Source organism: Odocoileus virginianus, chromosome X, assembly GCF_023699985.2.
Source record: "Odocoileus virginianus isolate 20LAN1187 ecotype Illinois chromosome X, Ovbor_1.2, whole genome shotgun sequence".
Lineage (NCBI taxonomy): Eukaryota > Metazoa > Chordata > Mammalia > Artiodactyla > Cervidae > Odocoileus > Odocoileus virginianus.
Window position 1 is genome coordinate 15,873,144 of NC_069708.1, and position 135,172 is coordinate 16,008,315.

The 135,172-nt window shown below is 41.1% G+C and overlaps 1 protein-coding gene across 1 annotated transcript; it reads left to right on the top strand.

The window, feature by feature from the left end:
* Positions 1-45,437: 45,437 nt before the first annotated feature.
* MAOA (monoamine oxidase A) lies at positions 45,438-121,354 on the top strand. Its single transcript, XM_020878857.2, has 15 exons — positions 45,438-46,185; positions 63,097-63,191; positions 72,213-72,350; positions 91,928-92,032; positions 92,947-93,038; positions 96,393-96,534; positions 102,134-102,283; positions 102,937-103,096; positions 103,984-104,080; positions 110,350-110,403; positions 116,862-116,919; positions 118,119-118,216; positions 120,321-120,432; positions 120,693-120,755; positions 120,940-121,354. The coding sequence occupies exons 1-15, from the start codon at positions 45,618-45,620 to the stop codon at positions 121,084-121,086; spliced, it is 2,079 nt and encodes a 692-aa protein (XP_020734516.2). The 5' UTR covers positions 45,438-45,617; the 3' UTR covers positions 121,087-121,354.
* The last annotated feature ends 13,818 nt before the right edge of the window (positions 121,355-135,172 follow it).

Consider the following 135,172-nt stretch of genomic DNA (forward strand, 5'->3'; position numbering starts at 1 on the left):
CGACAGAAGAGGGCAGATGCAGGATATATCTTGAAAAAGAAAGTCCTAGACTCTGCTGTGGATTAGATCTATGAGCTGAGAGAAGGAAGTATTATCAATATAATTAATAAAATAATAATACCTCAATTCAGTACATGTGCATAAGTTGCTCAGTCGTGTCCAACTCTTTGTGACCCCATGGACGCAGGAGCCTGCCAGGCTCCTCTGTCCATGGGATTCTCTAGGCAAGAATACTGGAGTGGATAGCCATTCCCTTCTCCAGGGGATCTTCCCGACCCAGGGATTGAACTCGGGTCTCCTTCATTGTAGGCAGATTCTTTACCAGCTGAGCCACCAGGGAAGCCCCAATTCAATATATATTCCCTGAGAAACACTGCAGTAGGCACCATGAACTATTACAGAGCATGCATGAGTAGAAGGCATGGGTGATGACTCAGAGTGATGAATAAAGGTGGAAAGGGAAAGAATGTCTACCGTGTGACAGATTGTCAGCATACTTTACTTCACGGAGTCCTTACAAGATCACTGTGAGGCTAAAATCACTGTGTTCATGTTAGTGAGAAGGAAACTGAAATTCGAGGACATTATGTTCAGTGCCTGAGTCAGGCTGCTAGGAAGCAGTAAAGCCAGAGATTAGGCCCATATCTGTCTGGTTCTAAAGCCTGTCTATGCTTTCTTCGTTGTTATTCACAGCCCACAAGGAATTTACAAACCAGTGATGGTATTTGAAGCTTAGGACAAAATTATATATTGATATTTATGCCACCAAGTTTTGGAAGTGCTACAAAACATAGAAACAAATTTCTAAAACACTTCCAATTGTGTGGGTGCACTGGTTTAGAAAATCAAGGCACACAGTCATCTCTCAAGATTTTCAGCTAGAATCAACTATGTGTATGAACTTTGGTTCTTGACATCAAGTCATCTGGGAAAAGAGAGAGAAGAAAGACACTTTGAAGAATCCTATATATCCCATATTTGGCCCTCATAGACATAAAGATTAATTAAATAAAACTTTTCTAAAATGATCTTATAGTTTTCATAGTCTACCTTTTCAATGAAGATCTTTATTTGTGTAAAGAATCCCTTTTGAGTTCTTATCAGTACTCTATGAATAAAATGTATGCTCGGTTTAAAACAAAAAGATTTTTCAGCTAATTCAAGCTGGAAAGGCAGGCCCGTAAAACAGCTGCTAAAAGCCAAAATACTTCTGTCTTCCAACATATTGAACCATTTATCAAGTCCACTGAAAAAAATATATGACTTTGGCATGACCACAAGATAGACAGGCCATGGTAACAAGAAGTGCATAAGCTTGATTGTGCTGGGAAGTAAATCTGTTGCAGGACTGCTAATCAGTTTTGCTGCAAGTATTGAATCTTTGAGGTTCCCTGAAGCTTGACTTAAGCCTAATATTAAATTAAGTAAATATATTTTTCCATGGGGTAGGTTTTGGGTTTTGATATGTTAAATACAACTTTAGGTTAAATACAAATTTGAGAAGCAACAATAAGGCATGAAATTCACATGAGGTTTTTGCCTCCAATGAGGTACTGACTCTTTTGGAGATATCATTCATCACTAAAACACAGAAAGGGCAAAGAAAATCATTCCAAGCTTTTTTAATATCGTGAAGGTGGCACAGCCTTGTGAAAATTAAACAATTTTAAATGCAGAGTTTCCTGCATGTCTTCCCACAAAACCTAGAGATTTTTTTTTAACACTACAAATTTATGGTTTCCTTGCTCTCTGTGTGTCATAAGATAAAGTCAAACTTTTGGAAGTAAATTAAAGACTTCTTTCCCAAGAATATTCATAGGTAAGAATCCCTCACCCTCAGCTACCCATCATAGTGGATTGTTGTACTAGTTACCCACGGCTGAGTAACAATTTACCTCAAGATTTGGTGGCCTAAAACAACAAGTATTTATCAAACACTTTCTGTGGGTCGAAAATTTGAGAGTGGCTTAGTGGGTCATTCTGATTCAGGGTCTGCTGTGAGGGCATAATCAAAATGTTGGCCAGGACTGAAGTCACCCTACACTCAAAAAGAATGGAAGCCTGGGGTTGGGGATCCAACTCTAAGCTTACTCATGTGGCTTCTGGCCAGAGGCCTTGGTTCCTCACCAGATGGGTCATACCATAGGGCTGCTTGAGTGTCCTCCCAACATAGCAGGTGGTTTCCCTAAGAAGAAAAGATCAAGACAGAGGAAAACAAGGGGGAAGCCACAATATGATTATGACTTAGCCTTTGAAATTAAATAGCATCACTTCTGTCATATGCTATTCATTAGAAGTATCTCTTAAGTCTAGCCCACACTTAAAGAAAGTAAACTCCACATCTTGTCTTGAAAGGAGAAGCATCAGAGAATTTGTGAACTTTTAAAAAAAAAATCACCATAATCACTGAAGTAAAAAACTAAAATGCTTCCCCATGAAACAGAAAAAGTTCCTATCATACATTAGTGGTGCTCTGTTGTGATTATCTGCTAAGAGTGATGGTGACCTGCTGTGTCGCATGGGAAATCATTTTGATGCAATCATTAATATTAAGCAAGCTATCCCAGAATCCCAGAGGTTACAGAACAGAAAAGTTCACAGACCAAAGTATGATGCAAATAATAAACATATAGTTTATTAAAATCTATCTGAAACACAATGAGAAACAAGAAGGAAAAGATGGGATAGTTTAATACCCTTAAGATAGGTAGAACAGAAGAACTGCACACCTAAATCTTTAGAATACTCTCTCTTTTCCTCTCTCTCTCTCCCTCCCACCCTCTCTTTTTCCCTCTCTCCTTCTCTCCCCTTCTGGGCAACATCAGCCTTTGCCCATTGACGATAGAGTTAGGAAACTGCACTGTGGGTTTCAGGGACAGGCATTCCTGGACACAGATGTAGGCTGTCAATAAGCCTGCTGAACAGCTATGAGATTCATTTGTTTCTCTTGGGAAGAGCACATGTGAAGCCATAATTGAACCCTGCAGGATATCACCAATATGTGGCCAGTTTAGAGGTGACATGACTGTCAACCAGAGGTAGCATGATCATGATTTGGTCTTGTTTTTTCCATTACTTTATATCCATAAGAACACTCTTGTCTATTCTATTCTATCCTTCATTTGTTCTATTTAACCTTAACATATATTTTAGGTTACTAACTTATTATCTAAATTCAAAACCTCTTAAAAGTTCTGCCTGTCTCACAAGCTACATGCTTACTCATTGTCTATACTTAACACATCCTATGAATTTTGCATATATCTTATGAGCGTCTAGCTTATTACTATTTATGCTTAACACTTCTTATGGTTTTCATCTATTCCATTTAATTTTCTTTTCCATAGAAGAAACAAATTATTGAATTCTAGCAGAAATATGAATGATAGCAGTTGTATTATTCTCAAATAATAGCAAAAAGAGACATTTTACATGGTCTATAAAAGCAGAGACAGCTCACTGCTGATTGAGGGAATATTTTTTCTCATTATGTATTTGGATTATATGAGCTGTAAAAGAAATGAGTGATAGCATTTAAAAGAGGTGATCAGGTCACTAAACAATGGACCTGCATAGCCGACAGCTCTCCTGGACAATAGTGGACTGCCCCCCATACATATACCCCACCCCTACCACCGCCTGCAGAACAACCAGTAACAAGCATCAAGATCTATTCAGCAAAATGCAGCAGCTTTAGTGATGACTTCAGGAGCCAGATGGCATCCAAAGAACCTCTTGCAGATTCAGTTCTCTGGAAGCAGATGCTGTGATAGAATCTGGGGTACAAGGTGACTGTGTGCTAAACTGCTTCATCATCATGTCCGGTTCTTTGAGTCCCTATGGACAATAGCCCACCAGAGTCCTCTGTCCATGGGATTTTCCAGGCAAGAATACTGGAAAGGGTTACCACGCCCTTCCAGGGGATCTTCCCAACCCTGGAATCGAACCTACGTCTCTTACATCTCCTACATTGACAGGCAGGTTCTTTACCACTAGTGCCATCTGGGAAGGCCACAAGATGACTATTAGAGATCAAAATGTTTGAAAGAAAGGGGAGCAGAGGGAGAAGTTGAACTATGGTGCAGGCCCGATACAGGCTAGTTCAATCCAGTGAGAATCTGTGAAGATGGGATCGTCCATCAGAGGGGCAGCCAGATAACACAGCAAGGCCTTTACCCTACAGTGTCCCTTAGTCATTGGATGTGGGCTCCCCTGGAAGAGTATGACCTTTCACAAGGCTGCCTTCTGCAGAGGAAGAGACCCTGACAGCACTGATAGCTGGAGGCTGCCTGCTGACTCCACTCCTCACAGCTAGGTAGCAAATCCTTGAAGAAAGAGCTGGGTGGTGCATCACTGTGCTGAACACAGAGCCACATCAGTCTTCTTCAGTGGGATGGGACGTGGTTTTCTTGATAGGGAGGAGAGAATATTCAGACTGAAAGATTTGAAAGAAACTGTTCTTGGGAAACAGAGACCAAAACTCAAGAGAGAAAAGCCAACTAAGAGTTAGGGAAAGCTGGAGAAGGGAAGGCCTGTGTCTCTGGGCACATCCCTTGAGAGGTGGACTGGAAACTCAAATGAAGCAAAAACTTTGATAACTATCTCTACCCTCTGTTCCTCTTTTCTATAAAAACTTTCTCTCTTTAAGGACAGGGTAGCCAGAGGGTGTCTTCCATATCTCTGAGAGAGAACACCATGGTGATTTCTGGCCCTGGGAAGTTTCTCACAGTTAAGCCAGAGGTAGCAGAAAGCACAAAGCCCCAAAGAGAAATGTTCTGGATAGAGCATATGCATAAAATAACAGAAAACCTTTAGGCTATGGTTATAGATAAGGAAAATGACAACTCTTAAGAAAGAAGGGGGCTTCCCTGGTGACTGAGACGGTAATGAATCTGCCTGCAATGTAGGAGACCTGGGTTCAGTCCCTGGGTTGAGAAGATCCCCTGAAGAAGGGAAGTATTCTGGCCTGAAGAATCCCATGGACAGGCCATGCAGTCACAGTCAGACACAACTGAGCGCCTAACACTTTCACTTTCAATAAATTAGGGAGGGACCCAGCAAACTCCCAGTTTACTTACAAACTTTCCACATTGTGAAGTAGCTTTTACTGAAATGTTTGCCTCAGTTCAGTTGCTCAGTCGTGTCTCACTCTGCGACCCCATGGATTGCAGCACGCCAGTCTTCCCAGTCCATCACCAACTCCCGGAGTTTACTCAAGCTCATGTCCATTGAGTCAGTGATGCCATCCAACCATCTCATCCTCTGTCATCCCCTTCAATCTTTCCCAGCATCAGGGTCTTTTCCAATGAGTCAGTACTTCACATCAAGTCGCCAGAGTACTGGAGTTTCAGTTTCAGCATCAGTCCTTCCAACGAATATTCAGGACTGATCTCCTTTAGGATGGACTGGTTGGATCTCCTTGCAATCCAAGGGACTCTCAAGAGTCTTCTCCAACACCGCAGTACAAAAGCATCAATTCTTCGGTGCTCAGCTTTCTTTATCATCCAACTCTCACATCCATAGATCACTACTGGAAAACCACAGCTTTGACTAGACAGAACTTTGTTGGCAAAGTAATGTCTCTGCTTTTCAATACACTGTCTAGGTTGGTCACAGTTTTTCTTCCAAGGAGCAAGCATCTTTTAATTTCATGGCTGCAGTCACCATCTGCAATGATTTTGGAGCCCCCAAAACAATGTCTATCACTGTTTCCATTGTTTCCCCATCTATTCGCCATGAAGTGATGGGACTGGATGCCATGATCTTAGTTTTCTGAATGTTGAGTTTTAAGCCAACTTTTTCACTCTCCTTTTTCACTTTCATCAAGAGGTTCTTTAGTTTTTCTTCTCTTTCTGCCATAAGGGTGGTGTCATCTGCATATCTGAGGTTATTGATATTTCTCCCAGAACTCATGAGTCAAGCTTGTGCATTATCCTGCCCAGCATTTCACATGATGTACTCTGCACATAAGTTAAATAAGCAGGGTGACAATATACAACCTTGACGTACTCCTTTTCCTATTTGAAACCAGTCTGTTCTTCCATGTCCATTTCTAACTGTTGCTTCTTGACTTGCATACAGATTTCTCAGGAGGCAGGTAAGGTGGTCTGGTATTCCCATCTCTTTCAGAATTTTCCACAGTGTATTGTGATCCACACAGTCAAAGACTTTGGCAGTCAATAAAGCAGAAGTAGATGTTTTTCTGGAACTTTCTTGCTTTTTTGATGATCCAACAGATGTTTTCAATTTGATCTCTGGTTCCTCTGCCTTTTCTAAATCCAGCTTGTACATCTGGAAGTTCACGGTGTGTGTACTATTGAAGCCTGGCTTGGAGACTTTTGAGCATTACTTTGCTAGCATGTGAGATGAGTGCATTGTGCAGTAGTTTGAGCATTAGCATTCTTTGGCATTGCCTTTCTTTGGAATTGGAATGAAAACAGACATTTTCCAGTCCTGTGACCACTGCTGAGTTTTCCAGATTTGCTGACACACTGAGTGCAGCACTTTCACAGCATCATCTTTTAGGATTTGAAATAGCTCAGCTGGAATTCCATCATCTCCACTAGCTTTGTTCATAGTGATGCTTCCTAACGCCCACTTGACTTCGCATTCCAAGATGTCTGGCTCTAGGTGAATGATCACACCATCGTGGTTATCTGGGCCATGAAGATCTTTTTTGTATGGTTGTTCCGTATATTCTTGCCACATCTTCTTAATATCTTCTTCTTCTGTTAGGTCCATACCATTTCTGTCCTTTATTGAGCCCATCTTTGCATGAAATGTTCCCTTGATATCTCTCACTTTCTTGAAGAGATCTCTAGTCTTTTCCATTCTATTGTTTTCCTCTATTTCTTTGCATTGATCTCTGAGGAAGGCTTTCTTACTTCTCCTTGCTATTCTTTGGAACTCTGCATTCAAATGGGTATATCTTTCCTTTTCTCCTTTGCCTTTCACTTCTCTTCTTTTCTCAGCTATTGTAAGGCCTCCTCAGACAACCATTTTGTCTTTTTGCATTTCGTTTTCTTGGGGATGATCTTGATCACTGCCTCCGGTGCAATATTGTGAATCTCCGTCCACCATTCTTCAGGCACTCTGTCTATCAGATCTAGTCCCTTGAATCTATTTGCCACTTCCACTGTATAATCGGAAGGGATTTTATTTAGGTCATACCTGAATGGTCTAGTGGTTTTCCCTACTTTCTTCAACTTAAGTCTGAATTTGGCAATAAGGAGGTCATAATCTGACCCACAGTCAATTCCCATTCTTGTTTTTGCTGGCTGTATAGAGCTCCTCCATCTTTGGCTGCACAGAATATAATCAATCTGATTTTGGTGTTGACCATCTGGTGATGTCCATGTGTAGAGTCTTCTCTTGTGTTGTTGGAAAAGGGTGTTTGCTATGACCAGTGCATTCTCTTGGCAATACTCTGTTAGCCTTTGCCCTGCTTCATTTTGTACTCTTATGTACTCCAATGTTTGCCTAGGAACCAGAATGTAATTCTCATATAAATTCCGAATTTTTTGGTTCAGTCACAGGTTCCCACAAATGGTGGGTGTATTAGTCAGGAAACAGTAACAAATAAACCCTAAAATCTCAGTGGCTTCACATGACAAAAGATTAATTCTCACTCACATTATACAGTCAAGGGGACACTGCTATATACACTCAGTCACCCAAGGTGTAGAAGGTCCACCATCTTGAAGCCATGCCATTCAGAAAACATGTTCTCCACTCACTTCTACATGTCAGCTCATTAACCAGAATCCAGTACCATGGCTACAACTTCAAGACAATAGAAGTTGGAGACTGTAACCTTCCTATGTATCAAGATAGTAGAAAATGGAATGGATTTGATGAGCACATGGCATTGCCTTTTACACAATGAGGAATAGATGGCAGTTTGGTTCTGTAAAAAATCCTGGTGCACCTTCAAACCCACTTCTCAGTTACTCTTAGTTTTATCTGGGTTAAATAATCCCAGATTTGGCACTGTATATCAGCAACACCAAACAACTGCTTTGGAGAAGAAGACATTAAATTTTGAGACAACTTGGTACCCAGGGACTATTGTCTTAGCTTATCTATACATCTTGAAACTACTGGGGTATAAAAATGATGAGTAGGATTGAAAAGCTATATTAATATATGCTCAAGTTCAAATACTATTTTAGAAACAGAATCTTCACAATTTTAAGAAAACCAGAATGAAGAGAGGACTGGTGGTCTGTCAAAACAGCAAGGAGCCATAAAAGCACTCTTCCACATTCTCCCTCAGAGGGCAAGATAAGGTAGCTCACTGAAGTTGTTTCTGTGTCTCATTTCTTCTAAATATATGAATAAACAGAATATTTCCAGAACATGCATGCCATCTAAACTCACAGACAAATACGGTGTCTGAGTATCTTTTATTCATTCTATCTCTTTCTCAGTTCGACAAAACCATGATAGACTGGTATCACAGGCTGCCTCCTTGAGATGAGTAAACAGTTTACTTTCTCTCTACAAATATGCACTGAACATATATTAAGTGTGAGGTAGTTTTCTCTGAAGATGAAACAGTGGCCATACAGAGAAATTCTCGACCCATTTAAAGCTTTCATTCTAGTGGATACAGATAGACAAATAAATAATTCAGTGAGAGAAATAGTGTGTCAAAAGGTTGTAAGTGCTACAAGGAAAAACAAAGCAAGGAAGACAAATGGGAGCTGAGTTGGGAGTTGTCATGGGCTTTGGGTCATTGTGAGCTGGTTCCTGGTGCTCTCAAGGCAGATAGTTGCAGGAAAAGGAGACTTGGGTATGAAGGTTTTGCCAGAAATCTGTAGTATGCTGGTTTCCTTCTCATTCCTGTCAATGTTGAGGTGGGGACTGAGGAATAGATTACAGGAGAGACTAGAGTTCTGGAAAGCTCCTCCTGAACTCTTGCTTTCCATTGATTTTTCTGCTTTTCCCATTGAACTGTGAATTCCCTGAAGGCAGCAACTGTAACTATGGGGATTCAATAAATGTAGGATGACTAAATAAATCTCTCCTTCTTTTCAAGTGTTGTGACTGAATTGATTAGCTAGCAATCTATAGCAGTGGCTTGGTAACAGTGGTGGCTTTATAATGTGTCAGCTTGGCTAGACGGAACTACATTTTCCAGAATTCCCTTTCTTGTACATTTCCAGTGAGGGTCAGCCACTGGGGAGATTCTTGGGAAATTTGGAACCCAGAAGGGAAGCAGCAGGCGTTTTGTAGCTCAGACATATCGATGTTGATCTGCTGACTCACTCACTAGTGTGAGGCTAGATCTGAGACCATTGTACCTTTGCCTGAATTCCCCTGCAGCATCTCCAATTCCTGAAGCAGGTGTGTGTCATCAACTCTTTAACAACACATCACAGTCACACCAACTAAGGTCAAGGGCAACAAGGACTAACATGGATCTCAGTCCGTCCTTGGGGGTTCCAGGCTGCCTTTTCTCTTTCCACTTTACAGCTATCTTTCCTCCCTGATTGCCTGCCCTGAAGGCGTCATGTTCTAGCATCAGACACAAAGATTTACACACACACACACACATCCTTGTGGCTCTGCCTCTAGAGCCTAGTTGAACCATAATGGATATATATAATTTAATTATTAATATCCCTAGAGAGTTATGAGAAAATATTGCATCTGTGAAAAAAAGACTAGGATACTATAACAAAGGAGTTATCAGAACTCAAAACCAAGACAGCAAAAATTTAAAACTTCAGTAGATGGTTTGGAAAATATAGATGAGATAATCTCCCAGAAATTAGAGCAAAAAGATTGTAACTTCTGCCTTGCTCACTTTCTGATACTTCTGACTTGCTTGCTCTGATGAAGCCAGCTGCCATGTTGTGATCCACCCTATGGAGAGGTTCACGGGACAGGAAACTGAGAATGGCCTCCAGCCAACAGCTAGGGAGGAACTGAGGCCCCCAGCCCAACACATGGAACTGAATCCTGCCAACAACCACATGAATGTGATGGGAAGTGTGTTGTCCTCTACTCGAGCTTCAAGGCGACTGTGACCCTAGCCAAGGCCTTGACTACAGCCTCATGAGAGTCCCTGAATCAGAGGACCCAGCCAAGGTGTACCCAGATTCCTGACCCATAGAAACTGGAAGGTAACAAACATTTGTTGCTTTAAGCTACTAAATTTTCAGGGTGAGTTGTAGTGCAACGTTACATAGCTAGAAGGGCTTCCCTGGTGGTGCAGTGGTAAAGAATCCCCCTGCCAATGCAGGAGGTTTGATCCCTGGGTTGGTAAGAACCCCTGGAGAAGGAAATGGAAACCCACTCCAGTATTCTTGCCTGGAGAATCCCCATGGACAGGAGCCTGGTGGGCTACAGTCTACGGGGTCTTAAAGTGTCAGACACGACTGAGAGACTAACACTATACTAATGGTAGATGATCATTAACCTAAAATAAATTGATCTGTATCCAGAAGTTATAAGTAAAGCATAAGCACTTTTATTATATACATATCTTAATGCAATCACTTTCAGGTTAGGTGGAAAGCATTACAATTTTGGAATGTTAAATGGTGTAAACTTTGTTCTAGTCTCTCTCCCTGACTAATAGTAGCATGGATTAAACTTGGCAGCGAACAAGACGTTCTCAGTAGAGAAAACCAGGCTTCCATGGGTCTAGGACTAACCCCAGAATTTGGCAAGTCTAAAGAAAGCAAAATCCTGACTTCTAAGGAAAACAAAAGATGCATTTGTTTGTCAGTGATTAGGCTTTCCTAGGAAGTTTTCAGAAGTGAATAACTCATATCTTGATATTCCAAGATACCTATCCCTAGGTGAAATGTGCACTTATTAAGTTTGTGTCATGTAAGGATATATGCAAAACTGCCTTAATATAAGTTACAAATCACTGAGAAGGGCCGAGGTTATGCAACTTCAGAATTGGTCTTAATCCTGAGATTCTTTCTTGGCTCTATGTTTTTAGGGGAATATGCCAACATGCCAACTTGCAACATATTTCTACTGTCAAATGAGTGTGTTGGTTTCATTTTCCTTTTCCAGACATTTTCACAGTATGTGCACCCAACCCGTGATTAACAATTGTTCTATATTTAGCAAATGTATTTCATGAAAGCAGTGACAGTTGTGGTATTTAGATAATGGTTCAAGGATTTCGGTGTGAAGAACTATGTCACCTAGAGCTGTTTTTATAGTTTTTAAACAGATTTCATATTGAATTCATAATGCATTCATAATAAATCCTTCACACAGGTTTAAGGATTTTAAGAATATAGACAGTGAAGAGGATGAAATGAAGCCTACCTTGTTGAATTCGAAAGAATTAGTGCACACTTCTCATGTGATATTCCACCACTATCATGCAATGCTCACTTAGTACTGACTTTTTTTAATATTTATTTATTTTTAGTTGATTGATGATTGGTTTACAATAGTGGTTTGATTTCTGTCATACATCAACATGAATTAACCATAGGTGTATTTTTTTTAGTATTTATTTTCTCACTTCAACTCTGTGACTTGCTAAGTGAGTAGGAAAAACTCACCTGTCTGGTGTGTCTTTTTATGACTCACACAGAACATTTCACTTCCAACACTCTAGCCACCCAATGTATGGGAGATAGGGTTTCCTCCACCAAGCAATTCTCTGCGACACTAGCTAAGTGTCCTACAATTCAATTTAATTAAATCTGATACTATCTATCAAGAGTTAGCATCAGCTCCTACAAGGTAAGAGTTCAGGTCCATAAGACTGCCCCAGCCCCACTTCAGATACGAATTGCAAGTCCAGGTTATCACTTGTACTTTTTATGAACTGGCTATAAATCAAGTTCCCAGGATCCCTTCCTTGGGTTGGATAATTTCCTAGAAAACACAAAACTCAGGGACACACTATTTACTAGTTTATTATATAAAGGATAAGATAAAGGGTATATCCAGGTAGAAGAGACACAGAGGACAAAGTACATGGGAAAGGACACAGGGCTTCCAGGACCTCTCCAGGAACACCATTCTCCCAGCACCTCCATGTGTTCATCAATCTAAAAGCTCCCCGAACCCCATACCACTGGAATTTTTATGGAGGCTTCATCACTTATGCAAGATTCATCATGAAGGCAGGTTCCAGCCCATCTCCCCTTCCTGGAAGATGAGGATGGGGCCGAAAGTTCCAAACTTCTTGTCATAGCTTGGTCTTCCTGGTAATCGGTCCCCATCCAGGAACCCACAAAGCACTGCTTCATTAGAACAAGAGATGTTCTAATTCTCATCACTTAGGAAATGACAAGGGTTTTAAGAGCTCTGTGCCAGGCACCAAGGGCAGAGGCCAAGGTCTATTTTTCTTATGGGTTCACACTAAGTTGTTGTTGTTGTTCAATTGCTAAATCGTATCTGACTCTTTCATGAGTCTGTGGACTGTAATGTGCTAGGCTCCTCTGTCCATGGGATTTCCCAGGCAAGAATATTACAGTGGGTTGCCATTTCCTTCTCCAGGGAATCTTCCTGACCCAGAGATCAAACTCATGTCTCCTGCATAGGTAGGCGGATTCTTTACCACTGAGCCACCAGGGAAGCCCCCCAGAAGCAAATCAGCAAATAAAACTGCATGTGAAAAATTATAGGAAAGTATCATAATAAAAATTAATTTTAATAACTTAAAACTCTCTAAACACAGGGGGACTATCAAATTCATTTTTGATTATGAGACTAGCTTTTAAGATGGAAGAACTGGCTAGAACAATTAGCAGAACTGCTTGAACAGCATATTTTTCCTGAAATTCAGGTGGTCCACTTAAAGCTTAACTACTCTGGTAGGCAGCAGTGGTTGAAATCAGGAAAGCATTTACTTAACTTCAGGTCTGGAACTTTTTTCAATGAGGAAGAGAGGGAGATAGCTGAAGAAATATCTAACAATGCACAGGAAACATCTATGCCTTTCCCTTACCTTCTCTTTAAACACCTAAAAGAAAGTTCATGCACTAAATCTCAAGTAACTTTTTCCTACTAGAGAGTCTTAATCTATCACTCTGAGTTAATTTACAATTTTAACATATTTCATTCTTTCATTAAACGAATACTGAACACCTACTCTAGGTCAGCTCCTTATGCTAGTTATTGGGATTATAAGCAAATAGGAACAGTTCCTGCTCTAATGAATCTTGCATTGTAGAGTGGGGCTGGGGGAGGCAGATATAGATAATGAAACAACACATGATAACAAAATATTTAGTATTAATAAAATAAATTTTAAAATGTAATGTCATTACTGGAGGAGAACTGAGGGAACATGTGTCACAGAGACTAGTGAAGGCAGTCAGGAAAAGCGGACTTTCCAGCTAGGTGAAAATTGGTGTCATTCATTAAGGTCATAGAGGGGGTGTGGTAGTTACAGCAGAGGAAATGAAGAGTTTTACTCTAGGTCTGTTGAGTGAGCTTATGGTGCCTCCACACAAGTTATATTTTGGTGGCAGTCAGATGAATCTTGTCTGGAGCTCACAAGAGACCTCTAACTTGGCAGTCTTCACCGTATGGCAGGTAAAGGAAGTGTGTGTGTGTGTGTGTGTGTGTGTGTGTGTGCTCAGTCGTGCACGACTCTCTACACCCCCATGACTGTAGCCCAACAGGCTCTGTCCACAGGATTTTCCAGGCAAGAATACTGGAGGGACCTGCCATTTCTTACTCCAGGGGATCTTTCACCACAGGGATCGAACCTGCGTCTCCTGTACCTCCTATATTGGCAGGCGGATTCTTTATCACTAGCGCCACCTGGGAAGCCGGGTAAAGAAAGCCAGAGTGGGTAAATGAGCTCACCCAGTCAGAAAACAGGAAATGGAAGGGAGGATGCCTAGAGCAATACAATGAAAGACAAAAACATATGAAGGTAGAAGAAAAAGAGTCAGAGATAGAGAGCTACCAGAAAAGTAAATAGAATTCCAAGACAGTAGGGCTCCAGAAAGAAAAGAAAGAGTGCCTCAGGGAGAGAGGGAATGTTGAATGCTGTGGAAAGCCAAGTAAAACAACAACTGGGGAATGTTAATTAAATTAGTGATAAAACACTACGGTAAACTTGACAAAACCAGTTTGAGAATAGTGGTAGAGATAGAGCAACTTGACAAAACCAGTTTGAGAATAGTGGTAGAGATAGAGTACAGATTGCTAGAGTGGGAGCTGAATTAGGAGAAACATCAAGTATAGACAATTTATTCTAGAAGTTTGGCTGTGCAAGGGAGTTGAGAGAGCTTGGACAGTGAGTGGACAAGAAAATGAGGATGAATTGACTAAGCAATAGGTGAAGCAGGATGGGACAAAAAGATTTTTTTTTGTCCATTCCCCTCACCCCCTGCCTTTGGTAACCTTAAGTTTGTTTTCTATGGTCTGGGAAACTGACACAATATTATAAATCAACTGTACTTCAATTTTTAAAAAGAGAGACTTTTTTTCTCTTTGTCTTTTGAATGGGAGATATTTGCAGATTCACACTTTGATGGGATAGAGAGTGTAGAAAAGAAAGGGCTAAAAATAAAAGTTGGAGAGGAAGATGGAGATGAAGAGCAAGAAAGGGAATGAAAATGGCCAAAAATATAAATACTGAAGGAGAGAGAATTCAGAGCACAGTGCCTACTGCAACTGGCAGGAATGAAGGAAAAGACTAGTGTGAATGCTGATAAAGGTTGGTAGATGTAACTGCAGAAAGTTGAGAGGATTTTGTTATTGGGTTTTCCAGGCCACATAAGATAAAAAACAAGAAATTAAAAGGAGTGGATTTATTAGGGTCCAACTGTTATCTTAAAAGGCATGAAATTCATTTATTTAACAAAAATTCACCTAGTACTATAATAGGGCTTCCCTGGTGGCTCAGATGGTAAAGTACTATACTAGGTTTTATGAGAATATCAAATTTTTGATGAAAAAATTGTCTTCATTTTACAAACCAATGGGAAAAAAATCTTCCCTCTTTTAGTCAATGGAAACCCTACCATTCTACCATTCATCTAGTTGCTTGGAGAAGAACCCAGGAGTCAACATTAACTCCTTCCTTTCCTTCATCTATCCTCCATACATGCACACACAACATACACACACACATCCCGTATCCAACACTGGGAAGCCCTGTCAATTCTATTTCTAAACCAAGTCTGGAATTTGACTGGTATTTGCATCTCCACTGCCTCAATCTTAATCCAAACCACTAACATTTTTCATCTGGACTACTATAGTAGCCTCTGTTAAAGAATAAAAATTCAACTGAATACAATTTACAAACCTTATTGGCTTTATTCAGTGATTCATGAGTTGGGCAGCATCCAATCTAGCAGATACAAAGGAATTCTGAGGAGCCATACAAGGTAAGAATTTTATAGACAGAAGGAAGCAGAAACCAGGAAGTTGGACAAGGTAACAAAGCAGATTGATTATTGCAAGATTACTTTCCTTTAGGGGATGGCAGGGGTTTATTTGTCAGATTACCTAACTAGCACTGATCAGATTGCTGATTGGCTGGTTTAAGATTCCATTAGTGGGAGAGCTGAGAGTGTAATTAAATTACAGCTCAGTTTGGTAAAGTGAGGCTTAGCATAAACCACTCCATTTTGAGTCTTGAAACATTACTTTACCAACAAAGGTCCATCTAGTCAAGGCTATGACTTTTCCAGTGATCATGTATGGATGTGAGAGTTGGACTGTGAAGAAAGCTGAGTGCCGAAAAATTGATGCTTTTGAACTGTGGTGTTGGAGATGACTCTTGAGAGTCCCTTGGACTGCAAGGAGATCCAAGCAGTCCATCCTAAAGGAGATCAGTCCTGGGTGTTGATCGGAAGGACTGATGTTGAAGCTGAAACTCCAATACTTTGGCCACCTCATGTGAAGATTTGACTCATTGGAAAAGACCCTGATGCTGGGAGGGATTGGGAGCAGGAGGAGAAGGGGACGACAGAGGATGAGACGGCTGGATGGCATCACCAGCTCGATGGGCATGAGTTTGAATAAACTCCGGGAGTTGGTGATGGACAGGGAGGCCGGGCGTGCTGCGATTCATGGGGTCTCAAAGAGTCGGACATGACTGAGTGACTGAACTGAACTGACTGAACTTGTTTCCTCCTGATAACCAACAGCGATAACATAGATCAGATAATTATACTCACCTACATAAAACCTTCTAACAGTTTCCAACTGCTCAGAAAATAAAATTATCACCATACCCTGAAAGACCCTACATGTTTTCCTGACCACCTTCCAACACTTCCCTCATTCAAAACACCTCCAAAAAAAAAAAGTTATCATAACTGGAAAAAAAAAGCAAATCATCTCCTTCACACGGGGACATAAGTCCCATCTTAGTTCCTAGAATATGCTAAACACCTGTTCAACTTGGGGGTTTTGAACTTGCTGTTCCTCTGCCTAGAGCATGCTTCCTCTGGCTTTTTCCATGACTGGCTCTTATTCAACCCTAATGTCACTCTTCCTCGATAATTTCATTAAAAATGTCTCAGTTTACTACCTATGATAGCACTTTAATGATTCCCATCATAACACCAAAGACAATCTGTAGTCATTTTATGGGTTTCCTTTTGTTGTTTGTATTTCCCACTAGAATGTAAATTCCATGAGGGCAGGGACAATGTGCGTCTTATCCCCAGTTCCTAGAATAGGGCCTAGCATATGGCAGACATTCAAAAATGCAGCTTGAATAAATGAATTGCTCAAAAACAACTAACCAATAAACAAAGCAGAATGAAAGTATACTGAATTACACATAAGATAAAATTTGTGAGAGCACATAAAGAAGAGATGATAAATTCTCCTTGTCTAATAAATATAATGACAATGAGAGTGTTTAAGGCAAAACTAATCTATGCTACTAGAGGTCAGAATGATGCTTTCTCTTGGAGGGATGCGGGTTCTGTTTCTTTATTTGGGTGCTAACTACCCAACTGTGTTCAGTTTGTGCAGTTTTCTGGATGTATATTATATTTCCAAAAACAGTGAAAATTGAGGAAAAACATACTTTATATGGACCATGTGACATCAAGGTACAATAACAAATGTTCATAATGGTGGCCTAAGTGATCAATAAGATTAAGTTATGTTTATTGTGAACTACTTTATAAAACTCCAAGTGTGTGATGTACTTTTTAAAAGATTTCCACTAAAAATAGTTAACATTATGCCACTGAGTTAGGCCTATTATCTGCAAGTTTGACTTAAGTGGAGTACCTTGTGCTTCCCTGATGCTCAAGAAATAAAGTATTAATACATTAATGCCATTAGAACAACCACAAGATCCAGGTGAGGACCACTACGCCATTTTACAGAAGAGAACATTGAGGCCCAGAGAAGTTATCCAATTTTTTTATAGTTGCACATGCAGAAAGGCTGGAGTCAAGTTCCTCTGACTCTAGGAGCAGTACAGTATGCCTCTCACTACTCCCTGTATGAGTACATGGCAATCTGGGAAGAGAAGAGGCGGAGCCAATGGAGTTGCGCTTGGGCCATCTCAGGAAGAACCATCTGATAAGAAGATCCTCTGTGAGCGATGACCATCTTCAAGACTCCCTTTAACATCTCCCATGACTCCTCTCCACCTGCTTTGAGTGGCACTTCGAATTCTTTTTTTTTTTTTTTTTTTTTTTGTGAGCACTGAAACTATGAATCCTCATTAAGCATTCACTGAGTCTAACCACCGATATAGCTAGGCTCTGAGTGCAGCCATGTTTTATTTCTAGGGTCCTCTGTACATCTGTTCTCTGGTTATAAATAGTAATAAACAGAAATCACCCTGCAAAATTACCATCCTCTGTTGAGGCCTAGAAATTTCACTTCAAAGCTGATGAAATCATTTAAGCCAATGCCTGTATAACCACTCCTTAAACATCTATGTTCAAGACATTAATTTATGAACCAATCAAGGATTATCAAGTCCTGATTGAATGAGAATGTAGGCTATTAGAGGAAAAGAAGTGAGACGCATAAAGTCATAAAGTGGTCTCAGGAAGTCCAGTTTTCCCAGAATTCTATCAGATCTTGAGGGCTTGGTACAGGCCTCTCCTTGGGCCAATAAGATTAATATGTGTAATTCACATAAACCAACATAACCACATAGCCCCCATGTGAGCATCAGAAATGACAGAAATGGCCCAAGCCCAACTCCTATCCCAGGAGGAACCCAAACTTGATCCAAAGTTCTAAGATAAAGCACTAGATAAGACCAAGAATTGATTGGACTTGAGACCAGATTAGATTTAACAAAGCCTAGGGGCTTCCCAGGTAGCCCTAGTGGTAAAGAACCCACCTGCCAATGCAGGAGTCGTAAGAGACCCAGGTTTGATCCCTCGGTCAGGAAGATTCCCTGGAGGAGGAAATGGCAACCCACGCCAATCTTCTTGCCTAGAGAATCCCACAGACAGAGGAGCCTGGTGGGCTACAGTCCAGGGGGTCACAGAGTCGAACACAACTGTGAGGCTGAGAACAAGCTCACAAGCTCCAGCTCAGAGTCAGTTTTCTGGGAACAGGGAACTTGACCTCAAACAAACCCTTATAAAATATAGAAGTTATTATAAGTTTGGGAAACTTAAAGGTCATGAATGTAAATAGCTACAATATGAATGCAGCAGAAAATATCTTCCTTGGAATATTATTTTAGAAGCAGTAAATTGAGACACTGAAAGGAGGACAACGTGAAACTGTCACGGGCAAAGCCCATGAACAATGCCCAGGAAATAACAAATAGAATTTGGGCAATAAAACAAAAGTCTAACCTTTTGCTTTCCCTTTGTGCTTAGTCAAGTTTCACTTGCTCAGAGGGTGCCGCCTACAGAGGTCTTGCACGCAGCACTTAAGACTGGAGTTCCAGGTGCAAAACGGCAGCAACCACACCTCGATTCAAGCTGATGGCGGCAGGGAGTGTGCAGAGATGCTGGGCTTCACCCTGAAATCCTGGCCTTGATTAACACGTCTGCGCGGCTGGAGAGAACTCTGCGCCCCTCCCCCTGAACCAGAGATATCTACAAAGCAGCCCCGCCCACAACCTGACCAGTGGTGAAGAGCAAGTGCTCACACCTCCCGTCTTTCTTTGATGAAGATTAAAAGCTTCCTTTTGTTTCTGAACTGAACTTGATTTCCTTCCATTGGTTTCAAGGACGCCAGGCAGAAGGACCTTTGATGGGGACCAACTCAGGAGGGTCCATAACAAAACTGCAATTAAAAAAAAAAAGATTTAGCTTAGACTTCGGTTTAATTTTAGGGATGTTTCAGCCTACAGCTATTTTAGAACTGGAGACCCAGCGGAAGTGCTGAGTTTTTGTCTGTGGTAAACTGTGCATGGAGAGACCAAGGGTTGATATTTTTAATATCTAAAAAGCTCATCTATATCAATAAATAAAAGCATGAATACTTCAAAAGATATAAATGTTTAATGGTGTGAGTAGATAACTCAAAAGCAAGCATATATTAAAAACATCTCTAGTAATTTAAACTGAAATTAAACAAAGCGATATTTTCCCTATTAAATTAGAATACATTAAAAAATTATGAAATTCCTAACCCTGGCGAGGTTTCGATAAAATAAGTTCTTACTTACTGCCAGTGGGGTGCAAATTGGCAGTCTTTTGGGGAAGTAGTTTAAAGTTTGATAGTAAAACTAAGAGATTAACATCCTTGGTCAAACTAAATCCATTTCTTGGAACCTATCATGGCTTCCGGTCCCATCACTTCATGGTAAATAGATGGGGAAACAGTGGAAACAGTGGCTGACTTTATTTTTGGAGGCTCCAAAATCACAGCAGATGGTGATTGCAGCCATGAGACTAAAAGCCGCTTACTCCTTGGAAGGAAAATTATGACCAACCTAGATAGCATATTAAAAAGCAGAGACATTACTTTGCCAACAAAGGTCTCTCTAGTCAAGGCTATGACATTTCCAGTGGTCATGTATGGATGTGAGAGTTGGACTGTGAAGAAAGCTGAGCGCTGAAGAATTGATGCTTTTGAACTGTGGTGTTGGAGATGACTCTTGAGAGTCCCTTGGACTGCAAGGGGATCCAAACAGTCCATCCTAAAGGAGATCAGTCCTGGGTGTTCATTGGAAGGACTGATGTTGAAGCTGAAACTCCAATACTTTGGCCACCTGATGCCAAGAGCTGACTCATTTGAAAAGACCCTGATGCTGGAAAGATTGAGGGCAGGAGGAGAATTGGATGACAAAGTGTGAGATGGTTGGATGGCATCACCGACTCAGTGGACATGGGTTTGGGTAGACTCCAGCAGTTGGTGATGGACAGGGAGGCCTGGCATACTGCGGTTCATGGGGTCGCAAAGAGTCAGACACGACTGAGCGACTGAACTAACTAGCTAATTCTCAAGAAACAATTCCAAATATGGTAAAAGTTTTGTTCTACATTTCTTTTTATCACAGCATTAATTCAATTTGCAAAACTGTGAAAACAAATGTGAGACATTAAACCTATTTATTCATTTGATGGACTGTTATGCAATCATAAATGATTACAAAGAGTTTATAAAAATTTGGGAAGTGCTCATAACAATGCTAAGTGAAGTTTTAAAAGATACATACATTATGTATTTCCCTCTTCTATTGAGTGGAAAATTTCTCTTCCACCTGATATAGCTTTTGGACAACTATATCCCACATTTAAAATATTTTTTCTCAACAATTTAAGATACTGAAAAGATATTGTATATCTCAGGTTTTTTTTTTTCATTTTAAGATGATCCCTGTTGTGTTGGACACGTTTCTTTCACATCCATTGTCTCCAGCAATCAGACAAAATGGTTCACTGGAACTTTTGATTGGAACACAATACAGTAGCATGTTAAAACACTGTCCCACTGTGGGATGACTTCAAGAATTTTAGGGTTTTTAAATAGTTCAAAGCCCTGGATCATCGCCCTAACTCTATTTGCTCTGGCAAATGCAGTAAAAAGATTTTATTTATTGAACTACCAAAGGAAATTTACCTCAAGGTGACTCAACCCATAAAGCCATCAACAGTGAAACCCAAGGACTTTCTGGCAGAAAGACTGCATCCTGTTGGTGTTGGCTCCTGCAGGAAGAGCTGCTTCATCATTAACCAGTTAGTCTACATGTTATGAGTGGTGTACAGCCAGAAGAAATGGTAATGGCTTTATGTTTTATATAAATGTTCCAGAGTAAAATCTACAGTTAGGTACTAGAAACACAGACAAACTTCTGCATTTCTCTGCATCTTTCAAACAATACTTCTTGAGGGAAGAAATGCTCATCAGATAGCTTGATCTGTGACTTAATTCCTTAGCATTGCTGCCCTTGATGAGTTTGATACATATAAAAGTCTATTCTGTTACCAGAGCAGTACTTGGGAAATCACTTGCATATTACCAAAAAATGTGTTCGTATAACATAATTTAGATGTTTAAATTTGCATTTCAAATTTAAAAAATGATGAGAAATATATCATTTATCCTCTTGTCATGTGTGCATGTGTGCTCAGTCATGTGTGACTCTTTGCAACCCCCTGGACTGTAGCCAGTCAAGCTCCTCTGTTTATGGAATGTTCCAGTCAAGAATACTGGGGTAGGTTGCCATATCTATCTCCAGGGGATCTTTCCAACCCAGGGATTGAACCTGCATCTTTTTCTTCTCCTGCATTGGCAGGCAGATTCTTTACCACTGTGCCACCTGGGAATAAACTTGCAAAAGTTATTTGTAATATGTGTTATCTTGGCTTTGAAATATGAAATCAGTGGTTTTCTTATTTTTTTATACTTGACTTTTATTGTCTTATTTCTTCTCAGTGGGATATGATTTTCTATAAGAAGGTAATAACAACATGAATTTTAAGAGCATTTAATATTTGTTGTAACAGTATGATTATTTGTCTCAACCACAGATTTACATACACTCCTATACCAAAAACAAAGGGAATTCCCTGGCAGTTCAATAGTTAGGACTGTGTGTCCTAATATGGATTTTCACTGCTGAGGAGGGCCCAGGTTCCATCCTTGGTTGGGGAACTGGGATCCCACAAGTCTCACAGTGTGGCCAAAACCAAAAACAAACAAATTTTTAAAAAAATCTTTATCCTCAGGTGTAATTCAGTTCAGTTCAGTTGCTCAGTCATGTCTGACTCTTTGTGACCCCATGAATTGCAGCATGCCAGGCCTCCCTGTCCATCACCAATTCCCAGAGTCTACCCAAACTCATGTCCATTGAGTCAATGATGCCATCCAACCATCTCATCCTCTGTTGTCCCTTTCTCCTCCTGCCCCCAATCCTTCCCAGCATTAGAGTCTTTTCCATTGAGTCAGCTCTTGGCATCAGGTGGCCAAAGTATTGGAGTTTCAGCTTCAACATCAGTCCTTCCAATGAACACCCAGGACTGATCTCCTTTAGGATGGACAGCTTGGATCTCCTTGCAGTCCAAGGAACTCTCAAGAGTCTTCTCCAACACCACAGTTCAAAAGCATCAATTTTCCGGCACTCAGCTTTCTTCACAGTCCAACTCTCACATCCATACATGACCACTGGAAAAACCATAGCCTTGACCAGACGGACCTTTGTTGGCAAAGTAATTAGAGCAAATCAATTTTGTTAAGAGAACAGTCAACATTCAACAGAGTTTAGCAAAGATATGGAGGAACTGGAACTCTTGTACCTTGCTAATAGGGATGTAAAATAGTACAACCACTTGGCAAACAGTTTGACAGTTTCTTAAAAGGTTGAACACATTCTCACTGTACAATCCAGCCATTCCAACTAAAGGTTTTATCCAAGAGAAATGAAAGTATAAATCTATACAAATACTTGCACAGAAATGTTCATAGCAGTTCTGCTGTAATAAACAAAAACTAAAATCAACCTAAATATCCATTCAAAGGTGAGTGAATAAACAAATATGATATATTTGTTACCAAGTCCAAACTCACTCTGCTCACTGTATGACAGGCCAATCAACCTAGAGACAGGGTGTTGAGGCATGGAATACAACTTCATTTGGAAAGCCAGCTGACCAAGAAGATGGCAGACTGATATCTCAAAATAGCCATCCTATTAGGATCTGGATGACAGGTTCTTTTATAGAACAGAGATGGGGGGAGATGAGGAAGTAAAGTAAAAAGGCCATTAATCTTGCAAATATCTCCTGGAATGGCCAGTCTTGGGAAGGGGATGTGTTAATTTCTTCCTTCCTGTAGCCATCCACAGGTGGACAAAGGCACTTTGGTTTAATATTCAGGCAGAGGGGCAGGGTTCCCCACGGCTGGCCATTATATATGGACAGTATCGTTTTAGTGAAAAAAAGCAATGAGAAGCAAAGGTTAAAGTAAAAGAAACAGATCCAACGTGGAGTCAGTTCTTCTTCTAACATATCTACAGTTGTCCATCATCTACAGATATCTCATATCAGCAATAAAAAATGAACTGCTGATATACATAGTATCATGGATGAATTTCAAAATAATACACTGAATAAAATCAGATAAAAAAGAATACATTCTATTTTGAGTCCTTGTATCCAGCATTCTAGAAAATTCAAGCGCATCTAAAGTCATAGAAAGCTGATTGGTGCTTCCTCAGGAATTAGGAGTCTGCAGGGGTAGGAGAGTAGGATGGAAAAGTAGCTCAAGGAAACTTTGATGAGGGCTGATGAATATGTTCATTTTCTAAAATGTGGTCATGGTTTCAGGTGTGTATACACAAGTCAAAATGTATGAAATTGTACTCTAAATCTGTGCAGTTTGCTGTATGTCAATTATACCTCAATAAAGCCTTTAAAAATTGGAAGTCCCCTGGTAGTCCAGTGGTTAGGACTTGGCATTTTCACTGCCATGGTCCCAGATCCCACAAGCCATCCGGTGCAGCCAAAAAATAAATAAAAATGAAGGGGACTTCCTTGGTGGTCCAGGGATTAAGAATCCACCTTCCAATGCAGTGGACTTCCCTCGTGGCTCAGACGGTAAAGCGTCTGCCTACAATGTGGGAGACCCGGGTTCGATCCCTGGGTATGGAAGATCTCCAAATGGCAACCCACTCCAGTATTCTTGCCTGGAAAATCCCATGGACAGAGGAACCTGGTAGGCTACAGTCCATAGGATCGCAAAGAGTAGGACACAACTGAGCAACTTCACTCACTTCCAATGCAGTGGACGTGGGTTTAATCCCTAGTCAGGGAACTAAGATCCACATGCTGTAACTAATACCTGAGGTAGCCAAGTAAATAATAAGTTGATAAATATTAATATCATGAGGTCTTTAACAATGAATAAATAATAGAAGGAATAATGTTCAACAGAACAAAGGTTGTAAGAAAAAACAATAAGATGTGATGACTGAATTTCTTTAAAAGAGGAAACAAAATTTATACATCTTGTCTTTTAAAGAATTGCTTAGGAGACTTCCCTGGTGGTCCAGTGGTTAAGACTCCGTGCTTCCACTGAAGGGGGCCCGGCTTCCATCCTTGGTCAAGGAATTGCTTGGGAAGCTACACGAGGACAAGCAACAGAGCTGGAAGAATCTTATAGAGGGGATAGTTACTTAGTGCCTTTCTATTCACTAGGTCTTCAGCTATGTAATAATACCCCTGGGAGAGATAGAGATATTTTATTAAAATATCAACAATAATGCAATCTCTCCATCAGAGATTTGGGGACAGCAAAGTAGAATCCTGAGCACATAAAATCCTGACCCAAATATAATCTAAAGTTTCTCCATCCAAGAGAGAAGGATATAAAAAATTAAAAACCCTTAGAATACAAAGCAGGCACTCACCTGACAGATTGCAGCCTATTCTATAGGCAAGGAAAGGTGTCTAGGAAGTGCATGTGAGGACATATATCATTCTGCAGAAACTCTTCTTTTAGTAAAACTCCACCCATGGACAATTTCCCCAAGCATCAGTTAGTATTTAAAAGTTAAACCCAATTGAAAGATTTTACATTTCACTTGGGTAAGAGCAAAGTAGAGAGAGTGATAACAAAGGAAGGCCAGAAGCCTGGGGGTCTGCTATCTCTGATTTGATGTGCCAGCCACGGAAGCAGATATCCTAAACAAGTTAGGAATATTGGATCTGTCTTCTTCCTCGAAGCAAAGGATTAATCCTATTGAATATATCTTCCCTCTGAGGCTGCTTTGGAACTGTTGTTTAACCCTAAATCTTCTCTGAATCCTTTTGGCATATGGCTTTGAGATAACAATACGAAAATGAGCTTTGAATCTTATTTTTAAAGACCTTCATGAACAGAAAGAATAGGTTCACATCTAAAAGTTCTGACATGAACAGGGAGATTTCCAGGGTAACACAAGGGTGAAACAGACAAGAAAATGATGAGAAAGACAAAGAATACAAAAAAGAGATGAGAAGAGGGAAAGATGAACTCTAAGTCTGATTATTTTGAGGTTGTTGTTTTTCTTCAGTCACTCAGTCATGTTTGACTCTTTGTGACCCCATGGATTGCAGCACACCAGGTTTCCTGTCCTTCACTATCTCCTGGAGTTTGCTAAAACTCATGTCCATTGAGTCAGTGATGCCATCCAGCCATCTCATCCTCTGTTACCCCCTTCTCCTCCTGCCCCCAATCCCTCCCAGCATCAGGGTCTTTTCCAATGAGTTAGCTCTTCACAACAGGTGGCCAAAGTATTGGATCTTCAATTTCAGCATCAGTCCTTCCAATGAATATTCAGGACTGATCTCCTTCAGGATGGACTGGTTGGATCTCCTTGCAGTTCAAGGGACTCTCAAGAGTCTTATCCAATACCACAGTTTAAAAGCATCAATTCTTCAGTGCTCAGCCTTCTCTATAATCCAACTCTCACATCCACACATGACTACTGGAAAAACCATAGCTTTGACTAGATGGACCTTTGTTGGCAAAGTAATGTCTCTGCTTTTTAATATGCTGCCTAGGTTAGTCATAGATTTTCTTCCAAGGAGCAAGTGTCTTTTAATTTCATGGCTGTAGTCACCATCTGCAGAGATTTTGGAGCCCAAGAAAATAAAGTCTGTCATTATTTCTACTGTTTCCCCATCTATTTGTCATGAAGTGATGGGACCGAACAGCATGACCTCAGTTTTTTAAATGCTGAGTTTTAAGCCAGTTTTTTCACTCTCCTTTTTCACTTTCATCAAGAGGCTCTTTAGTTTCATTCGGATAATGATTAAATTAGCCGAAAAGAACAAATAAAGATCATCCACGCAGAAATTCATAGAGGGAAAATGAAGCCCAGGAAGCAACGCAAATAAAGAGGTGACATTATAAAACATTGTGCTGCTCTTGCTGGTACCTAGAGTGTATGTGTAGGAGGTGGGAATTGGGGCAGGAGAGTGGGGGGCCAAACAGGAAGTTGACATTGGCGATATGACTAGCTAGACTATTGATCTTGTTTGGAATTTACCAAATAACAATATTTTAAAAATTAAAGTGTTAGCATTCCAATAGTAATAGGTATATAAGTCAAGGGTGACTGCTAATGGTTTGTGTGGACTATTATGTAGAAATTACTTCAGTGATGGGACTTCCCTGGTGGTCCAATGGTTAAGAATTCATCTTTCAATGCAGAGGACATGGATTCAATCCCTGGTCAGGGAACTAAGATCCCACGTGATGTAGGGCAACCAAGTCCACATACCACAACAAGAAGCCCTTGTGCCACAACAAGAGAAACCTGTGCACCACAACTAGAGGAAACCCATGTACCACAACGAAGACCCAGCACTGTTAATAAATAAATAAATAATTTGTTTAAAAAGAGCACATAAAAAAAGAGAAAGAAATAACTTCATTGATGATTATGAGCATGCATCAACCTATTTAAGTGTATTTAAGGACTTCCCTGATAGCTCAGTTGGTAAAGAATTTGCCTGCAATGCAGGAGACCCCAGTTCGATTCCTGGGTTGGGAAGATCTGCTGGAGAAGGGATAGGCTACCCACTCCAGTATTCTTGGGCTTCCCTGGTGGCTCAGCTGGTAAAGAATCTGCCTGCAATGCAGGAGACCTGGGTTCAATCCTTGGGTTGGGAAGATCCCCTGGAGAAGGGAAAGGCTCCTCACTCCAGTATTCTGGCCTAGAGAATTCCATGGACTGTATAGTCCATGGGGTCACAGAGTCAGACATAACTGAGTGACTTTTCACTATCATTATCACAATCACTGGCATGAAACGCAGACAGCCTCTGTCATATGGAAGCATGCAATCCAGCTGGGAAGCTGAACAATGCAAATAGAAATGAATACACTAAGTTCTTAAGAGTTCAAAATGCAAGCAGTTCTGTTGGAACAGCTGGAAACTCGCTGCAGTGGTAATTCCATGCAGCCCAAAGATAATAGGGCTAACAAAAGTTTCAGTCTAAGTGTTCAAAGGGTTGTTTGCTGTTTTTCTGAGACATCAAGTATTTATAAACAAACTATGACTTTGGCCTGTCAGACTTGGTAATTTTGTCCTTTGCTTCTCAGTTGTGGGCAAGTGAAGTTTTCAAAATGGTGTAGGAGGGAAAAGACTCTAGACTGACAAAAGACAGATGAACAAGAAAAAACAAGCAGAATTTATTAACATGTGTATGATGTGTGCACATGGAAGCACTTGGTGGTGAGTAACTCAAAGGAGTGGTCAAAACTTGGGCTTATATAGTATTAATATCTTAAGAACAGAACAATAAATTTGCAGAGATTTGACAAGACAAAGAACCAGGGTTTTAGGCTTCTGAGGGTAGCAAACTGTGGGAAGGTAAATACAGGGCAGAAACTAATGGCAGGTAAAGGTTACTTGTTCAGGCCCATCTTGGTGCTGACTTTGCATCTTCTTCATGGTCATGAAACTTGCCTGGGAGAGGGGATTTATGGCAGTCCTCATTTCTCAGAACTGTCTCGTTTTATATAGATAAGGAAAGCTCTGGAAGGCTTCATTTTGCTTCTGTTGATTCCCATTTGCCTCCAGTTGAAAATGATCTTTATGCCAAAGTGACATTTAGGTATGCCATATTCTGTTATCCTTTGATGGGAACAGCAAAAGTAAAAGAAAATGGATTTCTCTGTTCCCAGAGACAGTGTTTCTGGGTGCATTATCCAAGGAATTTACTCCCTCCTAAACACAGCAGAAACTGAACATCTGTTCTGATCACTGAAAAAGTAATGACTGAAGTGATCATTGAGACCTAAGAATCAATAGAGACTAGAAAACTTTCAGTGATTTTTAAGTTACAGCTGGTTGACTAAGGCAGATGATCTTAAGAATTTTTGTGGCATGGACCCTTTGGCAGTACGGATAACAATTTTTCTAAACAAATAAAGCAAATGATCTAAGATTACAAAAGAAACCAATTACATCAAAACACAGTTATCAAAGTATTAAAACTTTTATGGTACAGTATTGCACTTAGTCAGTCGTGTCCAACTCTTCGTGACCCAATGGACTGTAGACCACCAGCCTCCTCTGTCCATGGAATTTTTCAGCCAAGAAACACTGGAGTGGGATGCCATTTCCTTCTCCAGGGGATCTCCTCAACCCAGCAATTGAACCCACATCTCCTCTGTCTCTTGCATTGCAGGTAGATTCTTTACCTGCTGAGCCATAGGGAAGACTGTAACACAGTATACGTGTGATTTTTTAAATTAGTGCATTAAATAGAAAGGTGTAGCAGTGGACTTCATAACTAGTTTTTTTTATAACTAGTTTGAAGTATTGTAATAAGTACAAATGATTTTCAAGATTATTGCAAGAACTACTATATAACAATGCTTGTGATTCTTGTTGGTGACAAAGTCACAGGTGCTGCTAATACTTCTGTGGTTTGTTACCCACATTTGAAATTGAAAAAATGCTAATTTCAGTTAGAGGTTGGTGAAAGTGTAACCCAGCAGGACGCTGTAAGACTCTTGGGCACTGAAGCCTTTCAAATAGTTGCCAATCTGTTAGGAAAGAGGCTTTCTTGGTGGCTCAAATGGTAAAGAATCTACCTACAACGCAAGAGACCCAGGTTTGATCCCTGACTTGGGAAGAGCCCCTGGAGAAGGAAACGACAACCCACTCTAGTATTATTGCCTGGGAAATCCCATGGACAGAGGAGCCTGGCAGGCTACAGTCCATGGGCTTGAAAAAGAGTCAGACACGACTGAGCAACTGACACCTTGGGCTTCCCACGTGGCTCAGTGGTAAAGATTCTGCCTGCCAATGAAGGAGATTCAGAAGATGTGGGTTCAATCCCTGGGTCAGGAAGATACCCTGGAGGAGGAAATGGCACCCCCTTCCAGTATTCTTGCCTGGAAAATTCTATGGACAGAGGAGCCTGGTGGGCTACAGTACATGTGGTTGCAAAGAGTCAGACAGGACTGAGCCAGAACATGAATAAGGGAAGAGAGGGAATGCAGAGACAAGGGAGGAGAAGCCAAGGAACAGTAGTACAATCTTGGGTCAGGGCCCTGGTTCCACCTCAGGGGATGCACATAACAATATCTCTGAGCTCTTTACAGGATTGAAACCCCAAACGGATAGAAATGTCAGCATTCTTCTTTCCAGAAAGGACTACCTGAGGCCAGATTAAAACTAGAGAAACTCATCAAGAGACAACCTGAAACCACATTAAAGAAGTGTAAGCCCTATACATACCCTTATCTTTATCAGCAACACCACACTTGAAACATTGCTATAAAACTCCTCATCAAATCCTCCCGGGTTGGGACACACAGTTTTGAGGGCAAAATCCCACTGTGTTCCCCTTTGCCTGGCAAAGCAATAAAGCTATTCTTGTCTACTTCACAAAACTCTATCTCCAAAATTCAATTCGGCACTGCTGTATGCAGGATGAGTTTTTAGCATCAAAAATGAAGATGTAAGATTTTTCCTTCTCACGATTACAGATCTTCCTGAATTCTATTAGTTAACCGTCATTTAAGAACCCCCCAAAATCTGTGGTCTTCTCATACACCCCCCAAAACTGGCTCTGCTAGTGTGTCCTGAGAAAATCCCCATTATATACCAAGCTACATGCTCAGACAACACCCAAGGCTTTCCAGACCCCCACCCCTTTTCGAATCATAGAAAAGTGGTCAGAAGACTGGGCAGTGTCTGGCCACTCTGCTATTTGCACAGTATCTGTTCATAACTTTTTACCCATAACTCTCTCAGCTTGCCCTGTATCTGATGGCCTTATGTAACTCATCTTTTGAAAAAAAAAATTACCATAATCATGATTTCAGATTTTAGTCCCCTCAGGACATTTAAAAAATTTTCATCTTAATGTATCACAAATGTACACTGAAAGGATTTCTGTGAACACAGTTGCTCTGTACTTGTAGCAAGAGCTGTTAGATTCAATTTTTTTTAAAATATGGAATGTGAAGCAATTGAAAATAATGAGGCTGACTTAGACTCATACTTATCAATCCAAACTGTTCTAAAGAACTTTCACCTCCATGCAAAGGATCATGGTGATGATAAAAGATACCAGGTCACACCTTCTCTTTTTAAACATTCTTTCCCGGCTCAGCAACTTTAGAATGGTATACTCAACCATGTGTATACACTGGGATTACAACTTCATTTCTGAAATACTTTAAGGGACTCATTCAAAAATAGAACATAGGAAGTAAACATAGCTCCAAATTCTTGCTTCTCAGAGGGTCACATTGATGCAGTTGACTGGTAATCAGGAGCCTGATCAGAAATACATGACAATGAGGTTTTTTTAATAAATAAAGATTGATTACCTTCCATATTGAAAGTCAAAGTGTTAGTCGCTCAGTTGTGTCTGACCCTTTGTGACCCCATTGACTGTAGCCTGCCGAGCTCCTCTGTCCATGGAATTCTGCAGGCAAGAATACTGGAGTGGGTTGCCATGCCCTCCTCCAGGGGATCTTCCCAACCCAGGGATCAAACGCACATCTCTTATGTCTCCTGCATTGGGAGGCAGGTTCTTTACCACTAGTGCCACCTGGGCTGAGTTTACATTCCATATTAAGTATTGATTATTGTATCCTGCTTTGTTTTGTTTTTAAGTAACTACAGTTGACCTTTCAGGGACTCCCTTGGGCATTTTTTAAAACTTTTTATTTAGTATTGGGGTATAGCTGATTAGCAATGTCATGATAGTTCAGATGAACAGAGAAGGGACTCAGCCATCCGTGCACATGTATCCCAGATGGGATTTTTTAAAATAGGCTTTAAAGAAGAGAACATTTACAAAAGTATGAACTGCATTAAGGGAACCAATAAGAGATGCTGAAACTTGCAGGGATTAGCCATGTTGGAGAGCCATTACTTGGCCTAACTGGGCATGGGGAAGAAATGAAGGAGTTAGAGGAAGACAACCATGGCCATGACCTCATATAAATGGGGAGAAGGTGTGGGGGTGGGGGAAGGGGGACAGAGATGTTGAAGTTAATGGAATATACACTGACCTTTCTCCCTTGTCCTTCACTCTCTTGGCACCTCCCACTCCTATGGCCCAGCCCAATGAGAAGTTAAAGAGCAGGAGTCCCCAGGCCATGTCTTCCATGGGTGTTAGAGCAAGGTAGAGAAGGGTGGAAAATCAGTTTGCAGAAGGGAGAAATGGGGAATAACCAGCACACGGCCTCAGCTTTTTTGAACAGTATTTATACAAAAGAACAAGTTGGGGAAATTGAAAATGATTATCTGGTTTATAACTCAAGTCCCTCAGAAGATGATGCTTTTAAGGAACATCTTGTTTGCCTGTCATTCCAGTCCCTTATTGATCAAATTGTGGAGATAATTGTTTGTTTACCTTACTATCTGACATTGCCTTCCTGGTCCCAGTCAGTGGGAATGCCTGGAGCTTATCTCTAAAGTGAGACAGATTTGAGCTTAAATTTTTTATCTGCTCCAAGGAAAGCACTGCCTGTTTGTTGTTGTTGTTGTTGTTTAATCATTCTTGTTGTTCAAATTCTGTCTTGAAATATTAAAAGTTAAAGGGATGATTCAAAGAAACTGGACTTCAAATTGCCTAGAGCAACATGATACAGAAGGTTCTCTGACTCTTCGACTGTTGAGGTAAGGGAAAAAGTAAACACGTTTATAAATGTCAGACACAGCCCCTCTAGGGGCTATTGATGCAGACAGCCAGAGACGGCATTAAAAAAATTATCTAAAGGGCTTGATTCAATATCATTGCTGACCAGAAGTCTGGGAAAGAACTGATGTTGATGCGCTTGGAAAGTCTTACCTATCCCCGATCAATGTCACTGCATACAAGACCCTCTTTAAAGGGGCCAGCAGCTGAGATGACAAACTTAGTTTCTATCTTACCGCTCTACATTCAGTGCCTTGCTCTGTGCTTAAGTCACCTGTTACTGGTTCAGAAACTCAACCACAAGCATTTCTACTTCTTGGATGTGGTACACTCTTCTGAGAATTTCATTCAGTCGACATATGCCCTATCTCTGGTCATCACCATGATAATCAGTTTGGTTCCTTCCCACAGTGGGGTTTCATGTAAAAGTATTATTCTGTTAGTGTTCTATGATTTTCTCTGGCCACCCTCCCTTCACGGATACACAGAGGGTCAATTTCACTGTCCTCCAGTCTACATTGTAGATGAAATAAAGAAATCTTAAAGATATTCAAAAAACTTCTAGCTTTGTGTTAAATGAAGAGTCTCAGAAATGTGTGTACCAGTTTTTCCTCTCCCAGAAATTAGTTGAGACAGAGTTTAGGCAAAGTGGAAAGAGATGGCAAAACAGAAGCCCAAATGGAAGAAGCACTGAATAGTGGGAGGAATGAATTTTCTGTCATAACAACCAGAGTGCTGAGTAAAAGGAATCCCCTCCCCCTCTCCTAGCCAACTGATAATCTCCAGACAAACACCTTTTGAAAATACTGGACATGTATAAGTCTCTTTTCCCACCCCACCTTTGACCACAAGATGGGGATGGCAGGTAAGAAAGGAGAATCTTTGCCCCTGGTAAGCTGGACCTAAACAGAAACATTTGGGAGTAGCCTTTTTGAGCAGGGAAACAGTAGATAGAATTTACTGTTTCACATTCATTTAAAGAGTTATATTGGAAGCATTACACAGTTACATTGGAAGCATTAAGCTCGCTGCTTGTGACTCAAAACTCCAAATAATAATGGCTTAAATAAAAGGAAATGTATCTCTCATGTAAAAGAAGTCTACAAACATACATACTCCTTGCATCTAATGACTCTGCCAGCCTCCTTTCATCTCATAGTCTCAGGGAATGGAATAGCAATGGGAATTCCAGCCTTCATGTCCATATTCCAGGTAATAGGAAGGAAAGATGAGGGGACAATCTCTCCTTTAAGAAAACTTTCTGGGAGTTTCACTTGATATTTCCAATTATATCTATTTGCCAGAACTTGAAACCTAGCTTGAACATCTGGAAGTTCACATATTACTTGGAGAATTTTAAGCATTAATTTACTAGCGTTTGAAATGAGTGCTATTGTGCGGTAGTTTGAGCATTCTTTGGCATTGCCTTTCTTTGGGACTGGAATGAAAACTGACCTTTTCCAGTCCTGTGGCCACTGCTGAGTTTTCCAACTTTGCTGGCATATTGAGTGCAGCATTTTCACAGCATCATCTTTCAGGATTTGAAATAGCTCAACTGGAATTCCATCACCTCCACTAGCTTTGTTCGCAGTGATGCTTCCTAAGGCCCACTTGACTTCACACTCCAGGATGTCTTACTCTAGGTGAGTGATCACACCATCGTGATTATCTGGATCGTGAAGATCTTTTTTGTACAGTTCTGTGTATTCTTGCCACCTCTTCTTAACATCTTCTGCTTCTTTTAGGTCCCTACCATTTCTGTCCTTTATTAAGCCCATCTTTGGGCTCCAAAATCACTGCAGATGGTGATTGCAGCCATGAAATTAAAAGACGCTTACTCCTTGGAAGGAAAGTTATGACCAACCTAGACAGTATATTAAAAAGCAGAGACATTTTGCCAACAAAGGTCTGTCTAGTCAAGGCTATGGTTTTTCCAGTGGTCATGTATGGATGTGAGAGTTGGACTATAAAGAAGGCTGAGTGCTGAAGAATTGATGCTTTTTTTTACTGTGGTGTTGGAGAAGACTCTTGAGAGTCCCTTGGACTGCAAGGAGATCCAACCAGTCCATCCTAAAGGAGATCAGTCCTGGGTGTTCATTGGAAGGACTGATGTTGAAACTGAAACTCCAATACTTTGGCCACCTGATGCGAAGAGCTGACTCATTGGAAAAGACCCTGATGCTGGGAAAGATTGAGGGTAGGAGGAGAAGGGGACGACAGAGGATAAGATGGTTGGATGGCATCACCGACTCGATAGACGTGGGTTTGGGTGGACTCCGGGAATTGGTGATGGACAGGGAAGCCTGGCGTGCTACGGTTCATGGGGTCGCAAAGAGTCAGAGACAACTGAGTGACTGAACTGAACTGAGTCACTCAAGGAAGGCTGGAAAATTACAGCCTTTATTCTGAGCAGCAAAATCTGTGGGTTCCATTTCTAAGGAGAAAAGGGAAAACAGATATTGGGGTATAACTAACTGTGTCTTCCATGAAGATAATCACAGTGATCTTCTTTCATTTTGTTAAAAACAAGTCAACAGGCCCCAAATGGGGTCACTTATGCTAAGCCCCCCACCCCATGCTGTGCTGTGCTTGGTTGCTCAGTTATGTCCAACTCTTTGTGACCCCATGGACTGTAGCTCACCAAGCTTCTCTGTCCATGGGGATCCTCCAGGCAAGAATACTGGAGTGGGTTGCCATGCCCTCCTCCAGGGGATCTTCCCAACCCAGGGATCTAACCGGGGTCTCCTGCATTTCAGGCAGATTCTTTACCAGCTGAGTCACCAGGGAAGGCCCTCGACATCATCATACTGTGGCTTAATTACAATTTCAGCTCTCCTAGAAATGGAATTTTAAACCAGACAATCAGGAATTTCCTGATAAGCACGAGTTAGGTTAGCAAGATAGAGCCCTGTCATCTCCGAAGGGAAAGTAATTGTGCAATCACCAGTACACTTTTTGCCTAGTGTAACTTTCTTTTTCCTGCTCTCCTCTGCCTATAAAAATCTTTCATTTTGTACAGTGCCTTGAAGCTCCTTTCGTTTTGCTAGATCGAATGCTGCCTGATTCTTGAATCATTGAATAAAGCCAATAAAATCTTAAAATTTTTACTCAGTTGAATTTTGTTTTATAACAATTTACAATGGAATAAAGGATGGGAATTAACAGAAAATTAGAGAGAGAAAGAGATAAAATAACAGAAAAAAATGCATAAATTCTTGGCATTTATCCTTTTTAAGAGTGGAGTATGGTAAAAAAAATCTTAACCTGTAATGTGGCAACAGATATATGAACAGCCGATTTTAATATATTTATACTATGTGCAGTAGAAGATGTAATACAGTAGGATCAGAAGACAGACATTTATTCAAGATTGGAGCCTGGTCAAAGAGGGCTATTTTCAGGGCCAGTTTCATAATTTGCATGGCCCCATGCGAAATGAAAAGACAAAGCCCCTGTTCAAAAAGGACATCACTAATGCCACATGCAAGTGAGGCAATAAAAAACAGAGAACATGCATTTTGTGTTTATCTCCTCAGTTCACATGCATGTGTCATTGTCTCCTTGGGCTTCACTTACAAAACACAAGTTCAAAGATAAAATTATTGTTTCATGACAGTGACTTCAGGGTGTTAAAATAATGGCAGGACCCTCTTGATCATGGAGCCCTGTGGAACTGCACAGGTCACATGCCCAGCAAGCCAGTCCCAGGTGCTGTCGTAGACATGTGCCATTCATTTCCCTCTTCAAGAAAGGACTCTATAAATAAAATACTGGGAACTGCTGTATAGCACAGGGAACCATAGTGTAATAACCTGTAATAGAAAAGAATTTGAAAAAGAACATACAAATATACATGTGTGTGTGTGTGAGAGAGAGTAGCTCAGTTGTGTCCAGTGCTATGTGACCCTATGGACTGTAACCCACCAGGCCCCACTGTCCATGGGATTCTCCAGACAAGAATGCTGGAGAGGGTTGCCTTTCCCATCACCAGGGGATCTTCCCACCCAGGGATAGAACCTGGGTCTCCTACATTGAAGGCAGATTCTGTACTGTCTGAGTCACCAGGAGCCCATATATGTACATGTGTATGAATATGTACATAATAGAATCACTTGGCTGTACAATTGAAACAAACACAACATTGTAAATTAACTACATCAATAAAAATGGTTTAAAAATTTGACAGAAAGGGGAAAAAAAAGAAAAGAAAGGACCCTCTGCCCAGGCAAGGAGTGTGGTTAGCTCGTGAGCTCTAGATGTGATTTTCTTCAGGATCTGCCTCAACTTTAGAGCCTGCTTGGCAATATTCTTGGGGAAGCACAATCCAAGAATTAAGCAAAAGCAGTCTTGCTAGGGGCTTCCCTGGTGACCCAATGGTAAAGAATCTGCCTATGTGGCAAGAGACGTGGGTTCAGTCCCTAGCTCAGGAAAATTCCCTGGAGGAGGGCTTGACAACTCACTCCAGTATTCTTGCCTGGAGAATCCCATGGACAGAGGAGCCTGGTGAGCTACAATCCATTGGGTTGCAAAGAGTCGGACACGACTGAAGCAACTGAGCACACATGCACAGCCTTCTCAGGGCAACTCCCAGTGATGACTGAGCAAAACTCTGGTACTCCAGACTGGCCATTTCCACCCAACTTGGGGCTCCTCTGATGGTACCCTTTGCTTGGAGCTCCTGCTGAGTGGTCAGCAGTTAGATCTGCAATGCTGCCCAATTTCACTTCTGCCCTTTTCCTTTTCTACTGAATTTTTGCATTCCTAGTTTCAACTCAATATCTGCTACCCACAGAATCCTTAATCTGTGACAGCCTCATTTGGAAATTAGGTCTAGAATAATGGATACAGAGCACTTCCCTGGTGGTACAGTGGATAAGAATCTGCCTGCCAATGCTGGGGACATGGGCTCAATCCCTGGCCTGGGAATATTCCACAAACTGAGGAGCAACTAAGCCCATGGGCTACAACTACTAGGTCCATGCTCTGGAGCCCAGGATCCACAGCTACTGACGCCCATGCGCTTCGAGCCTGTGCTCCAAAACAAGAGAAGCCTCCACAATGAGAAGCCCTTGCACTGCAATGAAGAGGAGTCCCTGCTTACGGAAACTAGAGAAAGCCCACGCAGCAACAAAAACCCATTGCAACCATAAATAAATAAATAAATAATGGCAAAAAAATCATATAGCGGAAGAAAGAAGCCCCAGAGGCAGCACATTAACAGAAAAATATGAACCACTGTGCTGCTCTTGCTGGTGCATAGAATGTGTGTGTTGGGAGTAGGGGGTAGGGAAGCAGAATGGAGAGGAGCATGGAGGGCCAAACCAGGAAACTGACATTGACAATACAGCTAGACTACATCTCTTACTCAGACTTTACCTAATAGCAATATTTTAAAAATTAAAGTGTTAGCTCTTCAATAGTGATACGTATGTAAATCAAACATGCTTGCTAAGGGTCTATGTGGTGTATCATTCAGAAATAACTTCAGCACTGCTGTGAGCATGTATTAACCTTTGTAAGTGCATTTCCTGGTTTTGGCAATGCACTAATAACATAATTATAGGTGTTTCTTAGGAAGAAATCACTTAAAAATGCAATAATCCAAGTTAGAGTTGAATTTAACCCAAAATTAAATAATTTTAAATTAATTAAATTTAAAATCCACAGATTGAAAGGATTTATGATAACACACACATACAGTCATATTATTCTCACAAAATTGTTTAATTTCAGAAGTAAATAAAACAATTTCCTGTAAGTATTCTGAAAATAAAGACATATTTTAAAAAGACCTTAAAGTGAAGTGAAGTTGCTCAGTCATGTCCTACTCTTTGCAACCCCATGGACTGTGTAGCCCACCAGGCTCCTCTGTCTATGGGGATTCTCCAGGCAAGAATACTGGAGTGGGTTGCCATTTACTTCTCCAGGGGATCTTCCTGACCCAGGGATTGAACCTGGGTCTCCCACACTGCAGGCAGATTCTTTACCATCTGAACCACCAGGGAATTCCTAAAAAAAGATATTAAATGAAAATGCCAAATATAAACTTCCTAGATCCATGTTTAGGTACAATCATCATCCCAATTAAATCAATCACCAGAGTTTTTAACTGATGAAATTATTCTAAAATTTGTTTAACTCTATAGAAACATATTAACAGAAAGAATATGTGAGAAGATAACAAATAATTTGTAAAAAAGAATATTAAGAAGGGATTCATCTTTCCTTCTGGCAAAACCTACTATAAAGTGACAACAAGTAAATCAATGTGGCGCTGATGGCAATGTGGTGTTGTTGGCAATGTGGCAAAAATAAGCAGGTCAATAAAACAGAAAAAACAGTTCAAAACCAGATCCAGGATTTATCATATGATATAAAACAAATCAGTGGGAAATGGAAAGATTTTTCGACAGATAGTTTTGTTATGATTGATTAACTATTTGTGTGTGTGTATGTGTGGAGGGGTGTTATTTAGAACCTCATTCTACAGCACATAACAAAATCCATACCAATAGATTAGGATTAAATAATTTATTTTTAAAATATCAAACCATCAAAAAAACAAAAGAAAACATAGATTTTAATCCCTTCCAGTCTCTATGTTTAAAAGCAATGGAAGGGAGTTCCCTAGTCATCTAGTGGTTAGGATTCAGAGCTTTAACTGTCATGGCCTGGGTTCAGTCCCTGGGTAGGGAACTAAGATGCCACAAGTCAAGTGGCATGACCAAATAAATAAATAAATAAATTTTGTTTGAAAGCAAGGATTCTTTCACTAGAGAATAGGTAGGATCACATACACTGAAATTTTCTGCATATCTAAAATGCCATGCGTGTGTTTAGTCGCTCAGTCATGTCTGACTCTTTGTGCCCTCATGGACTGTGGACTGCCAGGCTTCTCTGTCCATGGGGATTCTCCAGGCAAGAATACTGGAATGGGTTGCCATGCCCTCCTCCAAGGGATCTTCCCAACCCAGGATTGAACCCAGGTCTCCTGCATTGCAGGCGGATTCTTTACTGACTGAGCCACCAGGAAAGCCCATAAATACTGCAGTGAGTAGCCTATCCCTTCTCCAGGAGATCTTCCTGACCCAGGAGTCAAACTGGGGTCTCCTGTATTTCAGGTGGATTCTGTGCCAGCTGAGCTACCAATACTGCCACAGATTTAGGGTGAGGACTGCAGGCTGTGTGACTTTGTTCTGATTGGTGGGTGGTGAGATAACAGGGTGGTGTTCCAGGAATCTTGTGCTCAGCTTGAAGTTACCCTCCTCCACCTGGGTGGGATCCTTAGTTCCTTTGCTCAGTTGTGTCTGACTCTCCATGACCCCATGGACTGTAGCCCACCAGGCTCCTCTGTCCATGGGATTTTCCAGGCAAAAATACTGGACTGGGTTGCCATTTCTTTCTCCAAGGGATCTTCCTGACCCTGATCGAATCCAGGTCTCCCACATTGCAGGCAGACTCTTTACTGCCCGAGCCACCAAGGAAGTCCAAAACAACACTATAAACAATACTAAAATCTGAGTTGTAAAAAGCTACCTGCAGTGAAAACACCAAGTAAGTGGCTAATGTTACTTTATAAAGCACTCATAGAATCAACTACAAAAGACAGGCATTGATCATCCACTACAGAAGAAAATGAACTGGCTATTAAATATGTGAAAAAATTGTTTCATTAATAACCAAAGAAACACTGATTTTTAGAATTCCAGTACCATGTTGACTTTTCAAGTTAATGGTTAAAAAGTTAACTTGATTGATGTTGCAGTTGGGGTAGTAAGAAGACAGCCATTCTTAGATACTGCTGATGAGGTGCAAATCTGGACAATTTTTTAGACAAGAAATTGGGTAATTTCAATCAAAGAGCTTTAAAGATGCTGCTACTCTCTTGCCCAATAATTCTATTTTTAAGATTCTATCTCAAGGAAATTCTAAAAAATATGTACCATAACTTATGCACAAAAATGTTCAACTCCATGTTTATTATATAAAATAAATGGAAAGTGTTAAATGTTTAATGTGATGATTAAGTAAATTATAGTCCATGACATTAATGTAGTTTTTAGAAATTAAAATGTGGGCATGTATGAGTAATTATTCAAGAATTTTTAGTCATTTGCTCATTGAAATCTCACTACAAGGGTACTGGATATCTTCTCTTGGCCTTTGAGGTGTACTCACCACTTTTCCCTAGCCTATTATGTCCCTTGAAGGCTGACTTGTATGAACTGCATCAACAGGTTTCTTTGCCTTCTAGCTTCTGGTTGTCTTAGGTCAATGGAGAGAACCAGCAGGAGATTGTTGGAGGGTGAGAGGTAGGGGGTTTATGTGTCCTGGATAACTCTCTCTGGGCTTCCTGTGGGCTGACTGCCTTTCAGAACTGAAGGTCACAACTGGTATCAGGCAACCCTTTCCAAACACCTCTTTCACCAGGTTCAGATTACTGCTGTCTACTCCTACCCCTTTATAGTGATGTCACCAGGCTGGAGGTACTGTGCAATTCCTTGTGGGTTTTCTCCATCTTCCCATATATTTTTATTTTTTAAATAAGTTCATCTGTACTACTTTTTTTGGGCTGCACTGCGAGGCATCAGTCAATCAGTTCAATTGCTCATGCCTGACTCTTTGTGACCCCATGAACTGCAGCACACCAGGCTTTCCTGTCCACCATCAACTCCCAGAGCTTGCTCAAACTCATGTCCATTGAGTTGGTGATGCTATTCAACCATCTCATCCTCTGTTGTCCCCTTCTCCTGCCTTCAATCTTTCCCAGTATCGGGGTCTTTTCCAATGAGTCAGTTCTTCACATCAGGTGGCCAAAGTATTGGAGCTTCAGCTTCAGCATAAGTCTTTCCAAAGAATATTCAGGACTGATTTCCTTTAGGATCAGCCAGTTTGATCTCCTTGCAGTCCAAGGGACTCTCAAGAGTCTTCTCCCAAACCACAGTTCAAAAGCATCAATTCTTCGGCTCTCAGCTTTCTTTATAGTCCAACTTTCATACCCATACATCAATACTGGAAAAACCATGGCCTTGACTAGATGGACCTTTGTCAGCAAAGTAAGGTCTCTGCTTTTTAATACGCTGTCTAGGTTGGTCAAAGGTTTTCTTCCAAGGAGCAATCATCTTTTAATTTCATGGCTGCAGTCACTATCTGCAGTGATTTTGGAGCCCAAAATATAATGTCTATCACTGTTTCCATTGTTTTCCCATTTATTTGCCATGAAGTGATGGGACCAGATGCCATGATCTTAGTTTTTCGAGTGTTGAGTTTTAAGCCAGCTTTTTCACTCTTCTCTTTCACTTTCATCAAGAGGCTCTTTAGTTCTTCTTCACTTTCTGCCATAAGGGTGGTGTCATCTGCATATCTGAGGTTATTGATATTTCTCCTGGCACTCTTGATTCCAGCTTGTGCTTCATCCAGCCTGGCATTTCACATGATGTACTCTGCAGATGAGTTAAATAAGCAGGGTGACAATATACAGCCTTGACATACTCCTTTTCCAATTTGGAACCAGTCTGTTGTTCTACTTCCAGTTATAACTGTTGCTTTTTGACCTGTGTACAGATTTCTCAGGAGGCAGGTAAGGTGATCTGGTATTCCCATCTCTTTAAGAATTTTCCACAGTTTGTTGTGATCTACACAGTCAGAGGCTTTAGCCTAGTCAATGAAGCAGAATTAGATGTTTTTCTGGAATTCTCTAGTTTTTCTATGATCCAGAGGGTGTTGGCAACTTGATCCCTGGTTCCTCTGCCTTTTCTAAAACCAGCTGGAACATCTGGAAGTTCTCAGTTCACATACTGTTGAATCCTAGCTTGAAGGATTTTGGGCATTACTTTGCTAGAATGTGAAATGAGTGCAATTGTGTGGTAGTTTGAACATTCTTTGGCATTGCCTTTCTTTGGGACTGGAATGAAAACTGATCTTTTCCAGTCCTGTGATCACTGCTGAGTTTTCCAAATTTCCTGGCATATTGAGTGCAGCACTTTCACAGCATCATTTTTTAGGATTTGAAATAGCTCAACTGGAATTCCATCATCTCCACTAGCTTTTGTTCATAGCAATGCTTCCTAAGGCCCACTTGACTTCACATTCCAGGATGTCTGGCCCTAGGTGAGTGATCACACCATTGTGGTTATCTGGGTCATGAAGATCTTTTTTGTATAGTTCTTCTGTGTATTCTTGCCATGTCTTCTTAATATCTTCTGCTTCTATTAGGTCCATACCTTTTCTGTCCTTTATTGAGCCCATCTTTGCATGAAATGTCCCCTTGGTATCTCTAATTTTCTTTAAGAGATCTCTAGTCTTTGCCTTTTTATTGTTTTCCTCTTTTTCTTTGCATCGATCACTGACAAAGCCTTTCTTATCTCTCCTTGCTATTCTTTGGAACTCTGCATTCAAATGGGTATAGCTTTTCCCACTGTGGGATGTGGAATCTTAATTCCCCAACCAGGGATTGAACCCTCTCCCCCCCACACACACATTAGAAGTCAGAGTCTTAATCACTGGACTACCAGAGAAGTCCCTTTCCATATCTTTTAAAATATTTCCTTTGTGATACTCTCTCCAAATGAGGTTTCCCATTTTCTGCTGGAACCTTAACAGATACAACTTAAGAGATACTATGGCTGAGATAGGCAGAGGGAAGTTAAGTAATTTGCCCAAGTTTCCAAAGGGAGGAAATGATACTTGTAGGCTATGTCACAATTATTTATGTATCTATCTTAAACTAACTTGCATTTTATATTAGAAAAGATAAGCATAATATTCAGTACAAATAAGCAAAATGAAGAGAGAAAATACATTTCTTCCCATCTATTCCATCCATTATATATTTAATAAGATTCCCACATTTTTATCTCCAGTCAAATTCCTACATTGAGCCTCAGGCTGTATATTCAATTTCTTATCATATATGCTTCATTTGGATGTCTCAAAGGCACTTGAAACTCAATATGTCCAAAAACAAGTTATTTCGTGATCTTCCAAATCCTATCCACAACCAAGTACTGTCATTTTTACATGTAAATGTCTCTAGTATGTCCATATCTCTCCAGCTCCACTGCCACCACCCACCTTAGTCCAAGACACCACCATCTCTTTCTTCGGAGAGCTCCAAATGTTGATCTCCCTGTATTTATCCATCTACTCTTGTCCACTTCAATCTATTATTCACATGGCAGACAGAGAGACCTTTTCAAAATTCCATCCAGTCATAGTGCCCCTTGCTTAAAACCAAGAAGCGGCTTCCACTGGTTTAGAATACAGACCAAGGACCTTATTTTGGCCCAGCTGATCTCAGCAGCTTTGCCTCCTGTGCTTCTCTACTTGCCATAGCTCCATGGGTTGGCTTTCAACTGTTCCAATGAGCTATGCTTCTTTCTACTATGGGGCCTCCTTGTTCTCTCTTTCTGGAACATTTTTACATACACCCTCCCTGGCAATGTTAACTTCCAGAATGGTCTAGACACTCTTACACTTTATTGCTATGGACCTTTCCAAATTAATATTTATCAGAGTTTGAATTGACACACCAACCATGTGGTTTATTTCCTCCACAGCTCCTCTAGTAAGCTGTATAGCAATGAAGGTCTCCAACTGTCTTGTGTCACCTGTGTATCCCAAGTACCTTGTCCCATGCCTAGCTCATAGTATGAAATCAAATATTTGAATGAAAATAATGCAGTGGGAATAATGAGAAAGTTGGACAGAATCATATTAGAAAGTGCTGAATTCTTTATTATTTCCTGTTTCTTTGCTTCCAAGTCTAAAAATGATACCAATTTAGTCATGTTTCAACTCCTTTACTAGAAAGTAAAAACTATTAAAACTGGATAAAGAAAAAAATTAAATTTGTATTTTAGTTTCCTCAAGAAGATAGTTTGATATGAATGGAGGTATCAGGGTAGGCGGGCGTGCAAGAGAAATGTTTGTAAGTGCCAATAGATTTTCATTAATTTCTTACAGTTCTCAACATTTACTCTGAATTCACGTCAAAATTACATCTTTTTGAGGGCTCTAGTGATGACAAATCCAGCTCTAGGAGGATAAGATGGAAATTAAGGGATAAAACTAGCAAAACAAGAGACTGATTGCACAATAAAACATATGCACTTAATATTCCTTCCAGTTGAAAGGGAAATAAGCTTTCTTTTTTAAAATTTGTTTCTGCACTTTAGTCATTCATTGACCTTCACTTTTAAACTGTATGTCCCACTTAATCTGTGATTTTGAGTTCTTAACTTTTTCGCCTACTTGCTTCGAGTTTGTTTAAGAACTTCAGCTTGAAAAACCATATAGACCACCAATAACTGCCAAATCTTCCCCTAGGGACACCTCTCACTGCGCCCCGCCCCCTCTCGAGGGAGGGACCGCGACTGCGCAGACCTCCCTGTGATGTCACGAAAGAGCCAAACCAGGTGGCGGGGAGTTGGGGGGGGGGGCAGCCCTGCTATCGGCCTTTCAGGTCCGCTTTCTTCCCTAAGACCACCCCACTACCCCCGCCCAGTCCTCCCCTTTTAGTTAAATCGTTAAGAATAAAAGCACCAGGTTGAATCTCCACGTGGCCACGCCCATACTCTCGTCAGGCCACACCCCCTACTTGGGTGGCGTCCCCCAGGCACCAACGGCAGGAGGGCTCCCGCTCGCGGCGAGTACAGGCGGGGAAGGCGGAGCCAGGCCTCTCCAGCGCCTAGTCTTTCAGCCCCATAGCGGGCTTGGCTCCCCGGGCTGGGCTCTAAGAGTGCCGATCCCGGCCAGCTTGGGCGGGAGAGGCGCGCGCCCCTGAGTGAGGGGTGAGGGAGAGTAGAACATCGCCCCCAGTCCCGCTCCCCCTCCCCCGCCCCGCGCTCCAGATCAATGAGCGCACCCAACTCGGCTGCCCCCTTCAGCAGCGGCCGCCGCGGCGGGAATGGGCGCGAGTTACAACGCTCGCCGGGAGTCGGAAACCTCCCGGCCCAGGTTCTGGAGGCCGCCAACATCGCGGGCGTAGCCTCGTCCTCCTCGTCCTGGAACACCAGTTCAGAGTGGTTGACCTCCCACCAGCATTCCAGCTGCCTGTCGAACACGTCCACTGCAGCGGACGCCAGATACACCCGAGGCTGCAGCGCGCCCTCCCAACTCATCCCGGGTTTTGGCTTAAGAACTGACACAGGTCTCAGGGTTGGCATCCGGGGCTTTGGCGCCCGCGGCCTGAACGACAGGGTCAGTATGTCTGCCCTCCGCCCGACCACCACAGACGAGGCCGCCTCGACCTCTAACCTGGGCCCCAGCAACCCCCGGGTATCCGTACAAGGATCTGTCCCGCCCTCAAGGTCTCCCCGATTGCCCCTACAGAACACCTTGCACTCAGCACCGGGCTCCACCCAGATATCAATAGGAGAAACTCCTAGACCCACTAACACCTTCAGAGGGTCGGTGCAGGGATCCATCTCTCCCGTGACGCCCGCCTTTATCAAAATATCGGCACCAGCACCTCCACCACCCAGTAACACTCCCCGAGTGTCACTACTTGGATTAACCTCGCCCTCAGTATCCGGTTCCACCTTGGGTTCGGTGCAAGGACCACCTACACCCAATAACAACCCCCTACTATCAGGACAAGAGTCCAACCGTGTCTCCATGCCCGACTCCCAGCAGTTAGCTGCAAAAAGATCTGCACCGCTCTCAGCCTCGTCCCGAGAGTCGGTACAAGGGTCTGCCCCGCCCTTGGTGGTCAGCTTTCCTGAGAGTTTGGTGCGAGGATCTATCGCGATTTCGGACTCCTCCCGAGTGTCGATTCGAGGGTCCCCCCCGCCCTCAGATCTTAGCACCCCTCAGAGTTCGATACCAGGACCTCTTACTCCCGTGAACTCTCAAGTGTCCACACAAGAGTCCGCTCAGCTCTCAGAGCAAAGTTACCCCCAAAGATTAGTGGAAGGATCGGCTCCACCCCCGGATTCCCCCGGGATACCAGTACCAGGGGTCGCTCCGCCCTTGGAGCCCGGCTCCGCCCAGGAATCGGTGGAGGAATCGGCTCCGCCTTCGGGCTCCCCCCGAGACTCGGTAGAAAAGTCCGCTCCGCCCTCGGCCAGACCCACTCCTGTACCCACGCCCCGGGAGAGCCGCAACCAGAGCATGGAGAGTCTGCAGAAGACGAGTGACGCGGGCCAGATGTTCGACGTAGTCGTGATAGGAGGCGGCATTTCAGGTCAGTCTGGACCGTAGCACTAGCCTGAGGGACCCTGGCCGGCCCAGTGTGGGGGACTTGCCGTCTGAAAGTGGCGTTTGGGGGCGGAGGTGGGTGGGGGGGGCTGGGTCTCCCTTGTGCATGCGAGACGGCTACAGATGCCGGGCCCCCGATCCTGCGAGGAGGGAATGGGATTGAGCCGGTGGTGTGACCTGGGGGAGGCAGGCACAATAATTTTTACTACTACTACGAAATACTAATATTTAATTAGCTCTTGCCGTGCAGTTGCATTTAGCATTTTACGTGGATTTTCTCAGTCCTCAGCGGTCCTGTGAGGTGGGTACTCTATTCGTCCCTATTTTACAAAACCTAGAAACGGAGGTAACTCTGAGAAGTCACGTCACCCAGCTGGGAAAGTGACAATGGTTTTCTCTCACGTGAGACCCTTACTCCTAATTCCGGCGGTGGTTGTTCTGCCTTGCTGATTTCACGCCCTTTGCCCCAAACAGAACATCAGTTTATGGATTTTTGTAGTATATCAAAGTAGTAATAGTGTTGTTCCAGTCCTGCTAGTCTCCAAGTGCTTTTCCTTAGAAAATCTGGTAACTGGAGAGGAAGGAGGAAGAATCTTTTAGGAAAAGGTTTCTTTCTTTTAAAAAAAAAAAAAAAGGTGGGGGCAGGGGGAGAGACATGGGCTCTTAGTTTTAATCTACTCCACCCCCCCCCTTTTTTAGAACTCACAGAAAGTGTAGGGCATTTATTGCTCAAAGGGAATCCCTCTGTGAAGCAGGGGCTGTGGGCAGGTAAGGGAATACCCTGTTTGTGTCTTTCTCCACCGCCTGAATCTTGCCCTGTTATGAGGCAGCTGGCAAGCCTGTGTTCCTCTAGTCCCGGTTTGGGTTTGTAGCTGACCAACTGAGTGGTGTTGGAAGTTTCCTCGGATCTTCCTGGAAACCTCATCATGACTGAAACATTAAATTGTCACTTATGATGTCATATTTGGTAAAATGTTTGAAATTTAAGAATTGTGTTTCACATCTAGATAGAGTCCCACACTAGTTTGTCCACGACCTGGGAGGATGTTAATCATTTCTGAAATATACCTGCAGGATCTAATTTAGGAGGGAGAAATGAGGTGGGAGGGAGTAAGTGGGGTGCCTCCAAGTAGCCATTTTTATGTATAATCCTTTGAGGAGACTCTGAACATGCTTACAGATGAATTTTGCTTGGAGATAGCTTTTGACTTGGCCTGTTTCGGGTAACATTTTTAACCACCAGGGAAGAAACTGACTTGAGCTATTGCTCTGACAACTCCAGTCAGGGCCAGCAAAAACACATGTATGTCAGAGCATTAGGAAAGCAGATCTTGGTTGAGAGTATGAAAAAGTATTTCTCTTGTTCCCCTTCATTCATTTATTAGCTTCTTTATTCATTCAGCAAACACTTGTTGAGTGCCTGCAATGAAGTGGACTGGTGTTTCTAAAAGCCTGATTCTTGTATGCAAGCCTCCTAGATAAGCAATGTGATTGTTCATCACTGGATAATAAAGATGATGATAATGTGTTGTGTAAATTGACTAGGAGTTTCGTCTCCGTTCCCCATCTCCATATCATTCATATTTCACAGTTTAGGGTTCTTACTGTGATTTTATGTCTGTCTTCTTCTTCTTCTAGTATCCCTTAGGGAGCATTTTGTCTTTTACTTTTTCTCTGCCTGATGACTGGCTCTTCTCCCTTTCCACACTTTACTCGAAGTAGTTGGTCATGAACAGAATTGGATTTACCATGTAGCTGATGTAAGGTTCTATAGCCTTAAAACTGCAGGTCCCTTCTGGTTCTCATCCTAAAAAAAAATAACCAGTTTCATACTGAATCTTGTATTTGTAATTTTGTATTCTTTTTTTTTCTTGAAGAGGCAACCAAATCATGTAAGCTTTAGGCTTCTCAAAATCTGGATCTTTCCATGGTCACTAAGAATTATTACTTTGTTCATTTCTACATGCGGGAAGAAGAGAGTATTTCTTGCACGGTAGTTCACACTCCTATTCCAGAACCCAACTTCCACTTCATCAGTGACAGTGGAAAAGGCACTGGGATTCCTTTAATATCATCTCTTATCAGTCAGATTTGATTTTAACACCAAAATTGACCAAAAACATTGCTTTCTGGCTGTGGTGTCTTGCCAGATGCTTCACAACTAAAATGAAAGTAGATGTAAGTCTAGCTCAGGATAAACCCTGCACATAGATGGGGTGTTTCCCAAGCAGGTGAGAGAGGTTACTTTGCAATGGTTCTTGAGCTCTGAAACACATCATCTTTGTGTGTTCTTAGGAGTATCCCATGAGTTACTTAATAGTCCCCATATCAGTTTTAAATGCTTTTGGATATTTCTTAAAACTCTTGTCAGAACTGGCACATTTTAATGCGCCACATATATACATACTTATAATATATGGCCAATACTTTGCATCTGCTGTGTTATTCCTGTTATATAACAAAATAGCTCCACAAAGCATACAAATCCTAAATTCCTCAAAAGCAATCCATGTGCACGGAATTATCTTTCATTTTTTGTAACTATCTCTGCACAAAGAACAGCAACATCTTAAGGTATCTCCCTTTTGTCATTAAAAATCATAGAACAGAGCATGTCTTACAACCACAAGATCCCATTTTCCTCCCACTCACCAGTTAAATTTTATGTATTTAATTGAGAAGAGCAACCCTTCCTACTCATTTGTAAGTAGTGTTATGGTATCTTAAATATGCTCTGACCCTTCATCCATCATCTGTCATCCATCACCAAGTCCTTTCTGGAACTTCTTTCATGCTTTTTGTAACATCATCAGATCCTGAATTTTTATCCTACACTGATTGCTCCTTTTCTAGTCCTTTCATTGGGCCCATATTCTTGCAACCTTCTGGTTTTGAAATGGCCTCAAGGTTCAGTTATTCATCACTTTGGGGCTCATATGCACTCTCCCCCTCTCTTTTTCATTCTAGGACCTCACCTTTCACTTTATCTACACAAAGCTCTTAAGTCTCTAGTTTGAATCTTTTGCTTTGTCCCAACTCCTGTCCCATAGCTTATCTGCTCTTGGATATTTATATTTCAGAGTTGACTGTCTTATTCTTACTTCATGTTCAACGTGTTCCAAAGCCTCCTTGTCGTCCAACCCAGCTTCTCTTACTCACTTCCTCAACTCTGTTCTTGGCACCACTATCCTTTCCATCATTTGGGGCATTCCTTCTGTTTTATCTTCTGTGGCCAGTCAACAGATCCTTCTAACTCCTCCTTGGAGCTCTTTCATCTCTTGTATGTCCGCCATTCCCAGGAAGGACCCTTAACCCCTTTGACTAACCAGGTAACCATCTTCCTAATGACCACCCTTTGGGGTCTCCCTTCATGTCCATCCCAGACTTGATTTTTTTTTAAATACTTCTTTCATCAGCTTGTTCTGTTCAAGACATTCAGTGGTCTATTGCCAGCCTCTCAAGCTCCCCTCCCCACCCCACACAAGTATCTAGTCCCACCTTGTTGGACAAGTAGCATTCCCATCATCCCTAACATGGCTTTAGTCACACTGCTGTCTTGTCTTTAATGCTACACCATGTTTATTTTGTTCCTCTGGTCCTTCCCTGTTTTTGTTTTTCTTAACACAGAAGTGCTTCTCTGCTTCTCTCTGAACATTTGCATCCTATCCATTCTTCAATACCCGCTTAAAGCCCTTTTGCTTGATCCTTTTGCCTCTCCTTGACTTTTCTCTCTTGTGGAGCTTGTAATCTATATCTGACCATTTGAACTTATTTTATGTCCTATGTCTTGATGTTATTTTAAGGATAGCAGTTGAGTCACTGACTTTACATGCTAGTTCTTACTCACGAACCAATGCAGATAAAGCAAATGACAGAAACCCAGTGGTGTAAGATTTTAAAATCTGCCCCTGGGGATTTCTGAATTAGCTCTCTTTAGGAAGAGAGAATAAAAGGGAAAGAGAGGGGAAAAAAAATCCCACCTCCAGGGGACAGTGAATACTTCAGAGTCTTTGGGCCAAAGGAGTTTTTGAAAGACAGTCTAGTCCAGTCCCCTAAGATTTTAATCATCTCCGCAGCATCTCCTGGCTATAGCTTTGAACAAACACATCTAGGGAAAGAGAATGCTATACCCCTGAAAGCAGCTCATTATGAGCAGGGGTGGCTCTGGGGCCTGGAAACTCGTTCAAGCATTTTGGGAGCTGCTACCATATGCCTACCAGATCACGGAGCTAGAGGTAGATAAAGAGGCGTAACAAGTGTCCCAGCTTACACAGTGCCCCACCCTCTTGTGAACAGTAACCAAGTGAGAAAATAATTGACATTCATACAATGAGAGAAATATTAATATTATGAATCTGAACAAAATGCCAGGACCTTGAGAGATAAGTAGGATTTTTAACAGGTAGAGATAAGAGGATAGAAAAAAGACATATCAGAGAGTCCAAAGGAGTACAGATACAGAGTCAGGAAGCCCTAAGCCACATATGAGCATTGTTTAATTTAAACCTATGACACGAGTTCCAGGCAAGGAAAACAGTTGCCTGCTGTGCCTCTAGTGATGTGATCCTGGTAGTCACTGAGGTCACCCTGGTGTGTCACATCTGCCCCCATGGTTAGCCAGGACACAGTGAAAGCACTTTCATCATAACACTGGATAGTCCTGGGTGATTAAAGTCTTTCCATGTTTTTTTTTTTTTAGATTAAATTTCAAGTGTCTTGTAGAGAGAGGTATTTCTAAATAGTGACTAAGCAACAGAACCTCCCTGTACCTCCACAAGCTGAGCTCCACTAAAAGACTTGAGAGCACTAGCCACTCAGAACGTTGTGCTGTGTAAGAGCAGCAAGGATGAAATCTTTCTTATCAGTGGAGACAGAAAAGTCATTTCGCAAGAAGACTGACTAATGTTCTGAATCCTGTCAGCGAGTCCACAACATACCACAGTTTCCCTTTTTGTTGAACTACACCACCATGAAGAATCATTTCTGCTAGCAGTGTTTTAGGCATTTTAACCCAGAACTTGGCAGCACATACTGTATGGTTTTGTAGTGATTAAGAATAGCTTACAATACACTTAGTTTCCATGCCTTGGTTATTTAGATACTTTGTGATTCACTGCAACTTAAGCATTCATTTTCTGCCTCTCAGGACCATTTCTTTGCCCCTATTTTTTTTCTCTAAGCTTGGATTCTTTAACTTTATTAACTTTTGATGGTGAACAAAGAATACAAGAATTAAATTTATTTGGTTCTGATTTTTTGATGTCTTCATGGTTGAATGAGCTTTGGGGTTTATCTGACATTTAATGGGCAGTTTTAGCATTTGGCCAATACTAATTTATATGAATCTATACATAATTCTTGGCTATTTAGTAATAGATTTAAGGACTTCCCTGGTAAGACTGCGCTTCCACTGCAGGGGGCATGGGTTTAATCCCTGGTTGGGGAACTAAAATCCCACATGCTGTGGCATTGCCAAAAAGGAAAAACAAACAAACAAAAAAGCCAAACAAACATAAAACAATAGATCTAAGTATAATATAATTATAGAAGTATAGTATAACTATAGTATAATTGGATCACATGAGACCAATAGTTGAGAAAAGGGAATGTGGAAGTCTGTTATTGGCAAGTATTGGGTCATGCAGCCTTTGTGCAGGTGTGACACACACATATTTTACATATGATAAATCTGGCCAGTATTTAAATGCAGGTATACCCCCCAAAACTGAGGTAATAATGCAGTTTCATATCACACACAGGGGTTTGCAAGAGTGTAGACATCCAATCAGCACTGGTTTGAAAATGACACTTGCATGTATGAAGTGAAGTGAAGTTGCTTTAGTTGTGTCTGACTCTGCAACCCCATAGACTGTAGCCTGCCAGGCTCCTCTGTCCATGGGATTTTCCAGGCAAGGTACTGGAGTAGGTTGCCATTTCCTTCTCCAGAGGATCTTCCTGACCCAGGGTTCGAACCTGGTTATCCTGCATTGCAGGCAGACTCTTTACTGTCTGAGCCACCAGGGAATTCCTTGCATGTATGAGGTAGATGGATTTCATAATGATAGTTACTTTTCATTTTAAATTCAAGTGTTTAGAACTGCATAAAATGAATCAAAAGAAGTCAAGTTACATTTTAAATGTAGCTGTTTGAGACAAGTTGATTGTTAGGACTACTTTATCCTTTTATTTGAAAAATGTTTTGCAGTTTTACCAGCAATTTGTGTTTTCCTTTGGATGATCTGTTTTTTATTCTGTTGTCATCTAGCCTTATGAATTAAGGCAGCTTAACATCTTTGAATCACAGCTTTGTCATTTGTAAAATTAGAGGTTGGATTAAGTTATGCATGATCTATCTTCCAGTATCTTTTTCAATATAGTTGGTTCAAGGGTCTGTCTTCAGCTTTCTCTTTTGGACCTGTTCTTCAAAGATTTTTCTTTTTTTCTTCCATGTTGTATTTTGTAAATTATTTTCATCATTCTTCATACTGATATCCTACTCTAACTTAAATTAGTATTTGGGTCTTTCTTCCAGATACTCATTCACACTGTCCATCACCAACTCCCAAAGCCTGCTCGAACTCATGTCCATGGAGTCAGTGACGCCATCCAACCATCTTATCCTCTAACACCCAATTCTCCTCTTTCCTTCAATCTTTACCAGCATCAGCCTCTTTTCCAATGAGTCAGTTCTTTGCATCAGGTGACCAGAGTATTGGAGCTTCAGCTTCAGCATCAGTCCTTCCAATGAATATTCAGGACTGATTTCTTTTAGGATAGACTTGTTGGATCTCCTTACAGTCCAAGGGACTCACAAGAGTCTTCTCCAACACCACAGTTCAAAAGCATCAATTCTTTGGTGCACAGCTTTCTTTATAGTCCAATTCTCACATCCATACATGACTACTGGAAATCATAGCTTTGACTAGACAGACCTTTGTTGGCAAAGTAATGTTTCTGCTTTTTAATATGCTGCCTAGGTTGGTCATAGCTTTTCTTCCAAGGAGCAAGCATCTTTTAATTTCATGGCTGCAGTCACCATCTACAGAGATTTTGGAGCCCAAGAAAATAAAGTCTGTCACTGTGTCCAGTGTTTCCGCATCTATTTGCCATGAAGTGATGGGACCAGATGCCATGATCTTACTTTTCTGAATGTTGAGCTTTAAGCCAACTTTTTCACTCTCCTCTTTCACTTTTATTAAGAGGCTCTTTAGTTCTTCTTCACTTTCTGCCATAAGGGTGGTGTCATCTGCATATCTGAGATTATTGATATTTCTCCAGGCAATCTTGATTCCAGCTTGTGGTTCATCCAGATACAACAGTGAACTTGCCTATTTTGAAAAGAAAGAACTTGGGGAGAGAACATTGGTGAAGAAAATGGAAGGCTGTGGTGGTCAATGTGATTTTTAACTACTAATATTGGCATTTACAGATTTTATATATTGAATTGAAACCATCAGTGTTAAATGTACATTTCAATTTAATATACATTTGTAATAACAAATAAGGTCATTGGTCATTGAAGGCATCTGACAGAATTCAGACCCAAATGGAAGAGTTAAGTTATGTTAGTCCATTTATCTATCCAGTGACCGTGTGAAGCATAGGCCCCCTCTATGTAGCAGGGGTTACAACTATGAACCTGAAGTGCTCTTGATATTTGAGGCTAGTTCAGTGGTGACACAAAAAGGAGAAGGAAATGACAAACATGAAAGTGTTTCATGGTGGGAATAATGCTTGACAGAAGTGCTGTGGATCTTGGATGAATTCTGAAATGTAACAAGAATGACCTTTCAAATGACTCTTTTTTCAGATTAAATTAATTAACTGTTATCTGTGGCCTAAGTTAAAAACATTTTTCTTGCATGTCTGCATATATTCTTCACTCATTTATTTATTCAATAAATGTTGATTGAATGCTCAATATGTGCTTTGAACAAAATTTATGGTTTTAGCTTTTTTCCGTCTTTGGGAACATTGCTTCTAAAACTTCAGTATGAAACTGATGTTTGACTGTACGTTTTTCCTTGTAGTATTCGATCCAAGAGTCCAAAAGTGCCATTATGTAAGAATCCTTTGGTCAGAGAACACGTCACTGAATAATAGAAAATTAATAAAATATTTAATATGTGATATACACTATACACATTCATAGGTGGTGATGAATGTCAAAGTTGAAGAAAAATCCCACTTTACAAATAAACAGGAAGAACCAGGAGAGCCAGCAGAACATAAACGATAGCTACACTAAAGCTTTGCTTCAACCCTTAGCTTGTGCTCTAGGCATTGTTCACTTGGGACCCTGCTTAGGTGAGTTTATTATTAAATATTTGCCAATATTTTAAGAAGTGAAACCAGATTTCCCAAAGTGTATTTTTTAGATGTAATTTTTTTTTTAGGCAAAAGGTGGAGCCATGCTAAGTTAAAGGAGTCTCTTCACTGCAGGACTTATCAGAGCCTTTAGTATGCCAGCATGCATCGTAACATTTCCCAGAAGGGAAAACAGCATATGTCCCAACTTCCATGACCATTGATACTTTACTCCAGAGCATCTTGAAGACTAGTATTCCATGAAACATTTTGGAAATTGCTGCCTAACCACAGTGCATACGAGTATGTAGAATCTGAGTACAGCAGTGTGGAGTGCCCATGAGTGTATTTTCAGTTTCAGTGAAAGAATGGGGCAAATGAGTTAAAGGGTAATTGCATTCCCTAAGTTGGGTGAGATCCATTTATCTAACGTGAAGATGAATGCTAAACAATAATCAAATAAATTAGGACTGTCTAGACAACCAGTCTGTCGAATTCAGGGCAAATTAAAGTTAATTGCTAGTTTTTATCTATTTATCATTTGAGACAGTTCTGTCTTTTTAGCTTATCAAAGGGATTAGAAGATTTGGCATTTTCAAAAGCAGATAATTATTTCTCTGAAAGGAAGCACAAAATGCAGGTAGATATAGATAGATAGATAGGTAGATAGATAACAAGAATGGTTTTATCATGTGTATGTATGTAGAAAATGTACTAGTAGTATTAAGAATCTCCTAACTTACTTAGGCATAAAGGTTTAAATGACCAGGCACTCTATCCTTGTCAGTCTTTCTTAGTTGCTTGAGATAAATATAATCTAAGTAGCTTTGGAAGCTTGACTGCTGCCCTCATCCAGGTGAGCATGGTTTTGTTTTTTTGATAAGTAGTTCCTCTGTTCATTGCAACAAGCATTTGAGCACCTGCAACTCAGCAGGCTCGATTCCAGGGATGCAAAGGTGTATAACACATATTAGACACTAGTCAAGAGGCAGATCTCTGGGTGGGAGGTTATGTTGCCTTGGACAAGGGCAAAAGGCCACAGTGATTTGGACAAGAGTGGCCATGACTACAGTGGTGGGGAGCAAAAGATGTGTAGAGAGTGCCAGGTGGTGATGTGTGCTAAGAAGAAAAATACAGCAGGGTAACAGATTGTGAGAGATGATTATATCGCTTGTGCATATTGAAAGTGGGGTCACTGAACATTTTTCATGAGGAATATGCTACATTTCAAGGTTTATTCTAATCATTTGTTGTAGAAGGAAAATCAATAATTGAACTGGAAAGGGTAGCACAAGTCAAATGGACAAAATTCGTCTTTTCCTAATGTGAATGTACTTGAAGAAGTAAGGTAAAAGAAAGGGCCCTTGGCGAGGAGGTAGAGAAGGCAGGTATGAAGCTAGGTTCCACAGTTACAGATTTATAGCCCAGAAAGCAAAGGGCCATTTCCTCAAAGTCTTCGTTGCTGATATTAATTCCTTCTCCAGGTGTGCTGTGTGGCTTAAATCATTTCCTATCCCATTTCTATGGGGAGGAGCCATCTCAGGATATCAGAAGCACTGCTGAATCTGTGGAAGCACGGTTTCCATGGGCAGCGGCTGTAAGAAGCTGGAGCTTGGTTTGAGGTTGCTATGGCAACACCGATGCTGGCTGCATACATCATCTCACCCAGGCTTTCCTGATCTAATAACCAGGATTAACAACTGCCTGAACTCTCATATGAGGTGTGCTTTTAGCAGACTTGAGTTTTTTTTTAAGCCTCTCTAATAAATCCATTAACCTATTTTATTTTGGTTTCTCTAAAACCCAAATGTTTGAAGAGAAAGAAACCAGAAAAGAAATTATATTGTTTTAAGCTCATCATCCTTATTTAAAATACTTAATTGCAAAGTGATTAAAGATTCTCTTCTGCGGTTTTCCCTTTTTTGGGTTTTTGCATTTTGAAACTGATCAGATCCTTATATACATAATAGGGCTTTAACAAACTGTGCATTTAGCTTCTCCACAGAAGACCACTGTGACAGAAAACCTACTACTGTCACAGAAAACCACTGGACATTTGGGAGTTTGGGGCTCTATTCCTCCTAGTGAACTTGGTTTGCAAAGATTTGGGAGAGGAAGAGCTCTTGGTGCAGGTGCAGAAATATTTTACCAGTGCCCCCCTTAGATCTCTTTCTTCAGACATGCCCATGGGAGGTTCACAGGCTAGATACTATGACACTTACGAGTCTAGGATACCAATGACTCTCATACACTTGCAAGTTTAATAGATTGCCTCTGCAAGACTTGTTTTTCCTTCCCATCTCTGACATGAGTCCAGGAGTCTATAGGTCTAACAGCATGTGTTGGAGCCAGCTTCTACTGTCTTGAAAGGACTGAGACTGATTGAACATATGTCTTCCCAGTTTCACGTTCAGTGATATCACACTGGTAGCTTGTAATCACACTGATGAACCAAATCAGCCATGATGAGAGTGTATATATATCATGGAGATACAAATGTTGCAAATCGAGTGTCCTCTCCATGGCCTGAGGCCAGGGATGGTTGTTAACCATTTACTAGCCTACCACTATTAAAACCCTTTCCCCTATCTTGAAGGTGGGGAGGGATGCCAGGAGGGGTGGGTGGGAAGCTGGCTTCTATTTATTGCCCTAGATTCCATGTGGCCATTAAATGATAGAAAATGAATGACAGGAAGAGCTATCATGCACAATACTCTTAGCTTTGGCTAATCTGTATATCTCTGGAACAAAATGAAATAGGTTTATATGACATTTTCTCTTTCTATAACAAATATGAAAATAAAAAATTTGATTTTAATATTTATTTTTAGTAACTACATTGTATTTGATAACTTACCTTCAGACTTAAAAATCTTTTCTAACATTTTTATCCCATTTATCAAAAAAAAACCAACTTCTATTTATTGATTTTGAGATATATGTCAAAAGCCCTTAAACTAATCTGTGGAGTTGACATTTGAGAGACGATTTTTCCCCATAGGTGGTTATTGAATTTTGTAGTGATGAGGGGAGGGTAGAATGCATAATGATTACACAGAATAAGGAGAAAGAAAAGAATTAAGAAATATAACTGAATACTTATACCTTGAAGCAGGTATTATTTTAGTGGTTTTTTTTTTCCCATTCAAATCAACAGACACTAGTTGATATATTAGATAAAGCTCTTTTGGACCACAACTGTTTGCCTGTGCTTTATTTATGACATAACTGAGTTATTTATTCAAAATTAGCTATTGTTCAAAAGTAAATTTTCTAATGGCATCTTGACTGTATTTTCATATTCTGTATTTTCTAGCTTTAAATTATCATGGAAGTTCTTTATCAGAGTCTTCTTCACAATAAATATGCAAGCTGAAACATTTCACTCCCCACCCCCAATTTATTCAGCATCTTAGAAAGTGTATTTTTTTAAATGACTTAAATCTTTCCCTTTAAAATTCCAAGGCCTTGTTTTGCCTGAATTTTTACTTTCATTTTGGGTTTGAAGGATTCGTTAACAAAAGAAACCACTTGTTACACACAAATAAAGAATGTCAATGTGTGACAAAAACCACTACAATATTTTAAAGTAATTAGCCTCCAACTAATAAAAATAAATGGAAAAAAAATAAAAAAGATTTAAACATTTTAAAACAAAAAAAAGAATTTCAATTTTTAATAGAAGTTTATTTAACTTAATTTCAATATGCAGTCATTTAAAGGAAAGGTATAGAAAAAATAGAGAGAAATAACAGTGTATACATCACCAAATTGGGCTGAAACCTGCCTCTAGACTTGAACAGCACTGGGAAGCTCCAAGTAACAGCAATCTGGAGTCCCAGTTGGGTAAAGGGTCTCTGCTGGTGCCTCCATCCCACTGGCGAGACTTTAGATTGCGGCTTTGGGGGTCCTGCTTATAACCCTAGGCCACAAACTGGTATTATCATCAGTTTGCATGCAAAAATGCAGCTCTGTGGTTTTTTTTTTAACTTTTACAATGCTGTTTGTTTCATCTTGTGAGTCATAAGATTCCTTAAATCCTGGGGGCCTGGCTAGGTTCCCAGGGGCTTAAGGAATTCTAAGACCTACTCTTTCTTATCTATAAAGTGCCACTTGACTTGCTGATAACAATTGGTGTGCTTATAGGCAGACATGTAGTCCAAGAAGGATCAGAAGTTGGTCAGAGGCCTGCTCCCCTACTTCTGAAGCCTGAACAAGACTGCTTCCATTTTAATTTCCCTAACAGATCTTTTGAAAACCATTTTTTCTGGAATCCCTTTGAAAGGTTTTAAACATGTTACTTATTTCTCAAACTAAGAGCTCAAACGTTTTTGGCCCTTGCTGAGATAGGGCCAATCATTTTCCTGTAATGTAGAAACCTTCCCCCCACCCCCAAGCTTTTAAATTTTGTTTATATCCTTAAATGCCAAAGTGCAAAATGACCTTTGTTACTGGTGTGCTCATTTGTCCTGGCTCAGCTAGCCCTGCTTCCTCCACCTCCTTTAGCCTCTGGAGTAGTGTTCATTTACTACTGTCACTGGACCCCACTCATCAAGCTTGTTTAGAATTACACATTAGATTCTACTTTATTGAGGCTCCAGCTTTATAAGTTAGTGTGTAAGAAATAAAATTTTTCACTTTTTAGGAGACTTTGTTGTGGACATATCAGGCACTTGGTTTCCTTATCGGGAATATGGGGGTAATAAAACTATTCTGAAGAAAGACAGAGGCAACAGGGAAGGCACCTGAAATTGCTCTGTAGGATGTGAAGCACTAAACCAACTGTCAGGCTGCCTCTGGGGGCATGATTGCTACAGGTCCCAACAGCTGCTGGAATTCAGAGCCACCTCTGCTTCTCCTTAGGCAGCATGCAGAGGGCAAGTTCCTCTTCCCTTTGAAGAGGAGCTAATCAAGTAATTCTAGCAAACCCAAGGGTGTTTTAATCAATCTAATTGGCTTATGGTTAGATTGATTAAGGGGAACTGGGAAGAAGTTAAACTTTTTGCATCTGAGTTTCTCTGCTTTTCAATATAGAACAGTGCTTTGAGCCTAAAAAATGTTCATATCTTTTGACCTAGTAATCTCCCTTACGAGGACGTAATCCTACAGAAATAAACATAACAAAGATTTATGCGTAAATATGTTTTTCATCACACCTTCATCCTTTTTCTTTTCTTATGATGGTCAGCAGAAGAGGCCTTTGGCTCTTTCCCAGAAAACACATTGCACCAAAGTTTGCAGACATTGGCTCACATTTATTTAAACTGTCACGGGATACCTTTTTTGTGAGCAGATTCCAAATATTTGTTGCATACCTAAATCTTGGATGGATGTCAGTAATGCAAGGGTACACTGTACTTGAAGGAGTCAAAGGTGCATACAAACATTAGCAGAGAACAGCACTGGATATTATGGTTTAACCTTCCTCCATTTTAGATCTTATAGACCCAAACTCATTCTTGATTCTGGGTATGTATACTTTATACAATTCTCTGTATCAACAAAATACCATGTCAGTTTGGGTCCTCTGAGAGCAGACATCAAAACAGAACTAGCCATGCTTAGAAGTTTATTATAGGAAAAGCTGGTGAAGGATAAAGGGGGAGAGAGAGCAGGAGCAGGCAAGTTGTTTTTAAAAGAATGAAAGAAACCAGGTACTCCTGTATAATTTCCTACAGTCTAGATTTTGTTGATTGCATCCCAGTAATATTATTTAACATGTTCTTCTGGCCCCAAGTGTCATATCTAGAGGCTAGATCACGTTAGAATTTAGTTTAGTTGCTCTTTCCCTTTCTCCCCTTCCTTCCTTCCTTCCTTTCTTCCTAATTACTTCATACATGGTGGTATGCACTTCCTTTAAGAGACTGGTAGTGTCTGGTTATCTCTCTCGTGTGTGTGTCATGTTATCATCTGTTGACAATCATTGCATTATATCTATTAATTCCTTAAAGGTTGCAAAATGCTGATATTCTAATTATTTCTGTCTTCACTTGTTAACTAGTATACTTTTATACAGTGAAATCTCCCTTTGTTAGCTACCTGGTTACTTTGAGGTTCAGTGCAAATAGGGAAGATAGGATGAATGCCAAATTCTCTTTATTTTTAATAAGTTAACTCCTTAGTGTTTTCCAAAGGTGACCAGTGAGAGTTTTTATTTATTTATTATTATTATGAGTGAATTTAAGCCATTCCAGCTGGGGGTTGTTGTTGTTATTTTGGCCATGTTGCACAGCTTGCTAGGATCTCAGTTACCCAACAAGGGATTAAACCTGGGGCACTGCAGTGAAAGCCCAGAGTCCTAACCACCAGGCCACCAGGGAACTCCCTGCAGTTGTTTTTATTTGATACTCAAACTGTTCCATCTTTGGCCAGTGGGAACTCTTACAGATAGATTTCTGAGCTGTTCTATCACAATCCTAGTGGTCTCTGTTAGCCTCCTTGCTCTCTGTTATGATTTGATGTTCCAGACCCATCTTGTACATTTCTTGCCCCAGATTTCTACTTAGTCTCATTGTTCTTACATCTGAATTTCCTTATTTCTAGGCCCCAAATCCTGGATCACAGTGATAGCAGCCTGATTACTCATTTGCTTTGTTTCACATTACATACGTAATGGCCTCAAAATAACAATTCTAAACCTAGCACCCACAAAATGATTACTGATTAAAATGTTTGCAATTCTTTTCTGTTTTTAGGATATATACCACTAGAAATGAACTATCACGTTACTGGGCTTTAAAAATCACTAAGAACAGTTCCTCTTCTTAACCACTTGTACACATATTTAGGTATCATTTTACTAATCTTATCTCTGGTGTCATTCTTATTTCTCTTTCACCCTGATATTCTGACATTTTTTTTCTCCTTGAGTATATTTATCTATGTAGTCTGCTTCATGTTTTTTTTTTATAATAGAGGAGAATAAAGATAACTAGGTATAAGAGAAGTTGGAGTACAAAAAAGGTAGATATAAAAATGTGTATACATGCCCTTTTTCCCTTACTCTGTGAGCTGAGAGGTCTTAAAAACATGATTCTCTAGTATCAATGGGCATGCTTAGAGCCCAGATCTTGGTTTCTGAAACTGTTCTCTAATAAAAGGAACCAGTGCTCACTGGAGAAATAGCTGATTGTAGGGCTGGGCAGAGAAAGACAAGCCTGGTACATCTTGTAATACCAGAAAGTAACGAAGTCCTTAAATACATACATACACACAAAATGCTAAGTGGTCAAAGCTGAAACAATTTGAGCAACAAAAGAAGTAACATAATGTTGGATTATAACCAAAAGTATAAAACAACTGTCTATGAATCCATAAGGATTTAAGTAAATGGTTAAATAAATAAATAAGTGGGGTAGAAGAGACAAATCTCCTGTGCAGATGAATTTCAAATAATTTATGTCAGTACTCCACCCTCAGAGAAGGGCATGGCAACCCACTCCAGTATTCTTGCCTGGAGAATCCCCATGGACAGAAGAGCCTGACGGGCTACAGTCCATGAGATCACAAAGAGTCGGACACGGATGAGCAACTAAGCACTCCACCCTTGAGGAAGTAGGACATAACTCTCTACTTCTAAAATGCAGACTTTACATAGACTTCCTTCCAAAGAGTATAGCATGGAAGGGGAGAAAAAGAATAGCTTTACAGTGGAGAAACCTGGCCAAACACTACCTCAGCCTCGGTGATCAAGATTAACGTCAGTGATAAGTCATGTTCATAGCATGCACCATTGATATAATGTTAATCTACAACATTTGCTTCTACTTTTCTGGTATTAACTACACTGTTTTTGTTGTTGTTGTTGTTGTTGTTGTTGTTTCTTTCATTTTGTTTGATTTGACTTGGCTTGTGGAATCTTAGTTCCCCAACCAGGGATTGAACCTGGGCCATGGCAGTGCAAGCAATGAGTCCTAACAACTGGACCACCAGAGAATTCCCTTACTATACTGTATTTAAAAATATACTTTTTATGAAAATTTTTATTTATGAGTGAAAGCCTGTACTCAACTTTGAGCAAATAAAGTATGAAACGTGGTTCCTGCCTTTGGTAATTTTTAATCTAGTTGGGAAAACAAGATCTAGCTAGCATGTAATCCAGATATAGATAATCAGAGGTCATTATAGGGGGATTTAAGTTGAGTAAAGCACAGAGATACTGTGGGCTGGTGTAAGGTAGGGCGAGTTTCCAGGAAAACACTTCTGTTTATACAGTCAGGATTTCTAGAAGAGTGGCATGATAAGGGTTGATTGAGGAGTTCAACAGATTCTTTTGCATATGATTTGATTATCACCAAACCCCCAAATATATATATATATTTTAAATTATTACATTTTTAACCAACCTTATGATAGATAATACAATTAAATTATGATACATAATATAATATATGCTAGATTATAAAATTTTGGGCTCAGTAATCACAGTGAGGTGATTAGATAGAATCACAAAATTTATTAGATAGACAGGACAATCAATGAATTGCATATGATGTTCTGCATTTATATTATATGTAGACCTGCTTAAATCTTCAATGTTTCACATTTAGATGTTAATATGTTCTTCGACTTTTTTTTTTCCCCCTTCTAGGATTATCTGCTGCCAAACTCTTAGCCGAACATGAAGTTAATGTTTTGGTTTTAGAAGCCCGGGAGAGAGTTGGAGGAAGAACATACACAGTGAGGGTAAATGATTTTGATACCTACATAAATACAAAATCTCACACAAACTAGAAGTGGGGTCATTGGAAGTTCCAGAGCTGGGGGGAATCTCAAGAGTGTATGCAGTTAAGCCATTGATCCACCATAGTCCTAGACTACTTTATTAAATAAGTATCTGTTCTTTTCAACAAACACCCACCAAAGAGTGTCAGCCTCTGACCTTCAGTAGCTTGCATTCTAGTGAAGAAAACAAACCTGGACAAATAATTTCAATACAGCATCATCATCTCCATACCAGAGACCTAAATAGAGGATATAGTATCTCAGGTGAGGTAAGGTTTAGCTGGACTTGAAGTGACTGTACCTTCACCACATACACACACACACACACACACACACACACACACACACATGATATAGATTCCTTATTTATTTTCCAAGGACACACAACTTAAAAGAAGTGTGACCACAGAAAGCAGAGGCAAATGTAACGTGTTTCTGTGCAACTTTTTCCTTAGCCCTTGTTCTCCAAGAGGTGCACTGCTGAGAGAGGCACTGTTTGCTCAGGTGGAGTCAGTGAGACATGAGAAGGAAGCCCAGTTCTTGCTACATCACAGCCTTTTAATACTTAGGCTTACATCACCACTTTGGGGAAAATGCAAGCTAACTGGTGTTTACAACTATTTAAAGAAATGGTTGCAGGTTGTTGGATCTGTGAGATCTGATGAAAGGATACAGGGAAGGAAGAAATAAAGACAAAGATGGAAGTTGAGGGACATGAAGATTTGAGCAGGGGGGCAGAGGCAGAGAAGCCAGAGAGGAGCAGTAGAGGCAGAGGAGGAAGACCAGATTGGGGCAGTGCCATGAAAATCAGTAAAGAGGATGGGATGATAAATAGAATCAAATGCCAGGGGCATTTGACACAGGATGAAGGCTGTTAAGAGGCCCTTGTATTTGGCTTTTAGAAGGTCATTAATGAGCCCCTTTGCTAGAGCACACAAATCGAGCATTAAAGGCTGTGGATTGGCAACAGGGACAAAACCAGACTGTTGAAGTGACTGGAAGGAGAGGAAGCATCTAATTAGAAGATGTGTCAGACTTATAATAGAATGGCTTATGCAGTGATAATAATGATGATTTAAGCAATCCGAACATTCAGTCCTTTTATATAAGAAGAATTCTGGTGGTTGGTAGTCCAGGCTGGTGCAGGGGTTCAGCTCTGTCAGCAAATCTTTAGGATCTCTCTGTCCTTCTGCCCAGCCATTCTTTTCCTGTTGGCTTCTTGCCTAGTGGTAACCAGATGGCTTTAGCATCTCACAGCATCAGGCCCTCACTCAAGGCAGGAAAGGGCGGTGAAGAGGCGGCCCAAGTCTTATCTGCAACAAAGCCTTTCTTTTTCCAGAAGACCCCGTGAGACATTTGCTTTAGTCTCATTGGCTAGATTTGGGGCACACAGCTGCCAGGGAGCCTGGGAAAGCAAGTATTTAACATTTCCAGGCTGCATAATAGAAGCAGGCATGGGAAAAGGAACATACATGGGTATAAAATAGTCAACCAACATCTAAACAAGGATATTGTACCAGCTCTTTTCAGTCACACCAAGCCAAGCTCCCCTTCTGTCCATCACTTTCTGCCTTTTCAGACTTACAAGGATGTATCATAGGCCTATTTTTACTTTGCTCAGCTCTAAGAGTACCCTACAGCCTTGCTACTCAATGTATACTGTGAGCCACCTGTCTGGGAATCACCCTGGAGCTTGATAGACATGCAGAGTATCAGGCCTTGTCCTAGACCTGCTGACTCTGCATTCTGACAAGATCCTTAGGGGACCCTACAGAAGTGCTGCTCTTTGCTGTAGGCTCGCTTGCTTTAAATGAATGTGAATCTACATAAACTGCGTTTGAAGCATTTGAGTACCTCCTCAGAAGGAGGCTATTGGTCTGGGAGTGAGGAGACTGGGGCTCTGACCCTTGTACTGGCCTGACACCCTGTCTTACCTTGGGTAAGTACTATTAGCACTTCACATCTCAGTTTTCTCATCTGGGCAGTGAGATATAAATGGGCTTGAAGCTCCCTCCAACTTTAGGTTCTAATCGAAGATAGTGTGTTGTAGTGCAAAAGAAGGATTGCATATTCTGCCTGTACCACCTTAATAGATATGATTCATCTGTCATTTTCTGAAGAATATTCCTTCATTTTGGAGATAGGTATTAAATTGTCCCTTTGCCCTACTTTTCATATCTCTAAAACCTTTTTGTTATTAAATAGGAGCATCAGTCATGTTGTGGATTTTTCAGTTCTCTTTTGGCAGAACTTACTTTTGTTTTTGTTTTTAATTGAAGTATAGTTTCCCTGGTGGCTCAGATGGTAAAGAATCCCCCTGCAATGTGGGAGACCTGGGGTCGATCCCTGGGTCAAGAAGATCCCCTGGAGAAGGGAATGGCTACCCACTCCAGGATTCTTGCCTGGAGAATTCCATGGACAGAGGAGCCTGGCGGGCTACAGTCCATGGGGTTGCAAAGAGTCAGTCATGACTGAGCGACTAACACACACATTGTTGATTTATAATATTATATTGTTTTAGGTTATAGCATAGTGATTCAGTATTTTTACAGATTATACTCCATTAAAAGTTAATATAAGATAATGGCTGTAATTCCTTGTGCTCCACAAATATATCCTTGTTCCTTATCTATTTTATACGTAGTACTTTGTATCTCTTATTCCTATGTCCCTAACTTGCCCCTCCTCCCTTCTCTCTCCCCTCTAGTAAATACCAGTTTGTTTTCTATGTCTTTGAGTCTGGAACAAGTTTCTTTGGGCAAGGGAAATGAGAATCTCAATGTGCTTAGCCCCATCTATGTTATTGCCCCAGGCTGCTTTTTCATTCTGCATCATTTATATATATATATATCAGTGGCATACAGGAACTATTGTGTATTGAGTATGATTTTAAAATTCCCTTTTGGAATGTGAGAAATTAACTCTGAAATGCTGAGAAACTAGGACTTGACATCTGTAAGATTTCAATGAATTCAAATGAATAGAAGGGGTAAAAAGGGCTTTACAAAGCAGGCATAGAAATGGTATCTAATCAGAAACTGAATTGAATATTGTTACAGTTGTTTCTACTAGCATAATTGATTAGAGTGTGGGGAGGAGATGCCATAAAAATTACTCTGGATCTTTAACTACTGAAATATCAAATTTGATACTGTCCCTTGGCAGTAGTTCAGATACATCTTCTATTCATTCAAAACTTCCCAGTTTGTGCTAGCGTGATTCTCCCATAATTCTTCAGGACCAGATGAATGAAGTTGAAATGCCTGCAAGGCTACCACAGGGATGGTGTATTAGTTTTCTTAATATGGTTATGTGTTTATGGCTTCTTCAAAGGCTGAGTTGTTGTTCAGTCATTCAGTCGTGTCCGACTCTTTGCAACCCCATGGACTGCAGCACACTAGGCTTCCCTGTCCTTCACCATCTCCCAGAGCTTGCTCAAACTTATGTCCCTATTGAGTCAGTGATGCCATCCAACCATCTCATCCTCTGTCATCCCCTTCTCCTCCTGCCTTCAGTCTTTCCCAGAGTGATGAGATCCAAACCAAGATCCTAAAGACTGAGGGGCAGCATAGCAGAATATGGTGTTATAGTTCTACTGTCTTCCTGCTGAAGCTGGGGCATCTCCTTTCCATTGCCTCCACTTTGTAAAGAAAGATTCTATGAAACGTCTCATTCTTTCTACTGCTTCACTTGGGATTATTTATGTTAAACAGTGTCAGTATTCTAAAGACATCTTGTTTAGAAACTCCCAAGAGTCATCTTGCTGTCTTAGTTAAATTTATTGGACTACTGACTCCAATTTTGTTCTTCACATCTTAATAAGGATGTTGGAGACTGGAGAAGGTTTGGAGCACAGCACCAGTACTTAGTAAAAGGGAACGTTAGGATTATATGAGGGACAGAAGTCAGAGGAACACTTCATTTCTGGTATTATGGCGGAATGACTGACTGTCCCTCTTAAAATAAGTAAAATGCTGAATAAAATATATTGTGCTACCTTGAAGTGAGAAAATTGCAGATCTCCTGGATGTTAAGCAGACATCTCAGATCTAACACATCCAAGCTGAATTTCTTGTCTTCCTCATCAAGAAGACTATTCCTACAGCCTTCCCCATAAGGGAGGATGGCAACTCCCCAAACACCTGGAGTCATGTTTAACCCCATGAGGCCCTACATTCATTCTGTCAGGAAATTCTTTTGGCTCTGCCTTCAAAATATATCCAGAATTCAACCTTACCCTCCACTTCCAGGGCTACCACCTGGTAGCAGCCACAGTCATCTCTAGGGAAAGTGTTAGTCACTCAGTCATGTCCAACTCTTTGGGATCCCGTGGACTGTAGCCCACCAGGCCCCTCTGTCCATGGGATTCACCAGGCAAGAATACTGGAGTGGGTTGCCATGCCCTTCTCCAGGGAATCTTCCTGGCCCAGGGATTGAACCCACGTCTCCTGCATTGCAGGCGGATTCTTTACCATCTGAGCCACCAGGGAAGATTACTGCAATAGCCTCTTAACTACTTTCTCAGCTTTTACCCTTGCCCCCCATAAAGTCTACTGTTAGTGTGACAGCCAGAATGAGCTCTCAAACCTAAGTCAGATCTTGGCACTTCTCTGCTTGAAACCTTCCAAAGGCTCCCCTTTTCATTCAGAGTAAAAGCTGATATTGTTTCAATGCGTTGTGAGGTGTTCCATGACCTGCCCTCCCCACCCGTGACTTCTCTAATCTCATCTCCAGTTCTCTTTTCCTTGCTCACTCTGTTCTAGACACACTAGTCTGTGTTTTGTGAACACACCAGGCACATTTCTGCCTTAGAATCTTTACACTGACTCTTTCTTCTGCCAGGAATGTTCCTGTCCCAAATAGCCACATGGATAACTCCCTTACCTCCTTCAAGTCTTTATGAAAAGATCACCTTTTTTTGGAGGCCTACGTGTCGCTTGTATTTGAATCTGAAATCTTTCCTTCTCTCCTCTGCAGTTTCAGTGTCTTGTCACTCTCTAGTTTTTTATTTTTTAAATGTCATCTACTTCTAAGATATTTATTTATTATGGTTCTTGTTCATTTTCTGTCTCTTCCTACTAAAGCTGCTTGAGAGCAGAGATCTTTATTTTGTTCACTGATATAACAGAAGCTTCTTGATCTATACCTGGTACCTTGTATGAACTCAAGATATAGTTATTGAATGCACTAATGAGTCCCCAAAGCAAAGTGAAAACATGAAGCTTAGGAATTCAGTGAGCTCAAAATTTGACTTTCACCTTGAATGCCTACTGAACCCTGAAGACTTTGCAGTTCCACTGGGATGGATGTATGGCATGCAGAGAACAGGAGATAAAATCCTCACCCTGTCAAAGGTAGGAAGTTTAATAGGAAACACTCCAAATTGGAATCCCCTGTGCTATACTCTGTACATGAAAGTGAAATAAATCTTACCATTCAAAAAGAGATAAAAATAAACTTTGTTTTCATCTGTGGCTTCCATCTAAATTCACACTACCTATGTGGCATGAAAAAAACCTTAGAATATATAAAGTACCAAGGATGCTGGCAGAAATAGACTCAATTCCTGTCCACCCAGGACAAATAACTTACACAGAAAAGGTTCTAAAGAAAACGAACGACTTATAGTCAAAAGTAACAGAGCCAAAGAAAAGTGACAGAACATACAAGGAAGCTAGGCACTAAAAGAAATGTCTAAAAGAGTAGGCCTGAGTGTATAAGTAGAAGAAAAAACTTCAAAAGAAACAAAAGAAAACCCTTAATCCCAAAGAAGGAAAGAAATCAGGCAGGAAACTATTAACAGTGGGACAAATGGAAAGCCATAATAAGTGAAATTAAGACGTTTTAAAAGAAATAAAATATAAATAGGTTAAACTCAGTTAAAGGGGGGAAATGTCAGAATAAAGAACACTTTAACTGAAAGATAGAAAAAGAGATAATATACAAATACTAATCTAGGCTGTTTTAACTAGATCAATACCAGACAAAATAAGGTTTAAACAAAAAAAATGTTTCATTGAATTAAGTATCAGTACAATAGTGATAAGAGACCTGGAAGACTAAACAGTTCTAAACTTGTATATCCTGAATAACGTAGCCTCAAAATATAAAGCAAAAATTGATAGTAATCAAACATAAATGCCAAATAGACTAGGGGATTTTTAACATACTTTTCTAAATTAATAATAAATGAAGCAAACAAAGGCTGAGCACAATTAATCTTTTTCTAATGGACATATATAAAACATACATATTACTTAACAGAAGACTATATGTTCTTTTCATTCTGAAATGAAAAATCTTTGAAGATCAACCGTGTACTAGGTCATAAAGTAAACCTCAAGGATTGATACCATATAATCCATTTTTTTTTACCACAATGCAGTTATGACAGAAAGATAACTAAAAAGAATTCCAGCTATAGAAATTAAAACAGCAAAACTTTTAGAAACATTGATTTAGACAGAAATTGTAATGGAAATTTGCAAACACTTAAAACTGCACAGTAATGGAAATACTAAAATAAAGTTGTGTAGTTAAAACCATATGAGAGGAAGATTCATAGCCTAAATTTTTCTATCAGAAAAGGATAGGAGGCTCAATATGAATAAGCTAAGCATTCAAGAAATAGAAAATTGAGTGTAAAAAATCCAAATAAAGGAAAAAGGAGCATAAGTCAATGATATATAAAATAAATACTCATAAAATGATCAGTAATAGAAAGGTTGATTTTTTTAAGTCTTATTAAAAACTGACATGTCTGCTGAATTTTTTAAGAAAAAGGAAAAGGAGAGATCTCTAAACAAATAAAAGGGATGAAAATGAACATATAATAACCACTGATGGAATAAACAGTAAATGAGAAGAGGAGGTCCTGAATTTTACAGCAATAGTTTTGACACATATGAAATGTATATATTATCAGAAAATATAATTTCTAAAAATTAACAGATTAAGAAATAGAAAATATGAGTAGTGCTTTAACCTCAAAATAAACTAAATCTGTAGTTTAAGTTTTTCCCACAAACACTAAACCTAGATAGCTCTACAGGTATGTCCTACCTGCTGTTCAAAGAAGAGATTATTCTGTTTATATATGAACCCTTCTAAAAAAATAATAAAATAAAGAACAGAAGAAAGTATGATCACTAACTCATGAGATTAACAATACTGTAATGCTGGAAAACAGACAAGGGCTGGAGAATAGAGGAGACTCCTGGGGCAATCTCAGTATCACTTATAAACACAGATATAAAAATTCTAAACAAAAGGTTAGCAAAGCATATCCAGCCATGGGAAGATAATATCAGATTATATTACCCCAGGGAGGCAAGGTTCTAGGCATTCAATTTTATGGAAATAGCAGATAAGGTAAATTGTCCCAACCCTCCCACTACATACAATGATACTAGACAAATTGTACATAGACCCCCCCCCCCCCACACACACACACCTTCAAAGCACCAGAGAGCTAACAAGGTAGTGAAGACTCACTAGACCAATATCCAGAAAACACTGACCTGCTTTTCCCCTGGGGGTGGGGAGGTGGGAGCTTGCTGACTACTAGAAAAGCAAGTGAGAGACTGAGCTCAGTTCACTTCAGTCGCTCAGTCGTGTCCAACTCTTTGCGACCCCATGAACCGCAGCACGCCAGGCCTCCCTGTCCATCACCAACTCCCGGATTCAACCCAAACCCATGTCCATTGAGTTGGTGATGCCATCCAACCATCTTATATTCTGTCGTCCCCTTCTCCTCCTGCCCTCAATCTTTTCCAGCATCAGGGTCTTTTCAAATGAGTCAGCTCTTCACATCAGGTGGCCAAAGAATTGGAGTTTCAGCTTCAACATCAGTCCTTCCAGTGAACACCCAGGCCTGATCTCGTTTAGGATGGCAGTAGTACTTTCAAAATCTTAACAAAGCTAGGGCAACTGAAGGTCAAGTCCAGGGCCCACCAAAGTGTGTGTTTATGGAAGGAGGTGTTTGTAAACTCTTGTGCTTTGGGTTGGACTGCATCCTAGCACTAAAGGAGAACAGTAAAATGATTAGGCCACATTGCATTTCAACCTGCTTTCAAATCATCTCAGGCACAGAAAATGCAATAGAATTATCTGGTAATGTTAGCATCCCCAAGTGCTGGGTGGAAGCAGACATAAATCCTCTCTTAGAAAGATATAATCCTTCCAGGATTCAGATTATTTCTGCATTTCTCATGTTCAGTGAATGGCACACAATAAAAAATAATCAGGCAGGGGACTTTCCTGGTGATCCAGTGGTTAAGAATCTGCCTTCCAATGCAGGAGACTCAGGTTCCATCCCTGGTCTGGGAACTAAGATCCCACATGGTGCAAGGCAACTAAGTCCATGGGCCACAACAAGAGAGCTCAGCCAAATAAATATTAAAAACAAAAACAACTGGGGAAAGCAAATTTCATGTTGCTTTAACCAAAAAATAAATAAATAAAATAGGATCAGGAGGCCACCAGTTTGGGCTGACTGAAGAGTTCATCTGCTGGAAATCAGAAAGTTAGGCCTCATAAATCTCTCGGTGGCCCTCCCAGCAACAACCCCAAAGAAAAGCACAGATGACGTAAATGCTTTGAAAAAGACCTAGGTGGGCAGGATGTACTATAGTGTTCTTTATTCGTTGTGCATGTTCTTGGCAAATTGTCCTCACCAATAACTAAACAAATGGGATTGCTTAGTGACGTCATATGGGATTGGGGGTCAGTTCTTGAGGTGAAAGGATTGCTATTTTCAGTGGCCCTTTGTAAGAGAGATGTAAGGCACATTTAAACTGTAAAATATAAACAGGTTCTTCTTGTTTTTATGAGACTTAGCAATATATATATATATATATTTGTACATATGTATATATACACATATGTATATATATATATATATATATATATATATATATATATATATATATATATTTTTAAGTTCTAACCAAAGTCTTCTGGCCACTTTTTCTCTTTCTACAGAATGAACATGTTGACTACGTAGATGTTGGCGGTGCTTATGTAGGCCCAACCCAGAATAGGATCTTACGGTTATCTAAGGAACTGGGTTTAGAAACTTACAAAGTGAATGTAAATGAGCGTCTTGTTCATTATGTCAAGGTAAGCCTGATGTTTTACTCAAGTGTTTACTCAGTGGGGAAGCATTTTATTTGGGAAAACATTGGGTTTTGTTTTCAGTTTTTTTTTTTTTTTGTCAAAGCAATCATGAAAGCAGGTTCTCAGCTTTAAAGTAGTTTTCTGCCTTGCTTTCCTTCTTTTTAAAAAAGTCCTTGTGGACTCCTGCAGTCTCTGAAAGTGGGCATTCTTCAGCTTGGTCCTCTTCCACCTCACTCACTGTGGCCCTAGAAGGCCACACCCCACCTCTAGTCCAGCTGGAATAGGGGTGAAAGGCTCTCAGCTTCCTTTCTTCCCATCCCTCTGGGGCTGAGGGAGGCACCTGAAATAGACACACACACACACACACACAGAGCCCAGGCAGCTCCTGAGGCACCTATGAGGCAATTCTAAGGCCCCAACGAACACAACTGTTTGAGGCCACTTAAGACTTGAAATTGGTTGTTCATCCTCATCCTTACCTGACATTTCTTTGCACACTTTGATCGTTTTCTCTACACCTAGCCATGACTCTTGGGAAGTCTAGCTCAGTTGTGTAATTTCCTACTGTTTAAACAAGAGATTGTTTAAACTCAAAGTGCTGCCATCCCCTCAAGGAACAGCAGCTGTTGCCCGTGTTATTCTTTCTTTCTGAAGCCAAACATGGAGCAGATGGAGTCTGAAAAAGGGCCTGGAGAAATCAAGTTTCTGGTCTGATACTGCAGCCCACTTCCTGGAACTAGTGTCACCAGAGCAGGGGTCATTTACTCCTTCTAATGCCAGGATTCCCACACCACTAACTGTATCACTTCTCAACAGACACATCACCCAACACCCAGCAATCATGTGGGTGTGCCATCTTCAGGGCCTTTCAGAGCAGGGATTTGAGGATCCTTGAATGTACGTATGGACACCAATGCCCAGTTGGTGAGGTCAGGAATCTTGGGAAACTCTGATTAGCTGCTTTGGGTTGGTTTGCGATGCTTGGGGGAGTTTGGCAGACACATGAGAAAAGAAACCAGCAGCCTTTAGAAAAACTGGGTTCAGAGGTCAAGGGAGAAATGGAAAAAGTATTAAAAAAAAAGTTAAGACAAAGTAAATTTATGAACACTGGCTTCAATAGGCCATGATCTGAAAGGAAAAACTCCTTTGCTTCCCCACTTTGTCTTCTCTGCACGGCATGATGTTTACCTGGACAATAACAAAGGTAAGAGTAATAGCAACTATTAAATAACGTGTGTTGAGCACTTTGACCTGTATTATCATATTTAATGTAGGGAGAGAAACCAAATCCTTTGTACTACTCAACTGCTAGTTAAACAGTCATCTCAATTTACTGTCTAGTCCAACTAGGACTGAAATGAGTCTGGCGATTATCTTGGAACCTGAGCAAATTTATACTCCGCTTTACAGAGGAAAACACTGAGGTTCGGTGAGGTCAAGTGACTTGACAAAAGTATAAAACTAGTGATGGTCTACCTACCCCCTGAACATACGTGCTCTTTATGAATTTTAGGATTTACTTATATTCTTAAGATGCTAAAGATTGTTCTTTTAATTTAAGACAATCTCATCTAATGGAAAGGTGGAGAATAGACATGCTGTTAGGAAATTCCCTGGCAGTCCAGTGGTTAGGACTCAGGACTTTCACTGCCATGGCCTGGGTTAGATCCCTGGTTGGGGAACAAAGATCCTACAAGCCACGTGGCACAGCCAATAAATAAATAAACACTTACCATTAAACCATCCTCTCACATACTTTAACCTGCCAAGGAGTACCTATTTTCACCCAAGGTAGACTACAAAATGAAGGTAAAAAAAAAAAAATAAAACTAGTGCACCAGTTAGAGGTTAATTTATTTTACCTGAATGAATGCCTTTCTGCTAGTGTTTCTGATAAATCACATCATTTCTGCAATGAGAAATACTCAGGGTAGTGGATGTTTTTAAAATGACCAGGAAACTAGAAAGTGAGGAGGCCAGATTAGGGAAAGCGCAGGAAGATATTTAACTATTCCTGGTAAGATTGATAATCAACTGTATGTGCTTAGTCGCTCAGTCATGTCCAACTCTTTGCATCCCCACAGACTGTAGCCCGCCAGGCTTCTCTGTCCATGAGGATTCTCCAGGCAAGAATACTGGAGTGGGTTGCCATGACCTCCTCCAGGAGACCCTCCCGACCCAGGGATCGAACCCAGGCCTCCCGCATTGCAGGCAGATTCTTTACCGTCTGAGCCACCAGGGAAGCCCAGTTAATTGTATAGCAAAAAATAATTCCACTTATTTAAGGATATCTCAACTCTCAGTGTTATGTTTGCTTCTAGGGAGAAGAAAGGATTTTTCCTGCCAGCATGATCGTGCATTGGGCTAATAATGCAAATTGTTTATGTGACACTATACATTAGCTCTCCTCACAAGCTCAGCTTCTGTAATCTAATACAGTATATTCTTTTCAGTAAATAACACTGAAATGAAGTGGGCAAATAACTGGATGATTGTGTCTATCTAGTTAAACCAAGCCATATTCTTTATGATCCAGATTGCTCTTAAATTTTTCTAATCTGCAGCCTTCAAGAATTCCTCCATTGTTTTTTCTGTCAGCAGACTGTAGTACATTCAGTTTCCACCTACTCTAGGATGATTTTCACTGTTCACCAGAGAGCTATTCTTGACCTTAGCCAGATTGTGTTTATGGGGCAAATTTTGATTGTGTGGTCCCAAGCCTGAGCCTCTGAAGCACTGGGGATAGGTGCTGGGTGGTGTTTTCCATCCTGTCCCTTCCCCAAGAGAACTAAGTTTATCTGCTTTAGTGGGATCTTAGTTCCCCAGTTCAGTTCAGTCGCTCAGTCATGTCTGACTCTTTGTGACCCCATGGACTGCAGTACGCCATCACCAACTTCTGGAGTTTACTCAAACTCATGTCCACTGAGTCAGTGATGCCACCCAACCAGCTCATCCTCTGTCATCCCCTTCTGCTCCAGCCTTCAGTCTTTCCCAGCATCAGGGTCTTTTCAAATGAGTCAGCTCTTTGCATCAAGTGGCCAAAGTATTGGCGTTTCAGCTTCTACATCAGTCCTTACAGTGAATATTCAGGACTGATCTCCTTTAGGATGGACTTGTTGGATCTCCTTGCAGTCCAAGGGACTCTCAAGAGTCTCCTCCAACACCACAGTTCAAAAGCATCAATTCTTCAGCACTCAGCTTTCTTTATAATCCAACTCTCACATCCATATATGACTACTGGAAAAACCATAGCTTTGACTAGATGGACCTTTGTTGGCAAAGTAATGTCTCTGCTTTCTAATATGCTCTCTAGGTTGGTCATAACTTTTCTTCCAAGGAGCAAGTGTCTTAATTTTATAGCTGCAGTCACCATCTGCAGTGATTTTGGAACCCAGAAAAATAGTCTGTCACTGTTTCAGTTGTTTCCCCATCTATTTGCCATGAAGTGATGGGACCAGGTGCCATGATCTTAGTTTTCTGAATGTTGAGCTTTAAGCCAACTTTTTCATTCTCCTCTTTCACTTTCATCAAGAAACTCTTTAGTTCTTCTTCATTTTCTGCCATAACGGTGGTGTCATCTACGTATCTGAGGTTATTAATATTTCTCCTGGCAATCTTGATTCCAGCTTGTGCTCCATTAAGTCCATCATAGAAATGATGTACTCTGCATATAAGTTAAATAAGCAGGGTGACAATATACAGCCTTGATGTACTCCTTTTCCAATTTGGAACCAGTCTGTTGTTCCATGTCCAGTTCTAACTCTTGCTTCCTGACCTGCATACAGGTTTCTCAAGAGGCAGGTCAGGTGGTCTGGTATTCCCATCTCTGTAAGAATTTTCCAGTTTGTTGTGATCCCAACTGGGGATCAAACTCAGGCCCCCTGCAGTGGAAGCATGGAGTCTTAACCATTAGACTGACAGGGAAGTCCCTATCTACTTCATTTTTAGAAGGTTCTTATGGTTATGCTAAATTCATTCATTGTTTCGGTAAGTAGTCACTGGACAATCAGCTGTGTACCAGATATTGTTCTAGGCTGGATATAGACTAATGTATACATGATTCAGGTTCCTGCTCACATAGAGCTTGCCATTTCAAGGGAGGAAAAAAGTAAATAACAAACAGTAAATAATTAATATTAAGTAACATTTCTGCCTGTATTCTTCATGGATCTTGTGAATAGAGTTGCTATTCTAACTCTGGTTTATTAAATCTGAGTCTCATATCGTAGTTTCCTGACTGATTCCTACAGTGAACAGGTTTTATATATGTTGTGAATTTGATACGGCTTTATTTGGGAGACTGTATCTGATTTGTGAAATTAACAGAAATTAATCATGTCTTTAACCTAAAAGGTGGGTTTGAGGTGGTGTCAGCTAGATACTTTAGTTTAAAATGCACTCTGTGGATCTTTTCTTTTGGAAGGTGTACAGGAAGCAGGTGGACTTGAATGTCTCTTGGACTGATTGATTGATTACTTGTATTAGTAAAGAAGATGCACCATCATTGCAGTTGTTTTATGAGTTACTTTCATTGAGTTATGGAGACTTTTAGGTTAAGTTTTGCATTGCCGCATCTTGGAAAAGGAGGAAGAAATACTTTGTTTTCTTTTCTTTTGCTTTCTGTGGGTTTCTCCAGACCATAATAATGCAGGTAGGGTATCACGAGGGTAAACACTGCCAGAGATGGAGCAAGGCTTTTTGCAGGGACTGCTTTAAAGGAGACATTGATATTTTTATGCATTCTCACTTTCTGCCTGCTTTTTGAATCCTCCCTAAATAAAAATACAGACTAAATAGACCACACATTTGTTTTTAGAGAACGCTGTGATAAAGATTTGTTTGAAACAGTCTAGGCTTTCCTGATAGTAACAGTTCAGCAAGCAATTTTTCTGAGTATTGGTTCTGTTCTTCCCACACATTTACTCCATGTTTCTATGCCAACGACCGAAATCAAAGGCTTTTCAGAACGTGTGTGTTCTGGAATGCTAAGTAATTTTCTTTGTTGTTGCTAAGAGGTGAATTTTGTTTTTGCCAGTAGGCTGTGTTGAAAGCAGAGGATGTGTTTTTTTTTTTTGTTAGTTCGTCTTAATGCTTGCCAGATATAACTGCGACTTTGACCCTTTGCTTCTAATAAGGTGTTTCTTTTGGATCGGGGACATATATTTTTAAGCTGCTTTTAACACCTTTCCATACCAACTCACAGAAGTCTTTTCTTTTGTCTTCAAAGAAAGTTATGCTTTCACTTTCCACACCTCTCAGTAGGAAACCCAAGGAGCCAAAAGTGTTAGGCTCTTGTAGGGATGTCGATTGTCCTGTCTTTGCCTCCTTTCTTTTAATCACCTGAATTCATCCCTCCTGATTCCACGCATTGGTGTTGCCTTCTATCTGTAATATACATATATCTGTGTTGCCTCATTTGAGCTTCCCAGTGATCCTTTGAGGCAGTAGCATTATTTACCCCATCTTACACATGAGAACACTGAGGCTCAGAGAGTTTAGGAGCCAAAGTGGGGCTTTCCAGGTATTGAACTCAGGTTCTGTGAGTTACATCACACCATTCCTTATTCTGTGGGCAGAGTTAACTTGTGAACCCCTTTAATAAACTGCTCCGAGATATGACAGAAATCATCTTACCCCAACAGGCTTTGTAGTCCTCAGATGCCACTTTGGCAGTAAGGGCTCCTATGGATTCCAGGGGTTGGTGTGGAGTGGGTATGCCTAGGAGTCATATGTGGCACCATTCACCAGGGTGGCCTAATCTCTTATACCCTTAGCCATAGATCCAGTCCCCCTCTGGCCTTCGGTGAGGACTTGACTCCTGAGAAAGCCCCAGGCTGCCCCAGTTAGGCTCAGAAGGCTGAAGAAGATAAATTTTGTTATTGTGTTAAAATACTAAAGCTAGAGGCCTGGGGCATGGCTTAGAATTGTTGGCTATATATTCTTTTTTATAAGTGACTTATGTAAACTTATTAGTCAAAGTATGATCAATAAGAGTATTTTATTTTATGCCATTGTACTCTGCCTAGTTTACAAAAGAAAAAAAGAGAATTTAAAGTAATTTGTATAAGTCAGAGTAGAAGATGAAAAAAGACAATTAGGTAAGGGCAGGCAAATGGTAATGGGCTTGTGTTCATGATAAGAAATTGTTTTGATCATAGAAATGAAGTAATACAAAAGGGATGTTTTTCTCTAAATTCAATTATACATAGGATTTTAAAAGCAGAGGGACTAAAATATTTACATATTTTCACTCTGCTCTATCAAGTATTCTGTATAAAGAAATATAGACATAGCTTATAAGAAATAGTTGCTAGTAATTTCCATTCTTTTTTTCTTCTCTATTTTAAAAGGCTTCATATACTTCTTGTGGATCATAGGAAAGCTTAATGACAAATTACCCTTAAAGCCTTGTGCTGTTTAGAAAGTTAGATCAGCGTTAACCATTTTCTCAATATACAGCAAAGTCAGATTAATTATTAGATTTTTCCCTTTCATTAATTAAAAAAAACTGTGATAAAATAGACATAACCTAAAAGTCACCATCTTAACCTACTTAGGTTTATAATTCAGTGACATTAAGTACATTCACTTTTTATGTTCCTTTCATTCATTCTCCCTGGTGGCTCAGACGGTAAAGCATCTGCCTGCAATGCTGGAGACCTGGGTTCGATCCCTGGGTCAGGAAGATCCCCTGGAGAAGGAAATGGCAACCCACTCCAATACTCTTGCCTGGAAAATCCCATGGACAGAGGAGCCTGGTAGGCTACCGTCCACAGGGTCACAAAGAGTCGGACACGACCGAGCGACTTTACTTAATTCACTACAGAAATCATTTTTCTAGCCATTCATTGAGAAATAGTCTAGAATCACCCACCCGCTTTGGACTGGCCTTCACTGGCAGCATAGAAAAGGCAATAGGTCACACACAAAGCTTTTCTCTCACCGAGGCTGTGGGACTTTTCAATTACCTCTTCAAGTGGGACTCTGGCATTTTGGTTAATGGCCAAAAGAACTTGTGAATAGAATGAAACATTACAAAAGCAGCTTCCTCAAGAGAGACTGTTCTAGTCTCCATGATTACCCAACTCCAGTTTCCAGCTAGAGATCTCCCCCTGCCTCCCCACTCCTTGCTTTCTACTGCCTCCCTCAGTAGCCCCTATTCCCACCTCAGAGCACACATCCAAGCATCCCAACCAAAAGGCTTAATCATTCAGTTCAGTTCAGTTGTTCAGTCATGTCCGACTCTTTGCAACCCCAAGGTGCTGAATTTTTTAACTTTTTTTTTAATCTTGTCCATTCTGAGCCTTCTGAAGAAGGGAAAGTTCTCTTGTCCCACTGGCCCAGCCAGAAAGTCTTTTCTGTCATTGCCCTTTCTTGCCACTTAACAGGATCAATAGCCGTCTGTCTCAGGTGTGGACTCCAAGCCTTTTCACTTGTATATCAAACTCAGTGAACAAATACCTTTCGAAAACCTAGTGGATCTCAGTAAGTGACAGTTATCCTCACTTTAGAGATAGGAGAAAGGTATAAGAACGTTAATGTCAGTTCGTGTGCCCCATGTACAATGAGGCCAAACAAACTGAAAGGTTGGAGTGTGGAGCAGACAAAGGTTTTATTGCAAAGACTTGCAATGAGCCAGGTGGGCTCCTGCCCTAAAAACCCCTGAGCTCCCTGAAGGGTTTTGGCAAAGCACTTTTAATTAAAAACCAGGTGAGGAAGGGGGAGTCACCGGGTCTGTGACCAGTTTGTGCACAGTTCTCTGGCTGATGGTGAAGTAGCAGGGTGGTGTCACAGGGGTTAACATTATTAGTCTTTAGGCTACAGAAGGCCTGGGGCTATACGCTTCTGGTGCTCAAGCAGTTAACATCTTCCATTGTTGGAGAGGGTGTGTCACTAAGTTGTGTCTGATTCTTTGCAACCCCATGGACTGTAGCCAGCCAGACTCCTCTGTCCATGGAATTTTCCAGGCAAAAATACTGTAGCGGGTTGCCATTTCCCACTCTAAGAAAGGGGAAAGTTTTTAGCATCTGTAAAACAACTCAGGAAATGTGCATCAAATACTGTTATCTAGGTACTTCAGAGAGGAGCTAAAGCAGAGGATATGGGGGAAGGCCTGTCTCAGGAAGGCCCCATAGCATCCTGTTCAGTTATAGGAATGCAAGTATTTGGTTCCAGGTCCTACAAGAAGTGAATGAGAGACAGACAGACAGATAGGCAGATGTGAAAGCCTAGTTGATAATTACTCTTAGTAAACACAGAAGTTGGAACTGAAAAACAACAAATAATGAAAATAATGTTGATACTTTATATTTGAATGGTCCAGTATTGTTTTCATAGCACTTGATTGTATTTTTTGCCTTGTGATTGGATTTGGTGCAACTGGAAGAAGAAAATTCTAGGTGGGATCACAGAAAATTTGAGTGTTAATTATTGTTAAGTGTAATGAATACTTTGCTCGCAAAAGCTGTTGAGCCGAGTCCTCTTCGTTTCAAAGACTTTGCTTATGTCAGATTTTTCAAACAAAGAGAACAATTACAAAACTATTAGCACATTTGCTTTCATTCCCATAGCTCTCATGTAATTTGTCAGACTCAGATGATACACAGTGAACCTCAGGCTGAGATTTAATTTTGTGTGTTTGCCAAAGTACCCAGTGGCCTAGTTTCCACAGCCATATCCAGCAGATTAACGGCTCTGAAAAAAAAAAACATCAGGCTTTAGAGACATGGTAGGAAATCACCATCAGCTCACACTTCCTGACCAGCAGCAGGTGATAAAGTAGACCCTGGGGCCTAGCCGTGGGTGCAGTCACTCACTAATCCACATAATTGTTTGGGCACCCACCCGAGAAGTCCTGAATATCTGTGATTTTCCCCCAATTAGTAGATTAAAAAAAATACTTTTCTGATGTCCAAATGTTGGAGAGATTGTCCTAGGAATCTGATGGTTTCTGGTCCACCCTCCCTCCCACTACAAGCCCTCATCACATCTCTACCAGCCTGAGTGCAGGAGCCATCACAGATGAAACTCCATCCAGTACAGGGACAGGGCTGCCTCTGCCCGGTCACTGGGATACACAAAGTGAAAGCTCTCAGTTAACAGCCTATCTGGCAAGAAGCTCTGCTTTGCCCTCTCAACCTGCCCTGCTGTACTTTCTGTCTGTACTGCCCTGTTCCCAGGGGAGCAGAGACCCAGACCTGAGACTCAACACAGAGCCCTTGCAGTTTTAGCTAGACGTACAAGTGATTTTGTTGCAGGAAGGAGGACCCCTTCCAGGGCTCAAGAGTGGGCTCCTGTCTCACACTTGGAAATGAATTGTCCAAGGACACACATGCTCACAAAGAGAGAGACTATTGGGAAGGGGTGCCCAGGCAGAGAATGGCAGGAAATCCGGGAGAACCTCTCTGCCACATGGCTCGAAATCTTGGGTTTTATGGTGATGGGATTAGTTTCTGGGTTGTCCCTGGCCAATCATCTGATTCAGGGTCCTTCCTGGTGGCACACGCATTGCTCAGCCAAGGTGGATTCCAGAGAGGAGGATTCTGGGAGGTTGGTAGGACATATGGACTGGAGTCTCTTCCTTGCTTTTGACCTTTCCCAATTCTTCCAGTTGTTGGTAGCTTCTTAGTTTCTCATTCCTTACCAGGACCTCCTATTGTAAGATGCCTCCTGAATGTGCTTACTGTCAGGCCTGGCCAGGGCAGGAGGTTTCAGTTAGTGGTTCCCCTACAACTTCATCTGACTTCTGTTTGACTCAGTGTTGTGGAACTATGTGCCTTTTGTCCAGCAGAGGTATGCAAAGAATTTATTCCCACTTGTAGCATTTGGGAAATAAATATTCTATTTATTTTGGGTTTTCTTTCTAGCCTGTGTTTTCCTGTGTTCTCTCAGGACCCTACCAGTGACAGCCAGCATATGAAGAAAGCATGCCTAAGGGAATATTTTCCAAGCAATTTTATTTCCAAAAATGATTTGCAAAAGAAGGAGTTTGTTGGTTGGATAAATTTTGGAAGTGCTCCATATTCTAAGCCTGTCTTTGAGAGCCAAGATGTCCATTAGCAAATTAGAAGTATTATGAGGTCTAGCAGTTTTTTTTTTTTAGGTTGTTTAACTATAAGTCAGCATTCTCCAGATTTATGGCCATTGAACTCATTTTCATATAGCATACAAAAAGATCAGAGTGAGAAATGCTAACGTGAATGTGTTTAGAGATTTAGGTTCCCTAAGAAAGTGAGTCTTTCATCTTTCTCCTCTCTTCAGCACCTTATACATATTGAATTCTAGTAACTTTGATGGTAATTTACTAGATTTGGTAATTACTGCCAATGGTAATATTGATTATGGTTATTTTAAAAAAGCTATGCATGTGAATTGATAAGGAAGAATCAGTGCCAAATTGGCGTTCATCTGAAGCTCTTGTCTGAGTTGGGAAAAGAGGGGGTCATTTGCATAAAAAGAGAGTGGATCCTTTCTGGGGACTAGGGGAACTAAATGTGATAGGAGATGGGATATAAAAAAGCAAGATTTCCAGTCTTCCTCTTATTCCTTCATTTAACAAGCATTTCTTAGAACCTTGGTATGTATAATACAAGACAATGTAGGAAATGAGGCATAATCCTTCTCAGGTGTGTTGAGACTAGTCCAGAAAGTAAGACATGTACTTAACTCAGTTTAATACATTGTAGGGAATGGCAAAGGGCTTTGAACAAATGGACAAAGTGCTCTAGTGCATTCAGAGGAAGCTAAAGTGGTTTCTGATCCAGGCAGCTAGGTGAGATCTTTGGGACCATGTCCCTCTCAGATCAGTATTCACTCATGCCTACAACCTCCAGGCGTGGAAGCACATCCTAATAGGTTCTCAGTGGAGGGTCCAGTTCAGTCACTTTGCAGGTCCAATCTTTCTGACATGGAGACTGAGACACAGAACTGGGGGCCAGGGGAGTCTGAACCAAAAGCATGGAGACATGAACTCTGATTCCGCCACTGCCACTACCAGCTGGGTTTAAACAAATTACACACACACACACACACACACACACACACACAGAGGCATATCTCAGAGATACTGTAGGTTCGGTTCCAGAACCACTGCAGTGAAGCAAAAATATCACAATAAAGTGAGCCACACAATTTTGTTTCTCATTACATATAAGAGTTATATTTACACTATACTATTAAGTGTGTAAGAGCATTATAGGACTTCCCTGGTGGCTCAGACAGTAAAGAATCCACCTGCAATGCAGGAGACCTGGGTTCGATCCCTGGGTCAGGAAGATCCCCTGGAGGACAGCATGGCAACCCACTCCAGTATTCGTGCCTGGAGAATCCCATGGACAGAGGAGTCTGGCGGGCTACAGTCCATAGGGTTGCAAAGGGTTGGTCACAGGTGAAGCAACTTAGCATGCATGCATGCATGGCTAAATGAATAAGAAGAATTTTACACAAACACTATAATGTGATAAGACCTAAGTTTAAGTGAATATTAGAATGACCTGTGGGATTTGTTCAAAATATAGATTGCCTGCCCACACACCCTTGATTAATAGGCCTGATGGCAGGATCCCTGTAATCTGTACCCTGAGTTATTCTGAGGCAACTTCTACTATAAATCCAGAAATCCTGCAGATGGAAAGGGTTGGATTCTGGAAAAGTTTATGATATTCATTCACATGTGTATTACTCTACAGCAGGGTTTCGCAACCAGGGCATTACTGACTTTTGGAACTGGATAACTCTTTGTTGTAATGGGGCTGTTCTGTGCATTGTAGGCTATCAAGCAGCAACCCCCAACCAATTATGACAACTAAAACTGTCTCCAGACATTGCCACACATAACCTATGTTACATGACTATAGTCAATTCTGGTTAAGAAGCACTCCTCAACAGGGACCAAAGCCCCAGGAGTCAGACTAGAGACAGTGATACTCATCTTTCTAGATCAAATCTGTTAACAGTGAAGAGCACCTTTCTCTAAAAACTTGAGGTCCCCAAAGAAAACATTCTCAAAAGGGTCTGTCTACCTGTCCTCTAATGTCTCAGCTATCCCACTCAAGTACTAGACACACCAAACACTAATAATGAACTTATGTAGACTTTGGTATAAGACACATTTCCCCTGTACACTTTCTACTGGAGTGTGTATCACTCAAAATATCCCAAAGATCTCAATATAGCACTTTACCAGCCTCCATAGATAGAACCTGAAGTGTAGGCTGAGTTATAGAAGGGAAGAAAATAAATGCCAATAAAGGGTTAATGAGTTGTTACAGCTGTGGGCAACTGAGGCTCAGTTCCCCTTAGTTCTACCTGAGAAATTGTGTGGACTATGCCAAAGAATTGCCCCCACCAAGAGCAGAGAAGCTAAAAAAAAAAAAAAAAGAACAGAGAAGCTGAGAAAATTTATCCATGTTCCTCATTGGCTGGGGTTGCCCTTATGTCCCATGGTGGATATTGACCATTGAACATCTGTTGCAGAGTAAGCTTCAATAATCAGGTAAAAGATGATCCATCGTTAGAATATCAGCCTCATCAGTCAAGTTTCAGTGAGATAAGCAAAATGACTAATGGATTTATTATAGGGACTTGGCCTTACCTAACTGGGGGGAAATAAGTCTTTGCATCTGATGCTGGAGTTCAATCCCTGAGTTGGGGAGATTCCCCTGGAAAAGGGAAAGGTGTTCCAGTATTCTGGCCTAGAAAATTCCACAGACTGTGTAGTCCATGGGGTTGTGAAGAGTCGGACACGACTGAGTGACTTTCATTTTCACTTTTCTTTCAACAATAAAGAATGATGTGGGAGCCATCAACTGTCCTCCTCTCTTATTTTTGAGCTTTATGTAAATGGACTCAAACTCTATGTATTCTTTGACTTTCTTCTTTGACCAGCATATTTTTTTGTTTTTGGCCATGCTTCATGACTTGTGGGATCTTAGTTCCCCAGCTAGGGATCGAACCAGGACCCTGGCACTGAGAGCTCCAAGTCCTAACCAATGGACCACCTGGGAATCCCCTCACTGATGTATTTTAAAGTTACATCCATGTTGATTGGTGTTGTTCATAGCTTATTCATTTTTACTGCTCCAGAATGGACATTCATTTGTGTCTTAGTCTGTCTATCTAAAGCTCAAAAATAGGCAATACCAAACAATGTATTATGCAGGTATGTATACAAGGGAGATGGAAGAAAAGGAATGTTAGACACAAAATTCACTACAGTGGCTCCCCCTTGTACAGAGGAGACTGGATGTGATTGGAGAGAAACATATGGTATACGTCTAAATTTCTGGTGCCGTCACGCTTCTCAGATTGGATGGGGTGCATGTGGTTGTTCATTTCTATTATTTTCTTTAACCTATCAATTTTTTAATCATACATAGCATATTTCATAGTAAAAATTTAATAGCATTAAATAGCTTGCTCAGTAACATTGATGTGTTAAGAACACCCTCCCCCTGCCTTAATTGGGCGAGCATCCAAAAACTTTAAAAAAAAAAAAAAGCTACAACAAACTCTCCTGGCAACAGTCTCCCTTTATTATGAACATTGGTAGAGTGAAGATGTGGTTTCTCAAGGATACTTAAGTATTTGGGGCACAATTCCAGGGACATTGCGTTCTACTTGACATAAACAACTCTGGCTGTGTCAAAGACACAGAGATTACAGGCCCCTTAGAAAGGGTAGAAAGGTTTCAGAGTATAGGCACAAAATTAACTTTACTTTTACCCAAGATTTTTAAAAAAATTTTTGCTTTAGCCATGCTCTTTGGAAAATGAGAGATCCTGTCTCACATTCTTAGGTTATAAAGGCATTTATTGCTGAGAAGTGGTTTAGGATTGAGAAACACCTGACACTTTGGGGAGAAAACTATAGAATCACCTGCCAATGCAGGAGACATAAGAGATGGGAATTCAATCCCTGGGTTGGGAAGATACCCTGAAGGAGGACATGGCATCCCACTCCAGTATTCTTGCCTGGCAAATCCCCATGGACAGAGAAGCCTGGCGGGCTATAGTCCATGGGCTCGCAAAGAGTCAGATATGACTGAAGTGACTTAGCACGCACACATGCATAGAATCACATTTAAAATAACATGAAGGTGCATACCCAAACATTTTTCACCCAGTAAAGAGCCATCTCCAGGCCCTCCCACTGCCCTGTTTTAGGGATTTACCCAGGCAGAAAGTAGTCTTGAATTGTCTAGTTTAGAAGCAGGCCATGGATGAAATAAGCCTTCAGGGACTGGTGAGAAAGGAAGAGGTACGTGACTGTTTCCACATACATGCATTTCTTTAGCACATTGAGATTTTCTGTGAAATAAGAACAAAGAAGCCAAACACTGCTAAGAGAGAAACTCATGAACACCTTTTATCAACTTAGTACCTCTGTCAACAGGATAAAAATCAACATCATGTCAGGCCTCTATGATCTCCTTTTAAAATATTCCATGACTTACAACCTTGGGTGAAATCCTATTCTGGTTGGTATCATACTTATCACATTTATTTATCATACTTAATGTCCCCTGATGATTAAGCATATTTAAGGATTTTCAGTGAAACTAGGCTATGCCATGTGGGGCCACCCAAGATGGATGGGTCATGGTGGAGAGGTCTGACAGAATGTGGTCCACGGGAGAAGGGAATGACAAGCCAATTCAGTATTCTTGCCTTGAGAACCCCATGAACAGTATGAAAAGGCAAAAAATAGAACACTGAAAGAGGAACTCCCCAGGTCAGTAGGTGCCCAGTATACTACTGGAGATCAGTGGAGAAATAACTCCAGAATGAATGAATGGATGGAGCCAAAGGAAAAACAATACCCAGCTGTGGATGTGACTGGTGATAGAAGCAAGGTCTGATGCTATAAAGAGCAATATTGCATAGGAACCTGGAATGTTAGGTCCATGAATCAAGGCAAATTGGAAGTGGCCAAACAGCAGATGGCAAGAGTGAACATCGACATTTTAGGAATCAGCGAACTAAAATGGACTGGAATGGGTGAATTTAACTCAGATGACCATTATATCTACTACTGTGGGCAGGAATCCCTTAGAAGAGATGGAGTAGCCATCATGGTCAACAAGAGTCCAAAATGCAGTACTTGGATGCAATCTCAAAAATGACAGAATGATCTCTGTTCATTTCCAAGGCAAACCATTCAATATCACGGTAATCCAAGCCTATGCCCCAACCAGTAACACTGAAGAAGCTGAAGTTGAACGGTTCTCTGAAGACCTACGAGACCTTCTAGAACTAATACCCCAAAAAGATGTCCTTTTCATTATAGGGGACTGGAATGCAAAAGTGGGAAGCCAAGAAACACCTGGAGTAACAGGCAAATTTGGCTTTGGAGTACAGAATGAAGCAGGGCAAAGGCTAACAGAGTTTTGCCAAGAGAATGCATGGTGATAGAAAACACCCTCTTCCAACAACACAAGAGAAGACTCTACACATGGACATCACCAGACGGCCAACACCGAAACCAGGTCGATTATATTTTTTGCAGCCAAAAATGAAGAAGCTCTGTACTGTCAGCAAAAACAAGACTGGGAGCTGACTGTGACTCAGATCATGAACTCTTTTTTGCCAAATTCAGGCTTAAATTGAAAAAAGTAGGGAAAACCACTAGACCATTCGGTTATGACCTAAATCAAATCCCTTATGACTATACAGTGGAAGTGAGAAAGTAGATTTAAGGGACTAGATCTGATAAACAGAGTGCCTGATGAACTATGGATGGACGTTTGTGACATTGTACAGAAGACAGGGATCAAGGCCATCCCCGTGGAAAGGAATGTAAAAAGGTAAAATGGTTATCTGAGGACGCCTTACAAATAACTGTGAAAAGAAGAGAAGCAAAAAGCAAAGGAGAAAAGGAAAGATATTCCCATTTGAATGCAGAGTTCCAAAGAATAGCCAGGAGAGATAAGAAAGTCTTCCTCAGCGATCAATGCAAAGAAATAGAGGAAAACAACAGAATGGGAAAAACTAGAGATCTCTTCAAGAAAATTAGAGGCTGATTCATGTCAATGTATGACAAAAACCATTACAATATTGTAAAGTAATTAGCCTCCAACTAATAAAAATAAATGAAAAAAAAGAAAGAAAATTAGAGATACCAAGGGAACATTTTATGCAAAGATGGGTTTGATAAAGGACAGAAATAGTATGGACCTAACAGAAGCAGAAGATATTAAGAAGAGGTGGCAAGAATACACAGAACTATACAAAAAAGATCTTCATGACCCAGATAATCATGATGGTGTGATGATCCACCTAGATGGCTCTAGGTGTGATGACCCACCTAGAGCCAGAGATCCTGGAATGTGAAGTCAAATGGGCCTTAGAAAGCAACAGTATGAACAAAGCTAGTGGAGGTGATAGAATTCCAGTTGAGCTACTTCAAATCCTAAAAGATGATGCTGTGAAAGTGCTGCACACAATATGCCAGCAAATTTGGAAAACAGCAGTGGCCACAGGACTGGAAAAGGTCAGTTTTCATTCCAATCCCAAAGAAAGGCAATGCCAAAGAATGCTCAAACTACCGCAAAATTGTACTCATCTCACACGCTAGTAAAGTAATGCTCAAAATTCTCTAAGCCAGGCTTCAGCAATACATGAACCATGAACTTCCAGATGTTCAAGCTGGTTTTAGAAAAGGCAGAGGAACCAGAGATCAAATTGCCAACATCTGCTGGATCATCGAAAAAGCAAGAGAGTTCCAGAAAAACATCTATTTCTGCTTTATTGACTATGCCAAAGCCTTTGACTGTGTGGATCACAACAAACTGTGGAAAATTCTGAAAGAGATGGGAATACCAGACCACCTGACCTGCCTCTCGAGAAACCTGTATGCAGGTCAGGTAGCAACAGTTAGAACCGAAAATGGAACAACAGACTGGTTCCAAATAGGAAAAGGAGTACTGTATATTGTCACCTTGCTTATTTAACTTCTATGCAGAGTACATCATGAGAAACGCTGGCCTGGAGGAAGCACAAGCTGGAATCAAGATTGCCAGGAGAAATATCAATTACCTCAGATATGCAAATGACACCACCCTTATGGCAGAAAGTGAAGAGGAACTAAGGAGCCTCTTGATGAAAGTGAAAGAGGAGAGTGAAAAAGTTGGCTTAAAGCTCAACATTCAGAAAACTAAGATCATGGCATCTGGTCCCATCACTTCATGGCAAATAGATGGGGAAACAGTGGAAACAGTGAGAGACTTTATTTTGGGGGTCTCCAAAATCCCTGCAGGTGGTGATTGCAGCCATGAAATTAAAAGATGCTTACTCATTGGGAGAAAAGTTATGACCAACCTAGATAGCATATTTAAAAGCAGAGACATTACTTTGCCGACAAAGGTCCGTCTCGTCAAGGCTATTGCTTTTCCAGTAGTCATGTATGGATGTGAGAGTTGCACTATAAAGAAAGCTAAGCGCCGAAGAATTGATGCTTTTGAACTGTGGTGTTGGAGAAGACTCTTGAGAGTCCCTTGGACTGCAAGGAGATCCAACCAGTCCATCCTAAAGGCAATCAGTCCTGGGTGTTCATTGGAAGGACTGATGCTGAAGCTGAAACTCCAATACTTTGGCCACCTGAAGCAAAGAGCTGACTCACTGGAAAAGACCCTGATTCTGGGGAAGACTGAAGGCAGGAGGAGAAGGGGATGACAGAGGATGAGATGGTTGGATGGCATCACCAACTCAATGGACATGAGTTTGGGTGGACTCCGGGAGTTGGTGTTGGACGGGGGGACCTGGTGTGCTGCAGCTCATGGGGTTGCAAAGAGTCGGACATGACTGAGCAACTGAACTGAACTGAACTGAACTGAAGGATTTTCTTAAACTGTTTTTTTTTTTTTCAAAGCAAAGGTAAGTTTGGTATAAGACTATTACTTGAGTATAAAATATAGATTTTTTTAAAAGTTTCAATTAAGGAAAGAATTGCAACAAGAGCCAACTGTTCTGAAGGCTGCTTGCAAACTATTATTTAATCCAGTCTCTCTCCGTTACATAGTTATTTTTGTGTCTGCCAGTTTCTCTCAGAACATTCTTGCACATTTTCCAAAGTTGACCCTGTTACCCTTGAGCTTCTTAGTCTCCTTGTTTATTCCTTAGAAACATAAAAGATGTGTGGAAGATTTATAAGTTTCACATTTCAGAGTTCTCTTTCTTTAGTCAGGAAGTTTAAGATGTCTCTTGGACAAAACTATCTCAACATTCCATCAATCGTATAAGAGGCCGGAAAGCTTATTGTTTATGAGCAAAAGCTGTGGGAGCAGGAAATTTCTGTCCTACTGTTTTCTAGCTAATATCACTAAGGTTTGGTTTCCTCATTTGTAAAATGGGAATATTAATAGTTCTTTCCTCCAGAGGGTTGGGGTGAGCATTACAGGAGACAATGCATAGAAAGAGCTTAGGCCAGTGCCAGGCATGGAAAAAGATCTTAATGACTATTAGTAATAATAGTGGTGATGGTGGTAGTGATGATGATAAAGGATTTGGAGTCTTTGTCTTGCAGCATTACAACACAGCATTTTCAGATAAGAAATCAGATCACATAATCTGCCAAGGTTATTTGAATTTGCTACTCTGGAAGGGAAAATTACTCCTTTGTCACTTAATGGCCGCCATGTAGTCTTTTTTTTTTTCCATTTATTTTTATTAGTTGGAGGCCAATTACTTTACATCATTACAGTAGTTTTTGTCATACATTGAAATGAATTAGCCATGGATTTACATGTATTCCCCATCCCGGTCCCCCCTCCCACCTCCCTCTCCAGTCTTACTCAGTTGGAAAGTGTGTGTGAGTGTGCACCCGTGAATGCTAATGATCTTCTGTCTTGTGTCCCTGCCTTGATGATCAGGAGTCTTACTTCAGCCCTTTTTAAAAATCTAGCTCTTAATATTGTTCAGTGCACACAGTACACACAGTAGGCTTTCTATAAATACTGAATATGTTTCTATTCAATAAAATGGAAATTGTGTGCAAAATGTATTAATAGACAATGTTTTGACCTTATGAAGATTTACAAGATGTTTTAAAGAAAAAGGAATTCAGTTAGGAAATAAAGGGAATTCCATGGCGCTTCCAATGCAAAGGGCATGGGTTCAGTCCCTGGCAGGGAACTAAGATCCCATAAGCTGTATGGCGTGACCAAAAAAAAAAAGAAAGAAAAGAAAGCCTTAGGAAGAATCTAGACCTGCTCTCTTTTCCTAAGGATTCACCCTCCCTTCATAGTAGCACAGTGCCTGTCACACAACTGAAATGAAGTAAATGGTGGCTAAGTGGTTAGGATTCTAGGTTTTCATTGACAGGGCCCAGGTTCAACCCCTGGTCTGGGAACTGAGATCCCACAAGCCAAACAGCCAAAAAAAAAAAAAAAAATCAGTCAAAACCAGCTAAAATGACACAAGGGAATTCTTGATAATCTAACTGTAATTTGAGTCTTATATAGGTGCTGTCCATCATTGCTTTTTGACACGGTAGAGGATCCTGTTTCTTTGAAAATGGCTCTGAGGTTGCCTGGTTGGGATTTTTAGAATGTCATCCTAATTTAACATATTATCCTTTTCTTTTAGGGAAAAACTTATCCATTTCGGGGTGCCTTCCCTCCAGTATGGAATCCCATTGCCTATCTGGATTACAACAACCTGTGGCGGACCATGGATAACATGGGAAAAGAGGTAAAGTGTGTGTTCAGCTTGCCCTTAACCTGTGACTGAAATCAATAGCAAATGTTTAATATCCTTCCACAGTGCAGGGAACATTGATGCATATCATTTCCAATGTGCCCAATAACTCTGCCACTTTGGTAGTATTTCTGCTTTAGTGAGAAGAAATTCAGTGCCAAGGGGTTACATAATTTCTCCAAGATCATACAACAAGGGAACCAGGATTCAAACCCACATGTCTCTGATACTAATGTGTGTACCTGTGTGTTTTCAACTCTATGCCGCTGAGTATTTATATGACATATTTTTACTGGGAATCCTACTTAGAGTGATCTTATCCATATATTATGCCACCTGAGATAATTAAGGGGAGAAAGATTTGTTTCCTCAAAGTGTTTTTTCACTGAGTATCAGTAACTCAATAACTATAATATCCATCTCTCAAACTTAATTTGGGAATTTAAAATGGCTGTTGTGGGCACGTGTGCATGCTAAGTCTCTTCAGTCATGTCTGACTCTTTGCAACCCTATGGACAGTAGCCCACCAGGTTCCTCTGTCCATGGGATTCTCCAGGCAAGAATACTTGAGTGGGTTACCATAGCCTCTTCCATTAGCTTTCAATAATAATTATGATGACCATCATAATTACATATTAATTTATATTAATGCATATATTTAGGTATTATTTTGGCAACAACATTAGGGCATAGAATCCAAAGAGCTATCCGTCCCAAACCCACCACTGGGTTCATAGTATACACATGTAGTGTATGTATACACCACTGTCTATAGGTAAATAGGATTCTATGCACATCACACATTCCAACATAAAGAAACCAGTTTTCAGAGTTTCTCCTGAGGGCTTTTTGGCAGTCCAGTGGGTAGTAACCATCAGACCTAAATGTCAGCCTTCCTTTCTTTGCAGATTCCAGCTGATGCACCATGGGAGGCCCCACATGCAGTGGAATGGGATAAGATGACTATGAAAGATCTCATCGAAAAAATCTGCTGGACAAAGTAATATTGACTATTTAAAATGTACTTTCTATCTTCCCTTCATATTGTCCCTATCCTATCTTGAACTTCAGAGTTTTTCTTCATAAGTTATAGGAAAAGTTAAGGGAAAACTTAATGACCTTTCCATCAATAGTGACTTTAAGGGCCCTTGAGACACTCAGAGCACATAAAGTGAATCTAAAACATAAGAAGAAAAATAGGTGAAGGAAGCTGAACTTTTTTTTTAATGAAAGAATTGTGCACTTTGCCATAAAAGAAGTAATTGTGTTTTCAGATAATATAGAGGTCAGCTGCAAAAGCAATTTGGAAAGGAGTTAAAGTAATTTCATATAAATACAGGATAACTAGAGGGAAGCTAGTCTATATTAATAAAAACTATAAATTATATGTTTTCAATGAGAATCTGTGTTATTAACTGAGTTACAGATCATTCTGTCAGCATTTTGGGGCTTCTGTGTGAAGGCACCATACGAAGCACTGCGGAATGGTGGTGAACTTATGATGCATGGCCCCTAACCTCATGGAGTTGATATATTTTTAGCAGGAGAGACTGTAATTACACACATGTTACATAATTCTAGGAGAGATTGAAATGGGGGAACCTAACCTCTCTTGAGGGTGAAGGAGAGATTCCTTGTTGAAACAAAGGAGTTACTACATCAACTAAGAATGAGCCACAGAGGGTGGTAAGGGACAAGGAAGGATGGATGGTGTGAGGGCAAGCTATCTTCCAGGAATGTGCCTAATGGATGAGGGAAAGAGGAAAGATAGATGGTGTGAGAGAATGGCATCTTCAATGAATGAGCCATAATAGATGGGGGAGACAGGAAGGGTGGATGCTGTGGGAATTAAGAATCTTCATTGAAGGTGCCATAGAGGGTGGGAGAAGATAGGAAGGGTGTTTAGTATGGGTAAATGGTATTTTGCAGGATGATTAACGGGATAGGGAAGTTAGGAAGAAGGGATGGTGTGAGGAGATGGCATATTCCAGGAATGAGCCAGTAGATGAGGGAGACCAGAAAATGGATGCTGTGAGGGGATGGTATCTTTCAGGAATGAACCACAGGGGATGGAAGGAGACATAAAAGATGTGTGTGCACATGGTGTGTTTTAAGAATGAGCCAGTTGATGAGAGAGAAAGGAAGGGTGGATGGTGTGTGGGGTTGCTGTGTCCAGGAATAAACCATATTGTGTGCAGGGGACAGGAAATAGTGGATGGTGTAGCAGACTGGTATCTTCTGGGTATGAGCCTCTGTTGACAGGGGAAACAGGAAAGATGGATGGTGTGGGAGGCAGGTATGTGCCAAGAATAAGCCATAGTGCATGGGTAGAGACAGGAAGGATGGATGATATGGTGGGATGGTGTCTTCCAGGATAAGCCACAGTGGATGGAGGAAGGTGGGGAGGTTGTGTCGTTGTGGGGATAGTATCTTTGAGAAATGCACCAATTGGTGGAGGATATAAAAGATATATTATGTGAGATGGTGGTATTTCTCAGGAATGAAGCACAGTGGGTAGGGGGAGAGAGGAAAGAGGGATGATATGTGTAGATGGTATCTTCCAATGACAAGTCAGTTGATGGAGGAGACAGGAAGAGTAGATGACGTGGGGAGATGGTATCTTCCAAGAATAAGTCAGTTGATGGATGACAGGAAGAGTATGGTATGAGGGGATGGTATCTTCCAGAAATGAGCCACAGTGGATGGGGGGAGATAGTAAGGATGGATGGTTTGGTGCAATGTATCTTCTAAGAGTGAGCCATAGTGATGGGAGGAAAAGAGGATGGTGTGAGGGGATGGTATCAACAAGGAATGAGCAGCAGTGGATGGTGGAGAAAGGAACGGTGGATGATATGAATGGTGACATCTTTCTGAAATGAGACACGGTGGATGGGGGTAGATGGAGAAAGGTGGATAATGTGGCAGGATGGAATCTTCCAATAATGACCTGCAATTAATGGTGGGAAGCTGTCAGGAAGGATGGGTGGTGAGGAGGATGTTTTTGTCCATGTATCTTAAAGAATGAGTCAGTTGATGGGGGGATATAGAACTGATGGATGGTGTTGGGGGATGATGTGTCTTCCATGAATGAGCCCAGTGGATGAATGGAGATCAGGGTATGGGGAGGATATATGTTTCAGGAATAAATCACAATGAATTGGAAACAGGACCAGTGGATGGTATGGGGTGTTGGTATCTCACAGGTGAGCCACAGTGATGGAGGAAGACAGGAAAGGTGGGTAATGCAATAAATGGTATCTCCCAGGAATGAGCCATAGTGGATGGAGGAGACAGGAGATACGGTTGGTGAGGAGGGGTGATGTTGCAGTAGCGAGCCATAGTAATGGGGAAAAATAGTAAAGGGGGAGGGATGGTTTCTTTCAGGAATAAGTCATAGTGGATAGGATGGATGGAAGGATGAATGGTTGAGGCATGGTATTTTCCAGTAATCGGCCACAAATAATGGTGGGAGATGTGAAGGTTGGATAGTGTGGGAAATGCCCACCCCCATGCCCAGTACAGAAGGGGCAGCTTATGAAGGCCCCCAAGATGGGTAGATTGACATGTTTTAACAATGAGTGAACAGTATGTATGCCTAGACCATAAAGATGCCATGAGGAAATGATGTATGGGAGTTTACAGAACTTGAGAGGCTGATGGTGCAAGACACATTATTGACCATATACAAGACTTTTTGCCCTTTGCTGTTAACATCATTGAAGGGTTAGAGAAGGAAATGACAACCCACTCCAGTATTCTTGCCTGGAGAATCTCATGAACAGAGGAGCCTGGCAGGCTACAGTCCATGGGGTCACAAGAGTCGGACATGACTTAGCAACTAAACCACCACCACCAAGCAGAGTGTTTATTTTTTGTTTATTTTGTTTGTTTCTTAGTTTTGGACTGTGGAAAGACTTAATTGGCTGTAATATAGAGAAGGATCGTGAAGGAATGTAGTCATATGACTAGGTAGGGATACCCAGGAGCAGCCATCACTGTTTTAACCCAGGTGAGGGACAGTGGTAGCCTGGACCAGGGTGGGGGCAGTGGAGGTGTTGAGGAGAGGAAGTTTGTTCAAATAAGTGAAAACAATATCCTCAATGAACCCTGACAAGCATATTAGCCTTTTAGACTGCACTGGATTAGCATGTTTGGAGCTAACCCATAATTTCCAACAAGTCAGGAAAAAATTATTTTCCCTGAGAGTTCAAATCTGCATTCTGTCAGAGACTGAGTCCATGAGTATTTTTTAAAGGCATAGAAATGGTTTCTAACCATACTAACTTATGTTTTTAAAAGATAATGTCATGTGAAGCATGTATGTATTTACTCCTGACTCTTGTTCTATGACCAGGACTGCTCGGCAGTTTGCATCTCTCTTTGTGAATATCAATGTGACCTCTGAACCCCATGAGGTGTCTGCCCTGTGGTTCTTGTGGTACGTGAAACAATGTGGAGGCACCACTCGGATATTCTCCATTACCAACGGAGGCCAGGTATGAAGTGTCCATTCTCACACTAAACTTCACGTCTGATTTTATCCTCAGCCAGTGCAGTATCTTAATAATTGCTTCTATATTTTGAAACATGAGTGAATTTGAAACAATTTCAAAAAAACTTTTCTGAAAACAAAATTTTCTCATTTCCAAAAATAGGTTCACGACTAAAGAATATTTCATTTTGAATTTTGTTTGAGGAATTCTGTTCCTTCCTTTTGGAAGCAGGTGAAATTAGACTATGTAGGAGGAGCTCAGTTATTAAAATCAACTAATTTTCAAAAAAATCTAGTGCTTGTAAAATTGTCATTAAAGTCATCTCTGTTCCAGGCATGAGACTTTTGGTCCCATTCTGTGTCTCAGAGTTATTAGTTTATGTTAACTGTTATAGAATGGAATTGACTATTCTTCTAATACAAGTGATTTCTGGTTACTCTTTCAATTAAATTCTACATTTTGGGGATAAATTTTGCTGCCTACTAGCATTTGCCCTGCTTCTATACCACATCCTAAATCAAATCCCTTATGATTATATAGTGGAAGTGACAAATAGATTCAAGGGACTAGATCTGATAGAGTGCCTGAAGAACTATGGATGGAAGTTCATGACATTATATAGGAGGCAGAGACCAAGCCCATCCCCAAGAAAAAGAAATGCAAAAAAACAGAATGGCTGTCTGAGGAGGCCTTACAAATAGCTATGAAAAGAAGAGAAGGAAAGATATACCCATTTGAATGCACAGTTCCAAAGAATAGCAAGGAGAGATGAGAAAGCCTTCCCCAGCGATCAATGCAAAGAAATAGAGGAAAACAATAGAATGGGAAAGACTAGAGATCTCTTCAAGAAAATTAGAGATACCAAGGGAACATTTCATGAAAAGATGGGCACAATAAAGAACAGAAATGGTATGGACCTAACAGAAGCAGAAGATATTAAGAAGAGGTGGCAAGAATACACAGAACTATACAAAAAAAGATCTTCATGACCCAGATAATCATGATGGTATGATCACTCACCTAGACCCAAATACCCTAGAGTGCGAAGTCCAGTGGGTCTTAGGAAGCATCACTACAAACAAAACTAGTGGAGATGATGGAATTCCAGTTGAGCTACTTCAAATCCTAAAAGATGATGCTGTGAAAGTGCTGCACTCAATATGCCAGCAAATTTGGAAAACTCAGTAGTGGCCACAGGACTGGAAAAGGTCAGTTTTCACTCCAATTCCAAAGCAAGTCAATGCCAAAGAATGCTCAAACTACCACACTATTGCACTCATCTCACACGCTAGTAAAGTAATGCTCAAATTTCTCCAAGCCAGGCTTCAATAGTACATGAACCGTGAACTTCCAGATGTTCAAGCTGGATTTAGAAAAGGCAGAGGAACCAGAGATCAAACTGCCAGCATCCATTCAATCACCAAAAAAGCAAGAGAGTTGCAGAAAAACATCTACTTCTGCTTTATTAACTATGCCAAAGCCTTTTTGACTGTGTGGATCACAACAAACTGTGGAAAATTCTTAAAGAGATGGGAATACCAGACCACCTGACCTGCCTCTTGAGAAATCTGTATGCATGTCAGGAAGCAACAGTTAGAACTGGACATGGAACAGCAGACTGGTTCCAAATCGGGAAAGAAGTATGTCAAGGCTGTATGTTGTCACTCTGCTTATCTAACTTATATGCAGAGTACATCATGAGAAGTGCTGGTCTGGCTGAAGCACAAGCTGGAATCAAGATTGCCAGGAGAAATATCAATAACCTCAGATATGCAGATGACACCACCCTTATGGCAGAAAGCAAAGAAGTAGAGCTCTTAATGAAAGTGAAAGAGGAGAGTGAAAAAGTTGGCTTAAAGCTCAACATTCAGAAAAGTAAGGTCATGGCATCCAGTCCCATTACTTCATGGCAAATAGATGGGGAAACAGTGGCAGGCTTTATCTTTTTGGGCTCCAAAATCACTGTGGATGGTGACTGCAGCCATAAAATTGAAAGACACTTGCTCCTTGAAAGGAAAGTTATGACCAACCTAGACAGCATATTAAAAAGCAGAGACATTACTTTGCCAACACAGGTCCGTTTAGTCAAGGCTATGGTTTTTCCAGTAGTGATGTATGGATGTGAGAGTTGGACTATAAAGAAAGCTGAGTGCCAAAGAATTGGTGCTTTTTTTAAAGTGGTTCTTTAAAAAAATATAAAATAAAAGTGGTTCTTTATTCATAAACTTGATGCAAGTTTACAAATTTTACTGTACATCACCAAATCTGCAATGAAAAATAAAGTCCAAAAATACCCCCAGAACCAAAAACCACAGCCTGTCAAATGTTCAGCTGTCAATCTGCCAGCCATCAGGATAGTAAAGAATTCAATAATATATTCAAGATTTAGCCTTAGGTTTAAGGAACTTTAATGCTTTCAAGAATTCTCCCTTGTCACTTGTTATCTGAGCAACTGACAATCAGAAGCTTATATAAATTAACCAAGTGAACAAGAATGCCTGAAAATCTTTTTATACTATCCTCTTAACAAAAATAGAAAAAAAAGAGAAAGAAATGAAACAGAATAATGCAGAAGTGCCAAGTCTTCAGATGTGGTTTACAAAGTTAAAAACTGAGTCTTAAGACCTAAGAAACACTTTTGAACTTTGTAACTGATTTGTGCAGGGAAAATATGCTTCTGGATTTCTTTTTTTAAGTGCTTAATAACTAGAGTTTACTTTTAAATCAAATTTGAGCATATTAAAAAAATCTATTACCAACTTAATAGGACTGATTCAGGTAAGGCAATAAAATGGAGAGTACACTGATTTGAGTCTAGATTTTATCAAAGAATTAATATATGTAGAATTCCTATTAGTCTTTCAATGTAAAAGTCATTATTATGACTATGGAAAAAACTTAAGCATTCAAATAAGATACTTTTTGTACTATACAGATTTTGTTCAAGGAGTCTGTGTGCAAATCACTATATAAGGTTATTAGTTTACAACTGATTGCAATATTCCATTAATAAAATGGAAACATAAAGTGACTTAGTATTTTAAATAATTAGACCTCTATACTTCAAGATCTTCTTCATAAGAAATACTGAGCCAACAAGAAGCAGATGCAACTCAGCAAGACTCTGATGCCCCAGTGAATTTATGCTTTTGAACTGTGGTGTTGGAGAAGACTCGGGAGTCCCAGGGAGTGCAAGGAGATCAAACCAGTCAATCCTAAAGGAAATCAGTCCTGAATATTCATTAGAAGGACTGATGCTGAAGCTGAAACTCCAATACTTTGGCCACCTGATGCGAAGAACTGACTCATTTGAAAAGACCCTTGTGCTGGGAAAGATTGAAGGCAGAGAAGAAGGGAACGATAGAGGATGAGATGGTTGGATGGCATCACCGACTCGATGGACATGAGTTTGAGTAAACTCCAGGAGTTGGTGATGGACAGGGAGGCCTGATGTGCTGCAGTCCATGGGGTTGCCAAGAGTCGAACACGACTCAGCGACTGAACTGAACTGAACTGAACTGATACCACAGCCGTTACTAATGAATGTAACTCATCTGGCTCCCTGATTGGATACACAACAAGCCAGTAGTAAAGCCAGAATTTCAATTCCCGGATTTTCCAAATTCCGTGATTCTTTATTTCAACACTCTCCCTTAGTGAAAGAAAATGGGTGTCTCTTTTCTAGGAATGTTATGCCTCGATGGGATAAGGTTTAATTGGGAGCAATTTAGTTCTAACTTATGCTCTGTTTCACAGTATGAGGTGTAGAGTCATTGTCAACTTAGTGAATTATTCCTCTCCTTGGGAGACCTCCAGAAGTCCCTAAGTTGTTCTTATGGTTGCCAGTTTGACCTTCAGCTTTAGCAAACATAAGGCAGTTGAATTTTTTAAGTGCCTTTACATCTAGAAATCCCATATTACTCCTTTTAACCTATATTTGTCTTTTGGAAACATCTTGACTCAATTTATATATATATATATATATATATATATATATTTAATTTATTTTTTAATTGAAAGATAATTTCTTTACAGTATTGTGTTATATTCCTCATTCAGAGGAGCCAAGATACTTCTAGGCAAACTCCACATGACCTTTTGGAGGGCATAGTTCAGATTATGAATGTAAAACCATTATCACAATACCTTTACAAAGAACTTAGATTTATCCTTTAATAGTTTAATAGTTATTTATCCTTTAATAGTTTAGTTCAACAAATACTAAATATGAAGATGGAGAAGAGTTCCTGGTCTTTTCACTATACTAACATTCAGAGTAACTCTTGGAAAACAGAGGTCAAATTATTAAATGGTTCCGGTTTTGTGAGGATGGACAGATCATGAAACCAAACTACTTTGGTAATGCTTTTATAAGGAGCTATAGTGGTATCATTAAAACAATAGCCAGTTATTCAAGTGTAAAAATTATTGTGTGGCTGCTGGCACAGGCTTTCTGGAGGAATGTGATTAAGATACCTAATTGAACAATGCTGGGCTGTGCTTCAGTCTGCCTACTTGTATTTCTAATCATTCAAAGATGGTCATCTCTAGCAGGCTAAAAATATTCCCCTGGTTCTTACAAAATACACTGTATTAAGGACTGACCTTAGATTAAGCTGGAAGCATTTCCATGGTGAGTGTAGCAGATGGCACTAGGGTGTAGCACTCATGGTCTTATAGAGCGGCTCAAGGGAGCTAGTCCACAATGTCTGGAGGAATAGGCAGATGCTTAGCCTTCACTTTTCTGTCCTCCCAGTGAAACTTCCAGGCATTTTGGCAAAACGTTCTCAACAGCTGAGATTTAGATTCTTAGAACATCTTTTGGTGATGACCAGGTGATCCTTGAGAGCACCATGAGCCTGTTGCGCCTAGATAGTCCTGGCCTGGGACTTTCAGAAACTGAGGGGAGTTAAGAAACTGCATCCCTATCTCAGTGAAACTAGAAAAAAATAATCAATTTTTTTTTAAAAAAGGAAACTGCCTCCCCCTGGGAGAATCGCAGCACGTTCCCTGTTGCCAGACACCCTCCATCCACTGCACTCTTGGGCATTTGAAGCTTGCTGATATTTGCATTCAGTCAAGGTGCCAGTGGTCTAGGGAAACCTTCCTTCTGATTCTGTGATTTGATTTTAAATTTTTATTGAGATATAGTTGATTTCCAATGTCATGTTAGTTTCAGGTATACAGCAAAGTGAATCAGTTATACATATGCATATATCCACTCTTTTTTTACTAGATTGTTTCCCCATATAGGCCTTTAACAGAGTATTGAGTAGAGTTCCCTGTACTACACAGTAGGTTCTTATTAGGTATCTATTTTATATATATAATGTCAATCCCAATCTCCCAGTTCATCCCTTCCCACTGATTCTGTGATTCCATAAACCAGTAACAGCTTTTTGTCACGTGAAGCTGCATAGAGCATGGTGACTGAGGTGTCTTGGTAGACTGTCCCTGTCCTAATGAGTTCTTCTAACAGTTAACAGTGCAGAGAGTGGAGGTATGGCCTGTGATTTTCCAGAGGTTTCTAATCAGTGGTAAATACGGCTTTCCTTCCTGGGGCGTTTGTCACACTTCCATCCCTGCCTGCCTTTTCCTGTAGGAACGGAAGTTTGTAGGTGGATCTGGTCAAGTAAGCGAACGGATAATGCAGCTCCTAGGGGACAAGGTGAAACTGAGGAGTCCTGTCACCTATGTTGACCAGTCAAGTGAAAACATCACCATAGAGACCCTGAATCGTGAACTTTATGAGGTAATTCAGTTTTGTCAAAAGAAATGTGTATTATGGGAATTCCCTGATGGTCCAGTGGTTAGGACTTGGGGGCACAAGTTCCATCCCCTAGTTAGAGAACTAAGATCCTGCCTGCCTCACGGTGTGGCCCATAAATAAATAAAATTTAAAGAGCTTATATTGAGTAGGTCTGTGGCAGCCTGGTGGCTCAGATGGTGAAGAATCTGCCTGCAATGCAAGAGACCTGGGTTCGATCCCTGGGTGGGGAAGGATCCCCTGGAGAAGGGAATGGCCACCTACTCCAGTATTCTTACCTGGAGAATTCCATGGACAGAGGAGCCTGGCGGGCTCGCAAAGAGTCAGTCACAACTGAGCGACTAACACGTTTCTGTCTTCTGCAGCTTCTAACCAAATATAATCCAAGCAGTGGCATGATTGATGCTGGCATATTTCTGACTCAGTCTTCCAAATTATTAGCCTTAGTTGATGTGACGACTGAGCAACTGAACTGAACTGAACTGATGTGCCTTGTTCTGTGTTGTTGCCTCGCAGTGGTCTCATACTGTACATTGTGACTGCTTAGTGTCCCTCAAAATGATAAATGTGATGTTTCATGTCCCCTGCAAAGACTGTGACTCACATTTGAGATGCTATTTTCTGTCTGTTTGTTTCAGTGCCGATATGTCATTAGCGCCATCCCACCAACTTTGACTGCCAAGATACACTTTAGACCAGAGCTTCCATCAGAGCGAAACCAGCTGATACAGCGTCTTCCAATGGGGGCTGTCATTAAGTGCATGATGTATTACAAGGAGGCCTTTTGGAAGAAAAAGGGTAGGCTGTGTTTATTCATGTTTAAATTGTATTAAGAGAAGACTGCACTCTTTTTTAGGAACATATCAGTTCATTTCAGTAGGAACATATACTACACATTGAATGGAAAAAAGATATGTTTCCAGTTGGCAGAGAAAGGATCAGAAATCTCAGTCTGTCCATTTCTTCATAGTCCCCAGCATCGCAAAATGGCCCCAAGAGCGCTTGCTGGCAGTGAGAGGCAAGGAAGCAGGCCCTCCAGTTGCAGGGCCGTATTGCCCAGGCCCCTGGCATATGTCTCACCACTTCCTCTTCATGAGCACAGTGAGACAAAGAACCACCGTGAAAGAGCGCTTCTTTGAAGTCACACATTCCTGGGCCCCACTTGCTTACTAGCTGTGTTGCCTCAGGTGACACTTCACCTCTCAGCCTCAGCCTCTGTATAAAATGGTAACAATGAGACTTCCTGTCGGGGTGTTGGCATGAGGCAGGGTCTGGGCGGATATGGTGTCGGTTGTTGCTAAGCCTTCATCTCATACTAAAAGGATTCCTTCTTGCCATTTCTTCCCTGGTTTCCCAGAGGCAATTCCTTCTAACACATCCTACTGTTTCTTGTGTATTCCACAACACCAAGGCCATCTTACAATTTTACTCATGCATTGATCATACCTGACCTTTATGTAAAAGTCATCGAGATGGGTCATTTTCTAATGTGTCTGGGTGACCAAACATCCTTGTTTAATCAGTGAGTGTATTTAATGGAAAAGAACTTCTGGGATCAGGGCAAAGACCAATAGTTTGAGTTTTGCCTTCCTCTTAGAAAAATAGTTTTATATATATATTTTAAAATGTCCTTCCTAAATCCTGGTGAAGTTTCTCAATCTCCTATTATTTTTCTTCTGGTTAAGATTACTGTGGCTGTATGATTATTGAAGATGAGGAAGCTCCAATTTCAATAACGCTGGATGATACCAAGCCAGATGGATCACTGCCTGCTATCATGGGGTAAGTGAGACGTGGATGTTCTGCATTTTGCAAACTATGTTGGTGTCTTGGTGTGGGAACTGGCAGAGCATGTTGTTTTTGACTCAAGCTCAAGCAGCACTAAGTTGCTTAACGCTAAGTCCATAACACTATAGACAACATATCATGTTTTCATGTATGGTACTATTAGAGTCATAGAGTATGTGGCATGAGAACACTGGGAAACTTTACTAAAGTGAACACAACTTTGAACTTGTGTCCATTGATTTCTTTCCCCCATGAAACTTACATGTGGAGGACAAGAGTGAAAAATACAGCTAGACAGATGGCATGGTAGACCACTTTGCCTACAGAATGTTTATAGCCATTCTGGAACGAGAACTATTTTGTCCTGTAAAATCTTCCAAAGTTATGTTTTCTGGGCTCCAGTCCTCTCTCCATTCTAGACAGCACTACATAGCAAATGTTAATATTTTAATTGTTGGAATTCCCTGGTGGTCCAGTGGTTAGGACTCCAAGCTCTCAATGCCAAGGGCCCAGATCCGATCTCTGGTCAGCAAACTAAGATCCCACAAGCCATGTGGCATGGTCAAAAGAAAAGAAAAGAAAAATTTGTTCACTGTTACCCTGGGAGATAAGATGAATGACCAATGAAGTGCGGTTTGAAGGCGAGCCAGCCAGGCCTTGAATGTAGGGCACTTTTTCCAGTAAGTCACTCCATGGCTCTCCTCCATGAGGAATAGTGCCAGGGCAAGGTTCTGCATCTGGAAGAAGAACTCTCTTTTCCTCTCCTGCTTCACACAGCTGCTCTGCCCTCAGGAGACTAGGGGTCCAGAGAGGGAATTGGAGCTCCCACAAAAAAATTTCCAAGGAGTGCCATAGCCTCCAAGTTGTCATACTTTTTAGTCCTCCTCAAAGCAATACCAACAAAAGGGCTATTTATTCTAGCACACTGCAATAAAAGAGCACAGCTTCTCTGGCAGTCAAGTGACTTTTGGAGACCATTGGTTTTCCCCTGTGCCACAGGAGTTAAGCTCATGTGCATTGTGTCATTGAAGGGAAATTGCAAAATCAAAAGGAGCACACCCGTAACCCTAGGGACTTAGAAAGCAGACTCTGTCTGCTACTGGACTGCCAGCAAAACATTTTGTAACTGCTTCTCTCACTGTAAGATGTAAGAAATAGCACCAGCCTCCCTGGCAAGGGAAGGTGCTCACAATCTAAAGATTATAGGAACATTGTACCCTATTCATCTCTGACCCCGCTAGACAAGAAAATACATAGATTGTTGGAGAGTTTGCTGTCCCTTTTTATGTGCCAAAGAAAAGCAAGAAGTTGAGGCAGAGGTTTCTGGAGACTACTGCTCAAGACCCATCTGACTGTAGATGAAAGAATATTGATGTTTTTCTTGCCCTGGGAATGAAATACTGTGGCATCCACTGTTCTGGGCTTTCTTTAGCTTTATTAACAAGGACATGGGCTTCCCTGGTGGCTCAGATGGTAAAAAGTCTCCACTTGCAATGCAGGAGACGGGTTCGATTCCTAGGTAGGGAAGATCCCCTGGAAGAGGGCATGGCAACCCACTCCAGTATTCTTGCCTGGAGAATCCCCAAAGACAGAGAAGCCTGGCAGGCTACAGTCCACGGGTTGCAAAGAATCGGACATGAGTGAGTGACTAAGCACAGCACAGCAACAAGGACACGGATTGCAGAAGCCTTCTAGATGGTAATGGGATTATTTATGCAGCTCCTGCAGTCCATGGGGTTGCAAAGAGTTGGGCACAACTGAGCACTAACACTTACACTTAGTGATATTCTAATCTGTTTTATCTGGATAATTGCTTCCACCCTGTTCTTGCCTTGAAGCTATATTGCCTCCACCCTGCTCTTTGCTCTAGGCAATGAAAGCCTTGAAGATAGGGATGCTGTAATTGCCTAGCACCGTCGTGTGTGTGATAACTACTTGCCTTTGGAAACTAGAAAGGACCTTGTACTTTAGAGCTGTGAAATGTTCCCACCCCAAAGCCAGGGTGTATAATTTCCCCAATAAAACACCAAAGAAAGTTGAACAATAATTGTCCATTCTTACAGTTAGATCAAAGAGGTTATTTCATTCAGGACTTGAGATTTGATAGACAGAGCCAACACTCGCTGCCCTTTAGAAAAGGCACTGTGAAAAAAAGCGCCCAGGATCTAAAAGGCTTTCAGATAGATCATTTAATCTTCTATCAGCTATTGGTGATATTCACTGAAGTACCACATATGATTGTTGCATAAACCTAAAATTTAACTAAAATCATTATTACTACGACTTCCCAGGTGGCACAGTGGTAAAGAACCTGCCTGCCAATGCAAGAGCTGTAAGAGATGTGGGTTTGATCCCTGGGTCAGGAAGATCCCTTGGAGGAGGGTATACAGCCCACTTATGTTTTTGCCAGAGGAGCCAGGCGGGCTATGGTCCACAGGGTCACAAAGAGTCAGGCATGACTGAAGTGACTTAGCACCTAGCACCTTACCAGCAAACCACAATATAAAGTGTTAGTTAAATCAAGCAAAATTATGACTATATCTCCCAGAGTTCAATGATTCAAATTTCTTAAACAGTCCACAGCTTCCTCTGAAATACTGTTCTCTGGGTGAACACAAATACATTTTGTATCTTTGCTTCCCAGCTTGCTCTCAAATAACAACTCTAAAGGAATGGTCGATCAAACTGAGGAACAGTTTAATTGGGGGAGAGGGATTTGAGGGAGAGGACAAAATTTCTGTCTTCATCCCTTGCATTTTCAGTCCTGATCTACTTGTCTTTGTCTAGAACAACAACAAAAAATACAATTTTAAAACTTTTCTCAAATGGAGAAATCGCTCCATTGTCCTTTAGCTCATTTGGATTTTTTGGCAAGCTTTCTAATCATAGTATAGCTAAGGATTTCTTGTTATAATTCCATTCTTTATTTTTTTTTTAATTTTTAACTTAATTTTATTTTTTTTTCCCATTTATTTTTATTAGTTGGAGGCTAATTACTTTACATCATTACAGTAGTTTTTGTTATACATTGAAATGAATTAGCCATGGATTTACATGTATTCCACATCCCAGTCCCCCCTCCCACCTCCCTCTCCACCCGATCCCTCTGGGTCTTCCCAGTGCACCAGGCCCGAGCACTTGTCTTATGTACCCAACTTGGGCTGGTTATCTGTTTCACCCTAGATAATATACATGTTTCAATGCTGTTCTCTTGAAACATCCCACCCTCGCCTTCTCCCAGAGCCCACAAGTCTGTTCTATACATCTGAGTCTCTTTTTCTGTTTTGCATATAGGGTTATCATTACCATCTTTCTAAAGTCCATATATATGTGTTAATATACTGTAATGGTCTTTATCTTTCTGGCTTACTTTGCTCTGTATAATGGGCTCCAGTTTCATCCATCTCATTAGAACTGATTCAAATGAATTCTTTTTAATGGCTGAGTAATATTCCATGGTGTATGTGTACCACAGCTTCCTCATCCATTAATATACATGCAATTAATAATAGCATAAGAAGTAGAATCTACTTGATTAAAGGGAAGCAGACAGATCATAACTGAGTTTTACTGAGTCACTGAATTTGAGGACTGTGCTAGACTGGTTTCCCAGGAAGTCAACTCAGAGGTGGAGATTTAGGTTCAGGAGGTTCATCAGGAATTGCTCTGTGGAGTGCTGCCTGGGCTTCCCAGGTGGCGCTAGTGGTAAAGAACCAGCCTGTCAATGCAGGAGATGCAGGAGATGCGGGTTCTATCCCTGGGTTGGGAAGATCCCCTGGAGGAGGCCATGGCAACCCACTCCAGTATTCTTGCCGGGAGAATTCCATGGACAGAGGAGCCCGACAGGCTACAGTTCGTAGCGTCCCATAGAGTCGGACACAACTGAAGCGACTGAGCACACAGATGCATGCTACCTGTTGGGGAGGGGAGGAATCAGGATTGGGCAGAGGGAACAGTTGGGCTCCAGTGTTGTCCCAACAGAGGCCTCAAAGTAAGGGTTGCCTTTCAGAGGTGTCCGTACTGGGTGTCTGCACCGTGCAATAGGCTTTGGTACCCATTCTACTCTGGCATTCATTCTGAGAAGGGATGGGACCTTGCACCAGGCAGTTCTCTGCTGCAGAGTGTAATTGCTAGGGAGGGATTTGGCTGTGAGCTGAGGGTAGTGAGTGGTCCTGAAGAGGAATCTGGGTGGCCCACCATGGCATCCACTTCAGGCACTTTATTTATTTATTTATTTATTTATTTATTTTTGGCCATGCCTTTGACATGTGGGATCTTAAATCCCTGACCAAGGATTGAACCCATGCCCCCTGCAGTGGAAGCTCGGAGTCCTAACTGCTGGACCACTGGGGAATTCCCAATAAGCATTTTTTGATACATTTTTCCAGCTTTTATCAAGTAACTTGACAGATGGCAACAGTCATTACCAAGCTCATCATTTAATGCAACATTAATTCATCTACATAGTCAATTTCCTACTGTATGCCAAGAACTGTACTGAACTTTGGCTATAAAATATTGAGTAGGTAGTGATCTATTGTTTAGGAGCCCACCCCTGGCAGGGCTTTTGGACCCAGAAGCAGATGAGGGCAGCTTGGCATTTGCTCTAGTAGATGGAAATAATGGGAGAGTGTGGGAGAGTGTATTAGTGCTGAGTACAGTAAGTCCCCTACTTACAGACCATCAAGTTGTGAACTTTCAAAGATACAAACGTGGGTGCCAGCCCCATATGCCACCTGTTATACTATACTCCTGTACTTTTCTAGGTACTGTACTGTAAGATTAAAAGTGTTTATTTTTGTGTTTGTTTTTTATGTATTATTTGTGTGAAAAATATTATAAGCCTGCTTCCCTTGTAGCTCAGTTGGTAAAGAATCTGCCTGCAGTGAGGGAGACCCAGGTTCAATCCCTGGGTTGGGAAGATCCCCTGGAGAAGGAAATGGCGACCCACTCCAGTGTCCTTGCCTGGAAAATCTCATGGACAGAGGAGCCTGGTGGGCTGCAATCCATGGGGTCGCAAAGAGTCAGGCATGACTGAGCGACTAACACTTACTTACTTATTAGAGTATAGCACTATATAACTGCTTGTGTTAGTTGGGTACCTAGGCTAACTATGTTGGACTTACGAACAAATTGGATTTACAGACGCATTCTTTTTTTTTTTTCAGTCAAACTTGTTTATCCTTTTTTTTTTTTTTTTATTAGTCTGAGGCTAATTACTTTACAATATTGTAGTGGTTTTTGTCATACATTGACATGAATCAGCCATGGATATACATGTATTCCTCATCCCAATCCTCCCTCCCACCTCCCTCTCCACCCGATCCCTCTGGGTCTTCCCAGTGCACCAGGCCCGAGCACTTGTCTCATGCATCCAACCTGGGCTGGTGATCTGTTTCACCCTAGATAATATACATGTTTCGATGCTGTTCTCTTGAAACATCCCACCCTCGCCTTCTCCCACAGAGTCCAAAAGTCTGTTCTATACATCTGTGTCTCTTTTTCTGTTTTGCATATAGGGTTACCGTTACCATCTTTCTAAATTCCATATATATGCATTAGTATACTGTATTGGTCTTTATCTTTCTGGCTTACTTCACTCTGTATAATGGGCTCCAGTTTCATCCATCTCATTAGAACTGATTCAAATGAATTCTTTTTAGTGGCTGAGTAATATTCCATGGTGTATATGTACCACAGCTTCCTTATCCATTCGTCTGCTGATGGGCATCTAGGTTGCTTCCATGTCCTGGCTATGATAAACAGTGCTGCGATGAACATTGGGGTGCACGTGTCTCTTTCAGATCTGGTTTCCTCGGTGTGTATGCCCAGAAGTGGGATTGCTGGGTCATATGGCAGTTCTATTTCCAGTTTTTTAAGAAATCTCCACACTGTTCTCCATAGTGGCTGTACTAGTTTGCATTCCCACCAACAGTGTAAGAGGGTTCCCTTTTCTCCACACCCTCTCCAGCATTTATTGCTTGTAGACTTTTGGATAGCAGCCATCCTGACTGGTGTATAATGGTACCTCGTTGTGGTTTTGATTTGCATTTCTCTGATAATGAGTGATGTTGAGCATCTTTTCATGTGTTTTTTAGCCATCTGTATGTCTTCCTTGGAGAAACGTACAGACGCATTCTTGGAATGAAACTTGTTTGTATTTAGGGTATTACTGTAGATACAGGCAAGAACACTTTAAAAAGAGGCAACTCTTAAGATAAACCACTGTCACCTAATCGTTCAAATGTAATTTCTCTCTCCAGCTTCATCCTTGCTCGAAAAGCTGACCGGCTCGCTAAAGTACATAAAGATATAAGGTAAGAATTTACATCTGAAACATGTAAAAGATTAGCTTTATATTGTGCTTGTTGTACTAACAACACTATAATAACATTATGAAAAATGCAATCATTTGTTAATCTCAAAATCCCAACAAATCAATTTTTTGTATTTTGTTAGCCCCCTTTTGACTCACTCCTGCCCATGTGCATATATTAATTTAGTTTTACATCTCTGTGTTTGTTTTACATTGGTTAAGAGATAGGGTTTCTCAGTAAGATGGATGGAGAAAAATAATAAAAAAATGTTAGCTCTGAATAAAGCTTAAGAGGCCAAGTCCTAGTGACCTTTATTCCATCTTGAAGGTTCTCCAACATGTGCTTTTTCTGAAAAGCAGATCCATACATAGGTGTTCATACCTATTGCATGTTTGTCAGCAAGGTGATGTCTCGGCTTTTTAATACACCATTTAGGTTTGTCATAACTTCCCTTCCAAGGTGCAAGCGTCTTTTAATTTCATGGCTCCAGTCACCATCCACAGTGATTTTGGAGTCCAAGAAAATAAAATCTGTCACTACTTCCACTTTTTCCCTTTCTATTTGTCATGAAGTGGTGGAACCAAATGCCATGGTCTCAGTTTTTTGAATGTTGAGTTTCAAGTCAGCTTTTCACTCTCCTCTTTCACCCTCACCAAGAGGCTCTTTAGTTCCTCTTCATTTTCTGCCATTAGAGTGGTATCATCTGCATATCTGAGGTTGTTGATGTTTCTCCTGGAAATTTTGGTTCCAGCTTGGGATTCATCCAGTCCAGCATTTCACATGATGTACTCTGCATATAAGTTAAATAAACAGGGTGACAGTACACAGCCTTGTCATACTCCTTTCCCAATTTGGAACCAGTCCATTGTTCCATGTCTGGTTCTAACTGTTGCTTCTTGACCTGCATACAGGTTTCTCAGGAGACAGGTAAGGTGGTTTGATATTCCCATCTCTTTAAGAATTTTCCACAGTTTGTTGTGATCCACACAGTCAAAGGCTCTAGTGGAGTCAATGAATCAGAAGTAGATGTTTTTCTGGAATTTCCTTGCTTTCTCTATGATCCAACATACGTTGGCAGTTTGATCTCTGGTTCCTCTGCCTTTTCTAAATCCAGCTTGTACATCTGGAAATTCTCAGTTCATGTACTGCTGAAGACTAGCTTGAAGGATTTTGAGCATAAACTTAGTATGTTCAGTTCACTCATGTGAAATGAGTACAACTGTATGTTAGTTTGAACATTCTTTGGCATTACCCTTCTTTGGGATTGGAATGAAAACTGACTTTTTCCAGGCCTGTGGTCACTGCTGTTTTCCAAATTTGCTGGCATATTAAGTGCAGCACTTTAACAGCATCAGCTTTTAGGATTTGAAATAGCTCAGCTGGAATTCTATCACCTCCACTAGCTTTGTTCATAGTAATGCTTCCTAAGGCCCATTTGACTTCACACTCCAGGATGTCTGGCTCTAGTTGAGTGACCACATCATCATGGTTATCTGGGCCATTAAGGCCTTTTTTGTATAATTCTTCTGTGTAGTCTTAACACCTATTCTTAATCTCTTCTGCTTCAGTTAGGTCCTTACCATTTCTGTCCTTTATCGTGCCTATCCTTGCATGAAATGTCCCCTTGGTATCTCCAGTTTTCTTGAAGAGATACCTAGTCTTTCCCATTTTGTTGTTTTCCTCTATTTTTGCATTGTTCCTTTAAGAAGGCCTTATCTCTCCTTACTATTCTCTGGAACTCTGCATTCAGTTGGGTTTATCTTTCCCTCTCTCGCTTACCTTTCACTTTTCTTCTTTCTTCAGCTATTTGTAAAGCCTCCAGAGACAACCACTTTGCTTTCTTGCATTTCTTTTTCTTGGGGATGAATTTGGTTACTGCCTCCTGTACAGTGTTACAAACTTCTGTCCATAGTTATTCAGGCACTTTCTCTACCGTATCTAATCCCTTGAATCTATTAATCACCTCCATTGTATAATCATCAGGGATTTGATTTAGATCATACCTGAATGGCCTAGTGGTTTTTCCTACTTTCTTCAATTTAAGTCTGAATTTTGCAACAAGGAGCTCATGATCTGAGCCACAGTTAGATCCAGTCTTGTTTTTGCTGACTATATAGAGCTTCTCCATCTTTGGCTGCAAAGGATATAATCAATCTGATTACATCTGGTGATGTCATCTGGTGTAGAGTCATCTCTTGCATTGGTGGAAAAGGGTGTTTGCTATAACCAGTGTGTTCTCTTGACAAAACTCTGTTAGCCTTTGCCCTGCTTCATTTTGTACTCCAAAGGCCAACTTGCCTGTTACTCCAGGTAGCTCTTGACTTCCTACTTTTGCATTCCAACCCCCACGTGATGAAAAGGACATCTTTTTTTTGGTGTTAGTTCTAGAAGGTCTTGTAGGTCTTCATGAAACTATTCCTCTTTCAGCATTACTGCTTGGGTCATAAACTTACTGTGATTAGATTACTGTGATGTTGAATGGTTTGCCTTAGAAACGAACTAAGATCATTCTGTCGTTTTTGAGATTGCACCCAAGTACTGCATTTCGGACTCTTTTGTTGACTATGAGGGCTACTCCATTTATTTGAAGGGATTCCTGCCCACAGTAGTTGATATGATGGTCATCTGAATTAAATTCGCCCATCCCTGTCCATTTTAGTTCACTGATTTGTAGGATGTCAATGTTCACTCTTGCCATCTCCTGCTTGACCACATCCAATTTACCTTTATTCATGGACCTAACATTCCAGGTTCCTATGCAATATTGTTCTTTACAGCATTGGACTTTAGTTTCACCACGAGACACATCCACAACTGAGCATAATTTCTGCTTTGGCCCAGCTGCTTAATTCATTCTTTCTGCAGATATTAGTAATTGCCTTCTACTTTTCCCCAGTAGTATATTGGACACCTTCCAACCTGGGGGGGCTCATCTTCTGGTGTCATATCTTTTTGCCTTTTCATACTGTTCATGGGGTTCTCACAGTCAAAATACTGGAATGGTTTGCCATTCCCTCCTCCAGTGGACCACATTGTCTCAAAACTCTTCACTATGACCCTTCCATCTTGGGTGGCCCTGCACGGTATGGCTCATAGCTTCATTGAGTTATGCAACACTTTCATTACGACAGGGATAACCCTAAATCTTTTGTTAGCTTTTGAAGAGGGTGTGCATGCAAATGTATACTTCTCTCTGCATTTGATTTAAAAATTAAGCAGCAAATCAACTAGCAGATCTTGCTTTGAGAGTTACTTTGATGACTTTGCAAGTTAGGGAAAGACCGCAGACGTTCCCACATTTGCACACGGGTTTGTTTATTTGAGCAACCATGAGATTTGATGTCAGGAAAAGGGAACTATTTTAGTGTCTGCCTACTCACTCAATAGAGGAAGAATTTGGGGGTCTGGTAATGGGGAATGATTTGTTCAAGACTCCATAGCCAGCTTGTGACAAAGTCACGAATAGCATCTAATGTGTACTTTTTTTCATTATGTCATACTAAGCTTGACATTTTCTTTTGGATTTCCTGCCTTCCCTCCTTATTAATAGTAAAATAAATACCAGCCTGGATGTAGACATTTGGTTTTGATTCCACATAGTGGCTAAACTTCTCAAAAGTTTTTATAAGGCAAAACCACTTAGAATGCTGAATGTTATTGACTCAAGTAATAGTTCCCAGAACGAACTGCGTCAACATTTCCCAAAGGATGTTTGGAAAATATATTTTTTCTGAGGCTGATAGATTATGATTTGGTAGGTTAGGGGTGGGGCCTGAGTATTTGCATATTTTAACAAGCCTTTTGAGTAATTATGATGAGCAGCCAGGTTTAGAAACCAGTAGGTATATCCAACTTGCACAATGACTTCTTTTCTACATCATTTAAAGTATGCTCTGTTATTTTTAGAGCCCAGCTAAGCAACCAGTACATTGCTGTACCATCCTTATCTTATTTAATTTTCTAAAAAAATTTTTATATTAATGGGAGGAAGGGATGGAGAAGATAATTTCCTATGTGTTCATTAGAACTCATCATTGACTCATTTAATAATGTGAAATACAGCCAATAATGACAAATTTCTATGATAACTGGTTTACTGTTCTTGAATGAAGAGTTAACTATAGAGTAGTTTGATTACATTTTAGGGTTCACTCTGTTTTAACAAAGATGTTATTGCATATACCTAAAGTAACTAAAACATTGTTAAGTTTTCAAGATAATGGTTGTCAATACTTTTGTTTTCTTATTGACTCAAAATGTCAGAATTATTTCTTGCAACACTCATGTGAAGTAGGTAAGAATCAGTCATATCATAGAGTATAAAAGAGGGTACCACACTGGACTGAGGATGGATTTTGATTCAGTAAGTTTTTATTGAGCACTTACTACAGGTGGGATGCTCAAGAGAGTAGATCCTTGGCCCTGCAATTAGTGAGCTGGGTGATGTTGAGCTAGTCTCTTGAGCACACTGAGCCTCAGTCTCCTCATGTCTGAAATGAGTGGCTTGGATTACACAGAAAGAGACAGACAGGTACACCGTAGTCTTGAGACTTCTTCCAGTTCTACCTTTTGTTTATCATTATTGAGCTGTAGTATAAACAGCTCCTTGAAGGACAGTGAATCTTGCCTGTCTGTACTGGAATTTAAATAGCTATCTAATGATGTGTGACATCACCTCAGAAGTGGCATTTGTCTCTCCCTTAAAACCTTCCATGGTAAAGTGGTGTCGGTAAGCAACATTTATTCCACCTCCTTCTCTTGATTTACCACTATATAGCCACGAGATGGAAACTCTAGGAGTTGTATAAATCATGTAAGTGTGAGCATTCAGATAAATGTATAAAGTTACACTTTGTCCAACATTATTCAGAGAAATTGGGAAGACCTGTGAAATTGGGAACACTTGTTTTCTATTGTAACTGGCAACATGAAGTTGGCATCTTTTAAAATTTATTTCTAATAACTATAACCTTCCCTACCTCCTTCCTCCCCCCCAGTATTTTTTTTTCCATTTGTCTCTTTAGCTTTTAATGCTTATCTTACAGATTTGAATTAAACCCTTTACCACATTTTTAGCAATTTTTTCCAGTCATTTATTAGTATATAAGAAAGGATTTTGGAGCACTTTCAAAATTTAACCTATATAAAGACTAAAGAAGATAAATACCTAAAGTGCATAACTGGATCAGTGCTAACCCATTTAAACAATTTCTAAAACAGAACTATTCATTTCTAAAATTGATAATTTTAGTAAATTAGAGCTTTTAAACTGCACCAAAAGTGATTGTGAGTTTAAAATGTATCTGTTTCAAGAAGTGCTTAGATAGGGATTCTCTGGCAGTCCAGTGGTTAGGACTCAGCGCTTTAACTTCTGGCTCAATCCCTAGTTGGGGAACTAAGATTCTGCAGGCCAAATGGCATGGCCAAATAAAAATAAATAAATAAATAAAATGGTATTTTATTTTAAAAAAAAGAAGTGCTTAATTGAAAAAAGCTATTGATTTTTAAGATACAGTATGTACCATGTTCTGTGCTGGTCATTTGCATAATGAATTATGAGGGTGGTCAGAGACTGTTTTAAGGTAATATCACATAACACACTCCACTACTCTTGCCTGGGAAATCCCATGGACGGAGGAGCCTGGTAGGCTACAGTCCGTGGGGTCGTGAAGAGTCGGACACAACTGAGTAACTTCACTTTCACTTTTCACTTTCATGCACTGGAGGAGGAAGTGGCAACCCACTCCAGTGTTCTTGCCTGGAGAATCCCAGGGATGGGAGCGTGGTGGGCTGCCATCTATGGGGTCATACAGAGTTGGATACAACTGACCTGACTTAGCAGCAGCAGCATATAACACATCATGCCCGCTGCCCCTACAAGCCCTTAGGACCCAGTACTGTGTCCACAGACCATTCTGTCAAGTGGCAGATTACTACCCTGGAATGAGCATAGGCCTCTCCTAGTATAGCATGTGTTATGTTACATTTAAAAGATTAAATGAGCTTTATATGTTGGTAGATATTTAAAACATAAACATAGGATAGTTAAAAGACACCATCATACTTACTATAGACTTATAAAAGGGATTACTTTAGAATTTCACATATTTCCAAATAGTGACTTAGAATCAATTCCTAAAACTGAATTTAATTCAATCTCATTTTCTCCATTTTAATCTTGAATAGATATGGTAGTATGTAGTGGAAGAGGCAAAAATGTAAAAGAGAACAAAGAGTCGGTTGAATCTCCAAAGCACATAACTCTGTCGGGGAAAAGAGAGTTAATTTGAGGGCAGAGATTCAAGGAACTGTTCATTTAGTGTAGTTACTGAAGGCCATTGATTTTAATTTTTCACTTAATAAATCTGTTTCATTGTAAGAACCCTGGAACTCACTGTGTTTATTCCATACTCATCAGTCATTACTGCCTTCACATTCTTTGGTTCTTTTTTTTATAGAAAAAGGAAAATCTGTGAACTGTACGCCAAAGTGCTAGGATCTCAAGAAGCTTTACATGTAAGAAATCCCCATCTTTAATCCCTAGCAGGTTCTGCTCTGTTTGCTCTGAGTGGTAAAGCAAAGCAGATTCTGGTTTCCTGACAGTCTTATGAAGAGAGTATAAAGGGATATGCTTACTGGAGGATTAACTTCAGCAGTCACAAAGGGCCATTAAAACGCTGCTGTCGGTGCATGCAATTTCTGATGCAGCTTGGGCTGTTTAAATGTTCGCTGGATAACTGGCAGCCAGTAGTAATGAGAGGCAGAAGCTGCAGGTATTATTTCCAGGGTGACTGAGATCAGTCCCTGGAACAGAGGCCGTGCCCTCTTGTCAGTGTCAACTGATCGCTGCCAAATAAAATCCCAGCTATATCATTATTTGTTGATGAAGGCACAGTAGTATATACTTGATAAGACAGACTGAATCTGGACTCTCTGCCCAGGTCAAAGTCATACTAATTTGTTTTTCCATCTGCAGACTCAATTTACACTTCATTTAGGAATTTTGGTGCTCTCAATCTACCACTGAAAGCAATTAAGAGAATGAAATTCTTTTTAAAGACCCTAGCAGATAGTGGGGGGCTCTTCCAGGGGATTTTCTCTGAACTGTTGGAAGATTAAACTTGCAGAATGTGTTAGGGAAATCAGAGAAGGTCCTCTCACATCCCTTGGGAAACATCTTTCATCTTTAACTGTCCTCTTTTTAATAGGATTCCCATCATTCACATTTCCAGCTGAGAGAAGTGGTTCTGAAAAAAGCCTTTTTCAGACACTATGCTTTCCTTCTACCTTCTCCCTTCTACCCCTCACCCCTTTTTCAGCAGTAATGCCCTGGTAGATGGGGAAGTAAGGTCTATTATTTAAAGAATGCAGAGATTTGAGCAGACCCTTCCAGAACCTGATTGTTGATAGAGTCTTAAAGACTTCAGAATCCACATAGAGATACCCTCTCTTCCAGATAATGGAATACGTCCTGTCTCTCCTAGGCAAGAGGTTGAGAAAGTCAAAGTATATGCGTTTTGTCTGTTGGTGCCTCACAAAAGGCCATTACTTGGCACTGTCGTGTTTCCCCTTAAGTTAGAAAAACAGGGCTACTTAAAAAAAAAAAAAAAACCTTAAACTTTTTGTTACAGTAAAGCACATAAGAGCCTTTATTGTTGACTGGCAGCATTTCAGCTTTGTCTTCCCTTTGAAATTTTCTCCCCACTGAACTGCAGCCGGTGCACTATGAAGAGAAGAACTGGTGTGAGGAGCAGTACTCCGGAGGCTGCTACACTGCGTACTTCCCCCCAGGGATCATGACTCAATATGGAAGGTACTACCCAAACACTATGCCAATAGATACAAGACGTGTGCCAAGCTTAAAACTAGATAAGTCAAGCTCAGTGGGGATTTTAGAAACAGGAATCAGCATTCCTATATGTAATGTCCCAGATAGTTTGTATATTCTAGGTGTCCATAGGAAAAGAAGTATGTCCATACGTAGAACAGTACCTGGCAGCACATAGAACAATTTCAGAGCACTGGCAAGGAATTCAGGGGTCATTGGTACACGTGAGAATTCTGTAAGCTGCAGTGTCCTCCCAGGGACCTTCTTGAGCTCAACTAAACATTTAGTCTTGCACAACTACCCTAGGTTCCTGGGCTCCAATCTACATGGGCTAAAGATGTCTTGTCAGCAGAGCAGCATCAGACGTTCCTCTTCACGGGGAAGCATCTCACTGTGTACGGCTAAGGTGTGAACAGTTGATATGTGCACAGGGTGGGAGAATTCACCTTAACTTAGAAACCCCTTAGCTCACAGGAGCCTTTGTCTCTTCAAACAGCCTCATAGGCAGTGTCTAGGTTCCCCACAAAGGACATGCCCAATTACAAGAGGCAGCATACTCAAGAAATCCCAAACATTTCCCAGATATTTAGACTCTTTCCAGATATTTGCAATTTATGAGTTCTCCCAGCCTAGATACAAGTTACCAGTGAGGGGGTGGAGGAGAGCCATTTTTACCATAAGCAGCGGTTGCCTGGTAACATATATGGCCTTATGCCTTCATCAGGTTTCTAGAGGAACAGATCTAAAATGTTAACTCAAGGTCATGTGTGTCCATAGAGAAGGAAGAAGGGTTTGTTAATCCTTTCCTTATATGAGCTTTTTGTTTGTTTTTCTTAAGTGAATTATTAATTGTGCAGTGATTTTAGTTCAATAGACACATGTAGTATTTCAGTAAAAGTCATCAATATCTGATGAAAGATTAAATGATTCATGGGAAACCCTGTTTAGATCTTGGGTGCTTTTTAAAATTCCTTTTCCAGAGGGCAGTTAGTGTTGGCTATTTCTGTCAAATCTCAAGCCAAGAATGAATAGCCTTTGTTAGTGATAACAGTATTGATGAACTGGAGTGGTTCTGGAATCAAAGTGGAAGTCTCGGAGAGGGGACTAGGATCAGGGATAGATGAAGCCAAGGATTCCTGAGTTGGAAAAAGGCATGACAGCAGGTTGAGGTGAAGTCCTTTGGGGTGGAGGTACATGGTTTAGGAGATTTCATGCAAGTGTCTGTAGGAATCAAAGCCAACAAGGTAGGAGGGGACAGTGGCTCATTCAGCCCAGCCTTTCCACGGTTCTCTTCACCAAGACCTCTTTGTAAGAGAAAGCCCATTTCACTACCCTCAGCCAGTCTCTAGATACATCCATAGAAGCTAATTGTACAGAGGTTTTTTTTTTTTTTAATTGTAGTTGATTTACTGTGTTGTGTTAATTTCTGCCATACAGGAAAGTGACTCAGTTATGCATTTTACACATTCTTTTTGATATTCGTTTCCAGTATGGTTTATCCCAGGACATTGAGTATAGCTCCCTGAACTATACAATAGGGCCTTGTTGTCCATCCATTCTATATGTAACAGTTTGCATCTACTAACCCCAAACTCCCAGAGGTTGTTTTTGAAGAAGGTAGACATATAATCCTTTGAATTTCTCCTTTGCTAGAAATGAGTTCCTCTTCCTGTCTTCCCACTCACCACCATTGTTCCTCCCGGCAGTCAGATGAGATCTCATGAAGAACACACCCCTTACTGTAGGTAGCAGAATGGACTGCAAATAGGAAACATGAAGCAAATGAATCTTGAGTGTGGACCTAATGTATGTTCTTACATTTTAATTCTGACTAGCTAAAAAAAGGTCTCATTACCTTTAGCAATTTATGATCTCACATCCTGATTCTCTCTGGCTTGAAAGCTCAGATCCTTTGGTGCAGACCCAGGAAACAAGGAGGGGCCTTTCACCTTTGGCTGAGTTGCATGGGAGTTTTGGAAACAATTTGAGTTTCCTTGTCTTCTGTGGGGTTTTAAGTGAGGGCCACGATTGGCTCATTTACCCTCAGCGCGTTCCCAGGTAACTGCATGACCTCTCTGTTCCCTTGAAGGGTGATTCGCCAACCTGTAGGCAGAATTTACTTTGCTGGCACAGAGACTGCCACACAATGGAGTGGTTACATGGAAGGAGCAGTAGAGGCCGGTGAACGGGCCGCTAGAGAGGTAAGACAGGAAGCTAAATGGCTCTCCCTCCTGAGTCCACTGACATAGCTGTCATCTGGTCTTTCCAGATCGTGCCACTGACCATCTGTCTATTAATAGATATCCACTTCTCTGCCCTCACTCCACTCATGAGGTTCATCTGTGGCCAGCAGGGCCTTGAATCTGTTGAAAGTACAGAACCTCATAATACCATGGCCACTTTGTTTCAGGTCTTTTCTTTTTCTTTTTTTTTTTACTTTTTTCTTTTTTGTTTCTTTCAGGTCTTGAATGCTTTGGGGAAGCTGGCTGCCAAAGACATCTGGATCCAAGAACCTGAAGCTAAAGTAAGTTTGGCAGCTCCATCTCTACAGACCAAGAATCACATATAAAAATCTCAACTTCTAGCCTGTGATGTCCTTGTAGATGCCACTCTCCAGGGCAGATCCAGACACTGATTTTACAGATATATTTTGCCACTCCTTGTTCCCACAATAGTTTTTTGCTAATGATCTATGTTCATTCATCCAGGATGTTCCAGCTATAGAGATCACCCCCAGCTTCTGGGAGAGAAACCTGCCTTCTGTACCAGGCCTGCTGAAGATCGTTGGGTTTTCCACATCGATAACTGCCGTGTGGTTTATGATGTACAGATTCAGGCTGCTAAGCCGATCCTGAAGTTTTGGCTTCATGCTTTCTGCTTAGCCTTCCCCAGTATCATCAAAAGCAAATTGCCGACCCATAGAACAGCCGTGCAATCAGATCATCTTTAAGTGAACCAATTTAACCCCTCAGTTTAATCTCAGTGTATGACCTCCTTAATTTCCGGAAGATCAAGCTCCATCTTGTGATTTGTCTGTAGACCAGCTCGTGTTGATTGGTAGAAAATAACCTTGTGATCAATTTCTTAACATCAAGAAGTTAAAGTTGACATGCTCATGAGAAACAGTTTCTGTGTCCTATTTTTCTCCCCTTTAACATAAAATACCTGATGATTGCAGGAATGAAGAATTTAACTTTCTCTCTGTAGAGGTTGAGTAGATTAAGGCCCAGCCTGTGACTGTCCTTTGAAGTCCTTAGCAAAGGGTAGAGTGTAGGCCCAGACTTGAAACTTCCTGGGTAAGCAGCCCCCACTTTGGATGAGGGAAAGCAGTGGAGGTAGGGTTCAGACCCACAGACCAGAGTGGGGACAACATCTTGTGGGCTGCTGTCCCAGGGATCTCCTGACCACTTCTAATTCCTGTGAAGTTTCTAGACACTGGTAGCTCAGACGGCAAAGAATCTGCCTGCAATGTAGGAGACACAGGTTTGATCCCTGGGTCAAGAAGATCCCCTTAAGGAGAGCATGCAACCCACTCTAGTATCCTTGCCTGGAGAATTCCATGGACATAGAAGCCTATACAGTCCATGGAGTCGCAAAGAGTCAGACACGACTGAGTGACTAACACTAAAACTAAACTAAACTAGACATCTAGTCTTCATGCTAGCTTGTTTGCATTTTTCCTCTTTTTCTTAAAGAGGACAGTGTTTACCAAGGAATGTTTAAATTAATTTGCTGTGACTGGTATGTAACTCCCTAGATGAGCAAATAGTGGCAAGACTGTCCCCCAGGAGGGCTTCCTGTTTCGCTCCTCATGAGACCAACTGCAGTAGGCTTCTTCGCATCCTCCTGGAAGGTGGCTAGATATTACTTGGCTCATTGTCCTTGATAACATTCTGCCAATTCCAAGGAAGCAGTATTTTCCTTTCTTCAGGTAGACCCTTCTGAAGGCCCCTAGTGGCAGATATTTGTTTCTCTTTTTTCCTATAGCCATAATAAAATCAGGCAGATCTGTTAACTTAAGTATGTTTTTCACATGGTTTGTTATTGTCATTTACTGGCCCAGTCGTGTCTGACTCTTTGTGACCCCATGAACTGTAGCCCACTAGGCTCCTCTGTCCGTGGGATTTTCCAGGCAAGAATACTGGAGTGGGTTGCCATTTTCTTTTCCAGGGGATCTTTCTGACCCAGGGATCGAACCTGTGTCTCCTGCATTGCAGGCAGATTCTTTACCACTGTGCCACCAGGGAAGCACTTCCATGTGGTTACCTTTGAGTAATACCACCATGCCAGTTTCTCTCAAATAAGTACTGAAATGCACATGATAAATTTGATTGTTATTTCATGAGACTAATCAAGCACAGAAAGGAAATTAGGGCTCTTCTTATAACTTCACTTGCTTTCATTATTAAGATTTATAAAAGACATGAAATTGAATGATTTTATATATGAAAACTAAGTTTATCTTAGGAGAAATGTGAGTTCAGAACAGTGCTCACCTCCTATCTTTCCCATTTTAAAAACTGTTGGGGGAGTTCCCTGGCGGTCCAGAGGTTAAGACTCTGTGCTTTCACTGCCAGGTCCAGGGTTTGATCCCTGGTTGGGGAACTAAGATCCTGCAAGCTGCCCCATGTGGCAAAAAAAAAAAAAAAAACTGTCAGATTTTTTAAAAACCCAAAAGTTTCAGCCATAAAGTGTGTGTGTGTGTGTGTGTGTGTGTGTGTGTGTATGAAAATCAACACAGATGTGATCAAATAAAGCGGTTGAGAAGATTCAGAAGATTCTGTGGATTCAGCAACCCAGGTGGTAGATACCCAGTAATATCCTGCATCATTGATGAATGAGGCATTTCATTTTAAATGAAGTTTCTAGCTAGCTGAAGCTTGTTCTTTGTGTGCCAAAATTTTTAAATCAACTAAAATTTTGATGGAGTCACTTCCACACATTTAGTACATAACCTAGATTCAAATTCCTTTTTTAGAATTAACCCTGTCAATCGTTCTGTCTCTGGATTATTTTATACTTTTATAATAGAGTATGCCATTTTTAATAGAATGATACCATTTTTAATAGAGTGATACCACTGTCTTTGCCCCTGTACTAAATGCCGCAAAGTTGTTTCATAGCTGATGAGTCTACTGCTGCTTCTATCTTCTCCCATATTCAGTATTCATGTCACATCCTTATTTCTATTACCTCCCAGTAACTCTTAATCTAATCTGCTGTCTATTTTTTTATTGAATGGGAATTAAAGATTGCCAGAGGAACCAGCCCAAGTTTATTACATAATTAACCCTATTGTAAATCCAAAATTACATCCTGAAAGCAAAGAGCAGGATTTTCTGCCAGTCTATACCTTGCAATTGAAAAGCATTTTAGCTAAGTTGGGAGTTTTGGTATTATCTTGGATATGCCCTAATGTGTAAGAACTTGCTGCATTTTATACCAAAGTGCTTTGAGAAATCACATCCCTGATCTATTTCAGTTATTTCTGTTTGCTTACTGATTAACTTGGTTCTGACACACCTCTGGGGAAATGCTGACAAATTTAACCGGCAACAGTTTTAACAGTCATCAAGTTGTTAACATAGTTAACATGTCTCGAATGTCGAAGGACTCCCAGAATATGGGATTTACCCTCTTCTCAAACTTTTTAGCAAACCCATTAATTCATCCTAATTAGATCAACTCTGTTAAGCTACAGATTGAGTATTAAAAATGAATGCCAGCCCAGGTGGTTCCTATGGGTGGAATGGCAGCTGAGAACTTCCCCACATACATGAGGTGATCCAATCCTGAGATGCCACAGGTCTTCTCTTCCACCCACTCTCAAGTCAGTTTAAGCAGCTGATCAAGCCTGGCTCTGTTCAGTCACCTGCTTCACAATTCTGAAGGCTGTCAGCCTCACTCAACAGTAAGGTTAAGAATGAGATTTGAAAAGTTAACCTTCTTGTCACAACTTTTAAATAAGGACGTATATCAGCCTGAAGACACAGTATTGAAGGATTGTGAACCATGTTTAGTCTGTGAACTTGGTGCCTAATGTTCTGTCTGAAGTGTGCCCCAGTGTTATACGTGGGAGTACACATGTGTGTATGTATTGACACTGAAGTACAGGCTTGCCTGTCTGGTATTGTTTTGTTTGTTAATAAAGTGCACTATCACCTCTGATTCAGACCTGGCTCCTCTATTTAGGTGATGGCTTGAAGGTTAAATGGCTTCTTATAGCAGGAGGTTACAATGAGGTATTGTCCATGAAGGATGGGCTTAAAAAGCCACCTGGTATGGACTCCAAATTCTCAAAGTTCAGTTTGAGTTGGATTTTTTTCAAGGTTTTCTGGAAGCTGATTAAACGCTAGACTATTATCTGCCCGACTGGGTCACAAAAGATGTGAATTTGATCAGAGCTTTTTCACTTAATTAGCTTATGATTCCTTGAACAAATGTCTTGGTTCTCTGCCTTAGTCTCCCCATCTGGAAAAGGGTGGGTTGACCTTGATGATTCCCAAGGATTCTTTTCGTGGCAACATTATGTGATTTATGCATTTGTTGCCAGAATTCTGTGCTTGCCTATCTATATGGCAGGACGAGTCACTCAGCCTTTCTGTATCTCAGTTCACTCCTTGACTTAAGTTGGGCTTTCTAGAAACAGACTCTGAGATGCAGAATCAGGGCAGAAAGTTAATTGGGGATGACTCTCAGGAAATACACATAAGGGGGTGAGGAAGGCAGGATTGGGCAGAAGTCGACCTACAAAGCAGTTGCAGCCAGGGCCTCAGCGGATCTTAAGGGGGAGCTGAAAGGGCCCTTTAGAATCATCCCCCATTGAGGCAAGGGGGTCTGGCTTCTGTATCCCTTCATTAGCTTCCCTCTAGAGTCTTGCCAGGTGACTCAGTGGTAAAGAATCCACCTGCTAAGCAGGAGATGCAGGTTGGATTCCTGGGTCAGGAAGATCCCCTAGTGAAGGAAATGGCTACCTACTCCTGTATTCTTGCCTGAAGAATCCCACAGACAAACTATGGTCCATGGGGTCACAAAGAGTTGGACACCAATGAGCGACTGAAAAGCAGAACAGAGCTGGGAAGGGTTGTTATATTGGGTGAGGAACTGCTGCTGTGAACTGAGCTCAGCCTGAGTTCCCAGCAGCCAAGGGAATCCAGGCGGGGGTACCCACGGTATGGATACTCTACACCATCCAAAAATGGAGAGAGTTGCCGTTTGTCAGGTAAAAGATATTATGGACTTGAGCTTTGGTTTTACAGATAGAATGGAGCTGTCTCCATGAACCTATCCCTGTTAGGTAAGGGAATTGCCTTTAAAGATGGCATTCTGCACTGTTTATGTGGAAGAAAAATAAAATTGGAAGTTACCCTGGAAGTGATTCAAACTCTGTCTCAACAAAGGAACCCCCCTCTACAGGTTACTAATAGAAAGATTAAAGTGGAGGAGGGATGTGCCTTTACAAGCAAGAGTCCAAAATCCCATGTCTTCAGGAGTCAGGACGCTTAAAATGAGCAGCAGCTGGCATGAGACATTAGGCAGTAGTGTGGGCTGTAGCTGACCTGGGAGGTGTCTGCCCCTCAGAGGAACATTTATATCCAAATTCCTTACAAAGATTCCTAGCCAAGCAAAACATGAAGGCTTTGCTCAGAGGTCCAGGTTATTCTCAGTCTCAAATAAATGCTAGGTTTGGTTTTACATCACATGAATGCCAAACTCTTCTCAGATGCCTTTGATGTTCTGAGAACCAAGACCAGCAACCAATTGGTAAAACTATCAGGAATGGGTAAAAAAAGGCCTGGTTAAGGGCAAAAAGAGAGGGGTGGAAAAGACAGAAAAAAAGCTCTCCTAGATCAGAAATCCCCCTCATGAAATAACACTTCCAGCGGCCCATCCCAAGGCACTTCTTATCTTCTGCTGTGGCCATGTCATGATTGATAAGAGCAGTGCCAAGGTTTATTGGGAAAAATGCACCCTCTCTGTAAGATAGAAATCGTAGCTCTTCGGTCAGCATTTAATCTCTGCTGACTATAATTCTTTTGTTTTCTATGATACAGTTCTAGTAAGCAAGATATCAATATTGAATGGATTAACTTTTTTAAATCACACCATCCACTTTACACTGACATAGTGGTAAAACTGCAAGACACATCCCTTAGCCTGCAGAAACTGCCTGAGACATTGGAGGAACAGGATCCAAACAAAGGAAGGTGCTGGGTATCTAGTAAGAATCTCTTCTCCTGTCAGAGCTTAAGGCTCTGTTCCCTGGTATTCAGCAAATAAGACAGGTAGAGCCTACCTCATGGAGCCCATAGCGCTGCAGACACCAGCACATTCACGAGATACTAGGGGGAGTTTCTGGAAGGACATGAGATTTAAGGGGAGCTGTTGAGGATCTGTCCTCAAACCTCTATAAGCATCATCACTGTGGGACACATCAGTGAGAACCCTACGCAGGGCTGGGGCTTCCCTGATGGCTTGCCAATGCAGGAGACTTGGGTTCCATCCCTGATCCGGGAGGACCCCACATGCTGCAGAACAACTAAGCCCATGCATCACAACTACAGAACCTGTGCTCTAGACCCTGGGAGCCACAACTACTGAAGCATGTGTCTAGAGCCCGTGCTCTGCAAAAAGAAGCCACCGCAATGAGAAGCCCGAGCACCACAACTAGAGAGTAGCCCCTGTTCACCGCAACTAGAGAAAACCTATGCAGCAACAAAGACCCAACACAGCCAAAAAATTAAAATTTATGTAAATTTATATACACACATATATTCACACATAAAAGACAAAAAAAGAACCTTATACAGGGCAGAGAAAGGAAATAAAAAAAATTAATAAGGTCATTATCTTAGTCTGTTTGGGCTACTATAACAAAAACGTCATAAACTGGATGGCTTATAAACAGCAGTAGTTAATTCCTCCCAATTTTGGAGGCTGGGAAGTCCAAGATCAAGGCCCTGGCAGATTCGAGCTCTGGCAAGGGCCTGCTTTCTGGTTCATAGAGGTCTAGCTGTGTCCTCACGTGGCGGAAGTGGCAAAGGATCTCTGTGGAGACTCTTTGTAAGAACACTGACTCCATTCATGAAGATGCCACCCTCATGACCTGATCACCTTCCAAATGTCCCAGCCCCAAATATCATCAGCTTTGGGGTTAGAATTTCACTATGAATTTTGGGAAGATACAAACATTCAGGCCACCGCAGATAGCATGGCTAAATGGTAAAGAAAACCACAGGTGTCATCAGTAAGCGCTAAATGCTAAGTCCCTTTTGCTCCATTGACTATTTTTCATCCCTTCAGTCATTTTCTGTTCCTGTCTACCCGGCCCTTCTCTGCACTCCGAGATCTTTATCCACTAGGACTCAGTGTCTGCCAGCCCTCTATGCGAAGGGGCTGCCTAAATTTGTTTTCAAAGAGTGCCATCTCCTGGCCAAACACTGCTATTTCCTTCCAACAAGAATCCTAAAGTGTTCAAGATAGTTTCTTCTTTCAAGAAAATAAAAGGCATTCCCTGCATTCAGAATTTCCTCCAAACACACTTGCCTGTGTTTCTCTTAGTTTCCAGTTGCAACATGGGTCAAAAATATTAATGTCTAATATCCACAGCCTTTCCACTGTCCTAATTATCCAGTAAGATTTTTGGTTAGAACTGCTTGGTCCTTTGATCTCTGTTGTATTCATCTTGGCAATGGATGAGGAAGAACGTTGGTGGGAGCTGAGAGAGGTGGAATTACTTTCACCTTAAATTGGGCAGGAAACTAATTTGGGAAAAGCAGGCGAAGGGAAGAAGGAAGGAGAGGAGAAAATTTCAGAAAAAATCAACTTGGGTCTATGGAGTGCAGGTGGAGAGAAGGAGGGGTTTTCAAAAGCTGCCTTGACAGCCTAGGGAGACAGAATGTAAGGAGGGTTTTTAGGACGTTTAACTTGGAGTCATTTGGTGCAATAAACATCTACAACTACTCATTAAGCATTGGGAGTCAAAATTGTGACTACACAATTTTATTGTACTAGGACCACCTTGGAGGCCCCCCAAATAACCTATTATTCTGGGCTCTATGAATTTAGAAAACATATGGGTAATAGTGCCTGACATCTTAAATGATGCCAAAGAGTCTCATAGGTTCAGTTATGAGAGCTCAGTGGAACTAAACAGAAAAAACCTCAGCCACTCTGCCCTGAAAAGAGCAACATCTAAGCTGGTAAACCATGCACCCCAGACTGAATAGACACCAAATAGGTCTAGAAGTGAATTAGATTTTATTTTAGATACAAAAGGATTGGAATCTGTGGTCCTGAGATGCAAATGTGTTTGCCTGACACAAGCACAAAACAAACCAAAAAAATTTGTACCTTTAATAAACTAGAGACCAGAAATTTCTATTCTGCTATCCAAGTAAATTTCTATTTTCTAATCTAGCAGGCCCCAACCTTTTCAGCACTAGGAACTGCTTTAGTGGAAGACAATTTTTCAATGGATGTTGGGGTGGGGATGGTTTTAGGATGATTCAAGCACATTACATTTGTTGTGCACTTTATTTCTATTATTATAACATCATCTCCATTTCAGGTCATCAGGCATAAGACCCCGGAGGTTGGGGATTCCTGTTCTAATCTAAAACGTTTCAGACTCTACACACAACTGAGTAGTGTGCTCTTATAAGAAACTTCTTAGGCCTCCCCTTAGGCAACAGAGCTTCCTACCACTTAGCTGCTGACCTCCCAAAAGATTACCAGGAAATATGTCAAATCAAGCAAAGCTTAGTTTATTAGACTCACTGCTGTGAACGTGAACATCACATTAACAGAGTCATAGCCATGTCTCAAAGTGGAGAAATTAGGGCAGAGTTTATAGGTATACGGGTTTCTCTGGTGGCTCAGACAGTAAAGAATCCAACTGCAATGCAGGAGATTCAGGTTCGATCCCTGGGTCAGGAAGATCCCCTGGAGGAGGGCATGGCAACCCAGTCCAGTATTCTTGCCTGGAGAATCCCATGAACAGAGGCGCCTGGCGGGCTATAGTCCATGGGGTCGCACATGGCTGAGGGACCAGCACTTTCACTTATAGGTATATAGATTTTATGGTTTTGTAGGGTCTATAGGTTTCAATTTGGGCTGGGTGCTTTTTAAAGCCAGTCTTGAAAGGCAGAAAACTGGTTCAGATTGGCAGAGTCGATGATAGAATAGCTTACGATTGGCAGGCATAGTTAGGCTGGGGTCTTGAAGTGCATCTTGATGAGCAAGCTGTTAGTCTCAATAAATAATCTATTTTTGTTAGTTCAACGTTTTGTATTCCAGCAGCAAGTAATTCCTGGGACAAGTAGTCAACTTATTTTTGATTGGTTCCCATATACTGTTTAGCTCAGGGACAGGAAAGCATGGTAGTTTCAGTTTAAGATTTAACACATAACTGAGAATACTTGTTCCTACCTGTTCATTTTGATTTACGAGTGCTAAGAATTTTCTTTGGAAACTGATTCTTGGTTAAATTACCCCTCTTAGTAGGAGAGCTTAAATGTGAACAACTCAGGTTTCTGGAGTCAACTCAGCCTGGGTTTGAATCTTGATATTGAATGTAGATTTTCTCACCTGTTAAATGGAGCTTTTCAGTTGTTCTGAGCATTCAGTAGGATAAGGCAGGTAAGGCTGTTAGTAAAAATAAGTGTTATCCTTAAAAACAAAAATTCATGGGGGAGGGATAAATTAGGAGTTTTGGATTAACATATACATGCCACTATATATAAAATAAATAACTACTGTGGACCTACTGTATAGCACAGGGAACTCTACTCAATATTCTGTAATAACCTACATGGGAAAAGAATCTGAAAAAGAATGGATGTATGTATATGTACAAGAGATTCACTTTTTTTGTACACCTGAAACTATCACAAGATTGTAAACCAACTATAGTCCAATGTAGGGGCCTTTCCTGGTGGCTCAGCGGTAAAGAATCCACTTGCCAGTGCAGAAGATGCTGCTGGAGCCACACAATTCCTGGGTCGAGAAAATACCCTGGAGGAAGAAATGGCAACCCACTCCAGTATTCTTGCCTGGGAAATCCCATGGTTGCAAAAGAGTCGGACACGACTTAAGAAAAATTAAATTTAAAAAGTGAAAATGAAGATGCAAATAGCAGTCCGTGGTCTATTATGACTACTTCTAAAAATACAACTTCAAGTACTTCTCTCTGTACTATCCTCTTTCTCATTAGTTTTCTTCTATCAAAATGCCCTGGTTTCCTTTTGTTTACCACACCACCCAGTAGCCTGAGGGATCTTTTTAAAAAATGCAAATCTGAGCCTCAGTCAGAGACAACATCCCTTCAGTGGCTGCTGTTGTGCTGTGGATGCGACAGACAGACCGGGGCTCACAAAGCTTCACATGCTCTATCTCCTGCCTGCTTCCCTATCTTCACCCAGAGCCACTCTCCTCCCTCAGAAGCTTCCAGCCATCTAGTTCTGCTTATAAATCCTTAGACACAGCCAGTCCTTTTCAGTCTCAATTCCCTCATTCTGGAAGGTTCTTTACTCCATTCTTTACTTGATTAAATCCTTCAGGTCACCAATAACATATCACTTCCTCAGAGATGCCTTTCCTGACAATCCTTTCCCCACTGTGGATTCTCCATTAGAATGCCTTTTAATTGTTTTGGGGCTTCCCTGGTGGTTTAGATGGTAAAGAATCCACCTGCAATGCAGGAGACCTGGGTTCCATCCCTGGATTGGGAAGATCTCCTAGAGGAGGGCATGGCAACCCACTCCAGTATTCTTGCCTGGAGAATCCCATGGACGAAGGAGCCTGGCAGGCTACAGTTCATGGGGTCACAAAGAGTTGGACACGACAGAGCAACTAAGCACAGCACATCATTATATTTACTTTTCCTCCATAAAGATTTAAAATTACGTATTTGTTTAAATGATGTTTCATGTCTTCCCAGATGATAAAGCCGCCTCAAATGTGTGCAGAATCTGGAGGCCATTTAACCCTCTGGGTGGAGGTGTCGTGTGGCTGGAGCCCTCAAGTTTCTCACTTCCAGGCCTGGACTGACCTTGCATGCATGCGTACTCAGTCACTTCAGTCATGTCCGACTCTTTGCAACCCTATGGACTGTAGCCCTCCAGACTCCTCTGTCCATGGGATTCTCCAGGCAAGAATACTGGAGTAGGTTGCCATTCCCATTACCAGGGGATCTTCCCACTCAGGGATTGAACCCGGGTCTTCTGCATCTCCTACATTGCAGGCAGATTCTTTACCCACTGAGCCACCTGGAGTAAACTTATCCATTTACAAAATATGCCATATAAATACAATCATTTTTTTCTCTTTGTGATATGATGTGAACAAGTTTGGAATGCACTGCCTTAAAGATAGTATTTGGGGTACACATAGAGATATAAGCAAGTAAGGATCAAGGATCTTCATTAATATTCAGATTTTACTGTGAAACATCATCTGCAAGAGAAAAATTAAAAACCCTCTATCATTTTCCTGGCCCAAAATTTCATATGGTGCCCAGTATCATAATGGTAATGGCATAGCTTCAAATATATCCAGCCACAAATTCAAGTCTTCTGCTCTTTAATTATTTTGCTTCCATTGTAACATGTCCTCAAAGGAAGGAATTTAAATGAGCCAATTAGTAACCGGAGGTCAGTCTGGAAGAAATAATTGACAAGACCAGTCCTCAGATCTCACCAGGGCTCCTTGGATTTAAATTGGAATCCAAGAGAGAAGCATTTATTCATTATTTATTTCACTCGATCATTTATGACATGCCCAATCTTGAGGGGAAACCAGGTGTCTGGCTGAAATACAGAATTAACAAATTAAAATTAACAAGCACAGAAAGGAACAAATCCAGTCTTGCCTCGGCTCACTTCAAGGGCTGGGACTGACACAGAAGCATCTAGGAAGGGCACCCCTGGCTTCTCGAAGTTGGGCCAGTCTTTTCCTCCACCTTCTGCACCCCCACAGTCAAGCATGCTTGAATATGTCCAATGTAAACATTTCTAGTTAGGTAAAGACACAGGACAGTATTAGGACAATATGGGCATTGTTTGGGCTTCCCAGGTGGTGCTAGTGATAATGAACCTGCCTGCCAATGTAGGAGGTGCCAGAGACACTGGGTCAGGAAGATCCCTGGGTCAGGATGATCCCCAGGATGAGGCCATGGTGACCCACTCCAGTATTCTTGCCTGTAGAATTCCATGGAGCCTGGCAGGCTCCAGTCCATGGGGGTCACAGAGTTGGATATGACTGAAGCGACTTAGCATGCATGCACCGGGGTTGTTTAGCATCAGGTGGGTGCTTTCAAGCACTTGGCAGACAAAGTCCTTCATGGATCAATGTCCAGGAAAATTGGATCTGCATGGCCAGTCCCTCTGAGACAGAAAGAAGAAGCCTGTGCCTGGCACAATTCTGTCTCCTGGGGCAGAGGCATCATGGGGCAGAGGGGAGGGGGGCAGCTAGGGTGAGCCAAAGGGAAATGACAGTCTTGGTGGTCAAGGAGCATTCAGGGTAAAAGAAGAGCTTGTCATGCAAGGGTGCAGCCATTCTCAGTCTGGGTTTCTCTGGAAGTTGGCAGAGAATAACAACAGGAAATATTAATCTGGGGCAGGACACCTTTTCGAGTTCAGGCAGGAGGGCCTTCCCTCCCCCAGGCCAAGGAGCAGAGCCTGAGCCTCCCACAGAATTCCCAGGGGACTGCTGATGGCTACTGGACATGGAGCCTCTGTCATGTCCCCTCAGGCAGACCCTTTGTGAAAAGATGGGGTCTGGGGCCATCCTAAGTCAGGGGTCAGCACTGAGCACCTCACCCTGTTCTCACCACATCTCCCTATGAGACACAGATATCACTGGAACCCAGATGCTGCCAGTCGCCTACCGCCCCACCCTCACAACTGAAGTAGACCTTTCATACCCCTGTTGAGGTCTGGGCCCCTGAATTCACCTGCACTGGTCTCCATGGAACCACAACTGAATCACCTACCAACCTGGGATCTGGTGTTGTGCCCCAGTCACCTGGGCTTCCCTGGTGGCTCAGATAGTAAAGAAGCTGCCTATAATGTAGGACACCTGAGTTCGATCCTTGGGTCAGGAAGATTCCCTAGAGCTGGAAATGGCAACACATTCCAGTATTCTTGCCTGGAGAATCCCATGGGCAGAGGAGTCTGGTGAGCTACAGTCCATGGGGTCACAAAGAGTCGGACACGACTGACTGACTAACATCCTCCACTCACCTGTCCGGGTCACCCTACCAAGCCGGGTGTTCTGTGTGATTGGCACTACAAGGCTCGACGGGTTGGCTTAGGGGGAAGGGTATGGGCTGGCTCTGTTCCCCTTGCCTTCCTGAAGGAGGATATTCTGGAGTTGAGTGGCTGAAGACAAAATGTAGCCATTCTCCTGGCTGACAACAGGGAAGGACACCCAAGGCAGAGGAAATAGTACTGTCCACAGTTACAAGTCCCAGGAGAAGGTTCTCAGGCTGCGGTCATCTGAGTAGACAAAAGGCAAACCAAACTCACTGGAGCCTTCCCTGCTCCCTCCACCTATGTTTTGGTTCTCTCACCCATCCACTTTTTCATGGAACTCTTTCAAATAAGGAACCCATCTTCCTGAGGGCAAGACATGAAAAGTATCCTTGAGCATCCCCCTGTTGGTCCCTGGGAAACACTGGACATGCATGGCACCATCTTCTCTCCATCAGCAAGACCTTGGCACCATTTATGTCAAAGAGTATCCTTCCTATACTTTCCTCTGGGAGTTTTATAGTACCTAGTCTTACATTTAGGTCTTTAATCCATTTTGAGTTTATTTTTGTGTATGATGTTAGAGAGTGTTCTAATTTTACTCTTTCACATGGAGCTGTCTAGTTTTCCCAACACCCCTTATTGAAGAGACTCTTTTCCTCCATTGTATTATTTTTGCCTCCTTGAAAGTAAAAGCATTAGTCACTCAGTCATGTCCACCTCTTTGTGAGTCTGTGAACTGTAGCTGGTTAGGCTCTTCAGTCCAGGGAATTCTCCATGCAAGAATGCTAGAGTGGGTAGCCATGCCCTCCTCCCGGGGATCTTCCTGTCCCAAGGATCGAACCCAGGTCTCCCACATTGCAGGCAGATTCTTTATCATCTGAGCCACCAGGGAACATTCTCCTTGACTCCTTGGAATCCTTTGCCTCCTTGGTCATAGATTAATTGATCATTGGTGCATGGGTTTATCTCTGGGCATCAGCAGGATCTTGGAAAGGAGGAGGTCACCAACTGAAAGGGCTCCAGGCAGAGGTCAAGGAGAGACATGAGGAAAAGCTGATGTGGAGGAAGAGGGCAGAAAGAGGAGCCCAGAAAGCCATGGGGAAGGAGGAATCCTTGGGCCTCCCAACATTCTGCAGTCACCTCAAGCTGATGCTCCCCAGAAATTCATTTTCAGAGTAGATTTTATTCTAGGTTGACCACAGTTTGATGAAGCTTATTTATACTAGCTGGGAAAGACTGAGGGCAAGAGGAGAAGGGGGCGATGGAGGATGAGATGGTTGGATGGCATCACTGACTCAGTGGACAAGAGTTGGAGCAAACTCTGGGAGATAGAAGGACAGGGAGGCCTGGTGTGCTGCAGTCCATGGGGTTGCAAAGAGTCAGACACGACTGAGTGACTGAACAACAACAATAAAGACTGCCAGGAACTGACTTGGTGAGTTGAATGTCCATTTTAAGAAACCCTGATCCAAGAGGATTTCTAATGTAATATTTCACCAGCGTGACAAAACAAAATAGCAACATTTCAGGCCTGGGTCAATGTGTCCCTGCTAACTCAGATTCTGCACTTCGATAGCAGTTGGCCTTCCCTGTGGCCCGCTCTTCATCCATCTTCTCTTCACCCACTTACAGCTCACCCACCATCTCCCTTTTGGCACGAGTCTTGATATTCTGTTTTTGTTTTATT

Coding starts and splice junctions, on each gene's coding strand:
- MAOA (XM_020878857.2), top strand. CDS start 45,618: ATGCCCGACTCCCAGCAGTTAGCTGCAAAAAGATCTGCACCGCTCTCA. Junction 72,351..91,927: donor GTCTTGTTCATTATGTCAAG/GTAAGCCTGATG, acceptor CTTTTCTTTTAG/GGAAAAACTTATCCATTTCG. Junction 96,535..102,133: donor CCATTACCAACGGAGGCCAG/GTATGAAGTGTC, acceptor CTTTTCCTGTAG/GAACGGAAGTTTGTAGGTGG.